General features: G+C 48.6%; 3 protein-coding genes and 1 non-coding gene across 6 annotated transcripts; 1 reads left to right on the forward strand and 3 right to left on the reverse strand.

Annotated features, from left to right (window-relative positions):
* Nucleotides 1-7,876: 7,876 nt before the first annotated feature.
* FBXO31 (F-box protein 31) lies at nucleotides 7,877-28,114 on the reverse strand. Of its 2 annotated transcripts, XM_041400411.1 has the most exons (10): nucleotides 27,678-28,113; nucleotides 20,359-20,430; nucleotides 18,504-18,590; nucleotides 14,931-15,007; nucleotides 13,373-13,540; nucleotides 12,638-12,712; nucleotides 11,212-11,321; nucleotides 10,399-10,552; nucleotides 9,474-9,835; nucleotides 7,877-8,236 (listed from the first exon to the last, which is right to left on the reverse strand). In XM_041400411.1, exons 1-10 carry the CDS (start codon nucleotides 28,054-28,056, stop codon nucleotides 8,014-8,016), a joined length of 1,707 nt encoding a protein of 568 aa, XP_041256345.1. In that variant the 5' UTR covers nucleotides 28,057-28,113; the 3' UTR covers nucleotides 7,877-8,013. The 2 variants fall into 2 exon arrangements, with proteins under 2 accessions (XP_041256345.1, XP_041256346.1); XM_041400412.1 differs by lacking the exon at nucleotides 18,504-18,590 and having other exon boundaries at nucleotides 27,678-28,114.
* A 379-nt stretch (nucleotides 28,115-28,493) lies between these two features.
* Nucleotides 28,494-28,566, reverse strand: TRNAM-CAU. Its single transcript has one exon. It is a non-coding gene; the product is annotated as a tRNA-Met (tRNA).
* An 8,485-nt stretch (nucleotides 28,567-37,051) lies between these two features.
* On the forward strand, nucleotides 37,052-45,544 carry MAP1LC3B (microtubule associated protein 1 light chain 3 beta). Its single transcript, XM_041400600.1, has 4 exons — nucleotides 37,052-37,207; nucleotides 39,736-39,791; nucleotides 42,054-42,160; nucleotides 44,047-45,544. The coding sequence occupies exons 1-4, from the start codon at nucleotides 37,168-37,170 to the stop codon at nucleotides 44,219-44,221; spliced, it is 378 nt and encodes a 125-aa protein (XP_041256534.1). The 5' UTR covers nucleotides 37,052-37,167; the 3' UTR covers nucleotides 44,222-45,544.
* Nucleotides 45,545-45,681: 137 nt separating this feature from the next.
* On the reverse strand, nucleotides 45,682-94,144 carry ZCCHC14 (zinc finger CCHC-type containing 14). Of its 2 annotated transcripts, XR_005952376.1 has the most exons (14): nucleotides 93,179-94,144; nucleotides 80,292-80,415; nucleotides 60,495-60,568; nucleotides 58,597-58,668; nucleotides 58,283-58,392; nucleotides 56,240-56,334; nucleotides 56,099-56,153; nucleotides 55,356-55,629; nucleotides 54,002-54,093; nucleotides 52,911-53,038; nucleotides 52,476-52,616; nucleotides 50,940-52,406; nucleotides 47,044-49,769; nucleotides 45,682-46,381 (listed from the first exon to the last, which is right to left on the reverse strand). XR_005952376.1 is itself a non-coding variant. In XM_041400580.1 (13 exons), the coding sequence occupies exons 1-13, from the start codon at nucleotides 93,740-93,742 to the stop codon at nucleotides 49,714-49,716; spliced, it is 3,252 nt and encodes a 1,083-aa protein (XP_041256514.1). In that variant the 5' UTR covers nucleotides 93,743-94,144; the 3' UTR covers nucleotides 45,682-49,713. The 2 variants fall into 2 exon arrangements, 1 of the variants encoding a protein (XP_041256514.1); XM_041400580.1 differs by having other exon boundaries at nucleotides 45,682-49,769.
* Nucleotides 94,145-117,175: the final 23,031 nt, after the last annotated feature.

Here is a 117,175-nt window from a genome sequence, read left to right on the forward strand (position 1 = left end):
CATCCATCCATCCCCCATTCACCCACCCATCCATCCATCCATTCATCATCCATCCATCCTTTCCTCCATCCATCCATCCATCTGTCCCTCTGTCCCTCCCTCCATCCATCCATCCATCCCCCATTCACCCACCCATCCATCCGTCCATCCCTCCCTTTGTCCATCCATTCATCATCCATCCATCCATCCTCCATTCATCATCTCCATCTGTCCCTCTGTCCCTCCCTCCCTCCATCCATCCATCCCCCATTCACCCACCCATCCATCCATCCCTCCCTTTGTCCATCCATCCCTCATCCATCCATCCATGCATCCCTCATCCCCATCCATCCCTCCATCATCCATCCCTCATCCATCATCCATCCATCCTTCCATCCATCCATCCATCCTTCCATCCATCCATCCATCCTTCCATCCATCCATCCATCCTTCCATCTATTCATCATCCATCCATCCATGCATCCCTCCATCCATCCCAGGGGACGCTCCAGCCGGAATAACTGGGGGGTCTCATCCCGCTCTGCCCTGGGAGCAGCACAGCCCTGCAGGGCAGAGCCACCACCGCACCGCTGGGATCCCTCTCCCACGGTGGCATTCCCGGAGCCGGGTCAGCGCGTCCCAGCCCCGCTCCGCAGGGCTTTGTAGCCATGTGGAGAAGAAACAGGCTGTGCCCGGGGGCCTGGCCGTGCAATTAGAGAAAACAAAGAGGGAGAAGGGAATTGTGTGAGCAGGGGCCGGGATACAGCTCCTGCTTTCTGGCTCCCAGCCGTGTTTTTTTCCCATCACTTGCTTTGGAGAGGAGAAGGTTTCCACTCCGGCTGCCCCCCTGTCAGGCACCGCCCAGCACAGGGACAATTTGGCACCTTCTCCCTAAAAAATAGCAGCAGCCAGGATGTGGTCATGGGTGAAACAAGCAGTTGTCCATGAGGGAATCTTTGGGAAGGGTCCAAGCAAAGCCAAGTTTTCCCTTCACAGCAAAAATGCTTGGAAAGGTGCACGAGTAATATCCATGGCCTCTCTTTTGCAGAGCGGCAGAAAATTAAATTTCCATGTTATTTATCCAAGAACTCCTAAATGGAGCAGATCCATCCACCTCATCACTCACCAGCATCCCCTCATTTGGTTTTAATTAGCAGGAGCATGCAGGGGCCGAGCCAGGCAGGTAATGGAGCTCGGGATCATGGGAGACCAGGAAAAACAGCCCCAGATTCTGGGAGCAGGGCTGGGATCAAGGCACCAGAGCAGGGAACAAGGGGACACTCACTCTGAGGGCTCAGGGGGGGTGGAAGCCAGCACTGAGGGACAAGGGACACACGAGGCTGCCAGGACTGCAGCTCTGGTTGGGCAGCATGTCCCAGGGCAGGAATAATTTGAGTTCCCAGAGGTGAGGAGAGGGGTGACAAGGTGACAGAAAGCCCCAGGGAGAAGCCACCCATGGAGGAAAATGCTTCCAAGAGAGGTAAGATGTGAAGGGAGAGAGGGAGGAGTGGGAATTTGGGGTTGTTCCCCAGGTACTGGAGATGGATGATGGGAACTGGTTCACTTGGGATCAGCTGGAGAGGGGTGGGATGTGGGATAGTGGATTGGTGCAGGAGCAGGGAAGGAGGGGCTGAGTCCTACAGGGACACCCCAGGGGTCCCAAATCCCACAGGTACCTCCAGGGGTCCTGGTTTCCGCAGGTGGCCTGAGCCAAGAGCCTCAGGGTGCAACGTTTCACACGTCTGTGTGGCTCCCAGTCCCATGAGTGTCCACATGGATCCTGGTCCCACAAATGTCAGTGTCCATTTGATCCTGATCTCACGAGTATCCGTGTGGATCTCCATCCCACAAGTGTCAGTGTCCATGTGAACCCCTGTCTGACACACGCTCATATCCATGTGGATCCCCATCCCACGAACGTCTGTGTCCATGCGGATCCTGATCCCATGAGGGTCTGTGTCCATGTGGATCCCCATCCCACGAGCATCTGTGTCCATGTGGATCCCCATCCCATGAGTGTCTGTGTCCATGTCCATGCGGATTCAAATCCCACGAGTGCCCATCTCTGTGTCCATGTCCATGCAGATCCCAATCCCACGAGTGTCCATGTCCATGTGAATCCTGATCCCATGTCTGTGTCAGTGTCCACGTGGATCCCAATCCCACGAGTGTCCATGTCCATGTCGTTCCCAATCCCACGAGTGTCCGTGTTCGTGTCCATGTCCGTTCAGATCCCAATCCCACGAGGGTCCATGTCCGTGTCCATGTCGATCCCAATCCCACGAGTGTCCATGTCAGTATCCATGTCCGTTCAGATCCCAATCCCACGAGTGTCCATGTCCGTGTCCATGTCCGTTCAGATCCCAATCCCACGAGTGTCCATGTCCGTGTCCATGTCGTTCCCAATCCCACGAGTGGCCGTGTCCGGTCTCCAGGCGCCCCCTGGCGGACACGACGCGGCCCAGCCTCGCCCGGCAGCGGCTGCAGGGGAGAATCCCAAGGGATTGATCCCAAGGGATTGAACCCCACGAGACTGAATCCCAAGGGATTGATCCCAAGGGATTGAACCCCAAGGGACTGAACCCCACAGGGGCTCTGGAGGGGCAAGGTGACATTAAACCAGGAGCAGAGCCCATCACCCACAGAGGTTAAGGATGCTGGGTCATGGCACAGGGCAAGGATTGGGAGCTCATGCCTGAAATTGGGGAGTTCAGAGCTCCACGGCCAGGGTTTTTTCCCAAAAAGAATCGGCTGCCAAGGAACTTACCAGCAAAACTGGGCTGCAAAGCTCAAAGCACGACATTCCCTCCAGGAAAGGCAGGACAGGGAACATGGGACTGGCACAGGACCTGCAGCAGGAGGAGGAAAAGCTCCTTGGTGGCAGCTGAGCTCATGCCACAAGTTCTCCCATTTCCACAGAATCCCTTGGAAAAGCAGTGCAGAGCTGGAGTGGGTGTGAATTTGAAGTGTAGGAAACACAGACAACTCTCAGTGCGATCCCACAGAGAAGGGGCTGACACCACCACCTCCCCCTCCTCATCCCTCGCGCTGGTTTGCTGCCAGCTGATCCCCTTCAGACCAAGAGGAAGGAAGAATGGGGAAAAAAAATTATCCAGGATTACTTCAGGGTTCCTTTCAGACACAGAAAGCTGTGTCTGGGAGGGCAGGAGGCTTTGTCAGGGCTCAGGGTGCCAGCTCTGCCACCCCAAATCTGCTGGGGGAGGGAGCCAGGCACCATGGGCACCCCAGGGGAGATGCAGGAGGAGAGGACAGAAAACAGGGATAAGGCAAGAACTGGGATTTCACAGCATGAGGTGTGGGATGTGTGTCTGACATCTTCAGGAAATCAGAACTGCTCACCCAGTACCCAAACAAGGGAGAATGATTTCCTATCCCACGCTGGAAGACAGGCAGCTCCACATCAGGAGGGTGGAACTGGCCCAACATCTTCCTTTGGGACAAAGGGGGGGGAAAAAGGAAGCAAACAGAACTAAGTTCACAAAACTTTGCTTTTTATTGTTTGAAATTGGAAAAGGCTCCTTGGGTTACAATGATCAGGTGTAAAAGTAACACACAGGGCTTGCTCAGCTTTCCAAAACCTGCAGTGAAGTAGGCCAGGTGTTGATTTTATAAATCCCATTCCTCCCAAAGCCACCAGGAAAAGAACAGGCAAAACCCCAGCCCTTGGACAGGTGAGGTGGTTAAAATGCAATTTATCATGTTCCACATGGATATTTGTAGTGGTGATGCCCAGTGGTTTCCCCCCACTGCCCTCTGTACAAAGCAGGGATTTATATTTCACCTTCGTTTTTAATACTTTTTATAGAGACTTATCCACACTCAAAACCTACAGGAAATGCCCAGATGAATCCATCAGTGTCATGTTAAAGTGGTGAGTGCAAAATACACATGGGAAGGGGGAAGGGGGAGTAATCAATGACAAAACAAAAGTGCAGATTGCTTTAATTAAGCTAATGAACACAGTCGAGCCAAGTACTCTTTGCCTCAAAAGTTCCAAGGACTGCAATCCAAACAAAAACCAGAACCACACATTTTAGTTCAGCACACAAAGGTCGGTGGCACTCACTGTTTGGTACCCCTCTCTTCCATTCCACATCCCAGATAATTCACTGTCCCACTGGGAAGGGCAGCAGGAGCCTTTGGAGGCTGAACAGCACAGAGGATTAGTGGCCACGTGAGCAGCCAGCTACAAGACAGAGTTAACACATTATCATTCCCTAAACTAGCAAGCTGAGCCTAAACAACCCATTTCCACACAACACCCAACACTCCCATCAAGTTCCACTAGGCTTAAATTAATAAAAAGCAAGAAAAAGTCATTTACTTGTTGAAAAGTGAACACGGAGCCAGCTGTGGTTTGGGCTTTTCCTGGGAGCTGACACCTCCAGGCACGTTTGCACACAATTCCCTTTTTCCCCAGCACACATTTCCTAAGGAACTGCCCTCCCACTGCTGCTGTCCCATTCCAGGGCAGCTGTAGCAGCACTGCTGTTCACTCCACCATGGAGCTGACACCCAAATTCACACACAATTCCATCCTTTTTCCTCCTCCCCAGTACAATCCAGCCTGACAAAGCATTCACAGCTCTCAAACCAGGCCCACCAAGGCAAACACAGTGGAGCTTTGAGGTTCCTGCTGTCCAGCTGGCCAAATCCATGTCTTCTGCCAACACAGGGAGCAGGATGGAGGAGCAGAACCCATCCCCAGCACACGAAGCAGACACTTGTCCCCAAGCTGTCCCCGAGCCAGAATCCAGCCCCAGGTCTTGCAGTGGCCACCGGGGCTCTGCAACCTCCCTGCAAAGGCTTTGTTTAATCCAAAAGGCTCCTGCCAAGAGTATTCCTACCCCTGACAAGTTGTTTTCCATCCTCGCCAGCACTTTCCACCCATCTGGGATGAAGAAATGCAGCCAATTGTCCCCAAGATTTCCTGCAGAGCCACAAGGACGAGGAGACGTCGGCGGCAGAGATTTATCACCATCTGCAGGGCCCCAGCACACATTATCCCTGTCAACAGCTCTCACAAAGATCCCAAGGGCTGCAGAACTGGGATTTGGGAATGCAGGGGTGGCACAGCCTGTACCAAGCACAGCAAAGCCCTGGCCTGTCAGCACAGCTCCCCAGCAGGAAAGGCAGCGCTGGGAAAGCAGGAGCATCCCCCTCACCGTGGGGGATCAGATCCAAACTGCCTGCTCCTAAATCTGTCTCTCCTTTCCCAAAGGTTCCAGAGCTGGGAGTTTTAACTCCATGTTATCCTGCCTGGCTCTGGAAGCACTGGCAGAGCCATGCACAAAGGAACAGGCACAGGAGCATCCCCAGCATTCCCAAATCCATCTGCACTGGATGCTTTCCTCACCCTCAGCCAAACCAGAGGGAATTTTCTTCTGAAATGCCACAAAAGCCTGCCAGGCTCGGAGCAGCAGAAGGTGAGAAAAGGCATCAGAGGAGGAATATTAATATAAAAATTGCTATTTCCTTTGCTCCAGACAGAATGAAGCTAGGGGGTACCAGCAGTTTTCCCTTTAATCAGGAATTATTCTGACATTTTGAGGCCAGACAGGTGAGTTATAAATAAAAAGATGCCACTACAGGGGCAAGGCAGAGATGGGAAAATTCCCAAAGGGCATCAGCCTCCACTAAAGCCCTTCTCTCCAACCAGCCAAGCAGGTTTGGCCATCAGCAGACCCTTGGCACTGCCACTGGAAAGGTTCAGAAGGGACAGGAAGCCTGGAGAAGAGCAGATGCACAACCTGTGCCAACAGCAAACAGGTGACACCTTGCCCAGGTGACAAAGGACAGAGTCAGTACTTGAGAGAGGGACTCAAGCCTCAGGTATTTGCAGGGCAATCAATGCAATCTGGATTTTAATCTCCATTAAAAAAAAAATTAATTGTAATTTAAAAGCTAAAAGCAAAAATTATGAAGTCAGGTGTGTAAAACTTAAGGATTTTTTTTTTTTTTTTGGTGGGGATATTGAAGTGGGGAGGAATCTGCAATCAGAGCTACAGATCCAGCTGAAGAAGAGCTGGTTTTAGGGACAGGCAATGGGAACAGCTGCCCAAGGGCACATCTCCCATCCCTTTGGGCTGTTAGAACACAGAACTGCAGCAGCCTAACAGCAAATTCCAAGATAAACAGGCCACTGAGATACCAAATAAAGTCCTAATCAAAGAATCATTTAGGTTGGAAAAGATCTCTGAGATTGAGTCCAACCATTAACCCAGCACTGAACATCTTCAGCTGTCCCAGAAACCTGCACCAAAGTGGAAACCTCTGGCTGCAGATCAGGCAGGAACTCAGCAGAGAGCTCAGCAGCTGCAGCACAAGGCTGAGATGCCCAATTCCAGCTCCAGGTCCCCTCTCTGCCCACTCAAGGCACAGAGAGCAGCCCCTCCCTCCCTCCCAGCCCTGTGTGATCCCAGCTGGTTCTTCCCTCTGCAGGAAAAGCTCTCACAACCACCCAGCCTTTCCCAGCTTATTCTCCAGGCCTGTAGCTGCTCCTCACCCCCAGGCTTGCCACTCCTCACAAAGCTGCAGCAAACAAAGCAAAAAGTGCCCTAAATCACCTTGAAATTCCCAGTGGTCTTATCCAGAGAGACAGGAATTAATGCTGTGAGTGACAGGAGCTGCTGCTCGTTGTCTCTGCTGGAGCCTGGCTCCTCACACAGCTGAGGGAACACATGAGAGCCAGAAATGGCAAAAAGCCCTTGTGAGAGTGGGAACAAAAGCTGCTCACAGGCACTGGAACCAGGCAGGGACTGAAACTTCTCCACAGAAGGGGCCTGAAACCTCCCACCACAGGTCCAGACACATTTACAGACCTGAAACTGCAGAGATGTAACAGCAGGGGTTTGTTAGACACCGATCTGGGGAGAAGAGAAGGGAGCTGGAGTTTGTCATCACAGCCAGAGGGCAGCTGCAACAAAGGGCTGAGTTAGGGCTGATGGTTTCCAGCACAACTCACAGCCTGGAAATGAGCACTGGCCAGGGTTTTCCTGCACAGCACAAAGGGAATCTGCTCCCTTGCCGGCAGCACACAATTCCCACTGGAGCTCAGATCTGCCACAAAACCATCTGGGATCAAACAAGTGCAACTAGAAAGGGAAAGAAGGGCTCTGTGAGTGGGGCAGCAGCAGCCACCACTCCAGGAGCCACAACAAGCCACAAGGACAACCCCTTGTCACTCTGGACTCTGAAGGGCAACCTGCACAGGAATGGCAGCCCTGGGGTCACACAGGACCAGTGGCACCTTCTGCTGCCCAGCTGGAGCCCACTGGGCTCATCTCACAGCTGGGTTTCTTTTGCTTCCTTCCTGTGCCTTTTCAGACCCACTTTGCAAGAACTGAGAAAACCTTTCAGGTACAAACCAGTCTGAAGACACCAGAGCTTTTGCAGTTTACACTCATCTCCAGTCCCACACCCAGCTCCTGCAAGGAGAAAAAAAACATCTCTGGTCTCAGGGAGACACCCAGACCTGGAGCTCCAGGAACAGCACATCCATCAAGCTCCAGAAGCCAGGCCAATGCTGCACACACTCATCTGCAGTGGGGATCCTGCCCTGGCTGAGGGAATTCTCCAGAGGAAACCACACACTGCAATTAGCAAGGATGCAGGTATCACAGCAGCCTCTCCTGGCAATGCTGCACCCACAGAAAGGTTTCTGGAGAGGAGGATGTGCTTTGTCACTGCCTGTTCCTCTGTCCAGCTCGGACCAGAATGGTTTTGTCCAAAGACACTAAGGAAGGTCTGCTCCCTCCTCCGCAGGATCCTTCAGCTCTCCAAAGCACAGACTGGGAAACAAGGACTGCTGGGAAGCAGCGTGGAGTGGCACAGAGGAAAGGGCAGTCAGGGATGTCTCAAGTGGGATGTGTGTACATTTGGGGTAGAAAGGCTTTATTCAAAGTGCATGCTTCTATCCAGAGGTACCGAGGGCGAGGACGCCCCGCCCCAGCCCGGCTGGGGAGCGCAGCAGCCTTGGCCACCCCGAGCCCTGTCCTTCACCACAAACACTCATCAAGTAGCCAGGGACTGAATGTTCTTGAGCATCTCATCAAAGGCCTCCCGGGAAGGCGCCTGGGCGTTCTGGAAGGAGACCTTGATGCGGCTGTAGAGGCTGAAGGATTTCAGCTCCAGCCAGATGAAGCCGAAGCGGTCGTCGTCGAACAGGACGAACACCCCCGGCGTCCTCTCGGGGCTGGTGAAGCCGTGGCCAGCAATGAGCCCTGTCCCGTAAAAACTGCCAGGGGATGAGGACAAAACAGGTGTGAGAAGAGCCAGGATCAGCCAGTGTTTAGTTAAACATCAGTACAAGACTCTGGGGAAGCCGCTCTGACAGAACAGCGAGATTTACACTCGGTTTTTCTATTAAGACAAAGAACTCCCCGTTGCTATTTGCAGGTTCCTGCTTTGGGTTGTCCTGCTTAGAACCTACACACAAAGCTGGGGTTTTCAGCAGTGCAGTCCCCAAAGCCATCTGAGAGTAACTCATGCAACTCAAGGATCAGCACAGGCTCAATCCTCCAGGAAAGCAAAGGCACGTTGAGAGCGTGACCAGAGAGCCAAAACCTAAGGGAAGGGAGAGAAAAATCTAAAGAGCAGAAAAATCTACCAGGACCTGAGGAGGAATAAAGGTCAGTCAAAGCTCTGAGCAAGCAGCAGGTGGAGCAGGGCTTTATCCAAACACAACTGAGCTGTGACAGGAGAAGCCTTCTGGGATTAACCAGCTCTGGGTAGGTTTTTCCATGAGCACAGATGTTTGGCTGAAGGTCACCCACCTAAGCCTCAGCTTTTGGGCTCTTTTTCCACACTTCATTTAGTGTGCTGCTTCACCAACTCCAGCTCCCATTCAGCACAGCTCTCTGCATGCCTGCACCTCCTGCACAGCGTGCTCAGCACCTGCCAGGGCTGCCCCAAGGCACCGGAGGCCAGGGAAAAGTGGGAGAGAGCACTGTGTTCCCACAGCCAAGGAACATGAATGACACACATGGGAATGGCAAGCAGCTTGAACAGTTCTAAATATATGAGCTGAGCAGCTCTGGGACATAAAACACACCAAAAAAAAAAAGGGGGGTGTGTGCAATTCAGGAGAGGTGCCAGCTTCTGAAGTAAATCTAGCAAGGAAGTGGGATGGCAGATGACAGCATGGTGAGAGGGAACAAACCAAAGCCTGGGAAATTGGGCAGCAGAGGCAGGAAGCAGAGATTGTGCATTCTACATCCCTGGAAATGTTCAAGGCCAGGTCAGACAGGGATTGGAGCAACCTGGTCTAGTGGAAGGTGTCCCTGCCCCAGCAGGGCTGGAACAAGGTGGGATTTTAGGTCCCTTTTGATCCAAACCATTCTGGGATTCTGTGAAATCTGAGCCCAAGAGGCTGGGAGATCCACAGGCAAGTAAAGGGCACATAAATACAGGACACACCTCAAAGATTTCCCTTTCCCTTTCAAAAATGCATCAGCCATAAAAGCAGCAGTTACCAGACTCGGCAGGTCCGGGGATAATCCTCATTCCTCGATATCACTCCCATGGGCAGCACGAAGGGCTGGGAAGCTGGGGCCTTGTCCTGGGTTGTCCCCTCTGCCCCAGCTGCAGTCTCTTCCCCCTCAGCACCTTCTCCTCCCAGGGGGCTGGCAGGCTGGGAGGCAGCCTGCTGGGAGTGCTCCTCCTCCTCCTGTCTCTGCTCCCGCTCCTGCTCCTCCCGCCGGACCTGCTCCTGCACCTCCAGCACGATGCGGGACAGCTCGCTGAAGTCACGCAGGTTCTCGATGTCAGGCAGCTGCAGAGGATGTGCCAGGTCTATCTCCACAGTCTGCTGTCCAGCTGGGATGTTGGGATCTCCCTAGGGACAGGAAGGAACAGCACGGCTGCAGACACCAGCTGCTAGAGCCATCACCTGAACTTGTTAATAGTTCACCCCGTTCTACAATCACCCAGCTGGCAATAAAAAAAAACAAACTGCTTGGACCTTTTTTGTCATCCCCGCATTCCCCTTCCCAGAACCAGAATTTTAAATCAAAAGCTGTACTTGCAAGGGTGAAAGAAAGTCAAAGCTGCAGCTGCAGAATCCCTCCCTGCACGGAGGAAAGGAGCTCCCACGCCTGACTTCAGTGAAGAGCTGCCAACATTTGGTACCCGCTCCTCACACACACACAGGGGACCTCCAGTGACCTGCCACCAGCTGCTCAAAGAAAGCAGCTGGAGGAGAGGAAAGGAAAGGGAAGCCAGGAGCAACTTTGCAGAGCAGCTCCTGGTCACTCTGTGTGTACTGAGATTCACCCAGTGCCACCAACCCCCACAGGAAACAGGATTTGAGCTGTCAGTTTTCTGTCAGACAGAAACCTCTGCTGTGCATCCACTGAGAACACTTCCACAAGCACGTGAGAGACAGGAGAACGCACTCACAGTGATCTTGGTACCCTTGGCTTTCTTCCCATGGAAGCTCAGCATGACAATCTCCAGCCCGTGGCTCCCGTAGGTGCCTTTGAAGAGGCCTGGCTGGATGAGGTCCTCGGGGCTGCTGGGGGGGAGGTAGATGCGCCGGTACGTCAGGCAGTTGCTGGGCAAGAGAAAAACATCACAGAAGTCAAGAAAAAAACCCCTCCCCAGCAGCAGTGTGTTTGCATTCTGCTCCTCCAGCAGCTTGGGGATGTTGTCAAGACAGGCAGGATCTGTGTTTGCAGCAAGCTCAGGATTTGCTTTAGAGCTCTGCAAGCGCTTCCTCCCTCCCTGCGCTGCTCTCCGCACCATCCTCGTGAGCACAGCAGGAGATTCCTGCAGCAAGGAAACTTCCTCAGCCCTTAAGTTTCCTAGAGAACCTGAGAGTGAAGCATATTTAAACATCTGCTACAGCGAGGTAGTAATAGAAGCTTGGAGAGCTGGTTAAAATCCTCAGTTTCTCAGGGACTCTCTAATTCCTGCACTACAGAGCACACTGACTAATATGGGTAATAACCAGACACTCCTTGGGATCACAGGCATTTGCTCTGTCTTCAAATTAAAGAGAGTTAAATGACTCAAAAGCACCTTACTGTGCATAGTTACTGTGTAGAACTTGGAATCCTATTCCTACTGCTGTCATTCCACCTCATCTCCCTGTACAGCTGGGAAGCACTGCAAAGACATAACATTGCTCTGGCTGTGAAAGCCCATGGAAAACCCCAACTTGGGGAAAAATGCTGCAGAGTGTGCAGAGTGTGAAGTTACAGCAGCCCTTACTCATATTGGCTGGTGTAGATGAACTTCATCAGGATGAGCTCCTGCATGTGTTCGTGGAAAATGTCTTCCAGAGTCCGACCCCACTCCTCCCTCAGCCACGTCCGGAATTCCTGCAGCACGAGGAGAAAAGGGGGAGGATGAGGTCACTTCAGTGACATGCCCCAAGATGGCTTCAGGGTGTGACTCTGCGACAGCACATTTCACTGGCAGAGCCACACCCTCTGCCAAGGACAGGGAAACGTGGTTGGATTTGGGAACAGGCACGTGTTGGCTTGGAAATACGCTGAACAAATAGTGATTATGGTAACTGCCAGTGATCACACAATACACAGGCTCCCCTTCAAATAAATCCCAGGCAGAAGCATAAACCTCCTCAGAATAAAGGCATGAGCATGGCAAAGTAGCTCATCTACTCTTTCTCTCACAGTAACTAATTTGTGTGCCCACAAGCTGACTCCTGTGCCCTGTCCTGACACGCTCAACATAAAAGAAAAAAGCTTTTGAAAAGCACTGAGGGTTTAGAAGGTTAAATCCTGCTGATTTAATACTGATGCATCTAAATCCAAAAGGATGCTTTGAAAGCATCTCCTGAAGTACCCAACTGCAGCTCTGACAAGTTAATACCCTGCCATGAGTTGGTGTGATAACAGCTTACACTGAGATAGCAGCCTGCCAAGTGATATTCCAAACCTGCCTCCTTTATCTTCCCAAGCCAGATCCTCCAATTTCCATAAAGCCACGCACACGTAACGTGGTGCTTTGGAAGTATTAAAGCATTTCTCATCTGCTCCAGCACCAGAAAACACTTAACTAAACCTTTCACCCAGCTGTTTCCCATTAGCAGACAGACATTTTCCAGCCTTCCTCAGAAAGCAGCTGAAATATCAGATTTGTCACGTGGAACCAGCTGGAAGCAAAGAGCAGTACCTGGCACAGGTATTCATCCTGCCATTTATACCTGCATTTCAACACAGCTATTTCAGTCAGGAATCTGCCTTGCTGGGTAGAGCTGACACACACAGGAGAAACAACCAAATGAAGCTTTAATCCCTCGAGCAAGGCAAGCAGTGGGAAGGTGCCTTGCTGACCAGCAGGTACCCAAGTGCAGCTGGTGCTCACTGAGTTTGAAAGATCTTAATTATACAGAAGCAATGCCACTGAGATCAGTGCCTGGAGTGCTGCTGATGGCCAACAAGTGCTGCTGCCCCTGCCTGGACAGGTCTGCTACCAAAAGAGGAGGAAGGTGCTGGGGCTCAAAGAGCACCTTGACACAAAACTGCCTGAAAGAGGGAATGACCAAAAGCTCCCAAACCTGGGGGTTCATGCAGGCCCAATGACACAGAAATCAGAAGGGCAGCAGCTGGAAGCAGATCTCAGGAAGGGGACACACAAAGGGCTCAGTGCAGAGCCCTGGCAGAGCACTCACCTCCTGCCTGCCCCCTGACATCCGGTGGTGATCTGTCTGGTTGCACTTGGTGGAGAACTCGTCCTTCTTTACAATCTGTAGTCAGCAAGGAGGAGAATTGAACAGGTTACACACCTGTTTAGAGATGCTTGGGATGATGTAGCTAAGACTGCTCCCAGTAAATGCTTTACAAAACAAACATTACTGGATTTACTACAACAGAGGAATCATTCACTGCTACCGAGTGCAGCAGCTACAGAACAGAGAAATAAAAGCAATAAAATCTCAATGCACTCTAATGAAAATAATAGTTTTAAGCTGCTTTCCTATTTCAGCTTCCTCCTTTAAAGAAGATCTGTCAGGAAGCTTTTCAAAGCATCCAATGGACGCTGCATCACCTTCCCAAGGTCTCAGCATGGAGAGAGCTGCAGAACAAGTCTGTGTCTGCCTGGGCACACCCAGCAGCTGCCCAGGGCCAGCTTACACATCCTTTCCCCAGCCTGTGCACATCCTGGTGCTCCCAGCCCAACAGAAAACAGCACAACAGCCTGGCTGTGACAGTGCCAGGGAACAAATTCAGAGCAGGGAACAGCCCACACAACTTGTCAGACACATAATGAGTGTAAAGCTGGTGCCCACACACACAGCAGGGTGGTGAAAGCCGTATCTCTGAAATAAAATTCTCCCAGCTTTCTGATGAATCCATTTCCAGAGCCAAAGTGCACAGACGGTGCTGAGGGAGGCAGAGGAGCCCACCTGGATGTGGCCATTATGAGGTCCCTTGTGGCCATACATGCACTCCACCGTGGCACATTTCCTCTCCATGAGGTGGATCCTGAAGAGGGGCTTGAATCTCATGGGATCATCCACGTGAGGGTCATGAGGGGGCAGGTACATCCAGCCAATGATGAACAAACCATCCACCTGCAGAGGGACAGGACACAGAGCCCAGGGGATCAGCTTTGCAGGATTCCTCAGGAGCCTGCAGCAACCTCTGAGGCCTCTCGTGGCCCAGCAGCTGCAGAACAGTTTGCTGCATTCCCAAACAGCTTTCCAGCCATTAACCCAGACCATATGCACTGCCAGGGTGAGGAGGGTTTCTTTACAAGGCTTCCTGCACCACTGGGAAAAGCTCAGGCCTTTATTGCTGCAAATGACTTGCCTGGAGTGCAGGATCCAGAGGGAAAGACCACACAGCAAGTCAGACTCTAATTGGTTTGAGAGCTCCTGCTGGCAGATATTCTGCTTCCCATGACTATCCCTGCTTTTTGGATGAGGAATTATTTGGTTTTATTACTCAGAGAACACAGGAAGCAACTTTCCTCTACTGAGAGGCACAACCCCCTTCCTGCACACCTGACAGAATCCCTTCCCTCAGGGCCTGCCATTCCAGAGGCAGGATATTCTCCAAACAGAGAGAGCTGAGACAAAGTCTTTATAAGTCTTTATACTGACCTACAAAGGTCACAGGGGAAGCACTGATGCAGCTGGATGCCCTCTTACACCAGTTCATGCACCAGAATCTTGCAAAACCCAAAGGTCTCATGATTTGTTCTGCTTCAGGCTGGCAGCTGGTGAACCCTGGTGCAGAGAACAAGGGCTCCAGGCAAACTCCTGGCTCAGCTCTCAGCTGAGTCAAATGCTGCTCATTAATGCTCTCACAGCAGCACCAGAGCTGCCAGGCTCCACAGATCTTGCACCAGTGTCACTCTACACCTGATGCACGAGTCTTGGGGCTGGGGTAAAGGTTTGCCAACCACACAACTGCAAAGCCCTTTGCAAAAGGTTCAGCTGCAGGCAAAGAAAATGAAGTAAATGAACAGACTCCTGTGCCAGCCACTGGAATATCAGTGCCAGACCCTAAATCAAGCCTTTCCTTCAAACACTGATCATGTTTTCTACCTGCTCCTGGGGCTGTTTGGTGCGGAGCTGAAACATAAAAACTGTCTGGAGAAAGGTGGTGATGATGAGAATCCCAGAACCATTCAGGCTGGAAAAGAGCTCCAGGACCATGGAGTCCAGCCTGTGAGCAGTCCCCACGCAGAGCCATGAGTGCCACCTCCACTCCAGGGATGGGGTTCCCCCATGAGCAGCCCCTGCTGTGTTTAACCACCTTTCCTGTGAAGCAATTCCTCCTGAGGTCTAACCTAAGAGGAACCAGGAGAGAACCACGGAGCACCCTCTGTGTCCAAACCACCCACTCAAGGACTGACTGTCCAGACTATTTAATGGTCTGGGAATGGCTGCCAGGTGTGGAAAGTGTAAAGAAGCAGCTCTGAGCCCCCAAAAGCCTCGGGATGAGGCTCTCACTCACCACCACGTTCAGCAGTCCCCCGTAGGGCCCGATGTCCGGCTGCCACAATCCCAGGATGTGCCGGTAGCGGTGCAGCACTGGGGGACAGGGAGACACTCAGTGAGCACACCCAGCCCAGCCACTGGGATTTTGGGAATGAAAACCCTGCTGCCAGGCTGCACACACAGCACACACAACTGCATTTATGCAGGAAAGTGATTGTGTGCAAGCTGAGCCCTCCCCCAAGCTCACACGCTTTTATGTTCTTTATTCGTGGCCCTGTGGAAGGGCAGAACCACCTACCTCAGCAGGAATTCCCAAAAAACTTTTGTAACACAGTCCCATTAATGCAAATCACACGATGTAACCAGAGCTAAAAACAAATAAAAGCATCTGCTGCCTCCAGTTACCCAAAATGCACTCAATGCTTCACACTGCAAAGCAACAGAAAATAGGAAAAGGCAGGAAGGCAGGAAGGAACAGGGAAATTGGAGGATTTTGAAAGCATTTCACTGCCTTGTGTAGACAATCTTGGCTCCAGAGTTAAGCATCCTTAGAAACAGCCACTGGGAGCACGGGCAAAGCACATGGATCACTCCAGCTGGGGAATTTGGTGGTGTGGCCACATCAGTCATGGCCTTAAAAATTCTACAGAAGCAGCTACACCTCAGCAGTGCCCAAAAGCTGCTTCCAAAACCCACTCAAAATCTACTCTAGCAGTGGAGGCTTCCCTGTTTCTCATCTCAGAGCCAGCTGTCCCTCCAATCCCATCTAAACAGAGGAATGTTTTCAGCAAGCAGGAAAAAAGGGCTTTTACAGAATAAACTTAACCCTCCTGTGGTGAGGAAAGCTTAGAGATGGGACCCACCTCCAGTCCTTACACAGCCTTTCCTCTTGTCCATCTAATTCCCTTTTCTCCACCTGGTTTCCTCACCAGTAACCTTCACAAGAAGGCATTACACACTCTGGCATTCTGGGCAGGAACAGCAGCATGCACACTGTTTCCATGAAGATGGCAAGAAGGTATTTCACTGATCTTTTACAAGTCCATGGCCAACTCAGAAGGCCACAGTAAACTCATTTTAACCTCCAGGACTGGCTTGAATAATAAGGTTGGGTTTGCATTAATTTAAAAGCAGAACTGTGTTTCAGTGCAGCTGCTCCAGCAGCTTTGTTGCATTATTTACTTCAGACAGCAAGAACTACAGGAGTGGTTTTATTCCACCAAAAGCAAGAATTTCCACAGGAGTTTAGGATGGCAGGGAGGGATGTCCAGAGCTACTGCCAACTGGCCTGGAGGAGCCTTTTTCCTGGGCAGTAAACAATTTCACTGGCCAGGTTTCACCCAGGGAACCAAGTGCAGCACAAACAACACTAAGGCAAGCAGGCAAACCCCATTCCCAGCTCAGTAATTACACATTAATTAATGGCATGAGCTGCTCCACCCACCACACTCTGCCTTCTGCCCTGTCTGCCACAGAGCTGATAAAACCCAGCCGTTTTTAATGTATTTTTATTTTTTTAGGACAGAAAACTAAGCTATCCCAGGGGGATGAGGATGCCCCTCCTAGCCCAGCTCCTGTTAGGACCAATTTCAGGAAACAGAGCTGAGCTCTGGACACAGGAGGCCAAAAAAAAAAAATGTCATTCACTTCCAGAACTTACTGGGGAGAATGCTGGTGCTTGGCCAAAGGCCCAAACAAGTCTCAAAACACAGCTCAGTTTTCAAGCCTGGGCTGTCTCTGAGCTCCAGCAAAACAGCAGCTAATATTAATTGCAGGGAAACCTGATAAATTCCAGCTCTGGCTCCTCCTGGCAGGAGACAGGATGGATTTAGCATTTGTTTCCCTTCCTGCTCCTCGAAAGAAAACAGCACTTGGGTCTTTCTCCAAGGTTTTCCACTGCCTGTGCTCACTCCTGGAGAAGCCTCTTGCCTACCCAAATTTCTGAGTCCACATCCTGCCAAATGGAGCAAAACCACATCCACTGGATGCTCCAGGACAGCCTTCACCCAGCCTGGATATTCCCCACGCTCCACAAGCAGCTCTGCACACCCTTCAGATGGGAGGGGGGCTTGAATCCAGCTGGGAATGGCCTCGGGAAAGCAGGGAATGCCAAGCTCCCACTGACAAAAGGCTGCCTGGGGCATTCCTGACCAGGAAAGCCCCAACCCACTGCAATTCTTCCCGATTCCTGGGATGCAGGAAGGTCTCTGGAAGCAAAAGGAGCTGGAGCAATGAAAGCAGTGCCCTGGCTGGTGACACCTGACCTGCTTGTGGGAAGAGCTCAGAGTAATCCAAGTGAGTTTAAACCCCTGAGGAAAGTGATCTGAGCTCACCTAGCTGACCCTGCAGGAACAGGAACTAGGGAAGAGTTCCATGGAAAATCCTGACAGCACAGGAGGGGGAAAAGGGGAAATGGGCCACTGCATCTTAATCCACATGGGCTCAGAACCACAGAAAAGACCTCTAAGATCACCAAGTCCAACCACCCAAGCTTTTCCCCAAGAGAAAAGGAGCACATCAGAAATCTGGGGCTGAGCTAAAGAAATAACAACTGAGGGAACAGCACTAAATGCCATTTAAGTTTGGAGCAACATCCAGTCCCCAAAGGAATCCATCTTGCAGCTTGGATTTGCTTCTCCTTCCTATGCAGCCCCAGAACAGACATCCCAAGCTGCCAAAGCCCAAACTTTGTCCCAGTTCCTGCTGTAGTCCTGCTGCTGGTCTGTCCTGACTCACATTAAAGTCACCACCTCCCCTGCATGGCCCCTGCTCAGTTGCTTCCCTCAGCACAGGGAATTCTGCAGCATCCACTCACTGATTAATGCGTGTGAAAAACTCCATTCCCAAGCAGTGGGTTAGTAACTGGAGTCTGCCAAACTCTGCAGACCCAAAGGAGCATCACAGACAGCTCAACACCCCCTCTAAATAAACACTAAATAATCCTGGCTTCCTTAATTGATGTAAACTAATCAGTCCTTCCCCCACAATTCCTGCTGAACACTAAACTCCAAGGGTTTAACTATTCCTCCCTCAACACAACACGAGGAGGGGGAAAAAAGGTTATCCAAAGTGAGGAAGGCAAATCACAATGTTTAAAACATTAGCAGAACGTTTCCTAGAGACAGAGATGGTGCTCAGAAGGATTCAGTGTGCAGGGGGGGGATTACTATGGGAACACTCAGCATTTTCCTCTGGGAAGAGCTGCGGATTGCACTGCGGTTCACTTGAATCACCACGAAGCTCTTTGCCAGTCCAGAGCTGCCTTTGGGAGGTATCTCTGGGTATGTGAATTCTTTCCTGGGTATCTGAATTCTTTCCTCAAAGAAAGGAGCAGTTCCCAAGGAGCAGAGTGAGTGCTCCTGAGAGATCCTCCAAGGAGCACCCGAAGGAAAGCCAGCAGCCCTCAGCGCCCGCCCTGCTCACGCTGCCACCCCGCAGGGTCCCAGCGCCGTGTGACACGCTCCAGCCACCCCTGGTGGCACGTCCCTGCCGTGCCAGGGTCGGGGCAGTGCTTTGCTCCAAGGCAGGGCACAGTCCATGCAGCAGCCCGGGCGTGCTGGGCGCAGGCAGCGGCGCAGCGGGTACGTACGGCAGGTGTAAACATCTCTGTACTCCATGTGCTCGTAGTCGGGCAGGATTTTCATAAAACGCCCCGACTTCACCCGGGGGTTTATACCTGAACAGACAGAGCAGGGTGAGTGCCAGCAAACTCTGCTCCCCTGGGACCAGCAAACACTTCCATGGATCTGCAGCAACCGCGCAGGGAAGCCCAGCTCTCTCCTGAGTTTGCTTCCAGTTGTTTCTGTCACCCTCAGTCCCATGTGGGCAGGATTCCTCACACAGAACTGTTCCAGATTCCCATAGACATTATCTACAAATGGCATCCAGTGAACTCCAAGTGGAATCAAAGCCCTTCCTCAAACTCTGCACTGCGGCCTCAAGAAGACCAAGTCACTCCATGGGCCTTGGATTAGTTCTGCTTTCAGGCACTTGAGTTCAGTTCCCATTTTCCCCCAGCATTTCTCACAGAAACACACTCAGGGAATGGAAAAGTCCATGCACTAATCCCAAACTAACTCCTCTGCAATTAAAGAGGTTTATGGGACAGCAAATGGGGTGACACCAGCAGCAATCTGCTCCTGGCACAGGGCAAAGTGCAAAGTGCAGAATGTGAGCAGAGGAGCTGAGATGGGGCATCCTGAAAGCCAGAACTGCTGCCAAGCATTCCCAGTTTGGAGTGACCATCCCTGCCTGGGATTGCTGGGTGGCTACAAACACAGATCTTACACAGAAGGGCAGGAAAGGCCATCTCAGGGATGTTCTCACACATCAAGTATGACCCTTTGCTAATGGATGCCATGGATTTGAAAACTACTCATGGAAACCTATGTGTGAAGCAGACTTATTGCAGGTTATTAAATAAATAACCTGATTACACTCTGGAAAGCTGGAAACAGTGGGAATGTTTAGGAAAATATCCCACAGGCTCACCCTCTCCTCAGCATCCCTGCCCACAGCCGTGGCTGGGAGATACTGGGCTGGAGAGTCACCCCTGTCCTGAGCCAGTAAGGCCATTTTCACCCACAACTTGTGCATAAAAAGCACTAAATACCACTCTAGTATCTCTGAACTACGTCAGTTATGCAGTGAACAGGACTACAGGTCATGAAGAGGTGTTGTCCCACTTAAAAATGACAGTGAAGAGCTGAGATCTGACCTGGTATGTGCTGTGGGGCTGTCACCACACCAAAATATGGGATTAAATGGGAATTAAGGGAGGCCTCAAGGGTTAATGGGACTCCTCTGGGGACATCTGTGTGCTGGCTCAGCATCACTCAGCCCTCCCAGCCAGGAAAATGAGGCAGATCCATCCCTAGTGTAGTATAATAGGGAAAGAGAGATATCAGCTGATGAAATAATTTTCCTGTGGATGCTCAGCAAGTCTATTAAAAATGGGATTAAAGCCCTTCTACCTATTCTTGTTCCCAGCTTTAAGATCAATGGGTCTTTGCTGCTTCAGGGTTCTAAAGGGTCCCACAGGCATTCCCAAAACACACAGACACCTCCTGCCAGGCTCTCTTCCTTCAGGGAATGCTCATCCCTTTCCCACTCTCCTACAGCCATCTCCTTTCACTGAGATCAAGGCTTAGAAAAAAAAATCTGTTAATTCCTTAGCAAGATCTGAAAATGGCAAAACAGGATGAAAAACCCTCAATAAACTTAATTTAAAAATTAAATTCCATCCTCTTCTCCCACCAAAGGGCTGGGAGGCACAGAAATCCTGATTTTTGGTATCAAATAAACCTCCAAACATGTCAACTTCCCAATGAAACCCTTGCAAGTCAGTCTGAACAACCTCTGCCATCAAAGTTTAATAAATATTCATCATTTCTGTGCTCTCAAAGTTGGTATTAAGCACGATTTGGATTGGCTTCATCACTTACGTTTGGCGTAAACATCTCGACAGGACGCTCCTGTGATCTCCAGCTTCCTCAGGTTTTCACACACTCCATATTCTGCAACAACACAGCAAAAAAGGGTCAACTCTGGCACAAAAAGGTTTGGAGCCTTGACATAAACCACTGAGATCTGATTTGTGCTTTCTTGAAGCTGCCAAAGCAGACCAAGAATCTGATTTTTGCTTTAAAAACCGGATGCGATTCCGTGGCAGGTTCCAAGACATTTCAGAAGCAATGCCTGCAACAAACACACCAGAAGGCACAAACACACCCAGCAAAGTGCCAGCTGCTCACATCTCAGCCAGGAGGAGTGTGAAATGTGGGAGACATCCCCATTCCAGCTGGGATTGTGTGCCTGCTCCCAGCAAATCACCGCTGTGCGCAGCAATTATCTGCTCTCCCTGAGGTACCCGACAGGGAAAACTGCTTATTAGGATCCTGAAGGAAAGGTCACAGGCTCGAAAAAGAATGAAACACAGACATAAAACAGGCCCCAGCATGTACAAATATGGTTACAGTGAAAGCAGATCAGATTGAGACAGGGCTGCTGTGCAGTCAGATGCCTTTGATTGCTTCCAGAACCCCCCGAAAACAAAAGCAGTCGGAGATCTGGGAGCAGCTTTGAAGCAGAAAATGAGATTCTCTCCTTTCATTTTCAGGAAGTCAACGTCGAACTTTTAAAAAACTTCAAAAAAAAAAAAAAATAAAAGCAAGTACTAATGTCTCAATGCCAGGAATTCTCCGAAGAGTAGAGGGAGGAAATGAGAGGAGGGAGATCCCAAAAAATCAGCAGTGACAATGCCACCCTGCTGCAGTGACCCTGACAGATCTCAGTAGAGAAAAGTGCCCTCCTTGACATCAAAGCCATCAAGAGCACAGATCAAACAGCAGCACAAACACCTGCCAGGTATTTGACACAAAACTGTATCTCTGCAGGCCTTCATCAAGCCATTAAATACAAACTTTATCCTCAGCTGAGCATCCTTGAATCAACAACCGTGGCTGTGAAGCACCACCTAATGCTGGAAACCCGCTGCAGGAGAGAACTCAGGTTTCAAACAGGAGAAAAACAGGAGTTTCCCTGAATTAATTCAGCCTCCTCCTGTCTGTAAATGCAAGCGCACTATGAGAGAGGTTTACTGGCAGCCTGTCTCCAGGGAATACACATCCTGCACAGTCTGGCTAAGCAGCAAGGGTGAGGGGGGCACAGGGCACAGCAAACACACTGCCCTTCATCAAAAAATGCCAAGGGCAGTGGCAGAATTCCTGCTGACTTCTGTAGGCAAAGGCAGAGGAAGCTCTGAGGGCTCTCAGCCCCAAGGTGGGCTGGGGAAGCACAATTAGCAGAGCTGAGCTCGCAGGAAGAGCACACAGCACAAAGAAAGCATTCAGTGCTGGGGCTCTGCCAGCTGAGCGCTGCAGAGGCACGGAACCACAGCTCCAGGGCAGCCTGGCAATGCAGAGCCACCCTGCCAGAGCCCTCCAGGCTTCCCAGCACCCCTCTGCACGTCAGGGAGGGATGGGGAAATACATCCAAGGGATGGAAGCACATCCAAGGGGTGCAGGAGCAGTGTGGAATGTCCTCAGCTGACTGGAAAGTCCTTGGAAAAGGGCAGGAACAGGCAACTCTTGGGCACCTAAACAAAACTCACCTGGCCCCAGTGATACCCCAGGGTTTGGCTTTTATATTTTTCACATTCTGTGCTGCTTTAGTGTGCAGGTCTGAGCTTCACATCAGGGCATGGTGAGCTCTGTGCACAGAGCAGGGACACAAAACAATTCCTGCTCCAGCTGGGCACCAAGGACAAATGATCCAAATCTCAGCCCAAGAGCACAAACCCCGTGGGCTGGAGAGAGAAAAACAAGAACAATGGAACTTCATAACCTAAAGCTGTAACTGGACAATTAACTCCAATATGCAAATGGAGCAGAACTTGTAAAAGTGAGAGATCTTGTGACCGGTTGTCCATTTTTGGGACCATTTTGGTTCATCTTGGGTTCATTTTGGGACCATTTTGGTTCATCCTGGGTGCAGCCCTGGCTGGGCTCTTGTGCTGCCCATTGAGGATACCCTTTTAAAAAATCCCTGCTTTGTTCTTTAGCTCTGCCCAGCCTCTGCTCTAGGCCAGCCTTCCCAAGGCATCAGCAGGACAGGTGAGATGAGCCCCGGGCACTGCAGGCAGGGAAGGGATTTTACTGCATGGCAAAGGGAGGACACACGTGGAGGATCCTCCCCAAATGGAATCTCCAGCAGCACCAAGAGTGACATTCCCTCTTCCCACAGTTTCCCACAGCCTTCTCCCTAATCCATAAATCCCTCAAGTGAGTGCCATGGAAGATCCACCAGCAGAAGTTACCTCCAAATAAGAGGCTGGGAAGGGATTTGATGTCAAAGCTTCATGCAAGGGCCCCTGACAACCTGCAGTGAAATTTTATAAAAGCCAAACTGTTAATAAAGTGCTTGTAATTCCAATCTCACCTGGAAAGATTCAAATAAACTCCTTTAAATAATACAAAAATTAAGGATTTCTATATTCCTACATGTTACTTGTCACTAGATATCCAAGAGAGTATTATAGAGAAAAAAAATAATCTCATCCTAATGTGCTTTAAGACTGATTTTATAACTAATTCTTATCCTATTTTGGTCAGCAAACAGCTACAGAGAGTGAAAATGCCACAGTGATGGCTGAGCTCCATAAGTGCATTACTGCAGCTCTTCTGACCCAGCTGCTCACACCAGCATGGCCATTTTATGGGAAAAATCAATATTTTGGCTCACAGTGTTTAAAAAAAAAACCTTCCAAATATCATAAGCATGAAAGGCCATCTCCTTTTAACCCAGAAGGCAAGAGGGACATAAATTAACAGCAACTAGGGCTTCAAGCTAATGAGAGAAAAATAAATCTGGTGAAGTTTTCTTTACAGAGAACAGAAATCCCTTTCCAAGAAAGATCTGAAGGGCTTGAGCTTCCTGGAAAATTCCATTTCAGTGCAATTAAATCTATTTTAAGGAAATGTATCTCAGTGCAATAGCTCACTGAGTAAAGTATTTTTATTTTAAGGAGTTAATAGTCACAGAAATTCACACCCTTGGAAAATGGCTACTTAATCCTGCTTGCAAAGCAAGGATGGAAATTGGTTTTCCAGGTTCCCACTGACTAGCTGGAAAGGCTGCTGGTTTACAGGGAGTGCTGATTTCCCAAACACAGGCACATGCTGCTGTTTCCATGGTCACATGCACAGGATTTTAAGGGCTTGGAAAAGCAGTTTCCATTGGCTGTGAGCTGCACTAACACTTCTGCAAGTGGCATTTATCTCCTGCCCTGCTCCCAGCACTTCCAGGCCTCCCGTTCCCTGTTCCTCCCCAAAAGAAGCTGTGCCACCTTCACCCTGCAAGGACTAGTTTGGAATTTAAAAACAAGCAAGGCTCTTCCATCCTGGGTTGGGAATAAGCCCTGTGCTCACATCAAAGCCCAAATTCCTGCTTTTCTGCTGCCTTTCCCAGCATGGCAACGCCAGGGAGCTGCTGGAAGCTGTGTGTGCACATCCACAGTTCAGAGGAAATGAGGATGTCTGGCAGAGCTTGATCCCCTTCACCATTACTGAACTTCCACTGTGTCCTGGCTAATCAAATCTTCCAATTATCCCTGGATAAATGCATGTTCACAAGGCTGGACATAGAACAGAGAGGATAAAAACTCACTGGATCATTCCAGATACCACAAAAATGGCAGATTCTCAGGTCAGCAGCTCTGAAGCACCAGATGAACAAATTTGGAATTGGCTTCTTGCTTCCAAAGGTTGAGCAATCAGTTTAAAACAGAGCCAGTCCTCCCAAACACTTCTTCCAGGAGAAGGCCTGGGGCTACCATGGAGGAACAGGAGGTTTGATCTGCAATAAATGCACACATGTGCAGAGGATGGGCAGCTTCAGATGTGCAGCCTGCAGAAGATCTGAGACTCTCTGAGGGGTGGCTCAGACAGCTGAGCACTGCCTGAGCAGGGAGAATACCAAGCACTGCCAAGCTGGAGTTTAAAAGCCTGGAAAGGTCACCAGAGATGAAGAAAAGCCACAGACTAACACACCACACAATGTTTTCACATCACACAAAGGGAGGCTGGAGCCTTGTGGCTGATGAGAGCCACCTTCACTAGGGCACAGCTCTGCAAGAAATGGTTCCTGTTGTGGCAGCATTTGTACATCAAACTCCTGCATGGATTCCTTGGAGTCTTTTTAGAGCTGAACCCCACCCAAAAGTCTCCTCACTGAGTGTACAAACCACACTTCCCACCCTTCTTTCCCTACAACCTGAAGGTCACAAACTTCAGCACCTTGGCTGACATTTTCCAGCAGGCCCAAAAGCTGCTGGGTGTTGTTTTCACAAACAAAAAAGCCTTTTCTTCCAAGCTCTAGAAGTGGTTATTCTGCATTGCTGGTCTGTTCCCAGGTGTTCTGCTGCATTTGCCCTGGTCAAAGATGAAATAATTTAAAGATTAAAAATGGACTATAAGGTGTTAATCAAGTCAAGTCAGGCCACCAGCCAGGGTGACACGAGCTTTAATTCTGCTCCTGCTGCAGGGATCAGCAATCTCCTATTTATAGAAAACATGGAAGTGACTGCAACCCTCCCCTTGCCAAGGAAGCAATCCAGAGACATTGTTTACCCCAAACAGTTGCAATGATAAAAGGACAACAGCTCTGGCAGTGTCACACAATTCCCCCCGCTTCATCCCAGTGCTCCACCAGCAGCAAAAGCCACTCCACTTTCAGGCAGACAAGTCCTCTGGACACTTGGAATAATCACAGCATGTTTTCACACTAATCTACAGCTGGGCTGGCCCAGGGCAGGGCAGAGCAAGACACCAACACTGCAAGGACTGAGGGCTCCCATCCAGCCTGGGGCACAGCCAGGCTGCTCCTGTCCAAGGAGAAGGGAAAAAATGGCCAAAACAAAGCACTGCAACAACAGCTTCTCCCAGACAAGCTCCTCTCTGTTCTGGTTATTTCAGGATTCTTTCCTGCCTCTGCACTGCTGTGCACTCCTAAAAACAGAAGTGGTTTTGCACATGCAGCTGACAGCAAGATGAAGTTTCCCAGTTACTCCTGGAACATCGTGCTGGGTTCGGATGATCCTTGTGGATCCCTTCCAACTCAGGATATTCTGTGATTCCATGATCATCAGGAGGCTCCAGAGTGAACAAACCAGCAAGGCACACGCGCTCTTGTTCTGTTTTTAGGACGTGCAGCCTCACAACAAGGCTCAGGCAGACACAGACACACTTAAACACTGAGCTCAATGGGAATTAGTTTTGGAAAAGATTACCAAAAACGATGACATTTTATGTTTGATTATCACAGAGTCACCGGTGTATGGCTGTGCAGAAACACAGCACAGAATATTTTAAGTTTTAAATGCATATTTATTTACCAACACCTGATGTTTACCTATAAAATAATGCCCAATTCCATACTCATGTGCACAACCATTCAAAGTTACAGTCCTACCTCAGCAGAGAATGCAAAGCACCACAAACAGCCTGAGAAGTCCATCTGAGGAACTGCCTGGAAAACCAGAGCTGGTTAAAAGGTTCACAAGCAGTTTCACCACGGCAGGAAGATTTTGGCCAGGAACTGCCCCTTAAGTGTTCAGGACAGCTTGGGCAGCTGCCTTTGGAACAGGATCCTCCTCAGACACAGCAGCAGCCACCAAAGCACTCTCTGACACTGCTTGGAATGGGTATGTTGGGAAACTGGAGAAATTACATGCAAAGAGAGTCAAAATTTGGTTTATACACCTCTCACCTGGCAGTTAGCTCAGAGCCATAGACAAAAGTGTTGCCTTGATACCTTCCCTTCCTGTCCAGGTTAGTTTTAGCCATAAAAATCTTACTGTTGCCTTCATTTGCTTAAATTTCAGCTGAGTTTTATCCACTGGAAAGAAAATCCAAGGAGCAGACATGAATTTGATAAATACATGTAAATCCCCACCAGACCTAATTCAGCAGGTCTTTTTTACAAGCCAACCTAGCCTAGAGTTAAAAGTGACATAAATTTCTATATACACATTTTGCCAGGATCATAACCTATTAAAATAATTAATCAGTGAAGTTTTGCAAACCAATCATCAAACACACAAATCTCCACGTCCCTAGAGAAGTATAAGGAAAGAATGAACATCATTTCATTAGCCTATCTCCTAAAAAGTGTTAAATGAATGGGACAATGCTGAATTATGAAATAATGCTTTGGTTTAAATTTTCCAGGTGCAGCCTTTGTGCTGTCCAAAGGCTCTTGGACAGTGCTGATAAGGCACAAATTCATTCCTGCAAAGGTTTCAAGCATTCCACCAGATCCCACTGCAGGCAGCCACTGACATTCCCAAATCTCTCATCGCCGTGCCCTCAGTGCTATTAAAACCAGAAAGCAAACAGGAAAATACACATGACTTCATGTGCTGGCAGCACATCCCTGGCAGGATGGCAGCGTTTGGAGAGGATGAGCACAGCAAGGCAGCCCCTGGGAGGTGGGACAGGACTGAAATAACAAACACAGGACACAGAGCCACAGCGGTGGGACGAAGAGGATGAGGAGGAAGGAGGGAGACCCGCAGCCTCACAGGGGAAAAAACACCTCCCAGGCCTTCGCATTACTGCAGCACAGCATCCTGGCACCAGAGCATTCCTGGAAAACGCACAGCCGAACCTGGAACCTCTCCACGCTGGCTCTGTACTTCCCCAAGGATGCCCTTACCCCGCCACGGCCTCCTCCGGACCCAGCTCCCGGTACCCCAAGGTCCCCCCTTCCATCCCCGGTGCAGGAGCTGAGCATTCCCAGTCCTCGGGATTCCCCAAGGACAGGCTACACGGAGGCATCACCTCCCAGGGCCTCTCCCATCCCATTCCTCCGGAGGACACCCCCAGCTGGATGCCCTTTGCCGGGGGACACCCCCAGCTGGATGCCCTTTGCCGGGGGACACCCCCAGCTCGATGCCCTTTGCCGGGGGACACCCCCCAGCTCGATGCCCTTTGCCGGGGGACACCCCCCAGCTCGATGCCCTTTGCCGCAAGTCCAGTGCCACCACCAAGGGACCGTGTCCCAGGGGTTGTGCCCAGGTCTCCCCCCTGCACACGTGGAGCCCTGCGAGCCGCAGCCCGCACCCCAAATCTGCTCTTTGCCCTGCAGCCCAGGCCCCAGCCCCTCAGGACCCCCAGCCCACCATGCCCTCCGGCACCCCCGGTGCGCTCCTGCACCTCTGCTCCCCCGCGGCCCCGGGCCGTGCGGGCCCTCGGGCGGGCGGTACCTTCGCGGCAGCGCCGCCGCCAGATCGTGTCGGTGCTGAGGATGCGGCGGAAGGTGGTGCACACTCGGGCCAGGCTGGGCAGGTCGGTACCGGGCAGGGAGCCGAAGATTTGCACCAAGAGCTCCGGGGGCAGCTCCAACAGGGACAGCGGGGCCCGCCCGGCCGGGCCGGCCTCGACTGAAGGCGGCAGGGGCCGCCCGCCCTCAATGCGTTCCGCGGCTTCATCGTCCTCCGTGACGCCCCCACCTCCCGCTTCCTCGGGGTCCGTATCGGTGTCGGGCTCGCTGTCGGCGGCGCCGCGGCGTTGCTCCCTGGCGGCGCTGCGCCGGCGGCAGCCGCGGGCGGGCCCCACGCCGCACAGCCGGGCACACACGGCCATGGCCGCCGCCGCTCTGACCGCGGCTCCGGGGCGCGCCACCGTGCCGGCCGCCGGCCGTGCCCGCCGCTGGCCCCGCCCACCGCGAAGCCGCACCAATCAGCGCCGCCGTTCCGCCGCTAGGCCGCGCCTACCGCGCGGCTCTTCCAATCAGCGCCTCCTCATCTTGCTGCGCCACGCCCCCGCAGGTAGCGGACGCTTGGTCGCTAACCGACGCAACCAGCGTGCGCGCCCCCTAGCGGACCGTGCGCATGGCGGGGCCGGTGCCCGGTAACGGGGCGCGCTGCGGGCCGGTGCAGGGCTGGGGCCGGGTTCACCGCGTCCCGTCCCACCTCCTGCTCCAATTCCATGAAAAAAAAACAGACATTCCCTTCCCTTGGGAAAATGTGGCTGCGGGAGAGGGGAGGGGAAAAAAAAAAAAAAAGGGGGAAACCATCTTTTGCCCCGTGTGAGGATCGAACTCACGACCTTCAGATTATGAGACTGACGCGCTACCTACTGCGCTAACGAGGCTCCTCGACAAACGTGCTCGCGGGCAGGTTCTTGTTCCTGCCCTCCGCCTCCCCGGCCCTTCCCGGCGCTCGTGTCCTCACCGCCATTCCCGGGGTGCTGCCTGAGAAACCTCTTTCGGTACAAAAATCTCCTTCTCTGAGCCTCTTTTGATTGTTTCGTTCTTTTTTCCCCCACTCCTTCTTTTCCCTGCTTTTCTGCCAGACCTCAGATTTTTTGCAAATGGCTCCTCTTTCCCGCAGTGTTCTGCAAGAAATATCTAAGGTTATGTATTTTTTTTCTATTTTTTTAAATTTATTTTGGAAATGGCTCCTTTTTATTCCATGTTGTTCTGCAAAACAGCTGCAGAGTCCTTTGGGGTTTTTAAGCATCCTCATCCTGCTGGCCAGGAATAGACTGTGAGGGCTGTGCTGACAACAGGCTCACGAGGAAATCAAGTTGCTTCCACATAATTAACAAAAATTAGAGCCAGCCTCGTTTGCCGTGAACAGACGCTGTTCAGCTGGGATTTCTGCAGTGGAATGAGCTCCCTGCTCTCAGAGAATGCTCAGCACAAGAGGGTCCCCAGTGATGCTGGCTGATGTGCTGCCCTGAATCCCAATGGAGGGGCCTCACCCTCAGCGAGGGTCCCACGGATGCAGTCGCCATGACAATCGAGCAACAAATCCCCAAACTGGCAGAAGACGGAAAAAAACAGAGATTGAATTGATGCAGAAAGTCTGAGAGCGTCGCCCACGAGAATCGCTGCAGGGAGGCTGCTCTGCAGAGCAAGGAGCTGGCAGAGGATGGAGGAGGAACACACCTTTGGACATCGTAGACTCCACAATGGTTTGGCTGGGAAGGGACCTTAAAATCATCCCATTCAGCCCCTGCCATGGCAGGGACACCTCCCACTGTCCCAGGTGGCTCCAAGCCCTGTCCAGCCTGGCCTGGGCACTGCCAGGGATCCAGGGGCAGCCACAGCTGCCCTGGGCACCCTGGGGACAATTCCCCCCCAATATCCCATCCATCCCTGCCCTCTGGCAGTGGAAGCATTCCCTGTGTCCTGTCCCTCCATCCCTTGTCCCCAGTCCCTCTCCAGCTCTCCTGGAGCCCCTTCAGGCCCTGGAAGGGCTCTGAGCTCTGCCTGGAGCCTTCTCCTCTCCAGGTGAGCACCCCCAGCTCTCCCAGCCTGGCTAGAGAGCAGAGTTTTCCCAGCTTTTGGAGCATTTTTCTGGCTCCTCTGGACTCTCTCCAGCAGCTCCATGTCCTCCTTACATTGAGGGCTCCAGGGCTGGACACAGATCTCCAGTGGGATTTCATGACAGCAGAAAAGAGGGGAGCATCACCTCCTTGTCCTACTGCTCACAGTCCTTCTGAGTCTCACCAGACCAGATGAGACGCTTGAGCTGCCCACAGATTTTGCCAGGGGTGTGATGGGCAGCTGTTGTCAGGGTCAGGAAATCCTGATTCCCAAGGGTCTGGATATGGGATGACGACACAATGAGCCCAAGCTGCCTGGCTCATGGAACAAACAACACTGCTCCAGCCCTGGGATGAGTAAATGCTCAGTTTCTCCCATGCTGAACCTCTGCATTCCACCCCCTGAGTGCCCACAGGCAGGATGAGGTGTCATTTTTAGTGCTGTGCTAATCCTTTAGGGCCTCAGCGATGGACAAATGGAGTGCCCACAGTTCTGATTACATCACAAAAAGCTGCTCCAAGCATCTAAACCAAGGCACATGAGCAGTGAGTCATGTAAACCAAACATGAAACCTTTGGAAATATGGCCAGAGCTGTTTTCCACCTGTAGGGAATCACGTGGCTTTTCCCACGTTACATTATGCTCAGCTGGTATTTAAAGGTTCTGACACAGCTTTTGGAGGCCTTGTCATGTCTGTTTGTTTAGGAAGTGATGGATTCATGGAGGGGACAGGGGAAAGTACTGATGGCAAGGATTTTTGTGTGAATGAAACAAAAGATGTCCTGGGTGACATTGCCTGGAGCAGAACCATGGCAGTCTGCAGCACACACATGCTTTCCCCTCTTTTACTTTTATATTTTTACCTGACCTTTGTTCTTTTTCATTTCCCACTGAATGCTCCTGCTGCCTAATCACCCTGCAACCTTCTCTCCTTTCCCTCACCCACCCGACCCCTATAACCTGACACCACAGTCTTGGCTCTGTGGGTGCTGAGCCACATTTCTCATCCATCAGATTTCCCTTGGCCCACTGACCCCCTTTCCAGTCCAAGCCAGCAGAAGGCAGGACTGGAAAGGGCTGGGATGGACAGCCCATCACAAATCCATGCCAATTCCCACACAGCTCCATTGCCCTGTGCTGATTTCCTGCAGATGAGGAAGGACAAAGGGAAAAGGCAGTGCCACAATGATGCCAGCCAGAGCCCAGCAAAGCCCGAGGCAAAGCTCCCAGTGCTCCAAGTGACCATGTTTCCCCTTCTGACAGGACAGAGTGAGGGAATCCCAGCCCTTCATCACATCAGAGAGGAGAAATAATTGCTGTTTCCAATTTCCAGTGCTGTTCTTGTGGAGCAACACACAATAGCTTTGGAGCCTGGGCACATCCAAGGTCCTTGAGGCCCAGAAGGTGGAGACCTGGTGTGCAACAGGGAGGTTATAACTGAATATCACCTTCAACTTCAGTCATCAAAGCCTAAAATTGCTGCTTTCTCCCCTATCTCACCAAATCCATCATCTGAATCAAGCAGCTTTGTTTGTGACAGTAGGGAAAACAGGAGAAGTGCGTTATCATCATCTGCCATCCTCTGTGGCACTGTCTGAGCACCTTCCTTGGAAAACATTCCAGAGTAATGGCCCGGAGCCCTCCAGTGCTGCTGTCTGAGGCAGGCAGCTCACAGCCCTTACCACAGGGCTCTTGGAAAAGGATGTAGCAAAAGGGGAAATGTTATTGTTTCATTTCCCCTCAGCAATTAAGGAGCTGATGCAGCTCTCGCTGTAGTCAATTAGTCTTCACGCTCACTAAAGGGCTTTGGATGGGTCCCAAAGTTAGTGTCCTCATTTTCTGTAATCCTGGAAGTGTTTATGCCTTCCCAGGCTCGGAGAGGGGATGAGCCAGCTGATGGCATATCCAGCCAATTACAACCAGAACAACGAGGGGAGAATGATTTATTTTCCATTTGGCAAGAGGGACAGAAAAGTATGGCAAGGCAGGCCGAGACAGATGAACAAAGCCTGTCTGCAAGCCCTGTTTGCCACAGAGAGTATTTGCAGCATGTTTTTTTGGCATGAGCCTACACTGAGATTTCTGCTTTGTAATAAAAAACAAAGACTGCTCCTGCCTCCTAAAAAACTGCTCCCATCTTTGGAGGGAGGACACATCAAAGAGAGAACATCCCAATAGAAAGGTTGAAGAATTTTGCTTTGATTTTTGTGATGTGTGTATTTTTTTTTCAAGCTGGAAAACAGCTCTTCTTGTCCTGGGTCTATGATTTCCCACTTCCTTGTTTTGTGGATATCTATCTCACCAGATTTGCAGGATAAACAGCATTGGACAGGCTGGGCTGTTCAGAGAAAATCCAGAGTAAAGCTTCTGATGGCTCAGGAAGTGGTCACATCCTTCTGCTTTAGAGCAGAGCTCCGTGCCCTCTCCGTAACTGGCTCCCCACTGCCAGAGGGCAGGGATAGATGGGATATTGGGAAGGAATTCTTCCCCAGGAGGGTGGTGAGACCCTGGAACAGGTTCCCAGAGAAGCTGTGAGTGCCTCATGCCTGGAAGTGCCACTGTACAGGGCTTGGAGACACCTGGGATAGTGGAAGGTGTCCCTACCCTGGCTGGGGGTGGCACTGAATGGGCTTTAAGGTCCCTTCCAAGACAAACCTTTAAGATCACTTCCAGCCTTCCAACCCAAACATTCCATGATTCTACGGCTTATGGAAGAGGGTATGACCTTTCTTCAACATGCTGCCCTTGCTTTCATGAGGAATCAGTCAATCTAAGTGCCTGGAGTCACCCAAGACATCACAGCACTTCTACCACAAGCAGTTCTTTTCCCTCCAGCTTTGGCCCCAGTCCAGCCTGAACAATTTACTTCTGTTCAACACCCGGAGCAGCTCAGCTGGCAGAAGGATTCTCCTGCTCTGGAGGGGTCAGGTGTTGGGGTGCTATTCCTGGCTGCTGCTCTGTGGTTGTGCAACCCCAGGCAGCTCTCAACGTCAGCGAGCAGAGCGTTTCCTGAACCACAGGCAACGCAGTGCTCAGTTAATATTTGAACACGTGGGGGATTGCTTCAATCCTAGGAGTACCAAAAACCAGGGGAAGACCTTGTTACACGCTGTGTTGTTCCACGGTTTCCCCGCCCTGCCTCCCGCGCTCGCGCTGTCGCTGCGGCTTGCCAAGACGTTATGGATTTTCTGAGTGAAATCAGTACACAAACACAGCTCAGTGCTGCTTACACCAACCGATTCACCGTGTTCCATCAAGCAACATCTCCCATTTCATGATCCTGGAGCCAAGAGCTGTTTGCTGGAACGGCTGGAACGGCAGGAACTGACGTCAGTTATGGTACCCAGCAATGATGCCTTGGGCAATCCTTCTTGCAGGGGGAGTGCAGGGAGTTTTTTTAGCCAAACATTCTATGAAAATGATGGTTTTGTGATGGCACTGCGCACATCTGTGTGTTAGCTTGGATTTACCATGCAAAAAAAGTGTGTCTAATAGTCTAGAACATGTGATATTCCAAAAGACAGTGTTGTGCTCCCACTGAGGGACGGGCTCAGCTGTTGTCAGACCTCAGAGAAAACCCACCCAGGCAAAATGTGGGGCTCCTCTCTAGCTTCCCTTCTCTCAAATTACACTTTTCTACCCCCAAAACAGATATTCTGCCATTTTCACCACTTCTTCCTTAAGTTCTCCTGACTCAGAAGGTGAAATTTGAAGTGTGGGAATTTGTTCTTAAGGGTAGCCACCATCTTGAGGCAAATTTAAGATGAAAACTTCTCAGAAGAGTTATTTTAAGGCACTGCAAACAATTCTCTACAGTCGGATTCTGCCTGAAAATCTCCAATAGCAGCTGGGTAATGGCTGCATACTTATAAAAAAACCAAACCCACATTAATCTTGAGCTGAGCTGGATCGATAAGAACAATTTGTGAGCAAAGAACTGAGGGGAGGTATTTGAATTCAGGTTGAAATGCAAGTTATTATCAGCACAGTGTCCTTCCTTTTATTTTATGGGGCTTTTCTCTCTGTGTTCCTGGTGAATTTAATACTGCTGACAGCTGCTGAGCTCCCAGCCCCACACACTGAGTGCTGTCTTCCAGGAAGGGTGCAGCACTTTGTCTGTTCCTTGGGAAAAAAAAAAAAAAAAAAGCCTTTTCAGTCCTGTTGTACCAGAAAAATGAGGAGATGATTTATTATTCTGAATGTGAAATACACTCGTTTCATTGTGAGGCAGCTCATGTGGGAAAAAAATAGGAAAAGTGGGAGTTTTTCCCAAGGGAAATGCTGTGAATATCAGCCACGGTTTGGAGTCACTGTTCATACTGGATTTAAAAAAAAACAACACCAACCCAACCTTGTGGAAGATAGAACCCTTGGGAAAACCTGTGGTGCTTTTTTTTTTTACTTAGTATTTAGTCTGGTGTATTAGGTGCAGACAGGAGGATCCGAGCTGGAATCCAAACCCAGCCTGTGCTCTAACCTGCTTTGTAAATTTGGGAAATCACATCTCCTTTGCCTCATGCAAAACTAGGGCTGACAGGGATTGCAGGGGATTATTTACCCCAACCTTCTCCCTGAGATCAGAACGATTCTCCCTGAACTCTTCAGAGCAGATGTTTTACTAATTTCTCATTAAATAAAAACATCCAAAGGTGATTATTCCACTTCTTTCCTAGGGAATTTCTTCTGGTGCTCTACAATTCTTACCCTTAGCCCAGTCCCTAATTTCTATGTTTTTTTCCAAGCTGTAAGCTCATTATTTCTCATCGTGGTCCCACAGCAAGCAGAGAAGAGCTAATTCCCTCCCGCTCTGCAGAAACCTTTTGCATATTTGAAGACTATGTAATGTCCCCTTTGGGTTAAGGCTCCTCTTCCTCAGCCTAAATGCTTTGTAAAGTGTTCTAAGGCCAGGATAAAAACGCTCTGTGGCTCCATTTTTGAAGGGCTCTGTTCCAGCGCCGTCGCCGAGCCTGAAGCCAAAGCATTTTCCAAAGCAGCGTTTTCTCACCAGGGCTGGGGAGCTGTGCTGAGGCAGAGCTGATCCCAAAGGCTGTGTCCATGCTGTCATTCCAACTGCTCCTAACACCTTCCTCAAATCCAGACTCGCCAACTGTCTGTGCTGTCGACACGCAGACACGGGCGAGGGCTGAGCTGAGGAGGGAAAGGTCAGGCGAGTCTCGGTGTGGATCTAAGTTTCCTTCTCACAGTCTCTGCAGATTATTTATGAGAGGAGCATGTGATAGCCCAGCCTGTCAGCAGATACTCTGATTGTGGCTCTCCCCGAGCACCATATGGATGCTTTCAGCCGGAGCTGCAGCCCTGCTAACAGTCGGCTTGTGGATGCAAACCACACGGCACACAGAGCCCGGAATTGTCAGCCCTGACACCAGGACACCAGCACCTGTACACCCCAAAAATAACATTATCTGCTTTCATCCTCCTGCCTTCAGCCCCCAGACACAATTCTGAGAGTATGGTGGAATTTCCTCAGCCTGGAAAATGTTTTTTTTTAAAAGGCAGGCATTTAAATAAAGAAGAGTCCTGTTGACACAGAAATTTGGGATTGCTGGTTTAGCAATGTATCAGTGTTCTGCTGGTCATCCATGCCTCACCTGCTATCCCTGCACAGTGATGTGACGGACAGAGCAAACACACACCTCAGGGCTGTATTTCCTTGTTAGTCACATCTTTAATGGCCTCATAATGACAGGCCACTGGAACTGCGTGACGCTGAATCACAAAATTAGGTCATGAACCCTCATTCCTTTGTGTGAGTGCAAATTCACTCCAACTTCAATGCTCCACCCCAAAAAATGCAAAACCACTGATAATCCCTAAGATGCTTAGAAAGCTGTCCTTTTCCCTGTACTCCTAAGGAGAGTCCTGGTCACAGCTCCCTGTCCCTTGGATTGTACAGCGAGATTGTGCCCTATTGATGCAAAATCATCCTTAAATTCAAAACACGGTGCCAGGAACGTATGTGAGAGAAAGAGAGAGAAAGAGAGATGCAGCTGAAAGGCTCCAGCCAACAGCTTGTGTCAGAAAGCTGCTAAGCAGGAAACAGTTGGGCAGTTTTACTCACAACGTGGTATCTGTGACTGAAGTTGTGATTTAATCAATTCCTCACAAACCGAATGAGACCGGGGGGTGACTTCCAAGAGAATCGGAGCACCTGCTCCTGAAATTTTATTCTTCCAATGTAAACTCTACGCATATCCATGTCAGTGTGAAGGCAAACTGGTGACAGATCATTGAACTTGCACTTTTGCATGGAGAAAAGTGCTTAAGTGCTCATTTTGAAGGGTCACTCCAAGGTATCATCCTGCAAGTTCATGGAATAATGGAATACCAGGTTGGAGGGGACCTCAAAGATCATCTGGCCCAACCTTTCTTGGCAAAAGCACCATCTAGACAAAACAGCTGAATCTTAAAAGTGCCCAGCATTGGGGAATCCACCATTTTCCTGAGGAGATTGTTCTTTTTTGTTGCTGAAGGGTAACATGGCATGGCACTGTGGTGGCCATGGCTGTGTTACTGAGAAGAGCACGGCCTGGCACCAAGGTGGCCATGGCTGTGTCACTGAATGAGGAACATGACGTGTCACTGAGGTGGCCATGGCTGTGTCACTGAGGAGAACACGGCCTGGCACCAAGGTGGCCATGGCTGTGTGTCACTGAGGAGAACAGGGCCTGGCACTGAGATGGCCATGGCCGTGCGTCACTGAGAACACGGCCTGGCACTGAGACGGCCATGGCCATGTGTCACTGAGGAGAACACGTCCGGACCCTGAGATGGCCATGGCTGGGTCACTGAGGAGAACACGTCCGGACCCTGAGATGGCCATGGCTGGGTCACTGAGGAGAACACGTCCGGACCCTGAGATGGCCATGGCTGGGTCACTGAGGAGAACACGGCCAGGCGCCGAGATGGCCATGGCCGTGTGTCACTGAGGGGAACACGGCATGGCACCGAGGAGGCCATGGCTGTGTGTCACTGAGGAGAACACGGCCGGGCACTGAGATGGCCATGGCTGTGTCACTGAGGAGAACACGGCCGGGCACTGAGATGGCCATGGCTGTGTGTCACTGAGGAGAATACTGCCTGGCATAGAGACGGCCATGGCTGTGTCACTGAGGAGAACACCGCCTGGCACAGAGGCGGCCGTGGCCGTGTGTCGCTCTGCCAGGCCGCTGTGACATTCCCCCAGCACCACGGCCGTGTGTCACGGAGCCGGGAGCGCGGCCATGCCGGCGGAGCCCCGTGCCACACTCAAGATGCCGGCGGGGCGAGGCGGAGCCCCGCTGACGCGCTGTCAGCTGACGGCCGAGCGGCCGCGGCGGCGCGGGGGGCGGGCGCCGGCACTCGGAGGTGTCCGCTGCCGCCGCGCAGAGCCGCCGCCGGGCCCGGGCCGAGCGAACGCCGCCATGCCCTCGGAGAAGAGCTTCAAGCAGCGCCGCACCTTCGGTGAGGGCCCCGGGGAGGGACGCGGCGGGGTGCGGCCCGCCGGAGCTCCCGGTGCCGGCGGGATGCTGGAGGGGATCGCCGGGGTGGGGAGGGGGGCGATGGCGGTGGGAGCAGCGAGGATCCGCGGGCGGCTCCTGCTGACAGCGGGGCCCCGCGGGCGGAGCGGGCCCGGGGCTGCCCCGGTGTCCCGGCCTGCTCGGGGCTGCGGCGGACTCAAAGCCCGGCCCGTCCTCCCGGGTTGTTTACCCGGGCGGTTCGGGACATGGGGGTTTTGTGGTGTGGCGAGGTGTGCTGCGCCCGGCTGTGGAGATCTGTGCTTGGGGTGGGGAGATCTCTTCGTGGCATCATCTATTATCGACTGCAAAACTCCCAGGAGCCTGGAAACATCCTCGGCGTGTGTGCCAGGAGCTGGGCCTGCCCTTCCCTCCGGTGTCTGCTCAGTGTCCGGCGGCCTCTGCGCCAGTGGCAGCGGAATTAAAGCTCCGCTGGCAGCCGGTGCCTGGCGCGGGGAGAGGAATTCTGCAGCCGGGCAGCCGCCACTGGAGCGGGGCGTGTGGCTCCTGCCTCTGTTTGGCTGTTGAAAACTAGCAGGGCATCGAAAAGAGCTGTGTAATGATGGCTGGGAAAATGAGATTAGTGCCTTTCGAGAAGGAGCAGCCTCGATAGGGCCGTGGCACGCTTCTGTGTGTGCTCAGGATGGGAGCGGAGCAGTCAAAGGGCTCGGGATGTGCCCGTGTGTGTCAGTGAGGGAGGCTGAAGCGCTGCGAGGGTAACACGAACTGGCAGCGTAACCTATTTCTGCGTGAACTATAAAATCCCGTACGTGAGATGGAATTGGTGGAAGTAATTGATCCAGATTTTCCTTTCTTCCTGCCTTTGGGTTAAAGTCAAGCTGCTTAAGAGAGCTTTGTGATGTGCCCACCCTTGCCTTTGCTGTTGTGCTGAATGTGAGCTGTTCCCTGCAGTGAAGCGGGGAGGATGTGGATCTGACAAAAGTCTGTGTTTATGCCGCCCCTTTTCTCAGAGCCTTCCGAAACTGTTGTTGACCCCATCGCCTGTCAGCAGCCTCTGTGGCAGGTATTAAGTTCAGCTAGGATGGCAGCCAAGCAGTTGCCACTGCAACTACTGTCGTCAGAGAACAGTGTTTATCTGTGGCTGACTGGGGCCTGATTTTGAACACACCACGCACAATAATCTCCATGATTTGCCCGGTTTGTGTTCCTTCTACTCCAGGGAGTTCTGCTGAATAACATTGCTGTGAACAAACCTGCTCCAGCTGAAAAGTTAGTGCTTGCCAGGCGGATGGTTGGTCTCACTCCCTCCACGTACCTTTTGTGGTTTTGGTTAATCTTAAAAAGTGTTTTTAACGAGGTGGAACTCTCTGCCCTTGAAGCGCTCCTGCTGGGCTGTGGGAATGTGGCTCGGGATGTGAGGTGGCTTTCAGCTGAAGGCTTTGCATGCTCCTTGCCTGAGTTCTGCTTGATTCACCTGCAGCTTCAAGCGGTGATTCACAGGAGCTGCATTCCTTGCCGGGCTCCTGAGGAGGATGTGCTCCATGGGCACAAACACACACCGAGGGATGTTATTGCTGAGTGTCCTGCCATTAGCATTCCAACGGGGAGCTGGCCCGAGTGCTTCTCTCCCTAGGCAGGTGTGTGTTCAAGCCCTGATGCAACACTAAGTCATCTCTCTCGGAGCTGTTTGGAACCTGAAAACAGCCTGGAAAGCCCCGTCCTGCTGAAGAACAGAGGGCTTAAAACTGAGTTCACTGAATCTGAAAGTAGGCAGGGGACACACACACACACACACACACACACACACACACACACACACACACACACGAGGCGGCCCCTGAAAGCAGCCAGGCTGTTTACTCTGCCTCATGTACTTTAGCCAGGTTCATGATATCTGTTCTATTAATATTTCTGTCTGAGGAGAGGTGAACTTTATCCTGAAAACTGGCACGGAGAGCGGCAAAATGTGTAGGTCCAGCAGAGCCTCCAGCAGCTCCTGCAACAATGGGTGAGGCTGAGTCAAAATAAAACCTGGAATTCGGTAACAGGAGAGCACACAAGGAAAGCTGATGCTGCCAGGCTTGGGCCAGTCTCGGGGCTCAAATAATTGTTGACCATTTCCTCTTCTGGGACCTGACAGAAATAGCACAGGGTATTTAGTTGTTCATTTGGGTGGTGTAATTTGAGGCCTTAACTGTGTGAGGTTAAATGTGTGCTTCAGTGGGCAGAAAGTGAGGGGGTGTGGGGAGGAAAGGATCTCCTTTAACACTTTCTAGGAGTGCCAGGCAGGTACACACAGCGCTTGTCACCTTGAGTTAAGGAGCAGGGGATCAGCTGTCACAGGAGAGGTTGTACTCCTGATAGTGCTGGCCCATTTGGAAATTGCTTTGCCTGAATTTCCTCTTCTGGCTTCTCCTGACACGTGGTCCCTCTGTTTGCTGGTGTAGAAATAAGGAAATAACAGCATTAACTGTGAATGTTTAAACAGGATTTTTTTTGTTTAATCCCTTGCAGAACAAAGAGTGGAAGATGTACGACTGATTCGGGATCAGCATCCCACAAAAATACCAGTAAGTCCAATTCTTTTAACTGTTTACTTCAGTTTCCAGTCTCATGGTCTTTTTAGCAGTTAGAAAGCTGTGAAAGAGCTGTCCTGAGGAGACCAAATGAAAACCTGGCTGTTCAGGGTGGCTAAGCCTGGATTTCAGGAGCATTCTCAAGCAGCAGTTCTCACAGGTGGTGTGGTGCAGCAAGGTGCTCACAGGGGCTGGAGGAAGTGGCATTTCCGGAGTTTTGCCCTTGTGTTTTGTAACTTGGAAGAAAACCACACCCCAGCTGAGCTCTGAGATCCTCCTGAGCACCCAGCTCTTCTCTCTGTGGTTTTCTTCTCCGAATTAAGAGTCTTCAGAGGCTCACCAAGAAGAGCAGACAGGAGTGTAGAGGCAGCTACAGATTTGCTCATCAGCCTGTGCTGAGAAGGACAGAAATGTTTTTCTCCTGGGATGGGCCAGTGCTTAGGTCTCCAGGAATGCTGCTGGGCTGTCCAGCTCACGTTGGATATCACCCCTCACCCTGTCATTCCTCAGCTGCTCAGCTCCAAATGCTGCCCAAGTTTGTATTTTATTTTACTTGCATCCTCAAAGTTAAAAATGCAGAGAATATCCTACAAGCAAAAGGCATGGATTGTGTTCTGTCGCTGGTGAGTTCTTCAGCAGAAGGAACTGAATGGGACCCTCAGCCTTTGGCTCTGTGATGAGATTTGGTGACCCCAGTGTGTGGAAATTCTGCTGTGAACCAACTGCTGCAAACTGTCCCCACTTCCTGAGCAAGCTCACTGACAGAAGCTGATGTAGAAACAGAAACTGAAAGGTTTTCACCTTTTCTTGGGCTTTAAATTCCTTCCTTCACTTTGGAGCTGCCACTGCTGCTTCCCTGTGCAGCTGGGCAGAGGAACAAGGAATACTTCACAGCAGGATTTTTTAACTTTTTTGGAATGTTTCATTTTCCCAAAAGGTGCTTTCTTTGCAAATCTGTTTCCTGACAAATATTGCTTTTTCACTCACCTTTCAGAGACCACTTAGCCATAGTCCCCAGGCTCTGTGACCACAGATTGAAAGCCAGGGATTTATGGCAAAACTCTCACTTGAAGTCAGCCATGGACAGGTTCCAACCAAAAATTCAGAGGTGCCTAAGGAACTTGCTGGAGATGTGGTGATGCAAACTCCCAGCTATCCCTGCTGGGATCCCTGGAGTCTTGCTGGGCCAGTCACTGCCTCGTTATTGTCATTAGCAGTTCTGGATGAGATAAGGTGGCAATGTCACACCAGATAATAAATCCCTCCTGTGCTGTCAACATCCTCCATTCTGCTGTTAGAAATATCTACTGCTTAAAAATAGTGGGGCTTTGTTACCCAGAATGAGCCAGCGTTTATTTCAACTGATGTAAGGCTCTTTCTCTGGTAGAATTCAATCAACGTCTCTTCACCTGTGCAGCTTTTTAGGATCAACACAGCCAGACCCCGTGAGCATGGAGAGGATCCAAGGGACTGGTGTCACGTAGCTGCTGCTGACTGAGAGTCAACAAACCCCACATGGCCCTGGAAACGGGAGCACACGAGTTCTGAGATCACTTCTTAAAAGCAGGAACTACCCTCAGTTGCTGGGCAGGGTGTTCCTTAAATTGGGAAATCTGCAGTTTCTCTGTGAATTAAGTGGTTATTACACAGCAGTCCTGGCAGAGCTACTGGTTCCTGAGCATGCTTGAGGAAATTTTCTCCTTAATTTGGAAATTGGAGGGTTTATGCCCTTCCAAAGTAGCTTTTTCTCACGTATCTGAAGGAACCATGGGAGCTGAATGGAACAGCAGAGTCATCTGGAGTAGTGGTTCTTAAAGAGATGGCCTGAAACTGGAGAAATTCCAGAGACAACTGCTTGATCTGGCAGACTTCTATAGCAGCACAAACCCCTGGTCAGCCACTGCAGTGTGTTTGAGGGGAGTGGGCTTGCTCTTTTTCCTTGGATTTCCTTGTTGCTGGGTTAAATGATTGCAGCAAAGGAACTCTTTTTAAAATTGCACTGAAGCTGTGGATGTGTGCTGTAAAATCCCTGTGTGTTACCCCTCTGTGCAGTGGCTCTTGCAAACAACAGAGGAGCACATGAAGGTAATTAATTCTCAGGGAAACACACAATTGTTTGGGTTGGAAAAGACATTTAAGATGATTGAGGCCAACCACGAATTGCTGCTGTTCAGCCTGGAGATGCTGCATTCAGAGATGAGGGCACAGACAGTGTTCCTGCCTTTCACACATTCTGCTTTTTGTGTTTCTTCTCAGGTGATCATTGAAAGGTACAAGGGGGAGAAGCAGCTTCCAGTTTTGGATAAGACCAAGTTCCTGGTGCCAGATCATGTCAACATGAGCGAGCTAATCAAAATTATCAGGTAGTATTGCTGGGATTCCAGTGTGAACTGATCAACCTCAGAGTGTGATGCTCTGTTAATTCCCCCCCCCGGTCCACTTGGGAGGTTTAAATGGAAAATTCATCAAATGAGCACTAGGACAAATCCAGGAGAAGGTGTTTTCCTTTTGCTTTGCTGGAAAAACCCCACTCTGAAGAGAGCTGGGCTGGTAGTCTGCCTCCAAGAGAAATAACATTCCCAGAGCTGTAGGAGGGAGTGTGGGGCTGTGAATCCCTGGCTGCCATGGGTCCTTCTGCCCAGCACTTCCTGCTTGGCTATTTTGGGATGCCTCCTCTCTTCTGCCACGGAGTCCCCCTGGGGAGTGGCTGCCTCTTCCCACCCACTGGGAAGGGGAGTTTGGGCTCAGAGCCAGAGCTCTGCTCTGGCTGCTGCCTGGGGATGCTCTTGGCATCCTTTGGGAACTGGAGTTTCCCTCAGTGACAGCACTGAGGCCTGGGAAACACCAGCTCAGACCAGAGTGTTTCTGCCCTGGCTGCTTGCTCAGCTTACAGGAAAGACAGAGGAAACAGCCCCAAGTGGAAGTTGTGTGGTCAGAAATTCTGCTAGAAGTGCATCTCTGCTGGCTCAGCAGCAGGGTTTGGTTAGGAAGGGTTCTCCAGAAGTGAGCAGCAAACCATTGTTTTGTGATGGTCACGCTGCAGCAGGAGCTGGTTCATGCAGGCCATGGGCTGTGGGAGTTGTCCAAACAAAAAGTGTCACAGGAAAATCCAACTCCTGCAGGAGGAAGAAAGGCAGAGAGGGCTTTGGAGACAGGAACCAGGTTGCTCAAGTCTTCCAGAGTTTCTCAGGAACGTGAAAGCCCCTGGGCAAAGAAGTTAACTGCAGGCTGAAGGATTTTCCCACCTTTTTTCTCTGGCTTTACTGTTAATAAATAACTTGGTAAGGGCCAGACTTGGGCCTCAGCCAGCTCCAGTGATGCACAGCAAAGCCCATATTCCCAAACCTTGGAGAGCTGCTGCTTTCCCTCAGCCTGCTGTCTCTGCTGTGATTAGTCTGGCTTTGGAAAGGTCCCTGTCCAGGGCTGTGGTTGGGAGCTAAATAAATCCCTGTTTCCAGCTGCTGCTGCCCCTCAGCAGCGAGTGGAAGCAGCAGGAAGCTCTCCTGATCTATTCTTTCCTTGCTTTGGTGGCAGCTCCACACTCCTGAGCTGCTATTGCTCACTTGGTTCATCCAGTGGGAAGAGCTGCTCTCTGCAGACCTGCTCTGCAGGAGGCAGTTTAGCAGGAACACCCATTTCCCCAGAGCTGGAATGATCCAAGGGAAATCCAGAAATGAGCTGTTTCCTGTGCCAGGCAGTTTGTGCAGCCAGTGGCTCCCTGCCCTTCCCACCATGCTTTCCCTGGGAGGGAGAGAGGGAGGAGGAGAGGGAGCAAGATGCTCCAAGGTTAAACCCAGGCTGTTACAGAGCTGGTGACAAAGTGAATTTAAAAGTTGCCCAGGTTTTGCAAGGAAGCTCTTCCCATCTTTCTAGTCTTCCCAAGGATATCTAGGTTTTCATTCCAGTGAGCTGCAAGCCAAAGGTCCCTGCTTATGCCAGGGGTGCTTCTTCCCAGTCCTTCCAGTTCAATGCCCTTCTGGAAAGCAGCTTTTCCCCTGAGTGAGGGCTCTGCCAGTGGATGCACGTGCCTGGATTGCCTGGATTCAGTAGAGGGATTCAGTCCAGTTTTGAGGGACAGGGCTGGGTGGGGACATGCAGGGAGAGGCTGGAATGAGATGAGCTTCATTTAAATCCTTCCACCCCAAACCATTCCCTGGCTCTCTGCTATCACCTTGCTGCTGTCAGTGCTGACGAGGACTGTCCCGTGTCCATCTGTCCTTTGTCCCCCTTTCCCCTCACCCCTCCCCAGGCGACGCCTGCAGCTGAACTCCAACCAGGCCTTCTTCCTGCTGGTGAACGGGCACAGCATGGTGAGCGTGTCCACGCCCATCTCCGAGGTGTACGAGAGCGAGAAGGACGAGGATGGCTTCCTCTACATGGTCTACGCCTCCCAGGAGACCTTCGGAGCGCCAGCCTCCGCCTAGGACACGCCGCTGGCCCTAGCCTAGGATTTGGGTTGACCCTTGGCCATCACCCCCACTCTGCCCCACACACCCCCCAGGGAAAGAACCGGATGTCACCTACGCTCTCAGTCCTTAGCATAGTCTTGCTTTAGCAGGTGTCTCATCTCACCTTGCCTTGTTTGTGACTATTAAACAGTACAGACGAGCACCTCCAGCTTTGAAACCTGCCCTAACAATATTCCACACAGGCACATTTACAGGTCTGGACCTGAACAAAAGGAGCCCAGTTGTGCATGTGACACTTGCAGAGAAAGGGACACTCGATTTACTGTTAACAAGCAAACAGGCACCAGGGAGGAACTAAAGCGTTTCCCGTGAGTTTGCTGGAAAATCTCCCTACGATTCTTTAAATTTTTTTGGTTTTAAATGGGAAGGTTTCTCATGAGAGCAATTGCATTTTAATGTTCCAAAGGGGAGCTTTTTCTTCTGCAGCTCCATCAGACTCGTGTCAGCGCTGCAGGGAGTTAAGGCAAGTGCTCGGGGTGAGCTGGGGAAGGACAACTCTTTGCGTCTCCGGTTTTTGGGCACCGCGCGCTCGGGGCGGTGCCGCTTTCTGGAATACTCATACCAAACACCACAGCTTTATCGTAGTTTTAGGAAGTGTCTAACTGTAAAATGCACACCCGAAGAGGTAACACTGAAATAAACTCCAGTCTGTTAAGAATTCCCAATCCCTGTGTGTTCATCTGAGCTGGCTTCCAGTGATCCATAGGATCCTGCCCCTAGCCCGGAGGTCGGCCGTTCCCGTGCCTGGCAGTCGGGAGGAGCAGCTCAGGGCCGAGAGTCGACGAACAAATGCTCTGTGGCACGGCTGGAGGCTCCTGTGTCCCGGGCAGGGAGCAGGCTGTGCGGAGGGGAGCTCTCCCGTGGGACAAAGCTGCGTTTCCCTAGTGCTGTCAGCGAGGCCCCGCGGTGTCCGTGTGTCCCCGGTGTCACCGGCAGCCCGGCTCTGGCGGGGACAGAAGCAATACTACAGCGCCTGGCACTGCGCGGGGTGCACGCGTTGTACCTCCTCCACCTTGTACCTCCTCCACTCTTTGCATGCATCTCCTTTTCCCGGGGCCCCCCCTGCCCGTTTTTTTATTGTCCTTTGTGTTTTTACTCCGACGTGAACTTTTCGATGCAGCTTGTTCTCTGTTTAGTTCTGTTCGTGTAAGAACTCGTTTAACTCGTAACTGACAACTGTACTTGTAATTACGACGTGATCGACTGATATTCCTGTACAAATGTTGCTTTTTTAAAATTAATACAGTGCTGATATGGATGGATTACATCCCAACTTAATTCCGGCTCGTGTGGTTATTCCTAGGCATTTTCACAGCAAAATAATTAAAGGAATTAAAAATAATTCCCTGCTACTGCCAAGCTGGAGAAGCCCCCACACAGCTGAATCCTTTTAAATGAATGCCAATACCAAGGGATTCTGTTTAACTCTTTATTTTCCATACATTAAATTTACTCAGATAAAAACATTCTAAAAATGTACAATTTAACTTTTAACAAAGTATAATAAAACATAAAAATCCCAATACCAGAATACTTGACATTTACAATTCAAAATCAAATTAGCTGAATATTAAATATTTACAAAACTATTTAAAATATTTATAAAGTTACATGCAGAATTTGTAATACTAGAAGTGATCGAAGTAAAAGAAATGGCTCAAATGGAGCAGGAATTTCCTTCATTCCTAATGGAAAGTTATGTCCAAGAGAAGCTGTTAATCTGCACTTGAAAACACACGGGATTTGCTTTCTGCTTCAGTACCAACACACTTCTTGTGTACATCAGGAAGATTTCAGGGAACAAATGGGTAATTCCAAGGGTTTATTACAAGAGCTGTGGGGCCTCAACCAGCCAAAGTGATTCCTACTCTCACAGACGCTCCATTATGTGGATTTTTGTCCAGATTTGCCCATATTCATCCCATTTACAGGTGTTCCAGACCAGCCTGAACTCAGCTCTCCCTCTGGCACAGCTCTGCTGCCCCGCAGGATTTTGGGAGGAGCTTTGCTCTGCCTGGTGCCCCAGCCTGGCTCATCCCGGGATATCTCTGGGATTTGGGGGCATGGCCGAGGCTTGGTGCTGGACTCGTTGCTTTGGGAAGTCTGGTGCTTAATCTGCCAAGATTTAATGAAAAGGTTTCACAAAAAGCTGAGTGTGACAGAGCTGGTTTGAATAAAAACCGGTTCTGATAAACTTTAGTAATGGTTCAAATGTAGTTTTTGATAAAAGTCAGGTGGAACCCTCTGATCTGTATCTCAGTTCCCTCTCCTCCCTCTAAGCACTCCCTCTTAAGAGTCGAGCCCAGAATATCTATTAATGCTTAATTTGCAGGGTGAGGAGGAGTTCACTGGAAATTCCATCCTATTTCCAGTCTTTCCATCATCAAATGGAAAATGCAGCTGGAACTGCCCCACCCGCTGCTCCCTCCCCTGGGAAAGGCTCCCTACTGGTTCTGCCCCTGCAGGGAGATCACTGGGGATTCCCTTCCCTCTTACACTGAAAAATCATTCCCATTCCACAGTGAAATCCATCTGGAGAACTAATTTCTTTTTATACTCACAGGACAAAGATAGGGCTAAATAACATTCTTTGAATTCTCCATCTTTCAATGTACAAAAATAGGGTTTAAGAACTGGTTCCTTCAGGCAGGGCAGCTGCAACTCTACTATTCCAACCCAAGCTGCCTTGCTTTTTAGGGGTAAAAAGATGAATTTGTGCCTTTGAAGAACAGATTAAGGATAATTTTATGGAATTAAGGTGCTCTGTTCGGACTTACCAACTTTGGTTGTTCTGGGTACAGAGTGGAGGTGTTCACTGGCAGGTCTGAAGCCCCAGCTCACTGGGATTTGGGGAAGGCTCTGAGGTTGCTGCTGGCTCACCACATTTTCCTCTTGGACACTCGTGTTGCCTCCAGGTCCTTCTGGATTGGATGTGACTCCAAACCCAGAGCCAGCTGATCCAAAGGGTCACCCAAACGCAGCCATGAGCCACCTGAAGAAACAACAGCCGTGACTTGACACAAAGGGAACAATCCCAAAGAAAGGAATGAAACAGTTTGCTGGAAACATCAGCCTGAACTCTACACAGGAAAGGATCCTAAAGAAAGCTCTGGAGAAAGGAATGAAACAATTTGCTGGACAGACGTTCAGTTTTACAGTCCTTTCGATACGATTTTTTCTGTAAGGAAGATCAGACACAACTGTGCCCAGCTCTGGGCAGTAAAACAAAACACAACTGATACAGAAATGACTTTTTTTTTTTTTTTTTGCTGCTGCTGTTTTTTTTTGCTGTTTCAAGAGGGTTTTTGAACACTGACATGTGTGTTGAAATACAGTTTCTTTAAATACAATTTTAAAATACTGTTTAAAAAAAGTGAAAAAAATAATAACAACAATAATAATAATAACACTAAGTTTGGCTTTCAGCACATGTTCCAGGCCACTGGAGAGACCCTCAAAGCTGCAAATAGTAAACATGGAACTGCACGTTTTCCTTGGGCATGATGCAGTGGGACAGACTGTTCCTACCATTGTCTCGAGCTCATTAAGGCAAAGTAAATTGCATTGTCAGTTTTCATCCCTTTAGTGTTGTAGGTCTGAAGGTTGTTCATGGGAACACAGGCAACGTCCTCAAACGCAGGCAGAGCCAACAGGGAGCGGGAGCTGGGCTGGGGGTACACAAATCAGGGGGTTCTTATTGCATAGCAATAAAAAATAGCTTTTGTTTGTTTGTTCTGCAAATTCAGGTTTTGGATCCCTCCCTGGGCCCAGTTTGGTTCTGCCCACCCACATTCCCGAGGCTCTCCCGATGCTCGCGATCCCACGAGGCTGAGACTGCCCTGGAGAGACAGGGACACAGGGATGGCCCAAAATGTTCCTTTCCTATGAGCAGGGCCCAGGAAGGGCTGAGCTCCCCCCTCACACGGCTCCATCTCCTGGGGGCAGCTCCAAACCCTCCTGCTCCCAAAGGACTTCCCAAGCCACTGCTCCACTACAAATCCTATGGATTCATCCTGGTGTAAGGAATACCTCCAAGTGTAAACAAAGCTTCAGACTTTAAAGGTGTCTCCCAAATTACAGGATGCAAATTTCTCTCTGTCAGACACTTTTACAGAGGAGGCCTCACCCATTTAATGCTGTCAAATTCCTGGGGGGCAGAGCCATGAGGATTAGGATCTTCTTTCAACCAGACAGGACCAAAGTGTTTCAAATTAGCAGTTCGAGATGGGTTTGGCTTCCTCTCGAGTCCTAATTTAGATTTGTCACCCACAAATGATGGACTAAGAAGTTAACACCAAAGCTACTCATCTACAACCTACTGCAACGAAGGAGGCCGACAAGAAATCCTTCCAAGTCTTGATAATAATGAAGTTTTTACTACCTTTTACATGTTTGACTCCCACCACTCCTGAATCCTGGGGTAGGAGCCAAAGGGTATTTTATATAAAGTAAAGCAAAAGCTTATCAACTCTGCTACCAGAGTTCTTAGTTTGATTTTTTTTTTTTTTTTAGGATGGTTTAAAATTCATTTACAAAAGCAGAATAATAAGGTTTCTGTGAAAGAGACCTATATACAGTAACAGGACGTAAAGGTTTTGTGTATTACAGGAAAATATCCTTGAAGCTTTTATGACTCTGGAGTCTCTGGGACTTGGACCCTTGGAAACTAAGTTTATTCCAGTGCTGGGAAGCCAGCACTAGCTAGTAATAGGTGAGACAATGAAGCACGAGTTTGTTTCCAGAAGGAACCGAAACTGCCGTGTGTGTTCTTTTGGAAGGGAAAAGAGAAACTTTTTAGGATTTTTATTGTGGAATTAAGTCCCGTAAGCCTGCTGGTGCCAATTTGTAAAGGTTGGAACTTCTTTGCCTCTTGCACTGGTCTCAGAGTGACACTGTCTGCTAAAAGTGCAGAAAGCTTGAAGAGTTTTACATTCTTCTGTAGTGCAATCCTTAAAAATCCCAGAGATTAGTGCCTGATCACTTTTGAAAAAAAGTAGACATTTTACCTAGCCCAGGGGTGCCAAAGTCCTTCCGGCCACTCCTACCTTCCACCTCAGAACAGAGCTGCCCTGGAGTCAGGCCTTTCACCTTGGAAAAGTCCATTTGTGGCAACATTCTCCAGCCAAAAAAGTGCAGGGGATGTTGTACTTCCAGCAGGAACTGCAGCTGGCCAGCTCCACCATCCATCCATCTATCCATCCATCTGTCCATCCATCCCTCGGTCCGAGGACACGGAGTCAGGAGTTCCAATGACAAAGCTTGAATTTGGCAATCAAAACTGGGTTGGCTGCACCCCTAAGCTAGATTTTCTACCTAGTCTAATAAAGTAAAGCACCTTTGGATTAAAAAATACATTAAGCTTAACAGCAACTGGACGTCTCAGTTTTGCAGTTCGATCTCCGTCGCTCTCCATGGCTTTACAGCATCGTGGTGCCAGCTGGGGAAACTCAGTCTGTGGAGTCCAGACTTTCAGAGGGAGGGGCGTACTTCAGCCTGAACGTACCTGGGACAGGGACAGGGACACAGGGGTTACACATCAGTCACCTCCCACAGCTTCCCAAACCAACCTGCTGCTTCTTACCCATGGAATGAACCACTGGAGCTTGGGGGGCAATTTTAGGGCTGGCACAACTTTTGTTTTGTGGAATGACAGAATCCCACAATGGTTTGGGTGGGAAAGGACCTTAAAGCCCATCCAGTTCCAATCCTGACACCTTCCACTGTCCCAGGCTGCTCCAAGCCCCAATGTCCAACCTGGCTTTGGACACTTCCAGGGATCCAGGGACAGCCACAGCTGCTCTGGGCACCTGTGCCAGGCCTGCCCACCCTCCCAGGGAGGGTCCGAACTGCAATTCTTCATTTAGGTCATTGTGTTGGGCAGGAAGGGAAGAGGAACAGAGATTTCAGCTTCTAAATTTCCAGGGGAACTTGCAGTAAGGACCAAAGCTGACCTGGCTGACAATGCAGAGGCAGCAACAGCGGTTCTGCTGCAACCTGTCCACAGCAGCTCCCTCCCTTCCTTGATGTTTCTTCCCTCCCTAAAAAACTGTGCCAACTCCACAGAGCACATCTGAGGGCCTCATCTGAGTCCTCCTCATGGGGCTGCCTAAAATTTGCCAATAGCTCAGATCATCAACTTTTAATAACAAAATATTTTTACAAGCCAGAAATTCCAAGACACCATCAGACCCCAGTGGCAGGTCTCAAGGCCACGCTCTGGATTGGATCCTACTCCAAACCCAGACCCAACCATTCCAAAAGGTCACCCAAACGCAGCCATGAGCCACCTGAAGAAACAACAGCCGTGACTTGACACAAAGGAAACTATCCCAAAAAAGGAATGAAGCAGTTTGCAGGAAACATCAGCCTGAACTCTACACGTCAGATCATCAACTTTTAATAACAAAATATTTTTACAAGCCAGAAATTCCAAGACACCATCAGACCCCAGTGGCAGGTCTCAAGGCCACGCTCTGGATTGGATCCTACTCCAAACCCAGACCCAACCATTCCAAAAGGTCACCCAAACGCAGCCATGAGCCACCTGAAGAAACAACAGCCGTGACTTGACACAAAGGAAACTATCCCAAAAAAAGGAATGAAGCAGTTTGCTGGAAACATCAGCCTGAACTCTACACACAGAAGGACTCTGTGTGTCCCCCCTGGCCTTTACCTTGCCGATTGAAATCCATGGGCGGCTGTTTGCAGTCCTGAGCTCTGTGCCCGCTGGCCCCGCAGTTGTAACAGGAGAGGTTCCCGTTTTTTTTGTGACTCGACCCGTTGCCGTTGCCCATCATTCCCTGTGCCTGGTACACCCCGGCCGTGCCCGCCATAAAGTTCTGCATGGGGGGCACGGCGAAGGTGGACTGGCCGGCCATGACGGAGTCGGGGGCCAGGCCGCTGTTGTAGGCCGTGTGCACCACGGGGAACGTGGTGCTGCTGTTGTACTGCTGCGTGTTGATGTAGCCGTTGCTACACAGGGGGTTGAAGGGCAGGAAAGGGAAAGTAAACATGGAAGGTCCTGAAAAGGGGTGCTGGAAATAGTTGGCGTAGCTGACGGTCATGCCACTGGAGCCGCAGTTGCCGCTGCAGCCGCAGGAGCTGCACACCATGCAGCCGGGGGGCTGCGGCGGCGGCTGCTGGTGGTGGTGGTGATGGTGGTTCTGGTTGGGGACGGGGACGCTCCCGGCCGAGCCGCCGCTGCTGCTGCTGCTACTGCTGCTGCTGCTGCTGCTGTAGAAGTTGTTGTCGGCGCCGGAGGAGAGCGTGGGGCTGGAGCTGGGCGCGGGGCAGCTGGGCAGGTTGGCCATGGTGGTGAAGGACGGGGACGGGTGGCTGCTGGAGGAGGCCGCGTTGCTGTTGGCGCAGAAGCTGCCCTGCATGGGCGCCACGGGCACGCTGCTCATGGCAGAAAAGGCAACTTTGGTGTTGGCTGTGTACAGAGCAGTCCGGGGGTTGATTATTGCAGGGGACACCGTTATTTGCATATTACTGGAGCAGGAAGTCTGTCCGGCCATGGCGGAGTCGGTGGGAAGAGACGACGACACCAGGAGTTTGATGGGCGGACGAGCCACGTGGAAGACTGTGCTGGACGTCACCGTGGCAGCGGTGCTCGTCTCCACTATGAGTCCTGGCTGCTGGGCTGGTTTGATCACTCTGTCCAGAGTGGAAGCGTGGACGACTTTGGTGCGAGGCCCAAAGTTCATGGTGGACGTGGGGGAGCTGCTCTCGGCACCCCCCGACATCACCTGCAGGGGCTGGTGCGGAGAGGACGCGGACATGACGTCCACCACGGCGTTCCCAAAGCCCTTTTCCATCTTTATGCTGCCCCTCGAGCCGGGAGACACTTTATTCCTTTCTTCCAAAGACAAGAGGGAGTGCACGGAGGACGAGAGCAGCTTCATGTCGGCGGAGCCGCGCTCAGGTTTGTGCACGGAGCCGAGCATGCGGATGGGCGCGATGTGCGACGGGCTCGGGGACAGCATCTGCATGGGCAGCGCGTGGTGGCCGGCGGGGCCCGAGCCGGCGTCGTTCTGCACGGGCAGCACCTGGGCCGTGGGCCTGGCAGAGCTCGAGGGGAAATGGTTCAGCAGCATCACCGGCTTCTCCTTGTCCGAGGCGTCCAGGTGGAGCTCCAGGCCTGGGGAGAGAGGAGCGGTGAGGACGGCCCTGAGCGCGGCAGGGGGAGCGGCAGGGGGGCTCTGCTTACGTCTCTCGTTCTCCTCGGCGCTGTCCGAGCTCTCCTCCCGTGCCTGGATCCCCATGGGGCTGGAGCTGGAGCTGGAGTACTCGGAGGAGCTGCCCTCCCGGGGCAGGGGGTGGGCTGGCTGATCCACGTCCACTCGCAGCTCTGCAGGGACAGGGGACGCGGAGGTGACACTGACAGCGCCTCAGCAGAACACGGCCGTGCTCAGCATTTACAGGGATACATCAGAGTGGAACAGAGCAGCTGCCCATTCCCCCCAGAGCCACGGAAAAAATCACTTTTTATTGCCCCCAGTAATCACCAAAATCAGACTTTTTGCTTGCCCTCCGTGAAGCCAGTGGCTTTTGGAAGATAAAGCTTGGGGAAGCAGCAGCACAGGAAGGAGCTGACCCTCGAGCAGGCACAGCTGAGCACAGCAGTGCCCCCTGCTCCCCTTACCTGCAGCGTGGTTGCCCCGGATACTCTGGATAGGCCCCACGTGGGAAGTGGGGGGAACCCTGGCCACCCCACTGCTGGTCACTGAGGAAGGTGTGGAGGGGTTTAGGCACCGTTTCTCTGACTTCTCCCTACAGGGTGATGGAGAGAAGCACAAAGAGACAGAAACCGGCTAAAACACAACCACAAATAAATCCATTTCTGAATGAACCCAAAGCAGACAAAGCCCATTGAACAATCCGCTGCTGCTGTGCCCGTTTCAAATGGAAATGCTTGGAAATCACAGCAGTGCTGACCAGAACTGCCAGCAGTTAGGGCTGGACTATCTGCCATCTGATTACAACACTATACTCCTATTTGTCCAGGGTAAAACATCACCAAACCCTGACTAAACTCTAAAATTCTATCACATATTAAGTCAGCACATCCCAAACCCAGAGAGAAAACAAACACAGCCCCAAGTTTTCCTTTTCCAAACAAACTCTGGAAAAACTAAGATTGCTCATAAACACTGCCAAGGAGCTCTGAAAAATGGGCACAGATTTGGATTTCTAATTGCTTTTTGAGGAACAGCAGTAGCTGCAGAATAAACACTTTCCTGTAAGGGGAGATGCAAAAGCCAGGACAATCTGCTGCATCAGTGTCCCCAAAGGGCTGTCACAGCTGCCTAGGGTCACCGTGGGACACAGGGGCAGCTCCTGAAGTAGCTGTGCTCCATCCACATGGATTGGAGCCAGAAAATTGTCACTTCCTAGGAAAAAAAAGGCCTGACTTTGGGAGTGCATCTCCTGGGCTTGCAAACCCAACAGCTTCCATCAATGTCAAGTGGACGGGAAGCCCAAAATCTTTGCAATAAATGTGATACAAGTTTAAAAAAACCTAACCACAATATGTGTATTTTGTAGATTTAAAGATTTGGTATCCTTATCACAACCCTGAACAGGCAGCAATAAACCAGAAAGTGCTAAATATTGTTTAGTAATGGAGATAATAATCATCCATATCTCCAGGTGGGAATCACGGCAGGTTTGTGCTCTGGGAAGTAAAATTTGTGGGTTTTGACCTTAAAAGAAGTTCTCCCAGCCCTCACTTACTTCTCCAGCTCTAGTTGGGTCTTGAGCTTCTTCTTTGCTCCCATGGTGAGGGACTCAAACTTATTCAGATCTTCCTCGGTAAGACTCAAAAACTTGGAAAGAAAAAATATGTTTGGTTTTATATCCTGAAATATTCTTATTCCCATTTTTAGTGAAGAGCAATTCCAAAAGCCAACTTTAAAACCATTTTTAAATTTAAAGAAACTCTCTACTCCAGTTTTCAATTATAGTGTAAAAGGAAAGTGTGGGGGACAGGCATGAAAGAAAGAACACCAGTAGATTTAATTTAATTAGGTGGGTTCTTGTATTAACCAGTCCCAGTAAAGATGCAATAACTCGTGTATATATTCAAAGAGAATTAAATTAAAATAGAACTTGGTGCTATCAGTGAATTTAAGGATCTTAGAAAATCACTCCAGTTTTCCCAGTGTGTCATTTACCTCAGAAGTGCAATGAAAATACACACCAATAGTAAATTTAATAATAAAATATAGAGATAGATACAGACATTTATATTATAATGTAATTAAAATGAAAGCCAGTGAAGTATACATAATAATAATTGCTTTTTTAAAATACACTGGAATATAGAGTTTTACTACTTTATTAAAGAAAAAAAAACCCCAGTATATTTCCCTTCTTATAATGAAGAAAATTAAATGAGAAGCCTCTGGTAAGAGATTGGAATTAAATCCATAAAATATTCCATAAGCAGCACAAAGCTCAGCCCAAGCCCTCCCTCCACTGGAGGGCGTTCCAGGCCAAAAGACAGAGGACAAGAAATCTCCCACTGGAGCTGGGAAAATGCTCCAAAACCTTGTTTAGATAAAATCCAGCACACACAGGTGTGATTTGGGACTCTTACGATGCAAAGACGTAAGAGATGATTTTTCCACAGGAATTTCTGCAGGAAGCAAACCTCACTCACTCATGTTCATATTCATGCCAGGAGTCTCTGAAAATCTATTTCTTAAAAAGAGGATAACCAAATATTTTGGGAGAAAAACGAACCAAGAAGCAGAAATCAAGAGAAATCAAGATATTTAGTTGTCTCCTGCACACAAAGGGAAGTCCAGGGAGCCAAGCAGAGCTCCTGAGGCAGCATCCCAGCTGGATCTCCAAGCACTCCATGGGGAAGCCTGGGAGAAGCAGCAGCTGTTGGACAGCCCCGGACACAACACACAGTGAGAACAGCAAGAAGGTTTTCATCAATTCATTACTGCTTTCAGAAAGTGAAAACCACCCCAGCACGTGCCAGAAACTTGTGTGATCCTCAGCGCAGACGTTCCCAGCCTGGAGAACGCGGGGATAACTGAAAAGCCGGCTGGCTGCTTCCCTCCATTTCCTGCCTTACCTTTTCCATGGTGAGCTGTTTGAAGACAGGGTAATACTTGTGCAAGCGCAGCTTCCTGAGCCAGTCCAGGATCCCGTTCTGCTCCTGTGTCTGAGGGGTCTGAGGGCTGGAAGACATCAGCATGGCTGGGGAGGAGCTCTCCAGCTGGGAGCGGTAGCCCAGCGAGGAGCCGGCGCCTCCGGAGTGCGAGCAGTGGGGCAGGGACACGGCGGCCGCAGCCGAGTGCTGGACGTGGTTCTGGGAAGACTGAATTCCAGCCACCCCACATATAGGTCTGGAAAATAGCAACAGGGTTGGGTTTAGTTGGATGAGCTGTGACACCCCAGAGCTCAGCTGCTGTGGCCACAGAAATTGGGATTCTGGGAAAAATCACCCCGTTGGAGCTAAGGTATGGATTTGTACCTGCCCTGCTCCACAGCTCAGTAAAACAGGGCAGTTCTGGCAAAGGGTGAAGCTGATCTTCACCTTAAACAGAATTTTCCTTCAATCATTTCCTTCAATAATCACAGATCTGAAATATTCTGCTGCCTCTCTGCGATTTAAAAAAGCTTTTGACAAAGAGGATTTTGCATTATTAAAAAGAAGTAAAGATGCCCAAATATAATCACATGGAAATTTGTAATATTTCCATATGGAAGTGGCAAAAGAAGCCACAGTACTGGCACCTTGAAGGGGGTCTGGGTTTTGTTGGATAACATGAAAATTGCCTCTTAAGAGAATTATAAACAAGATAAATATTTCACCTTCCAGATGTTCCCAGCGTAGTTCCTACTTTATACAGGGAGGGGTTGCCAGGATCTGGAAACAAGGAAGAGAGTCACAAATGGCATCAGTTTATGAAATGCAGTACAAAAAAATTTTTTTTAAATCTTATTTCAACTCACTTGAGCTCTGAAGTTGCTGTGAGGGAGATGAAGTGCTGAAGAACTTCCTGACGTGGTCGTTTTTCACCACATGGGAAGGGAACGGGGCCAGGTACCTGCAGCAAACAAAACCCCTGCTCTGTTAGAGCCTCCCAAATCCATCAGGATTGCACTCTGGACAACACACTTGGAAATCAGATTTGGAAATTTAAAAGCTGAAACACACCATGCAATTCTGAATTCTGGAAATTTATGGATATTCTTATTCTTAATACCAAACCCTGCTACCCCGGGTTGTTTTCACTCTGGTGAGTGTTTCAGCAAAGATCCCTCATTCAGCAACCCTGAACACTTCTAAGGCAGAAAATGTTCAAATGTAAACTTGAAAATTGCCTTTCAAATGCAGGAACCTGAGGAATATAAAATAGAGATGGATCTGTTATTGAATTTCCTCCTCTTGGAGATAAACAGCAGATGCAGAGTCTGGCAGCTTAGGGAAAAACTTCTGTCACGTTTTCCCTGTGCCTCTTTTAAGGGAAAAAGAGCCCTTTTTAGCAGCATTCCCGTGCCTCCAGGGGGCTGTGGGACAAGGGACAGAGGGACTGGACAAGGAGGGACAGTTTTGAGCTGGAAGAGGATGGATTTAGATAATATATTGGGGAGAAATCCTTCCCTGGGAGAGTGGGGAGGCGCAGGGTGCCCAGAGCAGCTGGGGCTGCCCCTGGATCCCTGGAACATCCAAGGCCAGGCTGACAGTGGAGCTTGGAGCACCCTGGGATGGTGGAAGGTGTCCCAGCCACGGCAGGGATGGAATGGGATGAGCTTTGAGGTTCCTTCCAACCCAAACCATCCTAGAATTCCACAAAAAGACGCCAATTTCCCAAAGCTTTGCACCTCACACACCCAGAGGTGTTTCCCAGCTGGAAAGCCCAGAGTTCAGTGCTGAATTCCACAGCTGAGCAGCACCTTGGAGCAGCTTCTTCCCTGAGCTCTGGCAGTGCTGTTGCTGCTCCATTAACCCAGATTTGGAGAGGCTGTTGTTCCCAAGCAGCAGCCACACACATTCCCTGCAGCCTCCCAAACTCTCCTTGGAGCACAGCAAGGCAATGGGAATGCTGCCTGCCATGAAAAATAATCCAGGCATGCACCTGCTGGCTGCTGCCTATGGAAAACCAACATCCACCATGGCTTAGGAAAAAAAAAAAGTGGAAAGGAGAAGCTCTATTAAAGTTAATTAATATTTTAAAGTGTCATTTAAGTTTATAATAATAACGTATTAGGATCAGAATAATATTAATATTACAATAATCTCGTTTTGTGTAGATGAAGACAGTAGCAGCTGAAAGGAGTTTAAGTCACTCCAATTTTCCTAGGAAAATCATATTTAGAAAGAGAAACCTGATGTGATCTGCTACAGATTATGATACTTAAAATACTGGTTTATATTAAATAATGGCCAGATGATTTGTGATAATTTGAGGAGGTACAAGATAAGGCTTCAAAACATTTCTTAGCTGTTAATGGCTTCCAAAAATGTAATCATTTAATAATAGCTAAATACATACCTAACTTTTAAAAATTAAAGTAAAATAAACACCATGATAACCTAAAACAACTGAGAAAATCAAAACCCTGTGAAAGTAGGAAAAAAATCCCCAAAACCCATTCCTCAATACATATGGGTGAATATTCAGGCTTCTATTTTTTCCTTTTGAGTGGTTGTTTTAAACAATTCTGGTTATTTTTGAGTCCAAAACAAACTTTTGCAAAGCCAGTGATCCTCTATTTGTTCTTCACAAGGAATGAGGAAATATCAATTCTCCATGAAGCTTAATACAGAATATTATTACCATCTGTATTTCTGAAGAAAGAATTCCTGAAAAATTCTTATGCACTGGAATTAATGGAACATCCAGGAAAAAAGCTTAGGATCAGGCTCTAATTTCTTTGAAGTAATTTAGAATATGGAGATAATATTTCTATTTCCTTTTTTTTTTTTTTTTTTTTTTTTTTGGGGAAAAAAGCCCAGTGTCAAGATAAAAACCCCAGAAAATCCCAGCATACCTCAGGTCTGATTCCAGGTCCATGTGGTTCCGTTCCAGGTAAAATGAATCTGGACCAGCTAAGCAGGGAATGAATTTCTCCAAGTTTTCTTCTGGATACAGCTGAGACAGCTAAAGAGGGAGGATATGACAAATTACTAGTGAAAAGTCTTGTTATTTCTGTGAGATTCAAGCCACTGCCACTTATAAATCAAATATTTTATGAAATTCAATCTGAATTATCTTGGCACATTTTGAGAAGTATCATTGAACAAAATTAGAGAGAGGGACAAAACATTTTTTTCCTTTTCAAAGTGTTTTTCTTGTTGTCTTTACCTTTGAAATAAATTCAGTCACTTCAGCAGAAGATTTGGTTACCAACGTCACCGAAGAATCAGACCACAGGACCTTGGGGAAGAGCAAGAAGGATTTACTTTAGTAATTAATTTAATTTGGTTCCTCAAAATTCAGTAATTGGTATCAACTGTCCCTCACAGATGTTGTGAAGGGTGACATCAAAGAAGGAAACAATTTTTTTTTGTGCACAAGGACATAATTGCTGCCCAATTCTTGCTGTTTTTACATTTATCAACTCCTCTGGATGCTTGGAAGAGCCCCTCAGAGTTTACACAGCCCTTACACACTGCAGACATCCAGAGTTAAGCAAGCAACCACAGAGTAATGGCATTTTTTTCCCCTCATTATTGTTAAAGAAAACAGCTGGTTTGTAGGATCTGCGTTCCAACAGGAACGGCTCCCCCCACACCAGGCTGCCTATTGCTAATTAATCAACTCCATATGCCACAGAAATTGGGAATGGCAGCAAAAATCAGGCAAAACCTTCCCAGTGAAACCTGCAGCTCCTGCTCCAGACTCCATCTTGTCCATACTCTAAAAAAAAGGGAATATTCACTATCTCTTCCTCCACAAACAAGTCACAACATCCTTGGATATCGAAGCATTTATTGCTTGGGAGATGAAGTTTAACTGAGCCAAAAATCAGAATTTCTTGGCTTGAGGAAAATCAGCACGAGACAGGCCAGAGGTGAATCCCTGTGGATCCAAAATATCCATTGGAGCATCTGGGAGGCAGCTGGATCCATAGGGGAAGGAGCTGGGTGGGAGTCTGGGGATCACAGAGCAGCCTCTCACATGACATTCGTTTCAATGACAACTCCAAACATACACAAAGTTTTTCCAGCCATCCAAAAGCTGCCAAAACGAGTGGGGAGAGGAGAGGATTTCAAAATATATTACATAAGGGAGGAATTTCCTCTCAGCAGAGCTGTTACACCAAAAAAAAAAAAAGAAAAAAAAAGGGGGGAAGAAAAGAAGACAGAAAAACTTGAGCAGTTTTACCAAGTTTGTGGGTTGTTTTTTTTAAAGTTTGTGGTAAATAAATATTTTTTTTAAATTCACAAGGAATTTCAGAAAGTACAGGAAATAATTCTCTTTTTTTTCTAGTTCTGTAATAACTCAACAATTGTCATGACTTCTGTTTTAACTTGACTTTTCAATACTTACAAAAAAATAACATGAACTGTAAATGGGGGGAACAATAGCACTGCAAACACTAAACTGCTCCATCCATTGACCTGATATTCCCAAGCTCCTGAACAGAACAAAACCATTCCATAATTGGGTTTTTAACCCAGCAAACAGCAATTTATCAACTCAGCTGAAGTCTCTGCTCTTCCTTCAGTTCAAGCTGTTGAGGCAAACACTGGGTACAGTAATTTCTGTTATTTATAGAAAAATTTGTAATAGGAAAAGAAGTTTCACGAGATCTTAATTGGAGTGGAGACAACTGCAGGCTTCATACAGAGCTTGAAAAGCCCTTGGAAAAATCCTGTCTGTGATGGATGACATTTGGAACAATTGGGGATTCAGGAAATTTGGGACATTCTCCATGAATCCAGTCCTGCAGAGGTTGCAGAATACTGCCAAAATCCCAAGAGATGCTGAGGAGTTTTAAGGAATAACTTAGTGAAAGTTGTGGATAATTGGGGTTCTCTTGCCTGGCTCCTTCTGGATTCTCCTTTTCTCACCCTTCACTTTGTCTCATCAAACAAACCAAAGCTGTTTTCTGGGCTGAGCATCCCAAATTTTGGAATACTTCACTCCAGCTGGGAGAAAAGCTGCTCAGCAGCACCCACTTCCACAGGGTGCCATTGCCCCAGGAGATGAATTCATCCCCTGGAGTTCATCCCCTGAATGATGAAACCCAAACTTACCTCAAAGGAATACTCAACATTTCTTTCATTCTTCTTGTGTGCCAGCCCCTTTAATTCCACTTTTTCAACACTCACTAGGGAAAAACAAAGAGAGAAGAAGAATGAGGAGGATGTTCCTAAATACAGGCAGAAGTGACTTTTGGGAAGTGCCAGGCCTTGCTCTGAGAGCATCCCATAACCTGTGGAGGTGTTCCAGGTGCCCAGTTCCAACTTCCTTCCTCAGGAATGTTGGTACCACCACTTCATGCTATTTTCCAGCCTTAGGAAAGCTTCATTCCAATAATTCCAAATAATCCACTCCAAGCAAAGCTCTTATCACCCCACTCATCTCTGTAATAACACACTACGCACACATGGAATTATCTTAATAACATCAAGGAATAAACACCATCCCTCCCAGGGAAACTGGGATGAGGAAGAACTCTTATGTTTTCAGGGCCTGGTTTTACAAGTTCAGTGTGGTTTCACAGCTCTGCTCACATCCTGACTCCTCCCTTCCTGCAGTTTCACAGAAAACTTCAGCCTCCACTGGAATAAGGTGTAAATAAAATCAGGATTTGAGTGTGGAAAGGATGGAATGCCAGGCCAGGTCACCTTACACATCAGGTATTTGGTGTGCTGAGATCTTGGAGACTCCCACTTCCCAAGACACCCAGATCAGGAATTCACCATGAAAAGCCTTTATTTCATCAACTTTCTATTCTCTTATAAATTCCTCCTGCCTTTTGACTGCACACACGGGGAGCCATACATGGATTTTTTTTCTTACAAAAAGCCAATTTACATTGGCTTAAAACTCCACAAGCAGCATTATCCCAACCCAGAGTCACTAAAATTTCACCTGTGATTGCCAGGTGCCTGAAGGGACAAGTGCTATGATGCATGGTGTGTTTTCACTGAGCAGTCCCAACAAGGGAGAGCCCAGAATTCTGTCACTTTATTTCCAAAGAATCACCATTTACAAGCTGTTAACCTGTTTTCAGGACTATTTATTATTAACTTTTTGTTATCAGTAAGACTCAAACCAATGTTTATCACATGGAACTTCCTCCTGAGTGCCCAACAAAACACTGCAGTGAAGTTACAGCAGCACCACTGCAACAGGGACATGGCTTTTGTCACCTTCCTTGTCCCTGTCCCCAGGGAGGCTCCACCCAAAGCCCCCCTGGAGCTTCAGTTCCTTCTGTTTCCCAACAGTTGTGGCCTGAAGGTTTCCCTGTGGCCTTTTCAATTTTTTTATTGCGTCCTCAGAGAATTCCAGAATGGTTTGGGTTGGAAAGGACCTTAAAGCCCATCCAGTTCCAACCCTGACACCTCCCACTGTCCCAGGTTGCTCCAAACCCCATCCAGCCTGGCCTTGGGCACTGCCAGGGATCCAGGGGCAGCCACAGCTGCTCTGGGTACCTGTGCCAGGGCTCACCTTCCCATAGGGAACAATTCCTTCCCAATATCCCATCTAAATCCCCTCCCTAGCAGTGGAAGCCATTCCCTGTGTCCTGTCCCTCCATCCCTTGTCCCCAGTCCCTCTCCAGCTCTCCTGGAGCCCTTTCAGGCCCTGGAAGGGCTCTGAGCTCTCCCTGGATCCTTCTCCTCTCCAGGTGAGCATCCCCAGCTCTCCCAGCCTGGCTCCAGCCCTGGAGCAGCTCCATGGCCTCCTCTGGACTCATCCCAGCAGTTTGTGACAATGGCAACCCCAGAGCTGGACACAGCTCTGCAGGTGGGGTCTCAGTGGAGCACAGCAGGTCCTGTTCTGGAGGAGGTCTTGCTCATTTACAAATGTTGCCACCTGGGTCTTTCTGCTTAAAAATCTCTTATTTGAGTCTTGTTTGCAGTGAAAATTTTGCAAGCCCCCAAAATCAGCCCTACAGATGTTTGTGCCTGTCTTTACATGGAGAAAATGAATATTCCTGCCCTGAGCCTCACTCAACTGTTCCTCCTCCATGTAATTCCCAATTAAATTACATAAATCCCTGGGCTTAGGAATAATGTCAATTCATTACTTACTGCTTTCTCCTGCACATTCTGCTTTTTGGAGAGGTTTGTTCCTTTCAAAAGATTTCACTGGGTTCCTCTCCCGCTTCTGAAATTATTTTGTGCCACATGCTGAGCAGCACAGGGATAAATCTGCTCACCAGACACTGCTGAGCCATCCAGACAATATTCAGTGGCATGAAGGTTTGAACATGAAGATTTGCAAAGGTAAATTAAAATAAAATCTACCTCAGTACATTTATTTAAGAGAATTCAGGGCCCCTTGAGTTGCAATCACAACTAAAATTCACCGAATATTGATTGGAATTGTGAACACTACAGGATTATAATGACAAAGAATGTGTAAAATGGGTATTGAGAGGGGGAATGTGGTGAAGCAGCTGAAAGATGAGCAAATAACTTGCAGAAATCCTGGTGTCAACTGCTGCAACATCTGGTTTTGAAAACCACAGCCAGCGTTACGCAACATTTGTTGTTTATAGCAAACCCAGCATCACTTTTCTGCAACTGCTCTTATCGTTTGGCATTTCCAAGAGATTCAAACCCCATCTCTTCCAGACATTCATTTTTCATCTCCAGCAATTGCAGCAGAATTGGATCACCCAGAGACATAAACCCAAGCTATTCCTGTTTTACTGTGTGGGTTAATAACAAACCTTAAATCACCCCTGGATTTCGTGGTGCTGACAGTGCCACAACCTTTTCCTGCTCAACGCCTGGGCTGAACTTGCCCAGTGAGTAAAATCCACTGCAGTGAATTTATCCATGGAAAAGGACTGCAATTAGAAAAATGGATCTTTAGGTAAAGATTTCTGCACTGATCTTGTAAGATGAGCTCTGTTCTAGAGCAGGAAATGCAGTTCATGTCCTGGACTTCAGGCTTTAGGGACAACCAACTGGATAATTCCTAATATCACACAAAGAGCTCCAGGAATTTTCTCCCAGCTAGCTAAAACACCATTAAAAACATCACCTGCCTAAAGAAATCTTGTTTAATTTATCAAGCTGTATGTTTGTGTTCTGTGGCCTCTCACCTACTCTGTGTGTTGTTTAACTTCTGGTTGGTTTTATGGAAATAACCTTCCTAAAACTACCCTGAAGTTTAACTTTATTCAATCAGTGCTACAGAACTCCAGAAGAAAAAGTGCCATCCACCAAGTACAAAGGGAAGAAAAAAAAAAAGACTTATTTACTGCTTTTACTCTCAAAAGCTCAAAGAGCTGACTCTACTCAGTATCCCAATAAATGAGTGCAGGAGCAGAAAACCCTTTGTACACAATTAAGGACACATGATACTGATGCTTTTCAGGATGCTGAATTCAGCAAAACTCCAACTTCCCAACCCAGGGGGCACAAAAAGTTGAAGTTTCTAATTCAGGAGATTCCCAGAGTATATTTGCACTGGCAAAGGGGCACACGAGGCTTTTGTGCTGTGAAGATTTATCCAGAAATATCTGGGAAATTCCAGCAGGTAAGGGGAACAGCTGGATGAGATCCCCAGGAGAGGGGGACAGGAAAACAAAGGGGGTTGGAGAAGATCAGGAGAAGCTCCAGCAGGGCTGTGGCACCCTCAGAGCTCCCAAGACCTTCTGGCATCATCCCTTAAGGGTTTTTTAAATTATTACCATTTGCTGCTTTCTTTAAACACAAGAGAAGCATTTTCCATGTCGTTTTGGAGTCCATTTCGTTGTATCCAGCATGGAAGGCTGAGTGTGGAATCCTCCAGCACTGAGGCATAGCCAGGAACCACAGCCAGGACAGCAGGGACGTCACCTCGTCTGCTTCTCCAGCCCTGCCTCCCACCCTGCCCCAGCAGCCAGGGAAAACAGCCTGGAGACATTTTATTCAGCTCTGCTTTCCTATTCTTCCTATTTCCTGGGGTTTTTTCCCCTGTTTTTTTCCTATTTCCTATTTTCTGTTTTCCAGCCAGAGATTTTTACTCTTTTGGCTGATATTGGAGCATTTCTCATCTGCCCACTTCAGCGCTTCTGTGAAGGGACACACAATTCTCTCCCTCTGCTCACACCAGGTGTTAAATCCTCTGGATTTCTGGCCTCCCTCTCCAAAAAAGCAGGAGCTTGGATCTCCTCCTCTTCCCAAAATGTCAGCAGCTACACAAAGCAAAAGGCCAATTCCAGCCCTTCAGGATTTGCCATTCCTGGCTGGTAAAGGTCAGGGTAAAACCTGCACTGGATGTGGGCAAGGGCAGAAGAGACATTTTGGGAAGCCACATCAATCAGGTATTGATCTTTTTATAATTCCCTCTTTACAGCTTCTGGATCCATCCTAATAAAAGGATTAAACAGACCAGTGCCTCAATCCAAAATGAGAATTTTGTGCTCCTCCTGAAAAAGTAAAGTAATTCAAGATAAATCAGGAGTGTTGATTGTGGCCCAGCCCTTTTCCATAAAAATCCAATATTTCATCATTCCATACCTAGAGGATTTCTTTGATGAAATCCCTGGATGCAGGATCAGTTTGGGTGGGATGTAGCACTGAAATGTCACCCTCCAGATGGCAAAATCTGAGTCTCCTGAAACTGGGTTGAACATTTTGGTTTGTGGTACTTGACCAAAAACAGCAGAAAGGCTGCAAGTCATTTTTAAGCCGGTAAAAAAACCCAAACCTAAGTAAAATCCTTTCTACAGAAGGCAATAATTGTAAGTGAGGCCTCTGGACTAAAAGATTTATTAGATTTTCATTCATGGAAAGAGGCATCAAACACCATGACAAGCAACTGAGTTTGTGCTGAAAAAGTGGAACAAAAGGGACCTCATAAAATCCTTTCCACATCCCTGCTTACACAGAAGTGGGCAGAAATGCAGCCCCACCACTTTCACAAGGCATCATCTCCTCTTTGTGCTGAAGAAATGCTTCCAAAGCAGCATTACCCAACTCCTGCTGCCCAGCAGATGCCAAAATCTGGGAACAAATCCCACAGAGGCTCCCCAGAAACCCACCGGGATTTAGATTCCCACATATACAGGCAGGAGGGAAGAAAAACAGAGAAAATAATTCATTTGCTCCATGCAAAGCACATTCATAGCAATAAAAGACCAGAAATTAAAGGGTTTGTGGGGGTTTTGTTTGGGTTTTTTGACTGCTTATAATTATCAGCTTAAGAGAGGGGTTTTCTTTGCTGTTTTGCAGAAAACTGGATTGCTGCTTTCACTTTTTAAATCTTTCTAAAGCTTTTTATCCAGGCTATGATAAAAATTCAGGATACCCTCCTGTTTCCAGCACATGCACTGATGCTCTTCTGCACAAACACACAGGGACTAAGTTTTCTCATCACTAAATTTGATTTCCCTGTCTTCTACTTCTCAAAACTTCAATTCTTCCTTTACTGGACTAATGGAGGCCTGAGGAAAACCTGCAGAATCAAATAACAGGGTCTGAGTCTGTAGGATGAGAACTGAGATCTAAACATGATCAGCATCTTTAGGGTGCCAAGAACTTGGTGTTGGTGCTATCCCAGGATCACTGAGGCTGGAAAAGAGCTCCAAGGCCATCAAGCCCAAGCTGTGACACATCTTCACCTTGTCACCAGCCCAGAGTGCCACATCCAGTGATTCCCTGCACACCCCCAGGGATGGGGACTGTCCCAGGAGCTCAGATCAGGTCAGACTCATGTTTATTTACTAAAACTCCTTTAACAAACCACAGAATGACAATATTATCTCCTAACAGATATTAGAAGATTCTAACAGATCTTTTAATATTCTCTTCTAATTATCTGATCTGTCACTAAAGGCAAGAAAGAGCTGGCCCTGCTGAGCTGTCCCTGAGGGGATTTCAGAGGAAGATTTCCCTGGAAGAGCATCCCAAAGCCTCACCTCCAAGCTCCAACCCTGCACCCAGCAGGCTCTGAACCCTCCATATCAGGAGAGGATGGCACTGAAACCATTCCACTTGAACTCTGCTCTGTTCCAGAGCCAGCAAAAACACACCTTGGCGTGTTCCATGACACATTAACTGCTGCACAAACCTCCCCAGAGATCTCTGATCTGCATCAGCTGATGGGCCAGAGTCCAGAGCAGGAGGACAGGAGGTGCTCTGTGCCGTGGGAGGGCTGCAGGAACAGAAACTGCTGCTGGGGAGGCAAAAACCACCAAACACACCCTTACACGGAACTGCAGCAAACAATTAAAAGGCATCATTAACTTCATTGACGAGCCATGAGCTTGTCTGTGGAGATACCAGAGGGGGAAATGCTCCTACTCAACAGCATGGAGAAGTATTTCAAATATTGAGGGAAAACAGGTAAAAAACCAAATGTTTCTTCTTGACAATCATCTTACTTTGCTACTTCTAGAAAAGTCAGATGTAGGAACAGATGAGGCAATTCTCTCTGCAGTTCATTGCATTAAGTTGTCAAGTGAAAATGACCTTTTGTTATTATATTAGTGATATCTCAGACCTCTCCAGAAGGATAATTTATAAAGATGTTAACCTGTTTTCACATCCTGCAGTGGTTACAGATGGAGAAAACACCAAGTGAAGAGGCCTGATTTTACAATGAAGTGATCCCAAATACTTTCTGCAAATAAATATAAAGCTGCTGCTTGCTAAGAAATACTTCATGTTTAGATTGAAAAAAAATATTTAAAATTATTGAAGTGCTACAGAAAAATGAAGATACAATTCGAGTTGGACTCATTTGGATCCTGCTCAGCCTCCTAACAGCATCCCCCATCCAGTTTTCTGCTGCTAACCCTTAAAACTAAAAGGGGATGAGCAGACAACAGATTTTCCATGGAAAAGGAAAGTGCAGCTGGGAAAAAACTTGTAAGCAAACAGAACAGTCTCGCTAGTTAGCAAGAAAATCTTCTGGCTGGCTGCTCCTCAACAGGAAAACCCTGGAAATTAAAGTTTCATGGACATAATGAAAAATTTCTGTCAGCAGAGGAAAAGCTCTCAGATCTGGCATTTTCCTGTGAGAAAATTCAGAGTTCTTCCTATGTACAGAATATTTAAGATCCAAACCAACACATCCCTCCACCATGAGCTCAGGTGACAAATCAGTGCTGCTTTAATTGCAGAGCAAGGCTGGAGCCTATGAAGTGCAATATTCCACAGGAAATAATTACACAGCTTTTTTGAAAACCAAAGCCATGAGCTGAGTTTTGGCAGCCCAGAGAAGCAGTAACAGGCTGGGATTGTATCACTCACCCCAATCAAACCAGGAGTTCTCATGTCCCTGCTATTTCCTCACTTTGGCTGATTTAAGCTGCCAACTAAGTGACCTTCTTATGTTTCTCCAAAACAGATATTTAAAATTAAAGAAAGCCTATATACCTCAGCTTTTAACTGAATTAATGCATTTTCTGAGTAATCCTGAATGATCCTGTCAGCACTTCAGCCAACCACAAAAGTCAATCAACCTAAAGATGGGTTGTGCAACTTCCCTGGATTCAAAAGCTTCCCAAAACCCCAAAGTGCCTGTGCTGGGGGCTGGAGAAAACTCCCATCTGGACAGGAAAATGTAAAACCCTAAAGAACCACTCAGCTGCTCTGAAAAAAAAAAAAAAGAGACATGGCTTCAAGCACTGTTTTGAAGGGTTTTCTGCCCAAATCCTTGAGGCCAGGAGCACTTTGCATCCCTGCTCCCTCCTGCCACGGCCACTGAGCACACAACTGCCTGATGAATTGTCTTTGGTTTTTTTTCTTTTCTGAGGCCAGAAGAAGCTTTTGTAGAATAAAGTACCCAGAAAGGGCTGCTGGATTGGCCAGATTTGTGAAACAGCTCCTAAATTTGAGCACCGACACATGGCACTGGGCAGGTGCTGGGCCTGGGAACATCCCCCAGGATCTGCTGTGAAATGTGGAATGGAGCTCTGGGTGCAAAAAGTTGTGTATAGAGCCAGGAGAGGCTGCAGGAGTTTGAGATCAGGGACAACCCAGCAATATATTCCTTAATTCCAACCAAGGACAGATGCAGCTCTTTGGGCTACCAGGCAGAAGGAAGGGAAAAAGGAACCCTGAAGAATGGGATTTGATACCATGGCATTTTCAAGCATGGCATGTGCAACACTGAAGGGTTAAAGGTATTCTACAACAAATTCAGAGAGATCAGTCCCAGTGAGGTTCAACACGTGCTCGGGTTTTGTGCCTTGTGGGCTGCATGTTTAAAGTGCTCCAGGAATTTCATTTGCACACTGTATTTATTGCCTAATTCCACTTGGGACTGCAGCTAATCAACTGCTTGCATCCAAGTGAGAAGTGTAAGTTTTGAATGCAGCCCTGGACCTCATGCTCAGTGACTCATTTTCCTTCTCCCAGTTAGCTCAGAAACATGGAGAAAATTCCTGCAAAAGGGAGCAAAGCCCAGACTCTGGGGTGAAGGGCAGCTCCAGGAACCATTAACATCCAGCCTTGTACAGGCAATTTAAATAAGCAGGCTGCCTGTGTTGAATTTATCTAACAAAAACATCTCTGAAATCAAGAGAAATGTTCAACTTTGGATATAAATAATTTTACTCTCTGTGTAAGCAAGATGCAGTTGTATATTTAGTCTGGTTTTATCTGATGGAGTGCTTATTTTATTTACTATTCTTAGAGCACTTTTAAACAAAATGTTGGCTTTGTTTCTCATTCTTAAGAGGAGCTTTGCTCATCATAGAGAAAAATCCTGCTTTTCCCCAGAAAGGATTTTCTCTGGCACATAAAAATTCCCTGAGCCCCTTCAAACCCAAGATGAGCCTCATGATTAATTCTGATCTGAAAGTTGTATTCACCTACAAAATTACACATGCAAAGTCAGTTTTCCATGGAAAAACTGACGGAAAACTTTTGGTTTTTTGCTAAAAGGCAGCAAATCCCAGAAATCCAGACTTCCCTAAATCCCAAATATCCCAACCCAGCTCAGCTGAAGGCTTTGAAGTTTGAGGTCTGCACAGAGCAGCTGCTTACCCTGAGCTCAGAGAGAGGATTCCAACCTCAGAAAGAAAACCAAAAAACGGGCAAAAAGTGACACATTCAGGTGGCCACCACAGCTGGGGACCTGAGCTGGGGTTTGCTTTGAAGTGTGGAGCAGTGTCCTAAATGTAAAAGGACAAATGGAGTCCCACAGCAACACCCAAAGCACCTTTGGGTGCAGCTTGAACTAACCACAAACCCTTGGCTGGAGGTGAGCAAAAGGGCAACTGAGCTAAAGCTGTCATTACCCATTAGTTTCCCTCCATCATCCAAGATTTTATTCACTTCATGACTGAATAAAGATTTTAAGACCACTCAGCTAATCATAATCTTTGTTGCTCTATTAAAACCCACATGAACCCAACCCCAACTGCATCTGATGAGGATTTGCCCGGCAGGATTTCAGCTTCGAGTCCCCAAGGCAGGAGCTGAGTGCTCCATATATAAATATACATTTCTCCCAGCACAGGGCTGTTTGTTTTGCAGCCTGAGGGTGCAGTTTGTAACCATATATCGGCATGGCTGGAGCCCAGAGGGAGGGGATGAGGCTGCAGCTGCTCAGCCAACGTGCCCTGGCTCGAAGGGCATCTGGTGCTAAAACACCACAGCACCGGGATCAGATGGCTCCAAGGATTCCTGCCCCTACCCAAAGGAGTTAAGGGATTCCAAGTGCAGAGAAATGCAGCATTTCAGTCTCCAAAGCAGATGAAGGAAGCAGCTTGCCTGGTTTGGATGGGCTGCTCCAGGCCAGCAGGGTTTAATGCTCCTGTAAATAAGCACGTGCTGTTTGCTGCATTTTTGGGACCAGGCTCAGCACTGGAAACTCATGACTAAGGCTGCAATAACAGGCAGGAGCAGCAAGGACAAAGTCATTTTATAGCAGCTTCAATTTTTATTTTCTAAAGAATTATAGCCTTGTTAACAACAACAACAAAAAATTCTCTTAGCATGCCATGTAAAAACACCAGACTAAGGGACTCATGTGGAATAGAAAATCCTTGAGTACAGACAGTCTTGCCAAGAGCCACAAATGCATTCAAGTGCTCAGCTCAGTGAGGAACAAATATCCCTGCTCAGTCACTTCTGTGAGGTTCCCCTTTTGTGGCAATTTTCGTGTCTCTGTTCTCAGGCTTTAATATTCTTGTTCCTTTTTCTGCTTTTGTACAACTCATTGTTCCTTCTTTCTGGATCCCAGACAAGATCTGACCAGTGATTCAAAGAGGCAGAAGGAATTCTCATTCAGCAGTTAAACTGATTTGGAGACACCACACAACTACTGGATAACTGTAACACATCTATGAAGCAAACACTGGAGGGAAAAGCCCAAAGTAGATTTTATGGATATTTGCCAGGGCAATGAGAATGCCCAGAAACTGAGCTAAAAAGAATGCAAAAAACACCAGACCCCATCCACTAAAAATCTCCTGAAGCTTTGACTCTCCAGACTCACCAGCAGATCCTTTAGCAGGGCCTACAGAATGGAACAAACCCCACTTCTAGCAAAAATTCAGGTTTAAAGCTCCAGGTCCTCACCTTCTTTTGCAACAGCTGGATATCCAGCAAATCCCTGAACTCCTTAATAACAGGGACAGGGAAGAATACAAACTAGGAGCTCTCCAAACCACTAAGACCCATTTAATACCTGCTGGTTTTGCAGACAAATTCACTTATTGCACTTTTCCTCGGGCCTCTTCACAAGAACTCATTGTAAACAACTCTGCTGGAATGATACACCTGGAATAATTCACCCCCAGGAGTGGAAAACACAATAGGGAGAAACTCCAAAGGCCCTGTTGTGTTTTCTGCCATTTCCTTTCAGCTGGGAATATTAATGATGTAATTTTAGCAGGGCTGCCCCTCTGAGTGATGGTTAAAAATAGCACCCACACCCTCCACTGATGAAATGCATCCACTCCAAGCAGGGAAGTCATGCAGCACAGCAAGCCCTCTCCTTCTTTTTTCCAGGGAGAAATAAAAGAACAAGCCAGAAAGCAAATGAAACATTAACCTTTTAGCTTAGCATTTCTGTGCACCCAAGAAAGAAAATTTACTTTAATCAAAAGCATTGTCTTGCATAATTACAGCCTGTGACTCCCCAGCTTAAAAGAACAAGGGAAAATTAAATTAGAAATGAAAATTCAAAGCACCTAAACAATGCCAAAGTTGACTATTTGTCTCCTCTACTTGTGTGGCACAAAGGAACAGATCAGATCCACAATTCCATGGATGCTCCAGGGAGTACAAGGAACCACATTCATAGGGTTTGGGGCAGCGGCACTCCTCAAACTTCTCCCAGTTCTCACTGTCTGCAACCCACAAACGAGATTTCATTCTCAATTGAGTCCACAAAAGCAATCCTAGAACAGCTCCAGATGCTTCCCTTCCCCAGCAATCTTGTCATGCAGGTCCCAAGACCAGGCTCTGCTCTGGCATTTCCCAACAGACGCCGTTCATCAAAACTCCATTAAGCTGTCATTAAACACAAGAACATAACTTCCTTTAAACAACCCCAAAATAACTGAATTAATGGACAGAATTCCACTGCTTTGACTCTTCTCACATTTGTTCTTTCATATCATGGAATGGTTTGGGTGGGAAAGGATCATAAAGCTCATCCAGTCCCACCCCTGCCGTGGGCAGGGACATCTTCCACTGTCCCAGGGTGCTCCAAGTCCCAATGTCCTGCCCTTGGGCATTCCAGGGATCCAGGGGCAGCCACAGCTGCTCTGGGAACCTGTGCCAGGGCCTCAGCACCCTCAGAGCCAAGAATTCTTCCCTAATATCCATCCCAAACCAACTCTCCTTCAGTTTGAAGCTATTCCCCCTCGTCCTGTCACTCAGTTCCTGATGAAGAATCCCTCCCCAGCTTCACGGCAGGCTGTACAGCCCCAATTTCATTTATTTATTTCCAGTTCCCAAGATCACCCACTTCTCCAGTCCTACAGTTATTTGGTATCTTTTCCCTGCTGTAGTCTGATTCTTTCCAAAAATCACAGCCTCCCATGTCTGCAGAGAAAAGCCCCCAGTGAGAATTTTAATGCTGACATCAAAGGCAAGCAAGAAACCTCAGATTTATTTTAAATACCCAGAAATTTGCAGGTCTGGACCCAAAACTATGTGAGAGATGACACCATTTTTAACTTGTATATTCAGATACCTCTAAAAACTCCAGCTACCTATTGAGAAAATTATTGTACTTTAAACCTATTACCCTCAGCTTTTGGAGGCAAGAATTCATCTAAACAGAAAGGTAGATGGAAATGAAAAATGTGCTTTGCAAAATGGGGGGATTTAGGAATAAACTGTTAAGGGAAGGAACATTTACCAGCTAGCAACTAATCAGCTGTAAAAGCTTCCTGAGCACGACATGCACCAGAAAATTGCCATTTAGTCATTAGTACAGTGGTGACAGTATGTAAAATGGGCAGGGATGTGCTGGATTTCTAGGAATAAGTGTGAATCACTCCTATTTTCTTCTCTAAAGTGCCAATTTTTATCCAATTTTGTTTAAGGGCTATGTGGGCCTAGATAGGATAAGCAAGCCATTTATTTTAGATTCTTTCCTAAATTCTTGCACGGCCCTGTTTGAGATGGCAGCAAAATGGGCTATTTCAGAAATCCCCAGATGTTCCAGGGTGCTGCATTCTGAAGGCACGAGGAACAGCTGAGCATTTCTGAGCATTTCTCACATCCCTCTCTCAATCTGCAGGCAGCAGACACAGGAATGTCCAGCCCCACTGAGCCACTTCCCTTCAGGTTGCAGCAGGAATTTGCCAGGAGGCAAAAATCAGCAGTTAAAATGTACCTTCTTGGGGTTTTTTGACTTTTTTCTCAGTCTTGAATTACGTGTTTGTTATCCCTAAAATTCATCTCCTGCTTTTAATTAAGGATTTTCAGTAACAAGGCAGGTTTAAGCATTAGTTCCACCACAGGAAAAGCTCTCCCAACACCTTTTTTCTGCCTCAGAAGATGGGCTGTATGAAGCCATTTCCATTAAGATCTGAGAAAAACTGTTTTTCACCATTTAATGCGATTTTAATTAAAAGCTGAAGTTGCTTTGTTGTTTCCATGGTGGGAAGAAGGTCATGCTGCTGCTTCCAGAGCTGTTGAGGTAATGACCATTAATTTCACCTTCATTAACAACTCCTGTGCCACTGAAGGCACTTCCAGGACTCCAAAGACATGGAAATGGGAGAACCCTTCTAGGAATGCACATCCTATGTGTGGCCTCATGAGAGAGCCATGGAAAAAGGCAGATAATATTAAATATGAGTTTATAATCTCATTGTAGATATTGATGACTACACTGTCCTTACCCAAGATCAGGAATGTGCCTGAGGATTGCATTACAAAGAGGTAAAATCCTTGGCAGAGCTGGATTTACCAGCATCCTATTCTTAGAATTTAATTTTTTCCAAGTAGCTTGATTAAATTAATTATAAACAAAAGTATCATCCAGCTCCCACTGAAGCCAAACTGAACGGACTACTCCAAATTAAGTGTTCTTTGTCAAATCCTATTGTAGCAGAAAACTGCTCATTTCCTACTGTTTAATAAGGAAATTGTATTGCTCAGCACACAAATCTTTATTTTTAACACAAGGATAAATAAAAGCAAGATAAATGATGGGGCTCTGAGCAACCTGGGCTAGTGGAAGGTAGCAGAGGTAGAATGAGGTGAGCTTTAAGGTCTCCTGCAACACAAATTCTGGGATTTTATGGATTACCAAGGAGCAAAACAAAGCCTTATTTCCCACAGATCCACACTGTTCCTCAGCTGTTCTCACTGCTCCTGGAGGAAGCATGAATGAGTCTCTTCTATGCAGACACCACTGTAAATAAAATCTCTAAAATAGCTTTGTCAAATTTGAATGAATTTAATCAACAGGCTCAGCAGTTAATTAGGTAGAGACCAAGCAGAGTGATTCCACCTCCTCACTGAGGAAAAACAGGCAGGAAATCCAAACAAGACCAAAGTTAGAAAATCACTCAGCAGCTTCAGGATAAAGCCCTCAGGTTAAATGCTTGATATCCATTATTTTAGGGAAATATGAGATCAAGGCAGATGGTGTAGACACAACTAAAACTGCTCAGAGGAAATCAAAGAATGCTCTGTGAGATGAACTCCAAAAGAGCCACAGGTAAACCCAGAGAGCATCCCCTCCACTGCAGCTCTGGGTGAGCTGGGGGTGCTCCCTGTGGGGCACACAGGGAAGGAATGGGGGCCATGGATCCCCAACCCCAGCCAGGAGCAGTTTCAGACGTGCACAGAAGCTGTGACAGAGCAGGCAGCCAGGAGCCACCTCCCCATGCAGTCAGGGCAGTGTCTGTGCTGCCTCCTCTCCCCTTCCATCCTATCACAGCAATCCAGATCTCTCCTGACCAGGCTCATTGCAGGGAAAAGGAGACAATGAGGGTGACAAAGAAATACTGATTCCAACCTGGAGAGAAGATACAAGTTAACTTATTAACAGCTGACAACATCAATTTGTCAGAGTCCAAGTGCAGCCCCAGCACGAGGAGCTCCACTCCCAGCTCCATAACAACCACTCACCCTGGCTTTGGAGATATAAAATGGCCTTCTGTAAGCAGAGGACAACTGAACTATCAATAAAAACATGAGGTGAAATACATTTCTGATGTTTTCTAAACCCCTAAACTTGAGTATTGTCTTTATTGCAAAATCAAACCTCCAATCTGAACTGAACTCTCAACTCCACATTGAGCAATGTGATTTATGCATCACCAGAAAATTCCTTAACATACAATAATCCTCTAGAACAGGGGAAAATATCCAACATCCAAGCATGTTTTTTTGGAGCACGCTAATCCTTGGGTTTGACTTCTAGAATTCACTCTGAATACTTGATATTCCTCAAACAACTCGTGTGGCAGAGACAGAAGGTCAGGAATGCACTGCCTGGTGTGTGATCTCAACCTACATTGCTCAAGTTTAGAAGCAGAGCTCTCCCTTCAGAGGGAAAATGAACAAGGACATACACAAACAGCTGAAAAATTATATACAGTTGGGAGAGGGAGATTTTTCCTGAAGGATTATCATAGCCTAAATATTTCTTTAAGCCCTACCCTACCAGTAGTTGACCCAATATTGTTGGAGATGATGCAGTTACTTAAAAATAGAATAATCCAGCTCCACAACTGATGCAGAGCAAGGCAGTCTAAAGTCTGGACCTGAACAAAATAGATTTCAGAGCTTTTTTTCCCCTCCCCCTGTATTTTCTGCCTGCCTTCAGCAGGCTGGTGTCAAACATTTCAAGAGGAAAAGGCTGTCGGTCGCCATTAACCTGGGAGAGCTCCTGCAGCCTGGTTTCTTATGGAAAAAGAATGAGTCAAGGAAGTGGGAGAGAAAAAAAAGGTGCAAGACCGTACAAACACATTTTGCCAAGGAAAACAGAGCAGCAAAAATAGTGGTGAGACGTTCTGGGAGGCTGACATCACCCATTGCTGCTGCCTATTGTCATGAAATAATTCAGATGCCAACACTGGCTGTACCTGACAAGAACCACAAGCCACCTCCAACTGATCCCACCTAGGCACAGCAGGATTCAGCAAACAGGGACAGATTTACATCCCAATATTGACTGAAAACTAAATCAATATATTCCTGAGATGCATTTAGAGCTTGTTTTCCTTCATGCCCATAGACTTCCATCCAGTCAGCCATGTGCTGTTCCATGTGTTTATCCAAGTCTGGGACACATCAAGGCTTTCAGGACCTTGTGTGTGGACTCAGAGCATCCCTTCAATTAAGCAATTGGTTTTCCTGTGCTCAGCAGAGCTAAATGGAGAAGAGATTGTAGATTAAAGCCTCCTGCCCCCATTTTCCATCTCAAAGCTGTACTCCTCACTCTCCAGAAGCAGTTTGTGCCTATCCTTAGATCCTGTGTTGCAAGAATTATGATTCAGCTTCACTGTAGAAGGATCAGATTTCAACAGTTGCCTCATTTGAAATCAGGCTGGCGTGGAGACAATTTAGAGGGTTTTGTGTGGCAACAGAGGAAAGGCAAGATAAATATACAGGAAACACAAGAATAGGAGAGTTCCTGTCACTTTGCAGAAAATGAGACTTGTTCAGCTGAGGAAAACACTGTCCAGGCTGCTCTGGGGAGGGACATGGCAAGGGCCACCTGCAAAATGACCAGGGATGAGTAACTTCTAAACCTCCAGGGCAGGAAACTTCACCCAGAGGCTGAGACAAACCAGGATTTGACTGATTTACTGAGATTTTTACTGAGAGCAGTGGCAGGATGAAGCCTGCACAGTCTCTGTCCTGGGATGTTTGTAACTTATGTTGTCTTTATAATAAAGATGCTTTTGTTCTGCACTTCAACATCTGGTCTAATGCATTTAATTCCTCTGTGCTTTTGGAAAATATGCTGTGGTCACTGAGCATGTTTAATACATTGCTAAAATATGTCACATGCAGAGAGCAGGACTTGCCTCCACTGCTCTCCACCTAATGGCCAAATCCTTGGAACCTGACAGGAAAAGAGTAATTAACAACATCTCTGGAGCATGGAAAATTCCTGTTGCTTTTTTGAACAAATAAAAACAAGCCGATTTTTTCAGTCAGCTGTGATAACCAATAACTACTCTCTTTTGGGAATTACCCCAACCCTACATCCACAGGCTTGTTAAAAATTAGCTCTGTGCACGGGGCTTCCCATGGGTCACACAGCTCCTCCTGAACTTTGGAATAGAAATGGAATTTCTTGAATTTCCCTTTGTTACCAGCAGAGGATTGCCTGCAAAACAAAGCAGTGAAAAGCAATTTTAACTCGTGACTTTTTTTAATCACTTTCTACTGGGAAAGGCTGGGGGACAAAAAAATGCCCAACTTTTACTTGAATTTGTTTTATTCAAATGGTGTTAAAACCATTATTAAAACCTGACTACATTCTAGGAACAGTGGGAAGAGGGACAGAAATCAACACATCTCTCTTGGAATTTTAATTGCATGTAACCCAAGAATCTCTGTGTTTATCTCTGCTCTGCCTGACCAGCGAGATCTGTCAGTGCCTCAATACCTGTGAACAAGCCTGACTGCAGCTTCCAGCACAACAGCCAGATCCTGAGAACAGGGAAAGCTCCCACTTCCCAAAGCCACCTCCAGTTAAAACAATTCCCCATCTGTGGAAACAGCTTTGAACAGCCCTAAATCACTGCTCAAAACAGGAATAAAAAGCACAATTCACAGAGCCTGTTACAGTTGCTGAATTTCACAAGAGCCCCACATCCTTCTGTCAGAACCCATCTGTATTTTTTTCTTGACTTGCACAGGGCAAATTTTTAAACTTTATTTCATAAAAGAAAAGCTCAGATAGAGCACAGATCCCCAAAATATTTATGTCAGCAGGCACAGAACTTCCCAGCACCACAAGTTTCACTTGGAAGCAATGTCCACGTGGTTTATTCCATTTTACCATGGATATGTACACAGGGACAAAGGGGTTTAGCCTGGAGAAACAGCAGGAAAAAAAACTGAGGAATTTTGATAAAAAACCAAGAGTTTGCTGCTCACCACTCTCAACAACTTGAGTATTACAGCATGGATCCAGCACCTGGGCTAGTGGAAGGTGTCCCTGCCCATGGAATTAGACAATCTTTAAGGCCCTTTCCAATCCAATCACTCCACAATTTATGATTTAATGCCTGACATTGCTCCCACAGCGAGCTGGGCCTCTGAGGTAAAAGCAAAGGTTGGTGCACTTCTCAGGCTGACACTCCTGTTATAAACTCATTTCCTGAGGCAGCACAATTCTGGTGAAATTACTCCCAGGTATCTGACAAGTCTCTGCACGAAGCTGTACAAACATTCCAGCTCCCACTTCCAAGAGCACACACACTGCCACTGAGAGGATCCAGCAGAATGCTCCTCTCTTCCTGCCTCCCTCCCATGCAGAACTCCAACATTTGATGCCAAAAGTGGCAGATTAAGGAAAACACAGTCACTGAGAGCTTTCAGGTCCAAGCTGCTACAACCCCAGTCACTGTTCAGCTGTGGAGAGTAAATTAAATTACTGACACGTCTCCAAATCAGGATTAAAACATTCCCTGGGTTAATTCAAACTGTCTCTAATCCAGCTAAGCACAACAAATACTGCACCTTTCTCATTTTTCTTTTCTTTCTCATGTTTCAGCTCCAGCCTTTTTAACTGAGACACTTCCAGCTCCAGGGCTTTGCCAGGAGAGGAATGATGACCTTGGGCAGCTCCTTACTACTAGGGAGAAATCCTGTCCTGTCAAGCTGTCTGAAACCAGGCTCACTAAAAAGTAACAACATGAAAATCAAGCATCCCATGCTCTAATGACAGTTTTATGTGCTCCAGGTTAAAAAGTTGGTGGGTCCTGCCAAATTAAGAGCTGTTTGCTGTGAAAATGAGGAATATAAGTCAAGAACAGTGGATTCAGGTGGCAAATAATCCTAAATTGCACTCCAAGCTGAAGAAAAGGAATCCCAAGACATCAAGGAGAATTCATCACTGCTGGTGAAGCAGAAAGCAGGATATCAGTATTTGTTCCACACCCCCTTTTCCCAACCATCACTGAGGCAGTCTGTAAATTACACTGAACACGAGGCAGGTATTCTATAAGAGAAAAACAGATCAGAGCAAAACCTAATTAATTTTCACAGCGTACCATGACTAATCTTAGCATATATGGTACTGGAATAGCAATCACTGAGTACAAATGAAAACAGTGTTGAACCCTGTCCTATTTTTAATCAGATGAAAGCCACAAACCCAGCCATGCTTCTGCTTAGTGCTGCGTTTTCTTCTACCCTGATGGTTTTTACAGCTGGAGAAATGGCTACTTCCAGCATTACTGGGCTGTAAAAAATGACTGCTCCTTCCACTTCTGGGATTACAGTGGAGTGTGTCACTGAAAAGGAGCGCTGGTGGAGGCAAGTCAACATTTCTTGGGACATTTAACCCTTTCTGAGCTGTACCAGATCCTCTGAGCGAAGATGTGCTTTGAAATTCTTGAATTTCTCTGGTATCAAACTGTATTTGCAAAGTTCTGTAGAAAGCCAGTGGAAAAGAAGAAAAGAGAACAAATTCCAAATTAAAAAATTTAGATGGTGCCTGACAATATTTTTAATGATATTTGAAGGCAACATATGAGGGCAGATATCTCCCCTGATTAATTCTGCCCTAGGGGGCTCACAAAAGCTGTTCTGCACAAAGAGCAGCTCCCAGCTCAAAGACTTTCCTCATTACCAGTGATTTTTTAAATGCATTAAATAAAAACACTCTTAGTCACATTTTAGCCTGGACATTTTCATATTTGCAAAGAGAGCCTGGAGTGTGGAAATGGAATAATTAACCCTGATTTGCTAAGCCCAGATTTTAGCCAGGTCAGCATAAAATATAGCATAAAAAAAACCAGATTTATTTTGTAACAGAGAAAGGTGCAAGATCTCTCTCCTATCTTCCACTTCTCCTCACTCAGTTTCCCATTTGGGAAAGCAAGAGAAAGGTGGAAATGGCAGTCAAACTGTTTCAATGCCTTTTCCCTTTGAGAAACACTCAACACCATATGCTTTATCCAAACCTGCTGAGAGGTGGAATGTCCAAGATACCCACTCTTGGAGAATATTTCTTGAGAGCAAAGCTGGTATTTCAAGAGAAGGTATCTCAAAAAACCTTCTTGTTTATTTTTTAATGGAAAAATCAGGATACTCCTCTCACTGGCCATTTCTCCCTGACACACTCACACTTCCTACAAACCTTTCTGACTTCCATTGCTCAGCCCAGAAGTAAAACAGCAAAATTCCAGCCTCCAACCCCAATGAAAATAAAGCTGAGCACCACCAAGGATCTGAGCTGGTTCCCCACTGGCAGCAGGAAGGAGGAGAAGGACACACCTTTGGAGTGTTTCCCCGAAGGCCTTTTGGGTAGTGACTCCTCCATGGAATGTGTGGATGTGTGGAGCACATTTTCCAAACTGTTACTGACACTGTTGATGGGGGTCTCCGACCTTGGAGTGACCTGGAAGGAAAAGTACAAAAATCCATTAAAATAAACGGAGGGAACACACAAACATCACACCTTCCCTGGAGTGAGGGATCCCCTGGGAAGGCACTCAGGAGAAGCTGGCTTCTCTCAAAACCGAGGGTGTTACTCCTGATATTCCCCAAGTAACAGTTCAGGGAAGTGCTTTCAGTCAGCAGCTATTCACAAACTGAGATTATCTTGGCTAATCTAAAAAGCTACTTACAGCATAATTCTTTTTTAAACAATAGTCACCCAGCAGTCAATTGCAGAGAGATTGCAAGACCTTTAACCTCTGCACACCACAGATTTTAACTTTTCCACAAGAAAACTGGGGAAAAGGGCTCTTGGCAAATGTCACTTTTATGTTATGACACTCTGCTGGTTTTGGGTGGTGTGGAGTTAATTTTCTGCACAGCAGCTGCTGTGAGGCTGGTTTGGATTTGTGCTGGAAGCTGTGGATAACTCAGGGATGTTTCGGTCGCTGCTGAGCAGGGCTGACACAGCCGAGGCCTTTTTGGGTCCTCACCCCACCCCACCAGCAGAGGCTGGGGGGACACGAGGGTCTGGGAGGGGACACCAGGGTGTGGGAGGGGACACCAGGGTCTGGGACAGGGCATGGGCAGCCAGCTGAGCACAGCTGCTCCAAGGGATATTCCAGGCCTGTGGCATCATGCTCAGTATGGAAAGCTGGGGGAAGAAAGAAGAAGGGGACGTTCAGTGACCCCAATATTCTTCCCAGGTCACCATGACCCTGAGGTTCCCTGGCATGGCCAAACCCTGCCCATCCATGGGGAATTGATTCCTTTGCTTTGCTTGCATGTGTGGCTTTTGTTTTCCCTATTAAATTGTCTTTATCCTAAGCCAGGAGTTCCCTCTGTTTCTCTCATCCCATTCTCTCCCCATCCTGATGCCAGGGGAGCTCCATGGGGCTCCATTACCTCTCCAGGGAGGAGACTCAAGGCATTCCCAAGCATTTCTACAACAGACTGCAATGAAAAATACTTAGCAAAACCCTGATTTTCTTGTCTTTGCCATTTAATAACCTGTCATGATCATATTTCAATGGAAACTTCTATCCTAACAATGCCCAAGCAGAAGGTTGAAACATCAAAACAAAAAAGGGTTTAAGAACCTTGAAGAGGAAAAGATGCTTTAAAGAGGGAGTTCAGACCAACAAAAACACTCCCAGTAACTACTCAGAGTAACTGTATGACTTGAAATTCAATTGTTACATCTGGAATCAACCTGAGCTGCTGGTAAGGGAGAGCTGTAATTAGAATTCCACATGGATTTTTAGCCTGGCACAAACCACAAGAGAAAAAGTTCATCTTGCCATAACAAAATTCTCCTTCACTCAGGGTAACTCAAAACCAGCAGCTGCAGGTCCCTGTAAGGGAAAAGGCTCCCTCAGACCCTGCTAACTTGACACAGTGCCCTGAGCTGGGACAGTTTCTGCAGAAAACAATACTTTGCACACCCTCCCGTTCCATGTTGCCGTCAGTCAGCACACACAATGCAAGTCAGAAATAGCACAGCCCCACTCCATGCAATTACCTATTGTAAGCTCCATTTTAAGACTGACATTTATAGATTTCTACACACTTTAAGGCAGTAGAACAAGTGAAAGGCTCTGTATACTTGACATCCATAAAAAAGCTTCTATGTGTAAAGAAATCAATCCAGGATGGCAGATGAGTGTCAGGAAAAAAGAGGGTTACAGGGAGCAGCTTTCCTTTTCAGCACTTCTTGACAAAAAAAACCCCAAAAACGTTTATTTTACATATATAAATGCAAAAGTGTTATATTTATCTAATTATTCACTATTTCTTCAGCACAGCCTCCCACCAATAACAAAACTTAACACCAAGCTTTCCCTTAGAACAACCATTAAACTCCCAGCTTGGCAGGAGGGTGGGGAAGAGTTTAAATTTCCTTTGCCAAAGTAAGTCTTTAGCTGAGCTTATCTCACACAGCCTCTCTCCTGGAGCTCATTAAAGCCTCCCTCCAGCCCAGGGCTGCTGGGAGGAAGTTCCAGAGGGCTGAGCACCATCCTCCTGGCAAAGGGACAGCGCAGAGGAGCAAGCTGGGAAAGGAGCTCCGGCAGGGCTGCGTTATCCTGGACAACCAGGTTCCAAATATTCGGAATAATCACAAATATAAACACTCAGAATGATTGAAGCTGGGTAAGAGCAGCCACACAGCTCCAGAAAACCTCTGAACAAGCAGTTTGTTACAATTTATTGCCTCTTATCTCGTATTCCCTCCTCTCCACTCTCCTTACAACAAGCATCGCGTGCAGTTTATAATTTGCATTTTGTTTATACATAACCTCCATTTTTTTTTCCATAAAGATTTAATTTTCCTAGACTTGCTGAGGATTAATTTAGCCCATATGTCTTGTCTGCCTGAGCTCATACTATCTGATCCCGTCGCACATCAAAGCAGTTCCAAATTGGCCTAGAAAAATCACAAAGCTCTGATTAGTTCCAAATGGAGCACTTTGTTAGGGAGCTGAATGGTGTTAGAACCACTGAATCCCACTGCTTAAAGCTTCCATTCCAAATTTTGAAATCATTTTTTCCACTGACTTAAACATCACGATACTGCAACGGTTTGGATTTGTTTAGGGAAAGTGAAATAATGAAAAGTGGTTTGCAAATCAAAGTTCCAAAATAGTAACAGCATTTTTTTATCCTTTTTTTTTTTTTTTTCCCTTCAACTTGAGGCCAAGCCAAACAGAGGAACAATAACCCATCAGCTCAGAACTGCAGGAGATATTGTCCTGGGAGGGTTAGGAGAAACACTGGAAAAAGCTTTACAGGAAGGACCTGTCCAAATTCAGCTGCAGAAATTCAGCATCAAGTAAATTCAGGAAGGAGAGTTCTCCATATCTGAACACCCCTGAAATCCCTGGTTTAGGCTCAGCACAAACAGCTACTCAGGACAAACTGGATTTGGAATAAAGAACGAGGCATTCCAGGGAGATAAGGGTTTGGAGAAGCAGGGAGCAAATTGCTCTGGACCTTTTAGGAGCTGTAACATCTCTGAGAAAGCCAAGATGCCATTTAGGAATAAACATCTGCAGCTCCAGAACTGTTCAAGGCTTGTTTTCTGAGGCACTAACAGGCCACAGTGAAGATGGATAAGTTGGCACCACAAGAACCAGGAATGTTCAGGCCATACATCATAACAAACCACAGGAGTGACATTTTATAAATGCAGGAAAAAACCCCATGAATCATTCAAGGTCTAAAAAAAATACAGCATTAGACCTCTGAATAAAAGACTGGATTTTTCTACAGAAATTACTTGAGCACATCAGCAGAAACAGTCCATAAAGAGCCATCAAAACTAACAGCAAGCCCAGAGTTAAATATTCTGCCTGATTTTACCCCAGCACAGCATTTCCAGGGAGAAGAAAAACCCTCTGATGCACCTCTCCATAGCTTCACTGCATTGTTCAGGAATTCCTTCCACACCACAGTGGCCTGAAGGCTCCTTCAAAACCTTTAAAAGCTGAAAGTGGGTGCAGAAAAGATCCTTAAAACTATTTTTGCTCCACTCTAATGTTGCATCTTTGACTGGAGCACGCTGGTCTAGAGGAAGGTGCTCCTGCCCAGAGCTGGGGCTTGGAATGAGATGAGCTTTAAGGTCTCTCCTAACCTTTGATGATCCTGGGACCCTTTGATCTGCTCCCTCCACAGCAAAGCATCTGGCTCACAGATGGACTTCTGACTTTCCAGATGCAAACCCTGCTGTCTCCTGCATTTCAAGTTAAAAGCACAATTGAAAATCACAAAGAAAATTGATCACTGCTTGGTGACTGAGGCTCAGAGTGAATTCTTCTCTGCCTCACTCTCCACTGCAATGATGACAGGACCAAAATTGTTATCAGCCACTGAAAAGTGGATCCTTCCCAACACAGATTATTCAGGATCACTAAATGCTGCCCTCCACCCCCAGGAGTTACCAGGAAGAGAAACAATTGCTTGGACCCAGGGGTTGATGACAAACATGCCAAGGGAACAGAATTCCTTGCTAGACTTTTGCCATTATCACATTTTCCCCATTTTCACCTGTCATCATCCAAACCTAGCCTCTTTTCCCCCAGAGTGCAGTGCTAGGTTGGCCTTGATGATCTCCAAAGTCTTTTCCAACCTTGTTAATTCTGTGATTTCCTTCCCAGCACCAGAGAGGTCCTAACAGGTTCAGATCTTCTTGTGACAACAAAAGCAGCTCTGGAAGCTCTCAATCCATTAAAAAGCACACAGGAAAATAAACCCAGGTGCTTCCCACAGGTGGGGCTGCTCTTTCAGGCACTGCTGCCTGAAGTGGCTCTGTCCCAGGCAGTGGGAGTCACTATGGAAAATGGGAAATCTGGGAAACTGGGTAACTGTTAGCTTTGCTAACACTGAATACAGCAAAGTCTTTCATAAAAATAACAGGACTGATAGGAGTCAAACTTCATGTGGTCAGAGTTTTACCAAAACAGCAATTATCTGTTCCTTTGAAAAATAAACAGAGCACAGAAAATACATGGTTTAATAGCAAAGTATTTGCTGACTTAGTTTGAAGTGGAGCCAAAAATACTAAAAAAAAAAATTAAAAAAATCAACTGAGCTCCTGCCCAAAGCACCATGGAACAATGATACAGGATCTGAGGGAACAAAATATGGATTTCTATACCTTGTTAGGTAAGAAATTTAGGTCATGTGTTACTCAGGAAAAGCAAACAATATATGGGAGCAATGAGGGAGTTAAGTGAGCTCCTGGAGCCCCAAGCCACACAAACACATTCTCCCATTGATCACACAGGAAAACTTTCCCATGTTTTCAACAATGGCCAGTGATAAATTGAGAGTCCCAAAGAGAAATGCTTCTGTCCATAGTGGCTTTTGAATTCTCCTTTAAAAAGGGGGTTTTTAGCATAAACTGCCCTCCAGGAGTAGGTAACGTGTATGAGTGAGTCCAGGAATTGGAACAGTGCCCCCAGGGGGTAAAAACCACTCCACTCCTGTCCTGCCAGGTTCATATTACTGAGTATTAACAGCAGCTTATTTGGGGTTAACACCAAGGTCTTTAACATGGTGCAATCCTGTTGGCAACAGTGCTCCAGGAGAAGTTTCATGGCAAGGACACAACCCCTGCAAGCTCAGGCTGACTCCCACGGAAGGGACAAACTCAGGGTTTCAAGTAATCTGAATAAAAATGCATTGCTGGCACTCAGCTGTCAGGCTGACACCATATGATTGCCCATCAGGCTAAATCCAATGGGAGACGAGAGCAATTAATGCAGGGATGTGGAATTCCAAATGCAGAGACAAGCCCAGGAGGGGCAGGGCTGAGCCAACACCTTCCTCTTGGTGGTAACAAGGCAGTCTTGTGAAACCACTGCCTCAGGCACCAGTCCTGCATCTACTCATATCCAAACTCCTGACTGTTCTCCCACCAGAAGAAGAAAATTCCAACCTTCTCCTTTGGAGGACTCAGGCTCTTCCATGAGGATGGTTAAGAAGTGCTCACAAACACCCCCCACTCTCCACATACCCAGTGAAGTGCTCACCACTTGAATTTACACATATTTAGTTGCTTTGTTGGACTGGGATGTGGATGCAGCTGGAAGTGTTTGATTTGTGTTAAAATTCAAGTGGTTCCAACAGTCCAAATAAGCTGGAAGAGCCAGGTGCCTCCACGTTTCAACAGCTACAAAATACACCTTTTCTCCTAGAGGAGGAACACAAAGGGTGAAGAGGCAATTCACAGGGAAATGGGATAATGGATAATTGATCAGATGGTTTTGTCCTGGGAGACTCTCTGGAATGAAATGAGGCATGTGGTACTTAAACACAACAGGACAATCACACACCTGCTCCAAGGCTCCTCATGAATTCAGGAGAACAGATGGACCAAAAGAAGGCTGGGCTGGATTTTATAGACTCATTTCCACTAAAACCCCTTTGCTTTAAGAATGGTGAACACTGTTAATAACAGGAACATAAATCTACCACAGAGGTACTGGATTAATCAAATCTGAATTTTACAAACCAATCATTCACACCACCTCAAAATCAAAACAAATCCCTGCTTCTAAGCAGACCTTGGAACAGACACTGCTGCTCTACACCCCAGCACTGATGCACAAACCTGACCCTGTTTCTTCACCTGATGCCACCAAAAGCCAACCACCCCTGTCTCTTCTGCAACAACTCACAAAGAAATTATCTGACAGGTCACAAATCCACTGAATTCTAGCTCTCCCTCCTTCCCCTCCTCAATATTCACTTAAGTAACAGCTTGAGTGTAATAAAACTCCACAGAATCATGGAAGCACAGAGTCATTAAGGTTGGAAAGGACCTCTGAGAGACCAAGTCCTACCATGATCTCCACTAAACCATATCCCCCAGTGCCACATTCACACGTTTTCTGAGCACTTCCTGGGATGGTGATTCCACTGCTTCCCTGGGCAGCCCATTCCAATGCCTGAACACCCTTCCAAAGAAGCAATTTTTCCTAATATCCAGCCTAAACCTCCCCAGGAGCAGCTGAGGCTCTTCCCTCTCCTCCTGTCCTTGTTCCCTGGGAGCAGAGCCCAGCTCCGTGGCTGTCCCCTCCTGGCAGGAGTTGTTCAGAGCCAGAAGGTCCCCCCTGAGCTCCTTTTCTCCAGGCTGAGCCCCTTTCCCAGCTCCCTCAGCCTCTCCTGGGGTGACAGACCCTTCCTAGCTCCATTCCCTTCCCTGGACCCTCTCCAGCCTCTCAATGTCCTTCTTTCTTCCACTTATGGTGATAAAAGAAGGCAGCATTGGAGAAGAATTCATAATACACATGAAAAGCGTTCACTTTCACTATTTATCATCAGGACTTGGCAGGTCTGTAATTAAAATTAAGACCTTGCTCTTAAGTAACTGATCTGATTATTTCTGGATCTCTTCAGCTATTCACCAAACCCCTGCAACTCTGTAACAGCCTGAACACCTGTTAAAAGGTTTATCCCTCCCAATGCTGATTATTGGGTAACTATCCCAGTGGAATCAATGCAAAAATTCTGGTTCAGCATGAAGCAAGAGCGAGGAATTTAGAAGTCTGCTCATTACAAACCCCATGCAAAACAACACAGATCTGAACCATATCAACATCCTTTTGCTTGAATTAATACCCAGGAAGAAACAGCTTCAATTCAACTGGCTCCAAGACTGAAGTCAAATTCAAGTAGAAGTATGACAATGGTTCTTGTTTCCACAGACAAATTAGATCCAGCATTTCTCTAATAAAATTCTGTGGGCTCTGAGAAATCTTATCTATGTTCTTGGGACTATATTTGCTTTTCTTAGGGATAACAAGCACTCCAGAGCAAATAAATGGAGAGTGGAGTATTTGAATACTAAAGATGACAGAGGAAGCTGAGCTCTGCCCTGCCAGGAAAAGGCAGGGTTGTACCCACTGTCACTGAAGGTGACAGGATCTCTGTTTTAGCAACTCAAACATTTACAAACCCACTAAACCAAATGGTTAAACACTTCCAAACAAGGCTGCTGTTCAGCACCTTTGAAGTCAGCCCCTGGAATGCCTGTGAGGTGTGGTTAACTCCTGCTGGCTCTGCCTCTCCACTCTGGATCTGCTGCAGGATCTCCTCCAGCTCAGGCATGATTCCATTAAAACAGTTTGGACCTGGTAGAGTCTAAAACATCCAACACCTTCCAAGAGGAATCTTTATCCACTAAGAACGAGGCTCACTTCAGTGCTGCTTCACTGACAACTAACAGTTCTGAGGTAATTAGTAGAAAAAAGAGTAAATTAAAAAAGTGAAGTGGAATGCACTCTTAAAACAAAAACTTCATTCAGCCCGTGCAAAAATAAATGGGAAAACAGTTCATGGAAAAAACATCATCATTATGAGCTCAACACACATTTTTTTGGCTGCTCTGTTCCTGATGTTTGGGTGCATGGTGCATTTCCCAGCTAACTCCTTTAGGTTCCTAAACTCAGGTTCATCATGTAACATACAATTAGTCAAAATTAATTTGGTGCTAATTAATATTGTGACTGCCCAAGACCATTGTTGTCCAAGGATTTCCTTTATATGTAAAGCTCATTTCTGAAAATATTGCAAGTTTGAGACTGAACCATTTTATCACATTTCAAATGAGTAAGAAAAGAGCCAGAGGGGGAAGCCTGACATTTCTAAAGTGGAATATCAAGAGGTATGTGCAATCCACGTTGCCTGGAGTACCCAAAAATTCTCAAAGGACATGCAAAAGACATGCAGGGCTTGGCAATGTCACCAGCTGGAAGCTACAAGACCTGTCCCTACAGCTCCTGAGGTTGGATTCATGTGGTTTGGAAAGTGAGATCATTCTGAGATAGCAACTCCTGACACCAGTGAGTAAACACCCTAATCCCAGTCAGCAACTGCTCTCAACATGGTCCTCTGCTCAATCCACGAAATACCCTCAAAGAGGCTAAAAATTAAGTTTGTCATGATTTATCCTATCCCTACACAGCTCAAAAAAAAAAAAAGCCATAAAGGCAGCTGACATAGATCACTTAATAGCTGCACTGCTGTCTCTGTGAGGGCTTGACAACTCAGCTTCAACCCAGCAAGTGATGGTTTTTTATAACTCATCACTCCATTGGTGAAGTAAAAATATCAGAATATTTCTCAATGGAGTTATGTCCATTCATGCTCCTGAGGCAAACAGTGCAGACAGGTGAAAGTGTTTGAAATGGATCCCTCAGAAAACTCCACAGCTCCCAATACACAGCCTTGAGTTCTTTGGAAGTTTTAGAGGAGCCTATGGAATTAGCATGAGTGAAAAATAGTCCCTTATGCTATAAACTTGAAATAGCCATTGGTGCAGTATTTGGAAGCTGACTGGGCAAGACTTCTCCTTCCCATTCACAAGATACCAGCCTGAAACAACCACATAACTATGGGGTCACTGCCCCTTATTTCTCTTCAGCTGCAAACAAACTGCACTCAGGGTGACTATTTCTGACCCTGGCTCTGCAGCTGAACCCACAACCAGATCAGAATCACCATCACAGAACCATGGAATAGTTTGGATGGGAAAGGACCTTAAAGCTCATCTCATTCCAGCCCCTGCCATGGCTGCTCCAAGCCCTGTCCAACCTGGACACTTCCAGGGATCCAGGGGCAGCCACAGCTTCTCTGGACAGCCTGTGCCAGGGCCTCAGCACCCTCAGAGCCAAGAATTCCTTCCTAATATCTGATCTAAACCTACAGCTCATCACCCTGGCTGCACTGAAGAGCTCTTGTCACAGCAGAGCAGGTGCTGAGCACCCAAAGCATTCTCTTATTTCCCTGGTTTTTCAGCACGATCTCAATGAGGAGATGAAACAACTCCAGGAATCAGAGTGACAGATTCATGAATAACTTCCCCAGCTCTGAAGTTCTGTCCTCAGAGTTACTGGCAGTAGAGTTCTTGAGAGGGAAAGTCCATGCAGAGATTCCTACTATGGTGTCCAGCATCAATGCAGGTCACAGAAGCCAAGTTCAGATTTGTGTCTCCATGTGCCATCCACCCCAGCAGAGAGAGAATCACAGAATCACTGAGCTTGGGAAAGACCTCCAAGGTGATCAAGTCCAATCTGTGCCCAATCCCCACCTTGTCCCCAGCCCAGAGCTCTGAGTGCCACCTCAGGAATTCCTGGGACACCTCCAGGGATGGGCACTCCAACCCTCCCTGGGCTGTTCTAACCCCTGACCCCCCTTTCCATGGGGAAATTCTTGCTGTCCAACCTCACCCTGAGGCCGTTCCCTCTGCTCCAGTCCCTGGGACCTGTCCCCTCCTGGCAGGAGCTGTGCAGAGCCAGGGGGGATTGCTGGGATGTCCTGGGCAGCACCAGGAGCTGGACTCAATGATCTTTGTGGGTCCCTTCCAACTGAGGACATTCCATGATTCCATCCTCACAGAGTCCAAGGCCATGTAGAGGGAGCAGCATTTTCCCTCCTGTTCATAAAATATTCATTTTATATCATCAGGTAGAAACCATCAATCCCATAATTACTGACCTACTTAAAGCCAGCCACAGCCACCTTTTCCTGCAAAGTTAAGGTTCAGATAAGACAAGAAGCATCTGAAAAAGCACAAAAAATACACGGGCAGCTGTTTTAAGCCTCCTTACAGTCAGCAGCTGCAGGCAGTAAAAGGAAACAGCAAAAAGCAGTTTGCATCACTGACCACCTTCAGCTGTGTTCACCCACCCCAAAGCTACTTGAGGAATCATGAAATATTTACAGTAAATTTGTATCAACTGTTCAGTCTCTTCACCGTTAAACACGATTTGATTTTGAGATACTTCACTGTTAAATGTGAAAGAGGAGATGGAAAAATGAATGCAAGGTCCAATCCCCTGGAAAAAGTTATAGCTAATATCAGGTTGGGGCATATTTTAATAGGGCTGGCTAGGCAGAAGCAGCACATTCCCATCGGGTTCTGCAAGGAGAACAAAGAGCACTGCCCAGATTTCCTTTGCATCTCCCCGACTAAACAAGTCAACCATAAATCAGAAATTGTAACAGCAGGGCAGGTACAGTTACACAAGAGTTACACCCTATTCCCCCTCTCCCAAGGGGGAAGCTGAGGATAACTCAGCCAGTTCACAACCAGCAACCCATCTCACATCCACACCATCCCAGCTTCCCAGAGTTTTTCAGGACCTCAGATGGGGAGCACTTCTCCAGCTCCTTAAGGATGAGCTCAGAGAGGAGAATTCCCCCATTTAACACCCAGATTCCAGCACCAGCTCAGCGTAGCTAACCTTGGAGTAAAGCAACAGGAGCCAGGAGGAAGTGCTGGCACCAGGGAGGGAATTCTCCAATTCCAAGCAGGAAGAGCAGCAGCCCAGGGCATTCACCTTCTCTCCACAGCCACATTGGTTTTTTCTAGGTGATGTTACAAACTAAGGATTGTCACAACATCACTTGGTAACACCTCAAGGACTCAGTGTTGGAATTTATTTGTGCCTTTATTTAAACAGGGCTGAATGGAGAAAGAGATTGTTTTCTCCACTCGCTTCATCCAACTCCTGGTTTAAGCCAACTGCTTACTCTAAAAGTAACAGAATTACCCAGTTAAGAACAACAACAAAAAAATAATCTTAAGGAAATCTGCATCACTTCAAACAAAATGCACACTCAGAGACTGTGAAGGCAAAGTCACCTTTGTGTTCCCTCTCACTACTCTGTACTTAGCAACCAAGATTCTTCAACACAGAATCTATAAAAATGTGCTTTTCAAAGAGACATCCCTTCAGTGAGCTCAGAAGAAAAGAAAAATCAAACGATCCTGGCTGCCTTATTCCTGGCAGGAAAAATGGCAGGATGGATTCTCCGTCCATCTTAGATTGACATAAATACTGCTGGAGTTTCTCAGCTCCATAAATCCTGCAGCTCAGAAAGAAGACTCTCAAAAACCTTCCTGCCTGCCTGATTTTATCTTTTTTCTTGCTTGTCTTATTTTGGGGGAACTTGGACATGATTTACAGCGTTTCCTTTCCAACCCAGGGTCGTTGCATCATTTGAGTAAGGGAAGCTGCAAGTAGTGAAGTATCTGAAAAGAAGCTTTTTTCTGGTTTGAGTTATTCCCTTCCACATCCTGTGTGAAATATTCTTTCCAGCTATATTTTATCCACATGGAGGTTTCAGCTGAATGAAGAGGCTCTCCCATGCCTTGTTCTTTCCCCCTTACTACAGGAGATTAGGAACAAGACAGGAAGGGAGGAATAAGAAAAATATGAAGCTGAACACATCTCAGTTTTACAAAGCAGAGGTGTTTAAAGAAACATGAAAATGGAAGGGAATTTGTATTCAGGGGAAGACTGTGCACAATTTCTGTCTCAGTCTGGAATTCAACACTCAACTTAGTGAAATCTCTACCGAGCCCTGAGAAACAGCTTTATTTAGGATATTACTCCAATCCAGGGGTTTTCCCAGCTTTTAGGTATTCCCCACCTTTCCCAAGAGCAGGGTAGCACATCATGCACTCATCCTCAAAGGCTGCAGCCTGTTAACTTCTCACAAGCCCCTTCTAAAGCTGGTGCTTCAGTTGAACTTTCAAGCTGGTTAAAATCAGGCAGAAAGACACTTTGACTCCCTAATTTGTAGCGGGCTGAGAGCAATTAAGCAGTCACATATCCAATGACTTAGAGCACATCTTAAATCGTTCCTGTCTGGCCTAACTGCTGGCAACTGAATGAAAGAACAGCAAGTTAATGACGGTGAACCCCGACACCAGGATCAATACCCGAGGGATGCAGAGTGACAGAAAACGACAGCATTTCTTTGAGCTTAACACCAGCAACTCCAAACGTTTGCCATCACATCCGTCTAAACAAAACCCAGTCTCACCAAGATGCTTTGGACACTGGACAGCTACTCCTCCTTTCCAACTTTTTCCAGGGGGAACTTTCAAACAGATGCTTTCAGCTGGACATGCTTTTATCCCCCTTCCTAAATCAGCGGTTTTCCACGCAGCTGGCAGGACTGTTCCCCCAGCAGATGCTCTGAGAAGCAATCAGGGAACTGCTTATATTGCTGCTGGTGATCTGCTCGTGCACCCCTTCTCATTTAAATGTCACAAGCTCGTAAAAACTCCATCCATCCTCTCCCTGTGCCCTCAGCTGACCATCCCCACCATCAACCTGCCTCTGGTAGCTGCCATTAAAGCACTGTTTAAAATGAGAGCCGAAGACACAGCCCGGTGCCATTCCAGCGCGCAAAAAAGGCAGGACACCCACCTTATGGCAGCCAGGATAGGTTGCCATGGTGTTGAGGGTAGAGGTGCTGGGATTTTTGCTGGTGCTGGCCATGAGACTCTGGATCTGGGTGAGCTCCTGCCTCAGCACCTGCTTCTGGTGGAAGCTGAACGCCGGGTGGTTGGATGCCATGGTGAAGAGCAACAGGAACTCATCCCCCGTGCGGCCCTCGTTGAGCTGCAGCCCGTAGTTGTTGATGACCGAGTCGATGTGGGTGAGGGTGCGGAACAGGACCCCGGCGGCCTCGCGGTGGGCAGAGCCCAGCAGGGCGAGGGACACCAGGAGTTTGCTGCGCACCACCTCGTCCGTCAGGTTGGTGAGGCTGCCCAGGTCGGCGGGGTTGTTCGCCTTGATCTCGGAGTCGCGCAGGGAGTGATAATCCTTGCGGGCCAGGTCCTCCAGGCAGGCGCCCAGGAAGCGCAGCTCCAGCGGGATGCACAGGTCCAGGAGGCCGCACAGGAACTCCACGCGCTGCGGGGAGGGCAGCTCGGAGAACCAGCGGTACACGCCGTCCCGCTGCAGCCGCGGGCACCGCTTCTCCACCATGGTGCCCCGCGCCGAGCACGCCCCGGCCGGGGCTCGCACACCCGGCCTGGGGCAGCCCCGGGAGGGCAGGGCCGGGCCGGGCCCCGCTGAGGGCGGCGCAGGCCCGAGCGCTGAGGCGCGGCCTGGCCGCGGGGTCCCCGCCCGCCGGCGGCCCCGAGGAGGCCGCTGCGCTCCCGTTCCTCCCTCACGGGGCGGCTCCTCCGTCCCTCCGGTGGGCGCCCGGTGCCTCCATCCCCCGACCCCGCCGGGGCCGCCCCGCCGCCGCGACCGCGGGAAATAATCCCTCCCGGGCGGAGGGGCACGGAGCGGCGCGCACACCCCGCCGGCCGCTGCGCGCAGGCGGAGGGATCCCGCGGTGAGGAGGCTCGGCCGCGAGCGGAGCGGGAGGAACAGGGAGCGACGGGCGCCTTCGCTCCCGGCCTGACCCCGCGGCGGGACACGCCCCGCGCGCCGCTGATTGGCCGAGCGGCCAGCTCGCCCATGGCGATTGGCTGCGACCGCTTTTCCCCGCCCCCTTCCCCGCTCTTCGGAGCGGGGTCTCGGGGGCTTGTCAATCCTCCCAGTTTAGCCCCGCCCCTGGCGCTGATTGGTCGAGGAGTCCTTAAATAAGAGAAGGGGGGGCGAAAAGAGCGCCTTTTGTGTGTGGTCGCCCGCGGGTGCGGCCGCCTTGGCCTGCGGGGCTCTGAGGGGCGCTGACCCCGCTCCGGGCACAGCTGTGCCTCGCCCTGCTCCCGCAGAGCTGTCAGGTTTGGGCCTGGGGCTCCTGTCCTCCCCGCAGGCTGGAGAGGAGCCTGACGTCCCAAATCAATGTGTGTTTGCACCTTCCTTCCTTCTGTCCTTCACGGCCCGTGCATTTCGAGTCTATCCCCCGTCCCCGAGTGCCGCCCGTGCTCTTTGCTGCTCACAATGTGGGCAGTTTTCCCTGCCTTTCCAGTCAAGGCGCCTCATTCCAGCTCCGAGGAGCCTGTGGAGCAGAAGCTGGAATGGCTGCGATGCTCTCCCTCCTCAGGCGTTGTTTTTAGGATGACAAAGAGCCTCGGGGATGCGGCCTGAGCCGCTGCTGCTGCCTGGCGATGCCAAAACCCCGATCAAGCTTTTGGCAGCGGCGCTTGCCTGAGCCGCCACCACCCCAGCCCGCGGCCAGTTCGGCACCTGACTCCAGATTGCCTTTAAATACAGCGTGGAAACAAAAGAGACACCCAAAGCCCTCTCAAAATGATCATTTTTTTCGCCCCACCACCTTCGCACTCTCCATTCTAAACGTGATTCTGGCTGACAGCGACGTAGCAATGCACATTTTCTAGCAGGCTTGCACGGACGGCATAGGGCGGATGCAATTTCTGTTTTTCGTGGTGTTTTTCCATGGCACTCGGCTGTTTTGGCTGTGGTAGCCCGGTAGCCAGACTGCGCATCAGCTGGATAAATGACATGGGTGAAGATCTTTAGCTGGGACAAGCCAGGAATAACATTTTAAAATGCAGCCCCAGGCAGGCAGCGAATGAAGCCAGCCTTGGTTTTTATGTGATGGTAATCTTGGAAGATGGACCGTGTGTTTTATTTTCACAAGCGCAACGTTGCTGCGCCGCAGATAAACAAAAGACCCAATACTGATGCTTTTAAAGGCAAAATTGCATTTTGTCTCCAGCTGATCTTTATGGGATGTGCAGATGCCCAAATGTGGGCTCTCACGTGAGTTGTGTGACCACTTGTGCTGGTATCACAGACGAGAAAAAGTCTGGTTCCACTGGGCGATGGTTTATTGGAAACCTCATTATACCACCTTGCTAAGACGAACTGCTGCACCACAAACATTCCAAACGCTGGTAGTTTATCCTTTTTTATTTCCCTGTGGAATATCTCGGGCCATCGACCGCATTTCTTGGAGTCCCAGTGAAATGCAGTCAGCAGGCAGAGAGCCCTGGCTGGGGCTGCATAATGTCTGCATAATGTTGTATATTGTAAAGAGACACAGCCCTGCTTCTGTTGCTGCTGTGAGAGGGTCCTTGACAGTCCCACAGCCTCTCTATGTCCCTTCCTTGCAGAGATCCCTCATGGAGTGCAAGCCATATGTGCTTCCTTTTCCTGCCGTGCCCGGCATTGTCCGTGGGAGGAAGGGATGTGTGGAAAACAGAGGAAGTGCTCTCACTCCCTTAGGAATGGTCTGCCTTGAGTTCTACACCGGGCCACGCCGTTGGCACGGGCATGACGAGTTCTTTGGTGGCCTTTCTGCTTGTATTGATGTTTTTATCCATCCTGAAAGCACGTGCTTTATCCACTAATCCGTCCTGAAAGCACCACGCTGTGCTCAAAGTCAGGTTTCTGTAGCAAGGTGAAGAAGGTTGAAACTTTCTGCTGGGGAACCAGGTCTAAGACTGAGTCTAAATAAATGTTTGAATGAAAATTTTGTTGCAAAAGAGTGATTGTGTGGTTTACAGACAGAAAACTTTTGTCTTTGATGCCAGACAACAAAACAAAGCCTAACCTGAAGTGTAATGGATTAACTGGGAGCCTTTTCTCTGATTAGAAGTGGCTTTGGGTGAAGCCTGAGGAAACCAAAAGGGGCGTGACATAATTCTGTCACCAAGAATTCCTGGCTGTCCAGGGGCAGAGCCAGGAACTGCTCTCAGTGAGATAAATCAACTTGTAAGAGCTTGAGTTACCACTTGTCCAGGCAGTGGGTTGGGAGTGAAGGTCGTGCCTGTGCTTCCCTGCTCCTCCTGCGAGCACAGGACACCAAACTGGCTCCTCATTTCATCCCCAGATCATCCCATTTCCTGCCTGTTCTCCCTGAAAATTCTCTTTGTGCATGCTTGGCACAACTGGGGAAGTTTCCTTGCTGGAGTGATCAGTAAGCAATAACTAATTTTTCCTCTTTTTGTGTTTTCAGAGCATGCAGAGGCTGTTGTTGGGTGTTGCAGTCAGCTGAGGACTGAGAGAGGGTCCAGCCCTTCAACACCTCAGTTTTCCCTGCTGTTGTAAGGGTCTGAATCTCCTGTCTGGATTTCCTCAATCCTGTTAAACCAAGGAGCTTGGCTTAAGTACTTTTTTCCCTTCAAGCAGCACCTCAGAGCCATTGTAGCCAAATCCTTTATCACCGGATTGATTTATCATATCCTAATTATCACAAATAATTCCTTCCTGTGAGTTTGACTCCAAGCAACACAGAATGGCCAAAAGCCTATGAAAATTAACTGAAATAATTCAGTGTGAGGCAGGTGGCTGTGTCCAGTGTGAAAGGAGATTATTCACTTCTGTGTCCATCCACAGAGACAATGGGAATGAGAATCTCTGCCATGGAAAAGGAGATTTATTTGGGAGGCTGCTGGGTAAAAGACCAATTGAGTTACCCGGATCCATCAAGTGCCCAGTGCTCCCAGCCCACAGAACTCCACAGGGACCTTCTCTGAGCTTTTCCCCATCACATTCAGGAGACTTTTGGAGGCTGTTCAACACTTGCAAAATCCTCTGCCCATTTAATGACAGGTTTGACATTTTAAACCTCCTAAATGTGGCTGAAATCTTAGCCCTTCTGCCAGAAATCCAGCCTGGGAATCCCAACCCTTCTACCCAAAAGGCTCTCAAAGGCAGAGACGAACGCCCTGCGTGTGGGGTGAGAGTCAGCCAGGATGGGCAGCCTTCCCTCGGGTGCCAAAACAGCTTTCCCTCTTTTTGGGACTGAATTGCCTTCCCAGGACGATCCCATCTGAAAGCCCTCTCTGTGCATGGATGAACATAAAACCCGACAGAGCAACTGGGTGTTCAAAGTGGGGTCTCTGTGCTTTCACCCCGGAGCTGCCGGCTCCTTTGGAGACCCTCCTCTCCCTATCGCACCTCTCCCAAATTTCCCGGTGCTGATCATCCCCTGCCTCTCCCCTCATCCCGTCCTGGCTGCCTTGTTCCAAACCTCGCTCCTCATTGCCGTTCTGCCCTGGCTGATGCCCAGTTCTCCCAGTCCTGTGATCCTGCTGCTCCTCTCTGCCTTTCCAGCCGGGATGCGGTGAGTGGCAGGAGCGGGAGCCTTGCGTGTCTGCGCTCCGGCCCACGGAAGGGGAAGATAAATATTGCTCTTGCATGTTCTCTCAACTACTTCTGAGCCCACGGGTTATTTCCTGTCGGCTTTCACGCAGATGCTGGAATTGGAGCTCTCGGGCTTGAAAAAACAAACAAACCCCGGCTTTGAAGCGTAGAGAAAAAGATCACGTGGGCTTTGAGAAGAGGGGGGAAAAAAAACCCCAAAAAACCCAAAGCAAAAAGCGGGCAGCTGTCGGGTCCGCAGCATCCCTTGGAGTTCGATGTTCAAGGATTAAGGCGGGTTGGGTTTGGGCGGGGTGGGGAAGGTGTCCTTGCTGTGACAGCAGATGGATTGAAGGTTGCCAGGGATGAGCTGTGCCTGCGAGTGTCGCTGCCCTCTGCCGATGGGCTCCGGCACGCTCACAGCTGCCTGCAAACACCGATTTTCCAGGGGTTTTTCCAGCTGGAGGCATAAAAGAGAGGCTCACCTCTCCCTCAGCGAAGATCCCCCCTCAATCACGCTCTGCTTCATCTGTCACCTTTCAGAATTCAAAGCGTGACCATCCCTTGTCCCCTGTGTCCCTTCCAGCAGTGCTGGCAAGTCCCTCCCTGGTCCCAGAAGCCAGGATGCCCTTCTGGCTTTGCGTGGTTCCCTGTGGGACTTCCTTCAGAGCGAAAATCCACCGATCCTGGCTGCCAAAACCAGTGCCAGCTGCCTTCCCTTGCTCCTCACATCTGTCTGGGAGCTGCTGCTGAAGAAGCTCTCTGGGTTTCCCTGTCTTTCCCTGCCTGTCCCTGCCCCTCCTGCCTGGAAGGACAGGGATACCTCAGCCCTGCCCCATCACAGGCCAGCGATTTCCTTTGCATTCCTGTTTGGAATATTCCCTTACTTAAGGTTTACCCCACCAAAGTCACATTTTGGGTGACTTTACCAAATTTGGGATGTGCACAGCCCAGCATGGAGTTGTCCTCTGTGATCCACAGGCTGATTCCAGCCCTCGTCCATTACACAATGTTAATTTAGTCCTTGCTAAGGCCAAAACACTTCAGAGCTGGAAAGGAAAATCTGGAAGTGTTTACTTGATTATTCCAGTGACATTCCTTGGAGTGTTTTCACATCCTATCCCTTCTCTCACTGCCTTGGGTCAGTATTCCAATAACCAGCTAGATCCTTTCAAAGTGCTGGAGGAGAAAGCATGAGGAAGAAAAGGAAAGTGCCCAAGTATGTATTCAGCCCAAGCTGAATCTGGGTGTGAAGTTCAGTGTTTCTTTGCAACATTTGACATTCTTGCTGCAGTTGGTTATAGAAAATCAGCTTGGGTAAAAACGAAACAATGGTTTGGGTTGGAAAGGACCTTAAAATCCATCCCATTCCACACCCTGCCATGGGCAGGGACAGCTTCCACTAGCCCAGGCTGCTCAAACCTGGCCTTGGGCACTGCCAGGGATCCAGGGACAGCCACAGCTCCTCTGGACACCTGTGCCAGGGCCTGCCCACCCTCACAGGGAACAATTCCTTCCCAAAATGACACCTGTCCCTGCCCTCTGGCAGTGGGAAGCCATTCCCCCACCCCATGTCCCTGTCCAAAATCCATCCTGGAGCCCCTTTATGCTCTGGAAGGGGCTCTGAGATCTTCCTGGATCCTTCTCCTCTCCAGACTGAGCAGCCCCATCTCTCCCAGCCCACCTTTAGAGAGCTGGTATCACCTGTCCCACCTGCAGGTCCCACACTTGAACCCTTCTGTGCAAATTCCCAATATTTACATGTTGGGATGCACTCTGGAATCACACACTGGGGATGATTTCCTGAAGAAACCCACAAATAGCTCCTGAATGACGACCAAAATGAGAAAATTTGGATTGGTTCACAGGCAAGTCATGAATAGAAAAAGAGATGAAATTAGCTGAATGAACTGTTCATTATGCATTATTCAGCCAGCTGTACTAATTAGTGCCTTAAGGACTGTTCCTGTTCCCACTGCAGCCAACTCTGAAACTCCTTTTGATTTCAGTGGGAGCAGGACAGAGCCCTCAGAGGATGGGCCTGGTGCCTGCTCCCTCTGCAATGCCTCATGTTCTCTTTTCCTTTTACTATTTCTTACTGATTCCAATCTTTTGTGGCTTCTATTAAAAAAGCTTCTGAGGTGTCCTGCGTGGTGATCAGTTAATCACAGGGACAGAAATGTTTCCTCAGTCCCACGGCGTGTCCTGTGCCTGATGTGTTCTCTGAAGGGAAAGGTTTTTCATGTCTCCTCTTGCTTTGCTTTTATCCAGAGGAGGAGAGAAGCTTGAAAACCTTTTAGAAAACACAATCCATCCAGAAATGTCACCGGGGCAGGAGGTGCTGAATTAAATGTTTGCACTCTGAGCCCAGAAATTTCAGTTGGGCATTTATTTTTTTTTTTCTTTTTCTGTCTATGGATAATATTTGTGCTGGTTCTTTCCCACCAAAAATTCCTACAGTTCTGAGTGTGGCAATGTTAGATAAAAACTCCAAACTGGTGCCTGTGGCACATCAACAGCAGATCTCCACCAGACCACTTGCTGGGGGCCAGAATAACGTGGTTTATATCTCACTTTTCTCCCCATGGACAAACCAACACCTTCAGGGGAAACAAACCCTGATTTTGGTGTGGTCTGAATGTTGTTCTGCTCCCTGCTGTATCCTGGCTTGCAAAACCAATTCCTTTGGAGAGGCACCGCAGCAGATCACCATCCACAGAGTTTTTCCAGCTGGTGGTGAGGCTGGGAGGATCCCAGTGGATGCTCAGATCCCAGCTGGACTTGAAGGGATCACATTTCAATGAAATGAAATATATCCCCCTCCTCCTGCAGAGTCCTCTGTCCCCCCAGCCCAAGGTGTCTCCACTCAGGACTGTGTAGGGAATGTCTGGCCAGAGAACAGCTTCCCTTTTCCATATTTTGCTGGATTTTGCCTGTCCATCTTGTACCAGCCACCTTTTTTTGTCCCAGTTCTTTGTGTCCCCTGGGAAGGAGCAGCAACAGTGCAGCCCCACGGTGCTGCTGGTGGCTTCCTGCCCCAGCCTGCCCCGAGCTGGAGCCGCTGTGGGATTCCTTCCTAGCAATTCACTAAAATTCCCTCCTGGAGAGAGAGAGAGAGAGCAGAGGATGTAGCAGCAGCTCAGCCTGGAGGAATCTCCACAACCCCACTCTCTAGGCTCCTCTCCACAGACTGCCTAAAATGGGTGTAAAGGAGCCTCGGCGTGGAATTTATTTTCTTCCTGAGACCATCCTTAAAATAACAAACACCAGCAAACTGGTGACATGCAGTGCATCTGTTTGAATAACACAGACCTTCTGTTTGTGAGAGAGGAAACTCCAAATAACTCTTTGATTTGTGCTTCCTTTCTTCTCCTTCCTCATCTCCTCCTCCTCACTACTGTATACAAATCTGTTCTGCCAGCTCCAAGCCACCAGTCCCCCCCTCCCCTGATGAGCTGGGTTTTATGCCATGTGATGGTTATTTAATTTCCTCTTTTGCTTCCAACACGGCCAATATTTATCTTCCCTCATGGGATTGTGCCTTTGTTTACACGCTGATGTCAAGGGGGAAGGCCAGCACTTCTCTGGGGCCAGCAGACCGAATTCCTGCCCTCTGACTGCATCCCGAGGAATAGCAGCTTCCCTCCCGGATCAGAGCAGCAATTAGGATTAAAAGATGTGTTTAAAGTTAGCACATGGAGACATCCTTTTCCCAAAGGGGGACGGAGTGGCTGCTGTGGCAGGCAGGGGTCAGGCTGTGCTAAAACCCAGCTCAGTGTTACCTTCTGATTGCTTCCCCACAACGAGCAGGGCTGGGAAAACGACAGCTAATTGCCATTTATTCCCTCTTTTTTTAAGACAGCGCAGCGTTTCAACACAGGTAGAAGGGAGATTGTAAAGCACCACTCCCAAAAATCCGACTGAAATCAATCTGACTCTCAGAAAAGGCAGGATCTTACCAGGAGCAGCTTTCCTTTGTTCAAAGCTGCTCTCTAAACCAAGTTAGGAACCATCTTTTCCTCATTAAATTTGTTTCCTTTCAGCGCTGAGCCTTTCCCTTCATTACCACATGCAATTTTATTTTTTTTTTAAAGCCCTCATAGCTAATATCACAACTATAGATCTTGGGGTTATTTATAGCCCTAAACTCCGCAGAGAGCTGTGTGTCTTGTTGCTGTGGAAACTGGGATTCTAAAAGTAAAAGGGTTTTGAAGGGATTTGAGGAGGGACCTGCTGAATTTCGGGACTGACTTTCAATTCCAGAGCTCTGTGTTCAGCCATGCCTTAAACTTACAGGTAAAATTCACCTGAGGGGCTCAGGTAATGCTCAGGGGATATTTGGGATTTCTGGTCCTGTGGTTTTTTCTGGTCTGTCACATCACAGCCTGGTTTTTGCTCTCTGTTGTGAGACAAAAGATGCACAGGTGGCCATGGGAGTGTCAAACACTCGGTGTCACCAATGGCACATTTGCCAGGCTCTGGGCAGTTTGCTTTCTTCTTTAGCTTTTGCTGGGTTTTGGCAGCCTTTTCCCAAGGGAATTGCCACTGGATGTGCTGGAACCTCCTGCACACTGCAGCCAACCACTGAATCATGGAATGGTTTTGGTTGGAAAGGGCCTTAAAATTCATCCCATTCCCATCTCTGCCATGGCAGGGACAGCTTCCACTGTCCCAGGCTGCTCCAGCCTGGCCTTGGGCACTGCCAGGGATCCAGGGACAGCCACGGCTGCTCTGGCACCCTGTGCCAGGGCCTCAGCACCCTCACAGGTAGGAATTCCTTCCCAATATCCCATCTAACCCTGCTCTCTCTCATTTTGAAGCCATTCCCTGTGTCCTGATGAAAAGCCCCTCTCCAAGGACTCTGAGCTCCTCTCCACAGCTTTGAGACTGGCATGGAGCAGTGTTTGCTGGAAATTGCATTTTCCTGTACTAAATGGTTATTTAAATGATTTTATTTGTCTCTGGGTGTAGAGTGTAAAGGACAAGGGTGAGATTGATGGGCTGGGTCCTGCTTCCTACCCCGCTCCTCCTGTGGCAGCTCAGCCAGGGGCAGACTCTCACTTGGCAGAAATTCCATGTTTTGCCTGGGCAGGGATCTCACTGAGCCACCTATGGAAAATCCAGTTCTTTCCCCTGATCCAGCCAGGGGTCCCCAGACTGGATCCCAGCTGCTGCTAGAAGCCAAAAGCTGCCGTGTCCTGCCCCCTTTGCCTGGCTGTGAGAGGTTTGAGGCTGACAGAACCCTGGGCTTGGCAGCACCCCGGCTTTTTCTGTGCCTCTAAATGTCAGGTGTCCCCCCCCAGCTGGGGACAAATCCTTGGAGAGCTTTCCTGGCTATGGGTGTCCCTTTCTAGCTTTAAAAACACCTTATAATTCAACCAGGAATTCTGTTTACAAACAGCTCCAGAGCCGAGTCCGACCTGAGATTTGAACAACTTCAAGGACGCCAGACTTGGAAAAATATCCTAGAAAATTCCACCCTATCAATGCAGCCGAGGGAGGGCAGGGAAAAAGGGAAGGACAGGCAATGTAACATGATTAACCCCCTTAAATTCCCAAACAAGGCCCAAATGTCAGCGCTGATGAGCTCTTGCCTTGCATTTCCATAAGTAAAGCAGCAAGCCCTGGGCGTGCTGGATTCACCAGGCAGCCTCTCCTTCCCCAAGAGCAGCCCTGACATTTGTTCTGCACATTCTCCAGGTCCTTCCTGGCACGCCGTGTATCGTGCCTGGCTCGGAGTTATTCCTGTGATATTGGATTAAAAATAGAAAGGCAGGAGCCAAGAGTCGCAGCCCGAGACGGTGATTCAGTGACGGAGCTTTTCCATTAGAGGGTGCCAGGAACCTACTGTTGCTACAGAGCCCAGGAATCGTGGAAAACACAACTTTGTGCCGTGTATTTCGGGGCTGGGCAAAGCCATACTCATTTTTGGACCCAGTTCTTGCCCTGCCCGTTCTAAAGGAGAACCGTGGAATGACGGAATGCTCTGAGTTGGGAGGGACACAGAAGCATCATCAAGTCCAGCCCTTGGATTTCCAGAGGGTATTTCCAAGAATCCCACCTTGTGCCTGGAAGCATTGTCCAACCTTCATGGCAGGTATTTTGCAGACAGAGATGTGTTTTCAAGAAATGGATGTGGAGAGTGGGAGATCTCAACATTCCCAAGGAATTCTGGGCACTGTTTGGATGTGAATAGGAAGTCCTCATGTAAAGAAAACAAGATTTATCCACGAAAAAAGTGGCGGTTCTGGTGGAAAGCAATAGTTTGTATGGCTGCCACTGGTTGTGCCTGAGGTGTAGTGGTGAGGACAGACAGTAAAGGATGGGCCCCGTGCTTCTACTCCAAGTCTGCCAAAAATCACCCAACATCAGGAAACAGCCCAGTTATCGAATGGATTTTCTTCTCCATCCCAGAGAAGCCCCTTTGGAGGAGCAGAATATTCTCAGGTCTGAGCTGCTTGCAGCAGGCACAGCAGATTTATAAGTGTCATGCTTTTGAATCTTTGGAAAAACAAAGTTCTGTAATTTTGTGGCAGGGTTGGTGAAACTATTGGGATCAGTCATAGAATCACTGAAACCACAAATCACAAGTCAGTCATAGAATCACTCAAATCACAAATCATAGAAATGGTTTGGGTTGGAAGGGACTTCAAAGCTCATCTCCTTCACCCCCTGCCATGGCAGGGACACCTCCCACTGTCCCAGGCTGCGCCAAGCCCTGTCCAGCCTGGCCTTGGACACTGCCAGGGATCCAGGGGCAGCCACAGCTGCTCTGGGCACCTGTTCCAGGGTCACAGCACCCTCCCAGTGAAGAATTCTTTCCCAATATTCCATCCATCCCTGCCCTCTGTCATTGGGAAGCCATTCCCCCTGTCCTGTCCCTCCCAGCAGTGTGGAGAGCAGTTCCCCTGTGCTGCAGCTGCAGGGGACACTGCTGCTGGCACAGGGGAAAATGAGATGAATCCTTGGATGATGAGATCTCTGTGTCCCTGCCCTGCCTCTGGGCACATCCATCCCCGTGCTTCCCTTTCCCCACCTGCCTGTCCAGCATGGGATCCTCTGGAGCACGTGGATTTCTGCTTAATGAGGGGATAGGAGCCTTCCTGGGATGTCTGAAAGCTACAGGTGGGAGGGAGGGGAAGGGAACGCGGCTAGATCCCAAAGCCCAGCGCTGCCCGACTCTGCAGCACATCCTGACAGCTTTTCCCGTGGATTTCAGCCAGCGTGGCTCAGCTTTGGAGCCGTCTGCTCCTGTCCCAGGCCACAGTGGGGGATCCAGAGCAGATGGGACGAAGGGCTGACCCTGAGCCACACCAGCAGGACTGATCTCACTCTCCTGACCGCGAGTTCAGGGCAAAGCAGGAGCAGCAGTGTCCTGACCAGGTGGGTGAGGGCTATGTCCAGCACACGGCCACCTCTTTTTTGAGGAATCTGGTGCTTCTGAACCCAAAAGTCAGGATCGTGCATTGGCAATTATTTCTGGCTGACAGACAGAAAACCAGGGATGGTAAAGGAACAAGAGGCTCGTCTGGGACAGCAGTTTTCCAACAAAACCACGCTTGGCCGAGTGCTGCTGTTGGCTGTAGCCACCCTTCTCATCCTGGTGGCTTCCCTGGTGTCACGAGGAGGGATTTAGTGGATCACATGTGGAGCTTGGACAGACCACAGGCTGCCCATTCCTGCCTGTTTCCTTGCTGCTGTGGCCAAGGGTCAAGAAGAAACCCTGCCTGTCCTCAAGTCTGTGATCCCTGGTCCCTGTGAGCACCCTGATTTCCCAGGATGGGAGCAGCAGGATCTGGGGCTGCAGCCACATCCTCTTGGGAAGAGCCACCAATGGATGGTCTCATCTTACACTGCTGGAGAGTCCTTCTTCCCAAAATGATCCCAAAGCATTCAGGGGAGTGAATATAAACCAGGAGTATCTAGGGAGGAGGATGGGGTGGGATCAGCTGAGCAGTTTGGGATAGGAATGGAAGGGAAGGGAAGGCAGGACATGTGAGGACATGGGAGGGAGCACAGGCCAGCAGAGTGCACAGAGCAGCAACTGGCAAAGCTGGGGCTGGGCCAAGAAAATAAACATAGGAAGTACTTGAGGCTGATGAGAACCACGGGCAGCCTGCTCTTGTTGAAGGAGGTTTTTTTGGGACACTGGAGCAGGCTCCTGTTGCAGGCACAGCGAGACCTCAGCCCTGTTCAAACTTTCATTGACTTCAGCTGGGCCAGGGTTTCATTTTAGATGGTTCTGCTTTTCCCCAGGATGTGATTTCCTCATTTTGGCATGTATCCCTCTCCCCCACAGGAATTTTGGAGACTTGTACAGAGATTTGGGGATTGGTGGTGTTGGGGCTGGGTGCTGCCAGCACGTCAGCAGGAGCAGAGGCTGCTCTGCAGCACTCCAGAGCTGTGTGTGAGCACTCAGGGTCAATAAATCCAAAGCTGAAGGCCAAATCTGAGTGCTCAGCAGCTCTGCTAATCAGTCGGGTGCCTGCATGCAAATTGAAAGCCAGCTCCTTCCAAATTTGCTCTTCCAACAAATAACCTGAAGGCTTTTCACTGCAAAGTTTGACTTGGGCCCCTTACTCTAGAATCTCAGCCCCCTGTGTGCTCCTGTCTCCTGATGAAGATGGGGCATTCAAGGTGGGTGACAAATTGGAGGAGGTTTTCATCTGGCACCAGCCTTTACCCTGAGATCTCCAGAAATAACCAGCCAAAATTCACAGGGTCTTGAAAATCCTGTCGATCCATGAAGGAAGTTTGAAGGGAAGGAAATAATACTGGAAATAAGAGCAGAGGGTAAAAGAGGAGTTTGGGGTGGTTGTGAGAAGAGGTTCTCTAGGAGGTGGAAGGCCAGGGAAGATTGTATTCCTGGCTGGAAATGAAGCTGGGTATGAAGTGAATGAGGACAGGGAATGCAGCCTCCAGCTCTGCTCCTTTTGGGGGGCTCTTCTCATCCCATCAAGTCTGGGAGGAGTTTCAGTCCAAATCCCGAAATTCCCCCACTTCAGAACAGTTTCCACAGGGATTTATCAGCACCTGGGCTCCTCTGTTTCAGCAGGACCAAGGTGTGCCTCTCATCCCAGGGAAAATCCAAATATCCTCCTCTTCCCATCCCTGCTGCTCCTGCTTTGTGCCTGTGCTGGTGCCTGACAGTGACAGCTGAGTTAATCTCAGCTGTCACTGGTTTAGAATTCTCATGCCTTGATTTCTGAAGGTCTCACTGTTGTAGGGTGACGTTCCTTTATCCCTCACCCTTTCTTTTCCTCCTGGATTATCCCATGGTAATAGTGCCATGTAATACAGTCTGTTATTAACTGCTCCCGAATCCTGCTTGCTGATTCCTTAAGCAGATCTCGAAACCCTGTGAATCTGCCTTGGAGTTTTCTGGGGGTTTGTTTTGTGCTTTGCTTTTTTTCCTTTATTTTTTCTTTTTCCTCCTTCAAACCCAATGCGCGAAATGTGTAGGATAACTTTCTGCTCTGGCTTTTGGGAAACAAAGGAATTTTTCATGTTTGGATAGCCCAGACATGATATTCCAGATTGAAGTGTGCATCTGTTTAAATCCCTTCAAAACAGGCTGCAAGAAGGAAACCTTGTTTGAAAACCTACATCAAATATGGAATGAATCCTTCCATAGGTATTTAACTGCCCAGAAAAAATGATCATTGACCACTCTTGTGTGACAGAATTTCATAAGAAAAGAATATGAGTAACATCAGCCTTTTTACTTCACTGTGTCTTCTTGGTTCACTGAGAGACATTTCTTCGTTGTTATGAATTATAAATCCCTATTGCTACAGTCCAAACAATTCTGGGAACTTCTGCCACTGGCTTTCAGAGCCCAGGGAAATCACAGTGTCCTTCGCATTTACAGTGCTCAAAGCATTTCCAAACATTCATTATTCACACAGGAATTCGTCCATCAGCAGCTCCATTAAACTGAGAGAGGGAGCCCTGCTTTCTCATCAGGTGCCAAAATACTTGGTTGGGGTTTATTTCTTCCTCTGAGAGCAGATTCTAATCCCAGGGGTCAGAGCAGCACCTTTTGCAAAGGGTTAGACCAGAGGAGTGAGTGTGTCCTTGGTCCCTGCCTCAGTTTCCCCATCAGTGATGTCACATTTGAGCATTCAGCCCACTGGGAGCTTGAGGAAATAGGGAAATATTTAGAAAAAAAAATCAATTTTTTTTAATTTGGCCATTACTTGTAAATCCCAGCTCCCACAGTCCAGGAGTTCTTAGGGATCACAGAATCTTGGAATGGTTTGAGTTGGAAGGGACCTTAAAGATCCCATTTTACCCCTTCCACAAGCTGAGACACCTTCCATTATCCCAGGTCACTCCAAGCCCTGTCCAACCTGGCCTTGGACACTTCCAGGGATGAGGCAGCCACAGCCTCAAGTTCTCTGGATTATAAAAACTCTCAGAATTTTAAAAAGCCCAACTTCCTGTATCTGTTAAGCCAGGAAAAAACCCAAGCTCTTGGCAGGAAATACCCCAAATGCCCTCAAAGCAAAAAAAGTACCCTCAAAGTTGTTTATTTTTGAGCCTCACACAGCTTGAACCCTGCCTCAAGGCTGAGGAGGGACAGAGGGAGCAGGAATGGCTTTTTCTCCAGATTTGGCAAAGCTTTGGGATGTGTCCCTTCCTGGGAGAGCAGGATGAGCCCCACTACAGCTCCTCCAGCCCTTCCCAAACCCAGGCTGGAGCAGCCTTTGGCCGTGGCAGGGCTGGAGCTGGAAGCCAGCATGCCAAGCCCTGCTCCAAAGCAGGTTTCTTCTCCTCACATGATGTCAGCATTTCCTGACAATCCCAGCGGGAACACGCGGGTGACAGATGTCCCTTAATTATCGGCAGCGTTCCCGCTCCTCGGGCTCAGACAGAGAATTCTGAGCCTTGAAATGAAGGCCCTCTTTGGTGTGGGTAAGCCTGGCTACCTCAGGTTTATCCACAGGCATCTTTCAGCTGTGGGAAATTGGTCACCTTGGGGTTTGTGCCCTGCCAGGGGGTGTCCCAGAGCTCCCGGCAGGTGAGGAGGGTGGGAAATCCAAGGGGATGGGAGTGGCTGGGACAAATAAGGGGAATTTCCAGCTGGGATGAGAAAGGCAAAGAAGAGCCACTCCCTGTGTCCTCCTTGAGATGGATCTGGGGTTTATTATGGACAAACAGCTCGACACTCATTTTTTGTAGGGTGATCCAGTAAAGTAAAAGGGCAAATTAAGCGTGTTGGGGGGAAATCCCACTGTTTTCCCTTGGTTTTATTTTTCACTTTCTAAGAGCACAAAAAATGTACCTCTGTCCCTCAGCAAGCATGAGAGAGGGATGGAGGAAAGGAGGATGGGATCCCACCACCTGCAGAACCCTGTCCTGCTCCTCTTCTCCTTGGCTGATACCTCCTTCACAGCCCTTACATGGGAGAGCAGCTTGATCTTACTGAACACAGCAGCTGGGTGTGTTCCACAGCACACAGGAACTCAAATCCATCATCCATCATCCATCCCTCCATCCTCCATCCATCAATCCATCATCCATTCATCCATCATCCATCCCTCCATCCTCCATCCATCAATCCATCATCCATTCATCCATCATCCATCCCTCCATCCTCCATCCATCAATCCATCATCCATTCATCCATCATCCATCCCTCCATCCTCCATCCATCAATCCATCATCCATTCATCCATCATCCATCCCTCCATCCTCCATCCATCAATCCATCATCCATTCATCCATCATCCATCCCTCCATCCTCCATCCATCAATCCATCATCCATTCATCCATCATCCATCCCTCCATCCTCCATCCATCAATCCATCATCCATTCATCCATCATCCATCCCTCCATCCTCCATCCATCAATCCATCATCCATTCATCCATCATCCATCCCTCCATCCTCCATCCATCAATCCATCATCCATTCATCCATCATCCATCCCTCCATCCTCCATCCATCAATCCATCATCCATTCATCCATCATCCATCCCTCCATCCTCCATCCATCAATCCATCATCCATTCATCCATCATCCATCCCTCCATCCTCCATCCATCAATCCATCATCCATTCATCCATCATCCATCCCTCCATCCTCCATCCATCAATCCATCATCCATTCATCCATCATCCATCCCTCCATCCTCCATCCATCAATCCATCATCCATTCATCCATCATCCATCCCTCCATCCTCCATCCATCAATCCATCATCCATTCATCCATCATCCATCCCTCCATCCTCCATCCATCAATCCATCATCCATTCATCCATCATCCATCCCTCCATCCTCCATCCATCAATCCATCATCCATTCATCCATCATCCATCCCTCCATCCTCCATCCATCAATCCATCATCCATTCATCCATCATCCATCCCTCCATCCTCCATCCATCAATCCATCATCCATTCATCCATCATCCATCCCTCCATCCTCCATCCATCCCTCCATCCATCATCATGGAATGACTTTTAGCAGATGAAGAGCAGGTTTAGATCAGATTTTAGGAGAGGATTTTGTGAGGGTGGTGAGACCAGAGCAGCTGTGGCTGCCCCTGGATCCCTGCACATGCCCAAGGCCAGGTTGGACACTGGGGCTTGGAGCACCCTGGGACAGTGGAAGGTGTCCCTGCCCAGGGCAGGGGTGGGATGGGCTGAGTTTTAGGGTCCCTTCCAGCCCAAACCATTCCAGGGTTGTATTCCATACACCTGCCTCCTCTCATGTGTCCCTTCCAGCTGATTCCAGCCCTGTTCCTTCTCTCCTGAGAGCACATGGCACATCCATGCTCTGAGGAGCTCTCAACCCGCCAGTGAGTGATTCCCTTCAGGCTGCTGAGGGATGCTGGGAAAATCCAGCCCTGGGTGGAAAAGATCCACCTGCCCACAAGGAAAAACCATCCCAACCCATTTCCTGCTGCAAACCTTTCCCTCCCATGTGCTTGGCTGATCAGGATCAGCTTCTTTGCTGCTGTTTTTGTGCCTCTTGATTTCCACACGGAAACTGGCTCTATTTTTACCCGGCTGAAGCTGATTAGATTGGCAGTAATTGGCAGGATAAACAGACACGTCCTGCGTGCAGCAGGTTAATGCGATACAGGCAGTGACCAGGGAATGCTCTCAGCCCATGCCCAGCACGGGGAGCACAACTGAGGTAATTTATTGTCCACATGCCTGGAACATGCCCATTATCCAGCCCCATCCTTCCTCTCCCTGCAAACCCATTTCCCCTCGCAGGGTTGTTGCACAGTGCCAAACGTTTCATCCTTTTCTCCTCAGCTCTTCACAGCCCTGCAGAAAAACCCAAGGACACACAGGAGTTTTCCTTTCTGGCTAACCCAGGTCTTGGCTTCTCCTGACCTGTGAGATTATTAGCATTGAAGCAGCCGCATATTAAAAAAAGAAGAATGCTACTTACAACTCCAAGGCTGACCTCGTCCAAGTAATGTAATTTCCCACCATTTCAATCACTTCCATAAGTTCCAATCTTCCAGAAGATTAGCAGCAGTTCTGCTTGCTGCAATATCCTTCTGGGCTTTAATTGGTTTGGGAGTAATTTAGCCAGAGACCAAGTGAAGAAAAGAAAACTTAGGGGCAACATCTGGTGATGCTACACCCCTGGAATTCAATTCACTGGGGGAGGAATGGAGCAGGAACCAAAAATAAAAATCACTCTGCTTTCCAAAGCTGCACATTTCAATTTAATGGTGGGAGACCTTGGGAATATTTTGGCTCTTGTGCTTGGTGGTGGCTGCACCACCTGTTTGATCCCAGGAGAAGAGTGGAAGGTGAGCAATCCTCAGAAAGGTTACGAGCCAGGGAGGGAGGTGCCCTGTTTATTCAACACCTGTACCTGCTCAAGTTTGAGCCCATCTCAGAGGGCTTCTCATCCCTGCAGCTGCTGCAGGATTCCACAGCCACCACTGACTCCTCCCGTGCTGCCAGAGAGGTGATTTTTGGGGAGTCCCACTGTGCAAGGCTCGGAGCTGGAGGTAGGGAGTAAACCCCTCCTTTTTCTTCCTGCCTGCTCTGAGCCCCAGCCTTTGCCTCCATGCAGGTGGCACAGGCAGGACACAGGAATCATGGAATTGTTTGGGTTAGAAGGGATAATAAAACAATCCAGTCCCACCCGCTGCCAGTGGACACCTTCCACTCTCCCAGGCTGTTCCAGCCTGGCCTTGGGCACTGCCAGGGATCCAGGGGCAGCCACAGCTTCTCTGGGCACCTGTGTCAGGGTCTCTCCACCCTCCCAGGGAGAATTTCATCCTAATATCACATCCAAACCTCTTCTCTTTGGGTTTAAAACCATTCCCCCTTGTCCTGTCACTCCATCCCAGACCTGTCCTGCTGAGTGCCTCCCTCCCTGTTTACAGCTGAGCCTCGAGCCCTCTCACTTTTGCAGTTGAATTTATTTCATGCAGGCCCTGTTGATTTGGTATTTTTCCCAGTCCATCCATGGCAGGGACCGAGCCCGGGGCTGTGTGGAAGGCTGAGGAATTCCATGGTGTGGTTATCCCTACCTCACACCCCCATCACCCCACAGGTGAAAGCCAGAGCTCTCCACTGCCTTTTCCCTCAGCCTCCTCTTTGCCACTCATTACACCACCCTCTCTAATTACCAATTATACTGCCCTCTTTTAATTACCCAGCTCAGCCTTTGTGCTTCCAGTAATTGTCCAAGAAACCTCCCAGCCGTAAACACTTCAGTCCTACAGTGTCCTGTCCCCCTTGGAGCATGGTCCTGGCTTTTCCCCAACCCTCTGAACTTTCCCAGTCCTCTGGCACTTCCAGTGGCTCTTCCAAGGCCTCCTGGAAACCACCATGAACTGTCCACACAGCTCCTTGGCCACCTCTCCACAGCCCTCTCAAGTTATCTGGATGTGCTGGGTTGAAACCACTGAGCTCCATCAGCTGGATGCTCCTGGGCTCTCCTGGGCAGTATTTCCTTGGCATGTTGTCTTTTTCCCCACCAAACTCCAGGACAAATCCCTCACTGAGCATTCCTGCCTTGTCTGTGTCATTGATAAACCTCCTGTTTCTGTGTGGGATCACCCCACTGCTCAGAGCTCATGGAAAATATCCTTCTGTCTTTAATTTCCCCAGCTTCTGAGGTTTATTAATTACAACCAGTTTCCCTTTTCTTCCTTTTGTGTGTTTATATTTTGTGTGTCAGTCTTGGCAGCTCTTTCCCTTCCTTTCCAAGTGATGTTGGTCATTTTAACAAAGATTCCTGCCTGTGTTGCTGCTTTTTGGATAAAATCTTCTTAAAGGTTTTTCCCTTTTCATCACATGTTTCACTTAAAGCCCTTCTCTGAATTCATCTGACTTGTAAATTATTTTCTGATTTGGGAAACAGGACCTTTTAAAGTGGCAAGTAAATATATAGATTTTTATACATTACTGCTTTAAGCTTTACTTCATTTGCACATAACAAATAGAATCAAGCCACGAAGGCTCGTGCCTGGCCCAGTGAGAAATCCACCCTCACCTGCTGGAGTGAGGATAAATATGGAATTCCCTCATGCTGGAGACAATCTTTTTTTTTCCATTAGGATGGTATCTTCCCCCCTCCCCCCAAAGTTCTAAGGATATTTTAACATTGGCAGCTCAGGACCTCCAGCATCCACCGCTCAGCCAGAATTCCCCAGGGATCCCAAGGTTTTTATTAGATATTATGGATGTGGCTGCTTAAAGGAGCAGAATGTGTCGAGTCCCTGCTGCAGACCCTTCTTGCCTCGTGCTTTATTTCCCAGGATATTGATCCAGAAACTCTCTGGATCGTTTATTTCCTTGTTGTTAATGACTCAGAGCTGCTCCCAGCTGATCCCAGTGGGATGCCAGTCAGGACTGGCAGGTCAGGACCTCCAAGCAAGTGGAAATCAAATGGAGAGGGTGGTTACAGCCCAGGGCTGCAGCATTCCAGGCAGGAAAATTCCCTGCCACCCTGAGGCACTGGGAGCAGGGTTAAGGTGTGGATTTAATGGCTCAGTGATCTCAGAGGTGATGGAGAGAGAGTTTATACAGGAGCATGGAGTGACAGGACAGGGGAGGAACGGCTTCAGACTGAAAGAGGGGAGAGTTGGATGGGATATTGGGAAGGAATTCCTAATTAGGATGGGATACTAAGAAAGTGAGGCCCTGGCACAGGTGCCCAGAGCAGCTGTGGCTGCCCCTGGATCCCTGGCAGTGCCCCAGGCCAGGTTGGACAGGGCTGGGAGCAGCCTGGAATAGTGGGAGGTGACCCTGGCATGGCAGGTGTGGCATGGAATGGGCTTTAAGGTTCCTTTCCACCCAAACCAGTCTGGGATCCTGGGATTCCAGGATTCTATTCAGCAATTCCACCTTGTTCCACTGTTTTAATGCAGCTATTTTTCTTTGCATCCTGTCATTTCCCAGTTGTAATTTATTTAAATTTTTTTGGAGTGTGGACTGGTTGCATCATTCCTCCTCCTTTCCATCACCAGCCTGGTGCCCCCAGCTTGGCTGGCAAGGATACCCCCAGGAGCTGCTCCCTTTGGAGCTCTGCATTTCCACCATGGATACAAAACACCCACTGCTCCCACTGCCCAATCCTCCTTTTCCTTCCCCCATCCACACTCAGTGATTTATTAGAAGCTGATTTGCCTTTTATTGTATTTTTTCGTCATTATTTTTTTACCCCAAACTTCATCTCCTCATCCACACATGCACCAGGTATTTAAAGAAAAAACCTGTCAGCCCTATCTGACACCATCTGCATCCTGTGGTGGAAAAGTCCCTGCAATTAGTCACATCTCCTGGAGAAATCCTGCAGCCCAGCTTTCCTGACCTGGCATGGCAGGAGGGAAAAGCCCGCTGGCATTCAGGGCTGGTGTGAAATCCAATCTGGAATTTCCTCTCCCTCAGCCTCCTGCACATCAGCAGCACGGAGGAAATATGAACTGCTCTGGAGAGGACTCCCAAGGCTGCTCACTGGGACAGGAGTTTTTATTTTAAACTAAACCCTGACCTTTGGAGAAAGTCTGGGACAAGCAGGTTTATTTGGGGAGAAGCTCAGGGCCAGCAGTGTCAGGGTTGGCCACCACACCACAGCTACTCTGGCACCTGTAAGGGTCCATCCAGCCCCTTCCCCTGGCATTCCCACACTCAGAGAATCGTGGAATGATTTGGGTTGGAAGGGATTTTACAGCTCAGCTTTGGGTTGGAAGGGATTTCACAGCTCAGCTCATTCCACCCCTTAGGGACACCTTCCACTGTCCCAGCTTGCTCCAAGCCCCGTCCAGCCTGCCTTGGACACCTCCAATTTGCTTTATTTGATTCCTAACGTGGCTTCTGGAAATTTTTGGAGCCTCATGGAGCCCACCTTAAACCCTTTAATGACCAGAATGTCCCTTTCTGACCAAACCCTCTGCTCCAGCCATGTCAGGCAGGGGACACCCCAGGAAACCTAAATCAGCTCACGGCCAGAAGATTTTTAGATGCATTTTCAGAGTGGAACCTGCCCATTCCTCAGCTACAAAGGTGCTGTTCCCAAAATAACCCTCATTTTAGAACCACACACCATCCTAACAGCAGATCCCATTCTCCTCTCTTCCTTCAGCAGATTGTTGGGAGTTTCTTTTTCACCAGTGCCATTAAACTTGCTGTTACTTTAAGCACCTGCTTTATGAGGAGCAGCATCCCACGCTGGTCAGAGGGGTGTCACACCTTGGTGCCTGCCTCAGATCCCTACAACCCACCAAATCCCCCCCAAAAGAGCAGCTGGACAATAATTAGTTGGCTAATTAACATGTAAAATGACTCTAAGTGACTAAAACTACTGAGAAAGCAACAGAAGGGGACTGGAATTTCTTTTGTTCCCTGCCAAAATTTTTATATGTGTTTAAGCAACTTCAGTTCTGGTGTTTTTCTTGGAAACTTTGGGGGTTCCCACCCAAATTCTCCCTCTGTGAAAAAAAAAAAAAAAAAGAGTTTGCAGTTGCCAAAAAATGCAGCACCTGGAGTGTGGGAATTTTAGGGAAGGAAACAATAAAGCCCCCCAGTGTATAATGAGTCCTTGCATTCACAAAGGACTCGGTGTAGTTTGAAAAGACATTTTCTACTGGAAAGAAATGCTTCAGTGGGAAAATTTCCACCCACTCCAGTTGCATCTCTTCCCTCCAGCTCCGAGAGAGAGAGAGGGGAAGGTTTTCTTCCAGAGGAGGGTGGTGATGTGTTTCCATGGATGGACAAGAAAATGCATCGAGAGAGAAGAAAAAAACCAAAAAAACAACTGAGTGGGAAGACACAGCCTGGAAGTTGCCGGTGGGTGGGCAGTGAGGCAGGTACCGAGCACAAGCAGCCTTTCCAGAGGGGATGCACAGCCTAAATCCCGCGGGTTGCCATCACCAGCAGTTACACACAGTTTGTTGTTTGTTTTTTTGTTTTTTTTTCCTTTGAGTCCTGGCCAGGCTGGGTCTGGCTCAAAACCACCACTCCAGTAACGCCGGTGGCGATGGCAGGGTGCAAATCCGAGATTTTGGGGAAGAGCTGAGTTTTTCCTCCATCTCCCAGGTTTTGCTTTATAAGCACTTGTGAGCATCTTTTAAATTACTCTCCAGCAGAGCTCTCCCTTTAATCCCGGTGCGTGAATCCCCTGGTGTGTTAACACAAATACATCGATGTTTGCAGGCACACCGACCCGCACACGCATCCCGCTGCCAAAAAGATTCGGCACGTTCCGGTCCAGGGGGATGCACCAGCGGACCGGACCCCGCCTGCTCCAGGGGCACAACGCGAGCCGCCGCCGCTGCCTGGGGAGGATTCCAGGAGAGAAAAAACCCAGGGAGAAAACAACCCAGGAAGAAAAATAATAAAAAAATAAAGCAATATCTGCGGAGCGGAGCGCGGAGGGCCTCCCGATGGACTGGGAGCAGCCCGATGGGATGCGCTGTGCCGGAGGGAGGGGAGCGGGCTCGCCGCAGCCCGGCAGGACCGGGAGCCAGCCCGGAGCGCTGCCCCGGCCCGGGGCGAAGCACAGCGCGGCCTTTCTTTCCTTCCATCCATAAACAGCCCGCGCTGCGGCTGCGGCGTGCGGAGCCGGCACGGAGCGGGCTCTGCCCGGGCGCTGGGCTGGCCCATCCCCGCTGTCCTCCCACCCGGCTGCCCACGGGGACCCCCGGCTCCGGAGGGGGATGCCGGCCCGGGAGCCGCGGGCGAGCGGCGGGGCTGGGGAGAGCCGGAGGATAAATAAAACCGGAGGGATAAATAAAACGGCGGGAGCATCCCGGGAGGCTGCGGGGGGCTGCGGCCCTGCTGGGTGCCAGGCGAAGGCGACGCAGTTCCTGTCTCTTTAAATCCACCCCGAGCCCGGCGCCGGGAGCCGAGGCAGAGCAGAAAGCCCAGGCTCCCGCTCATTAACCAGCGGGATTTATCCCCGTAGGGAGCCGCCGAGGAAAGGGGTGGG

Source organism: Onychostruthus taczanowskii, unplaced genomic scaffold (assembly GCF_017590055.1).
Source record: "Onychostruthus taczanowskii isolate IOZ18803 unplaced genomic scaffold, ASM1759005v1 scaffold18, whole genome shotgun sequence".
Taxonomy (NCBI): Eukaryota; Metazoa; Chordata; class Aves; order Passeriformes; family Passeridae; genus Onychostruthus; species Onychostruthus taczanowskii.

What these genes read in the sequence shown, in the direction of transcription:
- MAP1LC3B (XM_041400600.1), top strand. Translation starts at nt 37,168, where the DNA reads ATGCCCTCGGAGAAGAGCTTCAAGCAGCGCCGCACCTTCG. An exon ending in CAAGCAGCGCCGCACCTTCG is followed by an intron (nt 37,208 to 39,735) that starts GTGAGGGCCCCG and finishes AATCCCTTGCAG; the next exon opens with AACAAAGAGTGGAAGATGTA. An exon ending in AGCATCCCACAAAAATACCA is followed by an intron (nt 39,792 to 42,053) that starts GTAAGTCCAATT and finishes GTTTCTTCTCAG; the next exon opens with GTGATCATTGAAAGGTACAA.
- FBXO31 (XM_041400411.1), bottom strand. Translation starts at nt 28,056, where the DNA reads ATGGCCGTGTGTGCCCGGCTGTGCGGCGTGGGGCCCGCCCGCGGCTGC. An exon ending in CAGAGATGTTTACACCTGCC is followed by an intron (nt 15,008 to 18,503) that starts GTACGTACCCGC and finishes CCTGTCCCCCAG; the next exon opens with TGCTGCACCGCTACCGGCAC. An exon ending in CCAAGGGTACCAAGATCACT is followed by an intron (nt 9,836 to 10,398) that starts GTGAGTGCGTTC and finishes TCCTGTCCCTAG; the next exon opens with GGAGATCCCAACATCCCAGC.
- ZCCHC14 (XM_041400580.1), bottom strand. Translation starts at nt 93,742, where the DNA reads ATGGTGGAGAAGCGGTGCCCGCGGCTGCAGCGGGACGGCGTGTACCGC. An exon ending in GACCTGGAATCAGACCTGAG is followed by an intron (nt 56,335 to 58,282) that starts GTATGCTGGGAT and finishes TGTTTGCTGCAG; the next exon opens with GTACCTGGCCCCGTTCCCTT. An exon ending in CATGGATTTCAATCGGCAAG is followed by an intron (nt 49,770 to 50,939) that starts GTAAAGGCCAGG and finishes TCCCTGTCCCAG; the next exon opens with GTACGTTCAGGCTGAAGTAC.